The sequence below is a fragment of the Hirundo rustica genome, chromosome 4 (genome assembly GCF_015227805.2).
Source record: "Hirundo rustica isolate bHirRus1 chromosome 4, bHirRus1.pri.v3, whole genome shotgun sequence".
NCBI lineage: Eukaryota > Metazoa > Chordata > Aves > Passeriformes > Hirundinidae > Hirundo > Hirundo rustica.
This window is the reverse complement of record NC_053453.1, coordinates 71,699,348-71,828,814: the sequence shown is the minus strand read 5'-3', so window position 1 is coordinate 71,828,814 and position 129,467 is coordinate 71,699,348. Positions and strand designations below refer to the sequence as shown.

At 41.2% G+C, this 129,467-nt stretch overlaps 1 protein-coding gene and 1 long non-coding RNA gene across 5 annotated transcripts; both read left to right on the top strand.

Annotated features, from left to right (window-relative positions):
* The first annotated feature begins 15,904 nt into the window (after positions 1-15,904).
* On the top strand, positions 15,905-56,396 carry AEBP2 (AE binding protein 2). Of its 2 annotated transcripts, XM_058420368.1 has the most exons (9): positions 15,905-16,575; positions 33,691-33,898; positions 36,836-36,943; positions 44,459-44,645; positions 49,472-49,596; positions 52,303-52,370; positions 54,536-54,649; positions 54,907-54,973; positions 56,244-56,356. In XM_058420368.1, the coding sequence occupies exons 1-8, from the start codon at positions 15,905-15,907 to the stop codon at positions 54,959-54,961; spliced, it is 1,536 nt and encodes a 511-aa protein (XP_058276351.1). In that variant the 3' UTR covers positions 54,962-54,973; positions 56,244-56,356. The 2 variants fall into 2 exon arrangements, with proteins under 2 accessions (XP_058276351.1, XP_039918595.2); XM_040062661.2 differs by lacking the exon at positions 54,907-54,973 and having other exon boundaries at positions 16,073-16,575; positions 56,244-56,396.
* Positions 56,397-61,049: 4,653 nt separating this feature from the next.
* Positions 61,050-90,413, top strand: LOC120752034 (uncharacterized). Of its 3 annotated transcripts, none has more exons than XR_005700584.2 (5): positions 61,067-61,234; positions 82,856-83,073; positions 84,867-86,295; positions 87,387-88,420; positions 88,723-90,413. It is a non-coding gene; the product is annotated as an uncharacterized LOC120752034 (long non-coding RNA). The 3 variants fall into 3 exon arrangements; XR_005700583.2 differs by having other exon boundaries at positions 87,387-88,895; positions 89,077-90,413; XR_005700582.2 differs by having other exon boundaries at positions 61,050-61,234; positions 87,387-90,413.
* Positions 90,414-129,467: the final 39,054 nt, after the last annotated feature.

The following is a 129,467-nucleotide window of genomic DNA, read 5'->3' as shown; positions in this document are numbered from 1 at the left end:
AGTTTCAGCTCACTTCAGTTTGAATCCTAAGTTAAAATGTTATTTTCTGTCCTTTAGAAAGTTGACATTTGAATGGCTGATAAACAAAGTGCCTGTACCTGGCATTAATGATATAGCTGAAACAACTTAATCTAACTTTTTTAGGGATGCACGTGGAGATAACAAAGCAAAATCTGGCCTTCATTTCTTGTAAAGAACATTATATATGCTTGCAAACATATATCCTAGGATATATGTTTGATATATATGTTTGGCTTGTCCATATGGGAACGCTGAAAAAGCTGCTCCAAAATAAAATGGAATATGTTGGTGGCTGCAAACAAATTCCTGACCCAAAATGAAGGCTAAAAGCAGCTGCTCTCTGAACTTGACACGCACAACTTGTTACCCAGCTGTTCCAGATGTGTCAGCATTCAAATGGTACTTGTGGAATGAAGATTTGGGGTTGTTGTTTGGGTTTTTTTGGGTTTTTTGGTTTTTTTTTTTTGGTGGTGTTTCTTCATTCTGTGGTATGCCAAAGAAAATGTTTTTAAGGTCTGTCTAAATATGATCTGGCTGCTGTGGTGAGGCTGCAGGCAGCTCTTAATTGCAGCTCTGGGTAAGTGACATCAGCACAGAGGTTGCTAATTGCCTCACGGGGCCGTCTGGCCAGGGATGTGCTTAGGAACTCTTATTTAAGCTGGGTTAGGCTCTGCTTGGGATAAAAGCAAAACTCTAAGCAAACTGCTGTTTTTCAGTGGGCTGCTATGGAGTATATCTGGACAAAACCAGATGTGGGATCATTAACTTCTTTATTATTGAAACCAAAACGAAAAATAAGGATTTTTTTTTTTTCTTTTTGTCAAATTCTATCCAGATCCCTGTTCTATGGAACAGGAATACTTCAAAGTATTTCAGCCTAAAAATGGAAACACCCTCTTGCTCTTTTGAAGGTGAAATGAGTACTATTTAAAAAAAAAAAAAAAATTTAAAAGCAGACTGCATGTTTAACTTCATATGTAGAACAAGGAAGATTTACTTGCAGCCTCAAAGTTTGGTCAATGAAAACTTTCAGGAAAATGCCTCATCCTCATCTGTTTATATCTGATCTGTGTCACAGTGAAGTGAGTGGTACTGTCCTGGACTCTCTTCTGCATCTTTAAATCCATAACAGCCCAAGGTGTAAAATATTCTGCATCCTTATGTGGAGAAAAGCTGCCTTATCCACACCCCAGCTGTCTGTCCCCACATGAGCAGCTGAATCCAGGCAGTTTCTTGCTTGGAGTGGTGAAAATCTGCAGGTGCTTATCATCCTGAAAGGTTGAGTCAAAGTGTATCACGAGAGACACCCGACATTTCCAAGTAACTTGCATGTGAAATTCCTTTATTTTCAACAATGGATTCTATTTAGGGGGAAAAAAAAAATCTAATACTCACCTCACTGGAAATAAAATAATTAGTAGGTACAAACAAATGTGTAAGAATTTATTTGAGGAGATTGTCATTAAGTGGCAGTGCATTTCAAAGCAATTTGGGGGGGGGGGGAAGACTGCAAAATTCAGCAGCTCAGCTCATAAATCACCTCTTACAGTATGAATTTCTGGTGGGTCTTGACACTGATTACACATGTAGTTGAGTGCTTCACACTGTGCTACTTTCTTCTTGGTAAATTCCCAAGTCAACAAGAACATGGAGGCTGTTTCAGATGTTTTAGCTTCAAAGAGTAATGATTTTTTTTTTTTTTTTAAACTTTTTTTTCTTCTTTAGTAAGTTCATGCACCAGTCTAGGAAACAGCTGTTAATGGCTGTTGGGCTTCCTCTTTTTATACACTGAAATGGTCATATCTAGACAGATGGGGGAAAAAAAGACAGCTGAACTTTCTGATGAATGTTTCCTGATGCTATTTTGTGTTTGGTTTTTTGCTACCTGGAGAATGTCTCCGAGAGTTTGCACATGCAAGGGCTGGTACTGCAAGGACGCCAGCTTGTAGGAGTCAGGTCTAGCTGAAGGTGTCATTTTGTGAGCAGGGAAATTGCCTGGAAACCAAAATCACCTTTGAATAACATTCCTGGCTGTTTTCTTAGCCTGTGCCAACAGACTCATAATATTTTGGAACCACTGCTTCTAGTATACCGTGCCTACAAATAATAAATATTTTTAATAAAGACAAAGTGCCTGGATAATGTGTGAAATCCTGACCGCTATTTACAAGGTAGCAGCTACAAATTAACCAGCCAGCCTCAGCCCTTTAGGAGGGTGCCTTAGTGAAGAGGAATTGGTTAATATTCATGGATTTCAACGCTGGGAAAACCACACTTGCTTATATAAGCTGATTGGGGGCAGGGATAACTACTCTGACCTCACAGCTTTTTATTTTAAAACTTTTACTTCATGATCTTAAAGCTGTTCCATTCCGTGTGATCAGCTAAATACAACCTAGCTAAGCTCCGCTTCATTTCCATCATCCAGATTTTCGGACAAGGGAGAGCAGAGGTCGTGACATTTTGGTCATTTTTGCCTCATTAAAATCTCGTGGACCCCAAGGAGCACAGCTGGGTCATGTTTATGAAAGGTGGGACTCTAAAGCCTTGCTTTGAGCCGTGCCTGTTTCACAGAAGTGCTCCACACGGATTCCCATCCATCCTCCCCTGGCTGGCTGTTTCCAGCAGTTATTTCACCTGCAAACACAATCCCTAACTTTTACAACATCTCCAGGCAATTAATCATAGGCAGAACGTGAAGTCTAAGACCTCTCCAGCCGGTGGCTCCGAGGATGACAGAGTGGGAGTGAATCCCAGCTAAAGCTTTGGCACCACGGATTCTCCAGACAATCCCCAAACACTTGGGCGCTGTAAATGCATCCTTGAATGCAGCAAACTGGATTTCTGTTCACTTGGATGGGTGAGTGGGTGGATGGATGGATGGATGGATGGATGGATGGATGGATGGATGGATGGACGGATGGATGGATGGATGGATGGAAGGATGGATGGATGGATGGATGGGCGGATGGATGGATGGATGGATGGATGGATGGGCGGATGGATGGATGGATGGATGGATGGATGGATGGATGATGGATGGATGGATGGGTGGATGGATGGATGGATGGATGGGCAGATGGATGGATGGATGGAAGGATGGATGGATGGATGGATGGATGGATGGATGGATGGATGGATGGATGGATGGATGGATGGATGGATGGAAGGATGGGTGGATGGATGGGTGGGTGGATGGATGGGTGGATGGATGGATGGGTGGATGGATGGGTGGGTGGATGGATGGATGGATGGGTGGATGGATGGATGGATGGATGGATGGATGGATGGATGGATGGGTGGATGGATGGATGAGTGGATGGATGGATGGGTGGATGGATGGGTGGGTGGATGGATGGATGGATGGATGGATGGATGGATGGATGGATGGATGGATGGATGAGTGGATGGATGGGTGGATGGATGGGTGGGTGGATGGGTGGATGGATGGGTGGGTGGATGGATGAGTGGATGGATGGATGATGGATGGATGGGTGGGTGGATGGATGGATGGAAGGATGGATGGATGGGCGGATGGATGAGTGGATGGATGAGTGGATGGATGGCCTCCTTCAGCAACTGCTGGAGGAGCTGTAGGTGTGAAGGATGCCCAGCAAGCTGGATTGGTGTTCTGGAAAGTGCTGCTGGCGGTCAGTATCCCTGCCAGGGGAAGCTTTCCTCCCCCAGCCCTGCTGCCCTCCCTTCCTCCTGCAGCTGGCTGGGGCTGGAAAAATACCGCTGTTACCTGCTGGCCTTGATTCAGGAACAGCCAAGCTTCCTTCCAGCGCCTGCCCTGGGCAGATAAGTTGTGCCGGGAGGGGAAGCAGGAGATGAAGGGCACGGATGTTATCAGCGCAAGTTCAAGTGCTCACCCGGGAGAACAAAGTTAGCCCGGCTGCAGCTGCTGCTGCTTTCCCAGTGCAGTTTCCCTCCTTTTCCCCCTCTGCCCGGCCCTTTGTCCTCGCGGCGTGGTTGCCATTGTTTGGGAGTTTTAAGGGATGAAAGCGAGCGATCGCTGATGGGTGACATGATAGTGCTTTAAATGGGAATGCAGAGCGCTCCCAATACCACGCGATGGAGCAGCGCGGACAAAGCGAGTGGCGGCAGCACAATAGGCTTAGGGTGATGGCCACGGCCAGGAGTGACTGACAAAGGGAGCAAATACCGAGATGAGTTTTAAAAAAAAAAAAAATAAAATCAAACATTAAAAAAAAAAAAAAAAAAAGAAGAAAAAAAATCTGGGGCTGTCAGAGACCCCGTGGTCTGAGAAACTCTGTGACTGTGCGAGCTGTCCAGATGTGGCGGGCTGCAGCTGAGCTGTCATCCCAATGTTTGGTGTCCCTTTCTCTTCCTCCTGGGAATCGGGGTGCTGAGCACGCGCAGGAAATCGGGGATTACAAACTTGTCTGAACTTTTCACTGCCAGCCATTAACATGCGGATGCAGCAGCCTGTATGTAAATGATGTTATCGGAGCTGTTTTATGCATGTGTTTGCAGGATAAGGAGGGAGATTATTTCATTGTGTGAACTAATTACCTGTGAAGAAAAAAATTTAGAGCCTTTTTAATGTTAATGCCAGCCTGTATTTTTATTAACCTTCCTACTCAATGATGCAGTGTTGTGTGTTTATTGCGTATTTTCAAATGTTAAGGACTTCATCCTTTAACCTAAACGAAAGAAGTTCTTGATAGGACTTTGCATAAATAGGTTTCTTTGCAAGGTTGCAGCCGCATCTCAGAGCCTTCCTTTGCCCGTAAAATGGGGTTGCTTCACCAAACGGAAAGACAAAGTGACTTTTAAGTATCGGGATATTGCTGCTTAATGGTGCACAGCAACAATTAAAGATAAAAAGGGAGCAATCATATTACACTGGAACTGCAAGACAAATTGCTGCAAAACGGAGAAAATGTGTTCCTGGCCTAACCTGCAGTTTCCCAAAACCAGGGCAACAGAATTGGTGTGGATGCAGCAAATCTGAGCCCAGATGGGAAGAGCCCTTTTGGTTTCAGGTGGACAGGTTGCACGATTTAAAGTTAAACACACTCACACCGCAAATGTTACGATACAGGAGAGGATCTGTGTGAGAATCTGATCTCTTGTGGTTCCTACATCCCGGACGAAATTCTGCATGTTGCTTATTAATAGTATAATTAGATAAGGGAGGGGGGGAGTAACTTTCAAACGCTTCGTGTTTCGATATTTACATGGCTTTTAAACCAGCATTTATTTTGTCATAGTTTGTTAAGCGTGATGTGAACTGAGTTGTTGAGGTTTTACTGTAGGAACAAGGTAAGCTGATGGGAATATGCTGCGTGTAATGGAAATGAACACGCATGCAATGTGCCAAAAGGAGTTACCACAGTGCAGTGCAGGTGGTGGACTGAGATCACTCACTGCAATATGAGAAAATCCCCAAATCTGACTGCATTAATGTGCAAAAGACCTCCAAACTGTGCACTGTTATAAAAAACCTGAAATGCAAGTGGTTCATGGACACTGGCCCAGCACTTTATTTATGTTTTATTGAGGATGGTGAGGAGAATGTTTGGGTTTGGGTTTTTTTTTTTTGTGTAAAGTCCCATTTTAAATTGGCTGCTTTGCTTCCTCTCTACATGAAACTTGGGCTTGAGAAACTGGGATGTGAACGTGTCTGAGGCACTTTTGTGTAAGATCAGGTCCTCGAGATAGCAGGGAGAAAAAAAAAAAACATGGCCTGAAGTGGTGCCAAAGGATTTTCCTTGGAAGAAACAAGGCAGAAGTAGGTCATTGCTCTCTACAGAGCTGATATCTTCATGCTTTCAGTTAGACTTCTATAACATATCCCTCTTTGTTGTACCTCTTATGCACTAGCACAACCTAAATCAAATAGCTTCCTCAATTTAAGAGACCCCAGTTTTATGTGAAGACACGTGGGCATGGACTGTAAGATTCGCCACATTTAAAATCAGCTCTTTCTCACCTTGCTCTAAAGAGTTTCCTATATTTTCCAGGCTTTAAAGAGCCGAATCCACTTTTCATGAGAAGATTTGAGATTAAACAAATGCTTAGCATTGCCAAACCTGGACATCAATTCAACTGCAAAATTGATGGTTCTAATAAATTATCCAGTTAAATGCAATATAAAGCCAAAGTGCTGCTGAGAGCATGCCTCTATTACAACAGCTTGGCAAGAATATAGAGTGCCCCTTTCCCTACTGTAACTTCAGTATTATATGAGGTTGTTTTGGGGCACTGATCTGCCTGGAAAAAAATATTGGATAGTATTTGTTTCGTGAATACAGTTTGCGTGTGTCACTCGGCAAAAATCACCAAGCACATAATGTTTAACTTGACTGGAAAAAAAAAAAAAAAAGAACAGTTTTAAAGGGCTGACTAGACTCAGAAGCATTCTGTCATTAAAAGTCAGGCCCATCCCTGTTGAGAACACTCCATGTGTGGGTTTAACAGCAGCTTTCACTGGAAGGCTTCAAAGATAAACAACTGCACCTCAGAGTCCTGGGAAAGAGACTCTCGTAGGCATATCCTAACCATGCATAAATTTCTGCATAACAACATGCTAAAACGCTCTGCTCACCCCTATGCAGTCAGCTGTTTGGAGAATCCTGGAGCAACTAAGCTGGGAGTAGAATTCAGGAGAGGGGAATGGCTGCTTTGCCTCTTGGAGGACATGCAGTGCATCCACAGGGGCATTGAGCTAATTTAGGATCTCCATCTCCCAGTTCTGCCATGTATTCCAGGCTTCCTGAGAGAGTGGAGCTCTGAGCTATTGAAATTCTGAGTGAAGGAGGGTAAAATTCAGAGTACAGTAAAATTTAGGCTCTCCTGTGCAGTAGGGGCCGAGTCCCCACCTCCTAGCAGCCATCAGTAATATCAAGACATCAGGATTTGCTGTGAGTCCCTCAAAACTCCTTAGCTCCCCAGCTCTCAGGCTGAGTTTAATAGTCTGGCCTCACTGAGGTCAATGTGAATTTTGCAATCAATAGCAGAGATGCCAAAGTTTCAGACAAAGCCTGTAAAACTCCTCTGAGGGCACATCTCTGATCATTTAGTTTGCAATTATGCTGGCTATTGCAAGATTGGGTGTAAAGCACTCAATCTCAGTCTTCATTCCATCGGTGATAACCAGTGAGGGCATAACACAAATTGCCAAACGTTCCCATTTCCCACTGCTTCAAATAAACAGCAGCAGAACTCCATCAACACGTGCACAACCAAAAAGACCTTACTTCCTCTTTCCTTGCCTAAATTTTGAGGAACTCACCTATGCATCAACCATTTTTAGTCATTTCTGCGAAATAAAACTTCACTGGGAATGCAACAGTGTCGTAGTTCTCCCAGAACTGGTGCTTGTGGGGGTTCCAGTGAGCACAGGCAGCAGGCTGCCTAACTCAGTGTGAAAGACGATGCATTGATTTGGGTTGGAGTGGCCAGAGCTGACCCCAGGTTAACATTCCACCCTTGTCAAGGGTATGAGCCCAAGGAGCAGATCCTGCCACGGAACTCCTCAGCCTCTTGTCCCAGAGCTGCCAGGCAAACACCAGAGCAACACTGAGGATCAGGAGTGGCAGTCGTTACATCGATGGAGCTGGACTGCAGAAAGGGCTGGTATTAGATTAGGGTTTTTTTACAGGCTGCTGCTGCCTTCAGCACGGCATTTTTGTGGCAAAAGGAGTGCAAGAAGGCTGGCTGCTGCCCTTGTTAAACGAGAGAGAGAAGCAGAAAGTATGAGGAGTATTAAAGGGGAAGGAGCGGTGGAGGGGCAGGAGCGATCCATTTTTTGCCAGATTGCAACTATATCCCAGCTTCAGAGGCCAGGAGTGGGGAAGTTTGCAGGGTAAAACCACGGAGGTTTGACAAGCAGGCATTCCCCTGGCTCCCTTGTCAGCATGCAGACAGGCAGCACAGCTCCTTTGGCACAGAATTGCTGCAGTGAGCTGATGAAGATCTTTTCAGTCCCTGGGCTTCCCGGTGCTGTCATGACAACAGCTACTTTCTCGGTCCTGCTGAAACCCCTTTTCACATTCAGTGAATGCCACGCACAGAAAAGTAGGTTGTTCTCATCAGTCTCCCCCTCTCTCTCTCTCAGATTTGATTGATTGAGAATAGGGAGGGGTGCTGTACTTCTACAAGCTTGGCTTATTTTCCATGAACATGATGGATCCTTCATCTTACAGGAAAGGTTTGAGGAGTTATGAATAGCAAACGGTGTTTTAATAGCTCAGAAGACAAATGCACTATCTGTAATAAACATTTGTCATTAGAGGCAGACGACAATGAAGTCATCCTGCTGGTTTTGTAATTGTTAAATTAGTTTTGATTAATTTGAGTACTACTTCTCTGTTCAGTGAATGCCCTAATAATGGCAATTCATGTCTTTGGATGCAATTTGGAACTTTCCTGAAATTCGTGTATTTGCTTGTGCTCAAGCCTACCAAATAATAAATTCTATTTTAGTAAACTAATTCTGTACATCTTTAGCTGTCTGAAAAACTTCCCATGACCTGGATTTTTGTTGTAACATAAGCAGAGCAGTGGGGAGAGAAGATGAACTGTCCAGCTGCTAGGGTTTTGGGAAATCTGGACCTTGACACCTTCTCCATGACTGTATCCTGCCCAAGGCTGGCCAGAGTGTGTGATAAATGCCTCTCCTAAGGATAACCTCTCTCCTTTTAGTCTCCAGCCTGCCAAGATCTGGCAATCGTGGAAAACACATCATCTCACTTGCTTGTCGTTTCTAATCTCCCGGGATGTAGCAGGACCCTGAATTTGTCATCTGTGCTATGGTGGGAATTCTGAATGGAGCCATCAGTCTTTGAGGCTGCATCCAAACCTGCCTGCAGAGGTTGGTCCCAGCCGTGCAGCTCAACTCAGCTGTTGTGGCCCCCAACCAGGACTCCCTTCCCATTTTTACAGAGGGTGCTGCGAGGTAGGAGTGGTGTGAATATGATTTTCACCCCCACGTCAGGCTGGGGCAAAGCCAGGGTATTTGGCGATATTTGGGAACTCAGAAAAATTCTTACTGATTAGCTAAATCTGCAAAGCCTGTGTCTCTGTGTAACACAGGAATAAGATCTCAATTTTACAGGATCACAGAAAAGTTAAGCTTGGAAGGCACCTCAGGATATCATGGAGTCCAAGCCCCTTCTCCAAGCAGCAACAGCTGGAACAGGCTGCTCAGGACCAAGTCCAGATGTGGTTTGAATAAATTCCCAAACAGCGATGCCACAATATCTCTGGGTGATCTTTTGTTTTTCTTGATAGTGAATAAGTTTCCTCTTCTGTTTAAATAGGATTAATTTTCTGCACCTCAGTTGGTGACCATTGACTCTTGCCCTTACCAGATACCACTGGCTCCATCTTCTTTACTTCCCCTCCCAGATATTTATACGTTGGTAAGATCCCCCTGAGCCTTCACTTTTTGGGGCTGAACAGTCCCAGCTCTCCCAGCCTCTCCTCATCTGACATGCTCCACTCCCTTAATTATCTTCAGGGCCCCTTGCCAAGCCCACCACAGCCTGTTCTGGGAAGCTGAGAACTTTATTTGGAAGGACAGGTGTTCACAAGAGCTTGATCTTGGAAGGACAGGAGATTCTTTCAAGAAAAGGAAAGAAAAGAAAAAAAAAAAATGCACAAACTTTATAACTCGATTTCTGCAAGGGGATTTTCCTTTAAATTTTATGAAACATTAAAGAAATCTAAAACAGTTTCATGGCGAACCCAAATTCTATTTACCACCACAAATTGAAGAAGGGGAGCTACCACAAGCTGAAGAAGGGGAGTTTTAAAGTAATCCTAGAACACAGAAAAGCTGTTGTAAACTTGTACTCCTTCCAAGCTGTGATTTGTATTTAATTAGCATCCAATTAATTATGCATTTCTGTTTGGTTGTAATGGTTACACACCGGTTTTGCAACATGCGAGATCTTGATTACTTTTACGGGTTTTGAAAAGCATTTCCCTGTGCACAGAAAAGCCTCTGCTCCTGACTATATTTTTATATTTTTGTCTATATTTTTAGGGAAAAGCTGGGATTTACTGCCTCGTGTGCTTGGGCAGAATTGCCCCCTCAGTTGGGATGACCTCCCCTGCTTTTACTGTGGGGTTCTGCAGCAAGTGACCTGCAGAAAATCAAAGGACATACTGGTGACAGCCCTCTACCTGTGCTCAGGCACACACCTTCATTTAAAGCTGGAACCCGGCTCTGTTTTGCATAAGAATGTTGAGAAAACCAATTCCCCAAATTAACAACGTGTAAAGACTCTATGATCTATTTTAATTATCCCTGGCTAAAATGAATCTAAATTACAGCATTTAAGGATGTTGATTCTTCCAAGACTTAAGAATTTTGGCCACCTTTACTGAAAATGAGAAAACTGTGCCAAAAAGAAAATGTACACAAGGAGGTTTTGGATACCTTGGAAGGAAAAGAAAGTATTTCTGATAATTTAGGTGGGTTTTTTCTTCATAAATAAAAATATTGACAATACTGATGACAGAGAAAAGATGGTCTATTTGCTCCTACAGTCCTGCATATCTTATTGTTCTATCTGTTCATATGATATTTGGCAGAGTTATTTAAATTTCCCGATGTGGCATTTGAAAAACTTTCCCAACAGTTTCAAAGAAAAGCACAATGCATTTTTAGCATATATTCATGCAAGTCCCTGGAAGTCACAAAAATTGAGAGACATGGGGTGGCAGGATTAATATTCAGATATACCAGTGCAAATGTACTGCAAGGAGCTTTTGTTTCTGAAGCAAATTCTGAGTTCATTCTTAGTGGTATCTGTAATAACTAACAGGATATCACAGCTGAATAGTACCTACTTGAAATTCTGTGCTTATATTTCAGGTTTTGCAGCAATCTGTAGAGCACATCAATGAATCAGATTACAAGGCCTCCTAATGCCTTGAACTCACAGCTTTTTATCTTTCACTTACAAGAAATTGTCAGGCTTTATTATTTCGCATTTCCTGTTTTCCTTCAATATAATTTTACAACAAATTGGGCGTCAATTAGTGTGCATTTTAGAGGTTTCATCTACTTGCAAGGTGTTTGATTCCTCTCAATTACATCAGAATATCTACGGAACGTGGCCTCCCTCTCACTGTTTGTGTTTATAGATGCCTTAAAGCAGAGATGCCCTCATCTCCACAGGGCTGGCACAAGTTTACCACAAATGCAAATAGAATGAACGTTAGGATGTGCTTTTGGATGAGCTCCAGAATGACAGAACGGGGTTTTCCATTCCTGAAGTGACCCCCGGTCCTTTGTGTCACCTTTGCAAGTTCTAAACATTTTTTGTTCCCCTTTTCCCCCTCCCCAGAGTGTTACATTCGACTGAGCTTTCTGAAGCTTCATGACCTAACACGAACAGAATGCCAATTTTTTTTTCCCCCTCTTTAGTTACCACTAAAAAGCAGTTCCCTGGTCTAGATCATGGAGGAATTTCAGGGACAGCTGTGCTGGCACCAGAGAAGAGGCAGCGGATCAGCGTGACACAAAGCAGGGGCAGGGCAGAGTGGGAAGAAGGTCCCAAGCAGTATCAAGAATTCATTTTGCTGCAAAGTGATTTTCAATGCCGGTTACATTCCCAGAGAGGGCTCAACACTCCAGAGGAGATAGGAGGAAACCTTTCCCAACATGCATTCCCTGCAGCCTTCTTCTAGCTGGCCCGACCTAAGCACGGCTTGGTTTCTTACAGTCATGGCTTCTAAGCAGACAGTATGGACAGAGATTAAAGGCAGCTTTAAAAAGAAAAGAGCATGGAAGCTGAGTTTAAAGGGAGAATTAACTGGGCGCTGCAGGAGAGGGTGGGGTCAGAATTGCATCATGAGACAATTTCAGCCCAGTCTGAAGGGAAGGGTGAGAACCCGGCTGCTCACTCGAAGCAATGAGAGATGGCAGCCTCTTCCTCCAGACCTTGAATGGGGATGGGGAAGGGTGGGGCACAAAGAAGGGACGGGTGAAGTTCCCAGAGGCTGCTGAGTCGGCAGAATACTGAGCAAGGTGAGTCATGAGGTGCAGGCAGCAGGAATTTCCTGCACTGCTTAAGGCATGCATGGGGACGCAGGGGTTGGAGAAGGGAGCTCAGGGACCGAATGCTTGGCTTTACAGAACCTCTCCTGCTATCCGAGCAAGTGTAAGACTGGAGGTCACCTTTCCTGTACCTCAGGCCTATTTAATTTTTCATTATAGGCCCCTTTTTTTGCTGTTTTGAAGTGTTTTGCTTGTATACTGTATATCATAGTACCATAATGCTGATAAAATTTAGGGGAAGACCTCAAGAGACCAGTTACATATATCTTCCGGTGATCTCACCTAAGTGTCCTTCAGGAGAACCTGACAAAACAGCAAAACTGCTGTGAATCAAGAAAAGAAGGAACTATTTATTTGGAGTTGCTTGTTACTGGTTCTGCTGTCAGTGTGAATGCCCTGCACCCTGGTGTTCCTGAGGTAAGAGAATTAAATCTTCATTTCTTCTCTCTGCTCTGCTGTCTCTACAAGTTGTTTGTTCTTGAACTAACAGTCCTGCTTGGAATCTTTGCCTGTGAACAGGCTTCTCCTGGTTTATCTCCCGGCTTTTACAATTTTATTTTTTTTATTGTTGACTCCTCAACACAAATGTCTGAGCTTTAAAGCATGGTTGTAAGGTAATCATACCAAGCTCGGCTGAGCATATCAGAAACTCTTTGTGTGAACGACAGAGTAACATCCACCCGCAAAGCCCAAGTGAATGATGTGTTTTTTTCTCCAAAGGATTTCCTAACAGGAGCCTCCTCCTTTGAGCTTTTATCGCGGCATTCAAATGTAAATCATTTAGATGCTTTTGCAAGTTGTGGAATCACCTGTTCTCTGACAGATCTCCTTCAAGAGGTTTGAAAAGTCAAAAAACCTTGGAGGAAAAGGAAATCTAGTGGGTTTGTACAAAGCTCAGCGAGCAATAATCATTGCTGCTTGCGCTTGGTTAGGACTTTATTACAGCACTCAAGGGCCGAGCCTGGACTCAGAATTCTGTGCGTTTGAAAGCCTGAGAGCAGGACACCAAGAGATTATCACAGAGCTTTCCTTTGATGACTGCCTGCGGCAGTAGTGACCCCGCTGGTACCGAGCGCTTGCTTAAATGCCAAGTGATTTCCATCAGGCAGTAGAAATGTCCTGAGGTTTCCTTCCCTGACCGTCTTTGAATACACAAACTCCCTAATGAGCAGGCGTCTCTACCGCCCTGCTTAGGAGAGTGGAAAGTGGGAGGTCGAATCACCGCGCTCGCATTCAGTGCGAACACAAGGAGCCTTTGCGTGCACACAACACCACCCCAAGAAACCCAGAGAAACCTGGGGGAAACAAACAAACAAACAAACAAGCAAAATACATTGATCGCCTTGAGCACACAGCGGAGTCGATTAGGACAATTTACATTAGGGTACACAGAGTTCTTTGTGATAACTTTTCTCCCCTTTAGCTCACATTCATCCCCTGTGAAAGGTGTCTTTTACCGAAGTCCTTCACGTATTTTTGGTTTCTCACGATTCGATACCTCTCCGATTCTGTCCCTTGCTACAGCACAGAACTGCAGAAGGGCATCAGCGGGCACTAGAGACACAGGAATTATTTCAGCTACTGCCGTTTCTGGATTGAATCAAAGGGTGGGTTGTTTTTGAAACGTCACACTTGGGGTTTGATTCGAGCGGTGACTGCAGCACCCACCAGGGAGCCCCACGCCTTCCTCAGCGGAGAGCAAAGCACAGCACGCAGTTACCAGGAGGAAAGGCAGAACAGGGTACAGAAACTCAGGCTTTGGGGACTGTTTTGGTGGAGTTAGGAGACCCGCAATACACATCTTGCACAGATGAGAAACAGCATTGCAGCTGTTCTTGTCTTTTTTCCCCCTTCCGGATTTTTTTTTTTTTTTTTTTTAAGCATTCTTAGCATTTTCACATTCTAGCTGAGGCTGGCTTTTAGAAATCTGAGGAACTCTCATCACTGTTTCATTGTTGTTGGTGTCCAAAATTTTCTTATGCTCCTCTGCAGGCTAAATATGTTATTGGTTTGTTTTCAAAGATTAATCCAATGTTGAATCCCCGACCCCCCGTTGCTGTTTCGGTGCTGTGGCTCTCTTATTTTGATGCTGCTACACCACAGCTTGTTCCTGTTGCTGCTCACAACTACATCTGTTGATGGGCTGGGAGCCACCTCCAACTATGCAAACGCAGGTCTTCGGAGTTCCTTCTCCAGATTTTAATCCTACGCAGTTAACTTCTCCTGGAATCCAGGATCTCTGCGGACATGCCAGATAAGCCTGCTGTAACTTGAGTTGGTGATGTTCTTCCTCGTGTGCAGAAGGCACAGAGCTTTTCTGGACTGAGTTGTGGTTCTGTGTTTTGTAGTTCGTTTTTAAACTTAACTACCACGGCTTCGTGATTTTTGTTTTAAATGCGGCAAGCTCTGTACGCATTGGCTAAAGACTGACAGATGTAAGATACTTGAATTTCACATGCATTTTATTACCTTTGATTTATTTACCTTTGATTGAATAGCTTTCAATTACCCTTCTCACCTCTCCAATGATTCGTCAAACTACCTGATTTTATCTCTGTGTTCAGATTCTACCTTTCTGTTTTACTGTAAACCTATGTACTTTAGAGTAAACTTTATCCCATTTTACATGATTATTAAATGACCTTAATTTTCAAACTCTCTTCTGAAGGCTTCTATGCGATTGAAAATCTCATCCTGTTGAGATTTCACTTTTCCCCTTTTATACATCCGTAGGTTTAGACTGGGTATTAAGAAGAAATTCTTCCCAGTGAGGGTGGTGATGCCCTGGCACAGGTTGCCCAGAGCAGCGGGGGCTGCCCCTGGATCCCTGGAAGTGTCCAAGGCCAGGCTGGACGGGGCTGGGAGCAACCTGGGATAGTGGAAGGTGTCCCTGCCCAGGGCAGGGGTTTGGAATGAAATGATCTTTAAGGTTCCTGCCAATCCAAGCCACTCTTTGATATTCCCCTTTGGTCCCACAGCTTTCCCCCGGGAGCCAGGAAGCCTATTCCCTGCCCATGGAAGTTTAAGGCCAGCTCGTTCTGCTTTATTCTCCCTCCTCGCTGCACAGCGCGGCCGCTTTTCCCACTCCTTTTTGTCAGCGGCGCTGGAACCCTTTCCCTGTCACCTTCCCGCCCGGGCCGAGCCGTGCGGCGGCATTCCTGCCCTGCAGCTCTTCCCGAGGAGCCTCGGTTCTCCCTCTCCGTGCGCTCCGTGTCCCGCTCTCCCCCTCAGCGCCGGGGAGCGGGCCCGCAGCACCGGCTACCGGCGGCGCCCTGCCGCCGCGCCCTCCGCCTCAGCCGGCCCGCTCCCGCCAGCGCCGGCCGGGAATGTCCGTGGCCCGCTGTGGGACGCTGCTGCCGCCGGGATCTGTCCTGGAGCGAGGCGGGGGAACCGGGAGCGCTTCGTTCCCGGCTCCCGGCGCGTCCCGCTATCCATGGAGCCGGGGGCCGAGATCCCCGGGGGATTCGAACCGGGATTCCCCGGAGCTTCCAGCCGGGATCCCCGGCAGACTCAAGGCCGGCATCCCGCCGCTCGCTCGCTCGCCCGCCCGCTCGCCGCCGGGGGCGGTGGCCGCCGCCGCTCCGCCCCTCCCCCTGCGTCGTTTGTCCCCGGGCGCGCTCCGTAGCGCGTGCGGCGGCGGCGGCACGAGCCGGGCCCCGCCCCTCCCCGCCGGTGCGGGTGCGCGAAGGAAGGGGGGGGGGGGGGGGGGGGGCGGACGGCGGCGGGAGCGCGCACCGGCCGCGCGGGCGCGCACGGGGCCGCGCGCGCACGCCCCCGCCGTGCGCACGCCCGCCCGCCCGCCCGCGGCCGGCCCCGCGCGCGCGGCAGCGACTCGCAGGCGCCATGGCGGCCGCTCGCTGCAGCGACATGGCGGAGCCCCAGCGGCGCCTTCCCGGGCAGGCGGCGCCCGCCGAGGAGGAGGAGGAGGCGGAGGTGGCGGCGGCGGCGGAGGTGGCGGCCGCCGGAGGGGCCGGATCCTCCTCGTCGTCGTCGTCGCCGCCGCCGCCGCCTTCGTCCTCGGCCGCGACGGAGCCGGAGCCGCTGCTGCTGCTGAACGGCGAGGCGGAGAGCATGTCGGAGCCGAGCCCGGAGAGCGCCAGCCAGGCCGGGGACGGGGAGGACGAAGACGAGGACGAGGAGGAGGAAGAGGAGGAGGAGGAGGAGGGCGGCGAGGAGGAGGAGAGCAGCCTGGTGGGCAGCAGCAGCAGCAGCACGAGCAGCGGCTGCTGCAGCGACGAGACCCGCTCGCCGAGCCCCGGCGGCGGCAGCGAGGCCGACGCCAAGGAGGAGCCCAAGGGCCCCCGGGGCAGCCAGGAGGACGGGCCGGGCCGCGGCGGCGGCGGGGGCGGCAGCAGCTCCAGCAGCGTGTCCAGCGGCGGCGACGAGGGCTACGGCACCGGCCCCGGCACGGGCGGCGGCAGCAGCTGCGGCAGCGCCACGTCGGGGGGCCGGCGGGGCAGCCTGGAGATGTCCTCGGACGGGGAGCCCCTCAGCCGCATGGATTCGGAGGACAGGTCAGTGTCCGGCGTCCTTTCACGTCCCCGCCGAGGCAGCCCCCGCTCCCCGGGCGCCGCCCCGCTCCCGGCCTCGGGGGTGTCACGGCAGCCACAGGTTTCTCCGGCCAACTTGTGCCGGGCCCCCGCCCCTGCTCCTCGGGCCCCCCTGGAGCCCGGCCCTGGCTGCGGAGGAGGGGGAGCTCCCTGGCCATCGCCGATCCGTGAGAGCCCCGAGCGGCCCCGCCGGGCGCTGCCGCCTCCTCCTCCGGGGCCTCTTCCCTCGGAAGCTGCGGATTTTTCTCAGGTGGTGCTTTCGGGGTTCTTCAGGGCTGTGTCTTGCGCCAGCGCGCAGGTTGGAGCTTCGGGATGGGAGATGCATCTCTAGATGCGGTTATACCTGCGCCCGCAGCAGGGCCTCTGCTCTAGAGGGAGAGAACCGTGTGAAAACCTCTTAAAACACGAGAGGAAAAAAAAAAAAAAAAAAAAAAAAATTCGAGTTTGCTAAAATGAGAAGGAGACAAGCCTTTCCTGCATTACGTGAGCACAAGTAATAATCATGCCCAGGGTGAAGCGAAGCTCAATATTTGGAGGCTCAAGTCATCTTTGGATGAGTTCTGTAACTGTGAATTACGGTATCTGTAAAGATGTGTTATTGAGATGTTTGTATGTTAAAGCTACACATTTCTTTTTACCAAGATTCTAGCTCGATTCTGGGTGAAAAGGCACCGCCGAGTTCTCACACATGGTTGAATTTTACCATTCAGGTCTGTTTCCCCCCACTAAGTCAAGCATTTCAGAGAACGTGGCTCATGTGGTAGCTGTCTTGGATGTTGTATGCAAGAGTTTAGTGGAAAAACTGAAAATAGGATGGAAAAAAGATGTAAAAACAGTGTGAAAGTGCTGTGTGCCCCTTAGTGATTAATCTTTTCAGATAGTTTAAGAAACTTGTACAATTTTTCTGTATGTTTAGCAGAAAAAGTATCAGACTTTGCTGCTAGAGTTACAGTTAAGTAACAATTAGAATTTTATTTGTGTTTTCTTAAGTTCGTTTCACTGTTAAGTGTGGAGGGTTACGTGGTTTGGTCCAGAAATGTACTCTGAATATATGTTAGATCGAAATCTTTGTAACTGTACAAATACCCATATTTCAGAATAAAAATGGGGCGTGACTAGACCTAACCTTGAAGATTAAAACCAGCCCAGCAAACCCCTCCTGAATCAGTTCCCCAAAACCATGTAATTGGCCTAAAAGTCTTAAGAAGACGGAAAAAAATTCAGGTCTTGGGTTTCCACCAGGCTTTTGAGACTCAGAGAAGTCACGTTCTCTTTCTTCTAAACTTATGCAAGTAGAAGCGGGGGGTGTGGACGTTGGTGTTTGTTTGTAGGTTTTGTTTGTTTGTTGTTTCTTTCAAAAGCTGAGATTTTATGTGAAATTGACTAAGTATGTTAGTAGACTTCTTGAAAAACACCAGGTGCATAAAGGAGCTTTGAAGCTAACAGTTTCTTGTTTTTCATAGAATGAAAGTCTAAATCTCATCCTGATCTTATCCAAGTGCGTGTCTGGGTTGAGGAAATAACAGAAATAACTTGCAGGGGTTTTCTGGAAGTAGCGTCATTCTGCCTTGCCTGTGCACTCCGGAGCTGGTTGCTACTTTCTTTCTCTGTCATTGTTCTCGTGGTCCTCTTGCCGTTCGTGGTTAAATCCACGTGTGGGTCCTCGCTCCTTCCCTGTACCACCGGTACAGGCTCTATTGCAGGGGTGGGACACTCTGTGTTTAGTGGTTTATGTAAGGGCTGTGCCTTGTTTTTAACCTTTGCAAACTTTTATCTTGGCCCGGCAGCGTGGAAACTCCGGGTGTTGAGAGTGCATTTTGTGCTGTAATTCCAAAGCCTGCTTGTTGAGTTGGTGGGGGAAGAGCAATGCTACCGAGAGTGCCATTTGTTATTCCTGGTGTTGGAAAATTTCACTTGGTGTGTGCACTCTTTGCTGCAGCGTGTTAGAATGCTTTATTATTTTTGTCACATGTAGTCCAGCAAGTTGCCTGCTTGACATTGTGATCCAAATGATTGCTGCTGCTTGGAAGGCAGCCACAGAATAATCCTGTGCCTTTCCAATGATCACACAGACGAGCAGAGCGTGGCAAAAAGATAGGGGATGTGCTGGAGAGTTAGAATGTGTAAATTGGGATTGTGAAACACCAAGGAAGAGCTGGAAATGGTTTAGACTTAAGGGTGGAGTTACAGGTATATAATAATATATTGAGATCCTGAAAGAATGAATCATTCATTGGTTTGGTCACCTCTGAATTAAAATGCAGGTTCTGTGACTCTTAGAGAACGACATTTTGTCTATTAAGTGTTGTTTTATGTGGGATAGTTTATTGTCCAGTACTTCAGGACCTTTGCTGACTCCCTGTGTCTCCGAAGTCCTGAGGAAGTTGGTGTCTGACTCTCAGTGTGTTGTGAACCAAGATTTCCTGGGGAGGGAATAGAAAGAAAAGGGAAGAGATGGAGCTAACAGGCTTGACTTTACAGACCCTGGCTTTAGCCAGAGGAAGCTGGTAGGCGAGTGTACTTGGTAAAGACTCTCCTGCTGTCGGCAGGTTTGGTAACATTCAGATCATGCCCGTGGGCTTGGGATTTTTTTTCCTTGCTTCCTCTTTAGAAAATTTGAATGAATAAAAGGGTGTGGTAAGAAGGGCTGAATTCTATGAGTGATCAGATTCCCATTTCCTTGTGCATGTTCTTTTTCGTTCTCCACAATGTCTTATCTCTGATTTTTCCTTTAGTAATACCAAATACAAATGAAGCAGATGAAGAGGAGAATCTTGCATATGGTCAAAATAGATCAGCAAAGTTCAGCAAAGTTAAAAAAGAAATTAACGTTTGGTTGTATTTTGAGAGTATCTGCTGACAGAAAAAATAATTTGTAGGAAATTTGTCAATATTTATAAAAACACAAGAAATAAATACAGAGGTGACTATCAATGCCCTGAAATTTAACCCTCCATTTCTATGCACAGTGATAGACTTTGTTGCAGCATGCTTTTCTTCCCTCCCAAAAAGCCCAGAAAGAAGCAAGCAAACCCCAGACTGATGCCTAGGATAGACAACCCAGGTGGCATTTTCAGCTCAGCAGGAGGGCTCAGTGCAGTAACTCTAGGACTGACAGGGATCTCGTTGATCTGTAGTAGTTCCATTTTTTCCCTGGGAATTGTGCTAAGTTCCCACTGCTATGCAGGAGTTTTCTGTGACTTTGTGAGCAAGCTCAGATCAGCTGGCTGAGTAATAATCGTCTGCATTCAAGCCTGGTGATCCTCTGGATTTACAGTTGGAACAAAGACTATTATCAGCACGTGAATGCTGCTCATTTTCTCCTGCCTTTCCCTAACTTGAGACCTGTGCTGAAAGGATGGATGTGTTCCTCCAGAGTCCCCTGGAGCAACTAGTCTTGCTGCAATGCTGAGAAACATTTGACAGGACTTGAAAAGAAAAAAATAATGGTTCAGTTAACTATAAACACTGAAGCTGGACCTAAGGAAATGCATGGATTTGGGTATAAACCAGCTGAGCTGAATGTGGTGGAGATGCATCTGCAGCTCTCTGGTGTTGTTATTGCTGAATTATGATATTTTCTTACAAACACTTAGTGTACTGAAATAATTTAAATATTGTTTACTGGAACACTTATTATGGAAATATATTTAAATCTGCAGTAGTTTCATCATCAGATTTTGTTTGATTTAGAAAGCAGTGGTGGGTCTTGCAGTTTTAAGAAGTTGTTGAGCAGAAATTCGAGTAGTGAATCTGGATGAAGAGCTTTTTTGTTCACCCTTGTGAATTTGTCTCGCGTCTTCGTACTGTCACCTAGAAGTTACCCCTGGTTTACTGTTCTTCCATTATCTTTACCCCTCTTAGCAGTATATCCTTTGCTCCCTCCTCCTCCTGACTGGGCAAGGCGCATGGAAAAGGTGCATTTAAGCTGCTGGATCAGCTGTTCTGCTGAGTGATCTGTGAATGCTGATTGATGTGCTGGTAGGCCAAGTGTAACAGGTTGTCTTTGGACCTGTGTAATAATCTTTCCCTCAGGCACAGCACTAAATAATGTCCATCTTACTCACAGGCAATTCTCATGGAACTTGTAAGGTTGGTTTTTGTTGGTTTTTTTTTGGTGGGGTTTTGTTTGTTTGTTTTTGGCAGGGATAACCTTTTCATGTTTTTTTGTTATTCACCAAGAAGTCAGTTATTGAGAGGCCCTGACTCAAGGAATAGACAGTAATAGTCAATAACAAATTGTGTTCTTAACCACATAAGACTTGCAAAATGCTTCTAGAAATGTTACCAGTCTGTTCCAGTTTAATTAGATGAGCCGTTTTGAAAACACATTTCAAATAAGTTTTTCAGTAGTAAACTTCTTTGTCCTTCAGATTGTGGCGGTTTTTCATCTTACTGAGTGAAATGACAGTGTGGAACTAATGAGTTGAAAGAGAAGAGGTTTAGACTTGAAAATTCCAGGCCCTAGTCCGAGTGTTTTTTTAATCTCATGTAAAATGAAGGCTTTGTCAACCTTTAAGGTGTATGCTGATTTAAAAATATTAGTTTTGATTATAGTCTTTATTTTGTCTATCTTGTAAAATCTCAAAAGTAAAGAACTTTCAAGATTGATTTGGCCGTGGTTGTATGAGTGATATTTCTGAAGGCAGAGCAGTAAATTTGAAATATAATCTGGAGGACATGTGGTACTAATAGGTGTGTTTCATGGATCCATGTGACCAGATTAAAAAGTGCTTCAGGCCTCTCTTTGCTGCATAGTCTCACTTGTTCCTATGCAGGAAATGAAGAATCATTCATTAGCACTTATGGCAAGGTGCTTAAGTCGTTAATTTTTTTATTATTACTATTTTTTGAGTGTGTGTAATACTGCCATGTCACAGTGAGCTGTACAGAAGTTTACCCGAGTTTCAGAAATTCTGCTGAAAATTGTATTTGCAGGATTTCTAACTGCATTTATTGTTGCTGTAGTTATTTGCTTTCAAATTGCAAAATAAACCCCTTGTTTCTGTAATGGTTATGTTCAGGCCTTTCTGGCACGGGAGAAAATAGCTTTTGATGGGAAGACAAAACAGCCCAGATATTTTGTATGGTGAGTATCTTTATTACTAAAGCTGTTGGTTGGTATAATTGAGTGGTTAACATGAGGTCTTTTTGTGAACTAGATGAAAGAGCTTGGTATAATGAGCTGTTATAGTTATTGTAGTAAGATGTAAATATACTTCATAGAATTTGAGAAAAACATTTTCCTATTCAGTGTAAGACAGAAATAGTTTTGCTTTTACGTAGGATTTGGACATCCACACCGGTCTGTGTGCATTTTGTGTTAAGTTTGTGACATCATCAAGTCTGGTAACTTCTAAATACAAGGTTTAATAGGTGGTTTTTTTCAGGGAATTTCCTAGGCAGTAATGGAAAAAACCCTGTCTTGATTTTTCCTGTTTTTTCCTTTCCCTGTTTCACTTTCCAGTGAAGTTAAACAGGGTGTTACAAGCAGCCTGAACAGCCCTCACATTTCTGGAGCTGGTCACAGATAAAACCATCTCTCTTGGACGATGCAGTGGAAATGTTCTACCCTACCACTCTTGCTCAGATCTTTCTAGTACCTTTCATATATTTACTTTTTTTTTTTAAACCCCTGCCCAGAGCTGGTGTGGAAGTCAGCAGTGTGGAAATGCACCTAGAACCCCTTGCCTCAGGGTAGTTGTAGAGCAGTCTGTTGTTGGCTGGGAAAGTGGTACATGGAAAGGGGATGAAAAGCAGATGGAGCTTTCAAGACAGGAATAGAGGTTTCTGGCAGGGGGATGATGTGAGATACACACAGAAAACTTCTGGGATGATAGGGAATGAGATATGTCTAATAGCCTGAAGGGAGAAAAAGAGAACTTAACCCAAAGAAAGTGAAAAATTGGTCTCTGCTGTAAAGTGGCCAAGTAATCGCAGGGAGTTCTTGAAACGGGTGGGAATGTAATCTCCAGTTAAGTTGTGCAGGAGACAGGAACAGGAGAGGGTAAGGAACTTCTTTGTATGAACAGTGAGTTTTATTCACTCTCCCAATTGCTGTTAAAAAAATACGATGGCATGACTTGCAAAAATACAAAGTGCCAGTTTTATAAGATTCCCTGAGGTAGAGATTTCTTTGGTTATCAATCCATGTAACTGATTCTTTTATATAACTTTAGATGCTTGCTCTCTCGGGTTGTTCATTTAAATGTGAACATGTTCACAAATACTTACTTTAGAAAATGAAATATAAATATTCCATGTTGTACTTGCTGTTTATTACTGGGTTTCTGATATGCAAAGATAGTTGATTACAGTTGTGGCTTTGCAATATTCAAAGCCAACAAAGAACTGGGGAAAAATTTTAAGATGCTGCAGTACTTTTTTTCCCCCTTAACAATGGTAAAATGCAAAGCAAGAAAGACCTGGGATTTCTTTTCCCATATCCAATTTTCTTCTCTTTACTAGAATTTACATTCTTAAATAAATTTTGCTAAAGTTCTGTTGCTAATGTTGAAAGGATACTTTATTTCCTTGATAGAGGTTGCTTAAGGTATATGCCAAGATGTTTGATAGAGAAAAGCAGATTTGTTGTGATTTTGAAAGTCCTGTTGTCATCCTGGTGTACCACAGAGGAATGCTGTAGTTCAAACAGCTTGTGTAATGTCAGAGAGAGAAAACTGCACCTTGGTGGTTTGAGACTTGTAAAAAACTTACCGTTGGCTCATACAGTGGTATTATAATTTATTAACAGAACCTAGCATAAAGAATTTCCACTTACTATTAATGTCATTCCATGTAGGCTTTTGTGTAAATTACTAGCTCCCCTGTAAAATTGTAGTCAAGTCCTTATTTTGATTATTTTAGTTTAGTGTGCTGTAGTAATGACTCAGATTCCAAATGAAACAAAAATCTTAAAACTGCAAAGAAAATATTTTCAAAATATGCAAACAGAGAAATGTAAATATTTCTTTTTCCTTTGAAATAAAACTCCTTTTGGCATGTCTTTAAGTAGACTTCCTTAGCTTGACTTGAATGCTAAGTTATAGCTTAGACAATTGGTACAAGTAGAAGTTAATTCAGTGTCCCACGGAACAGGAGTCAAACCTTAATTTATGACCTTTTTATTATGAATTAAGCCAGTTGGTGGAATTGCATTTAGCTGATTTCCTTGCTTTTGATGCCTGGTTAATACTTGAAGGAGCAAGTATTCACTGAGGTAGGAATAGGCAATAGGCACTTTATACAGTGGTATCCTAGCTGTGAATTTTTTTCTGTATTAAGTTGAATTTAACATGATGATAACTGGAAAGATTTTTTTAGATCTACTCTGTGAGTTTGCGTCTTTCTTTGGTCATTTTATGTTCCACTTGTTTTCTGTGTTTTGTGTTCCGGGGTGAGGGGAGGTATCCTGAATGGGAGGGTAATACCTACAGCAGGTGAAATTTCTTTGACACCACGCCTGAAGGCTGTTTTCTTCCAGTGCTGATTAGACAGCTTCCTAGTGATTATGGTTCTCAAAGTGGGAAGCACTGTTAAAAAAATAAATTCTTTCTGGTGGTTCTTGAGTGAGTGTTTTTCTTCTCCGCTCCTCCTGAGCTGTGCTAGTAAACACACTCCTTTATCAGTGAAGACTGAAAATTGTGAACCACTTGTTGCTGTTCTCTAACTTTTCAGGGAGATTATCAAGTTGAAGATAACATGGTTCCCAGAAATGAAAGGCAGTTTTATTTGTGTCTTTAAGGCAGAATCGAGTACAGTTTCTTGATTTGTGTAATCCTTTTGCAGAATGTCATCTTTGTGCTGTCATATCACAAGGCACATATGTTTAACCTGCTCTATTTTTGCACTGCTTCTCGGATATTTTGGCATTCCGAGTTTCCTCATTGTGTTTCCAGTTGGTCTGTATGCTACAAATCCTGTAATAACCTGGGTTTGTGTTATGCAAATGTCATAAACCCAAATGTTCTAGGGCTAAGAATCTAAATAATCATATTAAATGATCCAGGAGAGAGTGGAAACAGCTCTAGAGGTAGTGAATCATAACACACTTTCTCAGTCTTGTTTTGTTTCCTGTGCATGTTTGTTATTTTAAGTTCCTTCGATTTCTCTATCTCAAAGAGCTTTCCTGTCTTCCCTGGTTTTATATTACCAGGCTGAAGTGTTTCCAGTGTTGTTCCCTTTTCTAGATGGTTATACCTTATCTGGACGTAGCTTTACTCTGAAATAAGCTGCTGTTTCAAAAAGAATTTAAAAACAAGTTTTTAATGTTACCACTTGCCATGCCGTATAAAATTGTCTCCCTTGACTATTTTATTTTCTGCTGTGCTGCTTGCTTAGTAGTCATGTAACAATACATATATTTAATAAAGAATTTTGAAGTTTTGTTTTTAAGAATGATTTATGAACACTTTTTGAGTCTGTTGATTTTGAGAAATTTTTGTTAGGACAACATAATCAGCATAAAGCATAGATTTGTTAGGTTTGATTTCCAGAAAAAAAAGCTTACATAATTCAGAAGCACAAATGCTTCCAAGTGAGTGGGTGCTTTCTTCAATCATGCACTCCTGGAAATTATGGTCTTTTTTTTCCTTAATGTTGCTTTTACTTATTTTTGCCTGTCCTGCTTTGCCTCCCTTGCCTGTGAAGAGCTGTGCAGTCAGTTCTGTCTGTCTGTCTGTCAGGCGGTCTTTGTGGATGTCATGTGCCAGAGCAGGCTGAGCAGAAGGTGCTGCCTTCCAAACACAGTGATGGACTTTCACTTCACGGAGTCCTGGCTTATTTTTTTTTTTGATCCAGGTATTCTGATTTCTTGCTGCCCCTTGAGTAATATTTCTCTTTGGCAGCCATTTAGTGCTCTGCATTCTCTCTTTGGTATTTTTTTTTTTTTTTTTTTTTAATAGTAGTTTATCCACATACATTATTTTTTTCTTACTGGTGGTAGGTTTTCCTGAGCTCAGAAAATGATCCATATCAGTCATGAAATTACTTCGGATACTTTCTATTTAAAAGTTAAAATTTAAATGGTTTTCTCAGCAAAATCAGCCAAATAGAAAAAAACCACCAACCTTAGATATGCAGGCAGCTGAAGTTGCTTTCTGTCTCCTTTTGAAGATTCTCTCTGGGCTGGTTGCTGGTTCGATGAAAAGGAACTGTAAGAGCTCTAAAGCAAAATGTTTTTTTCATGCCACAATCAAACTACATCCATTAAAGTAAGACAAACTGTTTTGCTTGTGAAACGTAAATGTTTGGTTTAAGGAATTAAATTGATAAATTACTGAAATGTAGTAGGAGGAGTTTATCTGTTACCAATCTGGATGTATCGTAAAATACCAAAATTACCAAAGATGGGCAGAGGAACAAAAAAAGATCAGGCAAATCTCAAACATTTCTGCTGTGTTGCTGGCTCATGGTGATTGCTCTTGTTTTCTGAGCTTTGTTTTTCTTAGGACCTGTTTTAATCTACCTTTTAAATGGACATGATTATTTGGAGAACATAAAGCAAAAAGGTGAACTGAAATCTCCTTGGCCACCTGTGTATAATTGTTTAGAGCCCTGCATTTTATTGTGTACTGGTACCCACATGCAGATGTTCTGATATTAACTTCAGAAAGACATTGGCATTAAAGTTTGCTTAATATTCATTGAATGTCAGCAAAATTTAAATCTTATTAATTAATTATATTAATTTTGTACTAATTAAATCCAGTACAAAACCACAGGAATTTATTCTTCCTCTGCTTTTGTTTAGGAGCCAGAAGAACAATTTCTGTTACTAATCTGTTGTATCCGTGGCTCAGATATTCGGAATCGATGGAGATATTTTAAAATAGGACAGGTGGAAGATCCTCCTCTCAGTGATAGGAGGTGAGGGTTAATAATTTGATCATTTTGAAGTTCTGTGAGGATTTATCTTCACTCGATCTTTGATTGCATTAGAAAGTAGCCAGTGCAAGTTACTTTGAATTTGGTGGCGTTGAAAAGCTGTTGTTTTTGTGGAATTTGTCCCTTGGCCAGAGCTGTACACCACAATTTTCCCCCCCTTACCTTGGAAAGTAATGGGAGTAGTGGGGAAAATGGTGAAGTTTTTGTTTTCGCTCTCGAGTTTTCTTAGTGAAATGAAAATAATGAGGTGCTGGGGGATGTCACTAAGCATGTCATTATTATTTTCTTTCGATGTTTCTGTTTTGACTTGGTGTTTGTAATTGAATGATTGCAGTTGGTGCTGTTTGTTTTCTTTTGGGATTAGTACCTAGTTGTGATTTAGTCTTCAGGGTGGTAAAAGCTTTTCTGTTGATTTCTAGGTTTTAACCCTTGAAGTTGCTGTGAGATGTAGCTGACTGTCATTCACACCGTTCCCATTATGCTGAAGCTGTTTTATGTGACTGTGACAATTCAGTTTTCTTTCTCAAGCTTCCGTCATGCATTAGACCAATGTAGCTGCAGCTGTAAGGGAAATGACAGTATTTCCCTGACTAATAAAAGAGAAAGGAACTAGCAGGGTATTTATTTTTGTTTGGTTTATTTGTTTGTTTTTAAATCCTTAACCTGTTTACTTACTTCCAGTCAGGTTTGTAACATTTGTTTTCGGAGACAGTCTGCTGATTTGATGTTTTATGGCTGGATTATCGCTGTGTATTTCAGAAGAAACTGTTCTCAAAACCTGCAGTCATGCAGTGTGCAGCTCGATGGCTGCTCAGTAGTCTTGGTTTCAGCGACCCTGCCGTGCGCGCTCGCTGAAATTGCTGTTGTTTTTCGTTCGATGCTTTCCAAAATGAAGCATTTTCCGTCTAGGATGTGTCAGGATCGATGTGTCAGGATCGTCTGGCCTCAGCCGAATTCAGCTGGGTCCTTTGGTTCCGTCCCGCACTGAACATCTGGGCGCTGTGGGTGCCCGAACCCGAGATGAGCTCCTGTTGATCGGGCTGAAGCGCTGCTCGCTGACCCTCCAGGGCACGCTCTAAGGCCCATCTGTTAGGGCTGGGTTTGCCTGAGGGAAGCTTACTCCGGTTAAGGTCTACGGGGAGTATGTTGAGCAGACATTAAAAGTATAATAGCAAATTGATTGGGCTTTTGTGCATGTGTTCAGTGCCTGGCTCTGCTCTCCCATCAAGTGGGCGATTGCTAATGGGACTTGGTGGAAACAAAAAACAAAATTATTTTGCTGTTCTTTCAGGTTTTTTGGTGATGTTCCTTCTCGACTCTTACTCCCTGTTGTTCTGAAAGAATCAATTTTGAGCATTTCATTCATTAAATTCAATAGAAGGTATTACTTGTGGTAGTGAGGAAAACAGTCTCCTTGGAGAGCCAGGCGTGTGTCAGCAGTGATGTGCAGTATACCATTTTATTTAATGCATGAAATCATACTCTCGTTATTGTTTTAATTGCATTTAAGTGTGTGCAAAACTTAGGGGCCAGGTGTATAATATGTAGTTTAAAATTTGTACTTTTTAAAATCGTGAGTAATTTGGATTTTGGTTTTTTTTTTTTCCCCTTATAAAAAATATCCATATTTACAGAACTCCAACAGTGGTTTAATTGTGCTGAGATCCTTAAAGGAACAGAGTAATCCAGCATTTAGAGTGCTTGAAAAATGCTTTTTGTTTTCTATGAACTAAAAATGACTGGCAGCTTCTTACAAGCTTTTAGGTATTATTTTTTATTTCAGAATTGTTTTTAAGTAGAGTTTGAACTAAATTAACCAGCTAGACGCATTTGATTGTGCAAGCACTAGCCTTTTTAACATGAAAGTGCTGCTAAAAATACCTTAGTGTTCTTGATAATGAAGATTGTATTATTTCTAGCCACCGGTAAAAATAAGACCTGAAACAATGCCTTTGAGGTAATTATTCCTCTATTTAAGCTTGCATGGTTTTGCTTAATGAACACATTTTAAATGTCAGTATAGTTTCAAAGCCGTTGATCTCTTGGTAGAGGAAGAATTTGTAGGAGGAGAGAAAAATGTCTGACCCCTCTGAGAAGATTCTGTGTTTTCAGTTTTGCCTTGCTGCATTTGACAGACCCTGCCAGTGTTTGCAGACTTGTTGAAATGAGGTCTGGGTTTAGTAAGGCATTTCAGAAAGACATTCAGTTCTTGCCTCTAGACCTGTGATTTTTGCTTCAGGTTGATTCAGGTTCTCAATTAGTTTGAAAATAGGGACAACAAGCTCGAAGATCATGTTGTGCTTGCTGTAACAGTTCTAAATTTTAGTAATTAGTCAGTCTTTTGAATGGTGCTTCTTAAAAACTGCTATTGTGCATGCAGGCTCTCTCCAGCAGTGACTGTTTTTGATGCTCTATTGTTTGGGATGACCCCTGAGCTGAACTCTCTGAAACTCAAATGTCTAATGTTCTTCATCAGGCCATGGTCTATAGATCCATTACAATGGAGCTGGAGCCTGCCTACAGCTTGGGAGCAAACCCAGACCTGTCTGTCACTGGCGAGAGGGGAGTGCCACAGGAGCTCCGGTTCTGCTCGTGTCATTCTGCTCTGATAGTGGCAGGCAGGCTTTAAACAGATCTGCCTGCCAGAAAGGGACTTAGCAAAAGGCAGAAAAGCTTGCTTTAACTTAGCTAGCTAAAAATCTCTTTCAGTGTCTCTGTTCTATTACCATGATGTCTGTGTTTTTCTTACCTTGTTTTCTCCTCTAGGCACATTATTATTTTCCAGCTTGTAGGCTTTATGGATTTGGGGTGAGAAAGCAGAAGGATGTAGTTTCCGTTACTACCTTCCCTTTGTTAAGGAACCTTTCCTTCTGTCAGATCATCCCAAGCAGATAGAAAGTTGTATTGGATTGAAAAGCCCTGTTCATGGACTGAAAGATACACACCCTTTTTCTGTAGTTCTCAGTGTTTGTGCACACATCTTACTTGCTTATGTGTCCTGTCCTCACGCCCTGTCTAAAATTCTGAGAAACAAAAAAGTCGGTGAACTGGCAGCTCTAACAGGCACAGTGTTGCAGTTAAGTCTTCACAAACTTAGTAGCAGCTTCAGCTCTGACTGTAAAACTTATCTTTCTGCTTCATCTCCGAATGGGCAGGTCAAAAGACCGCCCAAGTCAGTGTCTTTGATGTTACATTTTCAGACTATTCTCTGAAAAGCTTCCTGATGTTCTCTCAGTGTGTGAAAACTACTCACACTGGAGCTGTACTGGGCACTGGTCTTTCACAGATTCTCTTTGCAGCCTTTACCTCTTTAAGGAGGGACAGAACTTGCTAAGTGAGACAGAAGCTAATTCTAGATTTTTTAGTACTGAGAGGCACCTGATCACCTGAAATACGCTGGTTCTGGAGGCACAGAAGAGGAAACAAAAAATGTATGTTACATTTTTATTTAACAGCCTTGTAACTAGAGAAGGAGTGTGCCAGGGCAGTGAGTTTCTCGTGTTAGAGTCTACCAAGAAAATCCATCGAAAACCTAGAGATCTCTTGTTGTGTGACTCCTGGTCATATTGTTTTATAGACAATTGAGATAATTCTCTAGTAGTTTCTGTTACAGCAGTATTTGTGCTCTTCAATGTTGTGCTCAAACTTCTTCAAACTAGGAGAAGAGGACATTTTGTCTTAAATACTGAGCTGTTATTGCTCAACTGGATTTGAGTTACATTTTTTCCCATTTTTAGACAGGATTTTGAATAGCTTATAGAATCATAGTTCAGTCCAGAAACTTCATTCTCAGTTTCTAAATTCCACATGCTACTACTTGATTTAAGTGCTATGGGCAGACTTTTTTTATTCCAGTTCCTCTGATACAAAATTTTGATACCATGTTAATCTGTTAGCCCTTAGCAAACACAGAGGCTATTAAACCCGAACCCGGCAAACATTTAAACAGTAACAGCTAAATAAGCTTGTTACTGGTTTCTTGTGCCATTAATAATCGTACTTGTCACGATAGCTTTTGCTGGGATCAGTTGACTTTCACTTTTTTTTTCTCCAGAAGAAGGTAGCATAGCTTATAAAAAAACCACAAAGCCTAAGCATTTGCATTCCTTAGGCTGTAAAATTAGAGACCTGTGATTTTGTGTCAAGGTCTGTTGCACTGCGCTGGCAATGTGAACTAAACTCTCATGCTTTGGATTGATAACTTTCAGGGGTTTTTATCTTTTCTTAGAGGAATTAAGCAGATTTCATGCCTGTGGAAGAGAGAAACCACACATACACATACACACACCTGTGTGAGGGTGCACTTCATTTTGGGGTGCCCCAAAATGCTCTCACAGAACTTCTTCAGGGTTACGTTTTCTCACTGTTTTCCCGCTTCAGACCAGACTGTAAACCCAGGGAACTGTGTTGAATACCCCTCATACTCTACCCTGTGGTCACCAGCACCTCACATCCTCTCAGTCAGAAATCTGCTTGTACGGTTTGTGGGGCGTGTGAGAATGGACCTAACGCTGTCTGTGGGTGTAGAAACTCGTACTGACTGGAAACAGCTTTGAACTCCTCCTTGAAACTATTTGGGAAGCAGTTTCCTTTGGTACCTTTCAGCTGTGGGAAAGGCAGGGTTATTTATTGACCTGAGCTGGTGTGAGGCAGCTGTTGCACGAGTGCTGTATGTGCAGTGCTTTGCCATCCTTGGCTAAGCAGCTTCCTGTCGGGAGCACTGATCCGTGTAACAGCGCTGTCTGTGGCACAAGTGCCTGGGCTTTGTGCCATTCTGTGTGTCCAAACCTGCTTCCAAGTGTGGTTTTGAGAAGGCTGTATTTGGATAGCTTAAACCGAGAGGGAGATGGGGCGGTGGCACAATTAACTGTAATTAATTATTCAATTTTTCTATCATCATGGGTAAACTTTGCTTTCGCGGTGCAGTTTTACAGACTTTATTGTTGGGGATCATTTTTGGCCTAGGCATCAGCTGAGGAAGGAGAAGATGTCAGTCCCATATTTGCATCTATTGTGAGCCTGGCACAGTGGAAAAATTAGGATTACTTGCAACAGGTTTTGAGATAAAGCTTCTGACAGTTTCCGACAGGGATCCTAAAATGCTGTTACAGTATGTGTAGTTAGTGGCTGTTAATGCTGTTGGGGCTGGGAGGTTCAGCTCAGGGCCAGTGGAATGTTTTTTTACTTGCTAGTGACAGATTGGAAGGTTGTATGTCATAAAAGGAATCAAGATTACCGTGGAAGGAAGGGAGACCTGGCGTGGGATCATGGAAAGCTCTGTGTATTCTGGGTGTAGAAAAGGAAAGAAAATAAAAATAATGGACACATGGAAATCTGCTGTGTAGCAGCAAATAACCTGCATGATTTCTATGCATAGGGGTGATGCCTTCTAAATTGTTAGATCTTGTTTGAAATTGGGAGGGGCATGTGGTATTTGTGCAGCATTTAGGAACTGTGTATTTGATATACCTTCTTTAAAGCAAAAAGGTGTTGAAAAGGCACCTAAAACTTCCTTTTTAACTTGGAAGACAAAGACCTAAAAATAGTTGGTCAGTTTTAATAACAGATGGAGGCAAATGAGTTGGAAGATGATTTTTAAGGGTTCTGTGGTTGGCTTGTGTTATATTGCTGGTATCTCTTGAGATAAGAGTTTGTTCATGAAACCAAATTACTCAGAGTAGTTAAAACTAAAGCTTATAACTTGGAGTATTGCTAAAGGGAATCTGTTACTTAGACTAAGTCTAAGTCACTTTTTACTGATAAATGCAGTGGAATCTACATGGTGGGTGAGAATGGTAAATCTAAACAAAGCAAATACTTGTGATTATTTCAAAGTCTTTCACAGAAATAAACCTGCTAGCATAGTGGCGATTCAAAAAGATCCAGATAAGGTGTGAAATCACTGGTAGAGTCTCTTAGAGCAGAAGAGCAAACATGCTAATGGTATCTTCAGATTTTGACTAATGGAGTTTTTACTTTCATTCATCTCAGTGTGTAATAGAACAACGCTGGGCATGTAAACAGCGGTGAAAATAAAGAACAGCACCTGTACCTTAAGCAGAATGGTTTAACATTTATACAGGCACTGGAGAGGATCTGGTGGAGGCTCTCCAAGGTGGTTAGGCTGCTGAAGCAAATCCAATACACAGAGGGGCTGAGTGTGTGTGTTCCTTCCGTTTTGGGAGGAGGAGGCCAGAGGGTTTTTTGTGTTCAGTGATCTGATAGGGAGGTTTAACAATGGAGAAGGCAGAGTCATCTCAGCCCTGCAGCTGCCAAGGATGAGAGACAAGAGACAGAAGTTGCAGCACTGGAAATTCTGATGAGATGTTGGGAAACTTCCTCCCTCCCCCACAACAAGGTTAGTCAGCCATTGAGAAAATTGTTCAGAAAGGCAGCAGAAATCCCAGCCTTTGAACACACCCATTAACAGCTCCACTGGACAAGACCACAGGCAATCTGATCTCACTCGTTCCTGTTCAAGCAAATTTGTCCACCTGGTCTTTGAGGTCCTGTCAAAGATGAGCTGTTCTGTAAGGCTGTGGGTTCGTGGTCCTCATGGCAACTGAGCAGGTTAACAAGATAAAGAAAGGTGTATCAGTAGCTATTTAATGAGGGAGAACATCCATCTCTGTACTTTTTGCTTATGTATGGGAAGAGCATACTCGGCGAGTTTTTTCTGATCGTTTGATGCTTGTCCTCTATCTGCCGAGGCACAGAGCAGAAAGGCTGATGAAAGTGACCCCTGCTGGCCACAGATTTCCTCTGCCGATTCTGGCTTCTCTGGAAGCGTTTTCCAAACCAAAACAAGCAGCAGCAGTATAGACCGTGCGCACGATGGGCACTGTGCTGGGGTGACATGGGAGCACCTTAAACCCTATGTAGAACTGAAGTGCTGTAATCTTTTTCAGGCTCTAGTGTTGGCAGGGGATGCTGGGCTCAATATTTTGAGGATTTTCCATTCTTCCCTTTTGTTCCCAGTGTCCAGAAGAAGTTACACTGTTGAGTAATAGCTGTTTCCTAACTGTACATTTATGAATAAAGTGATGAACCACACTAAATAATAAATCTGTGCAAGCTTTTCTCTTCAACCCATCTAAAGATACCCGAAACAAAAGAGGTACAGTTTTGATTTGCTCCATTAACATGCAACAAATACAAACTTTGATTTAGTTTTCTTTTTTTTTCCTCTTGCAGCATAAGCAGCACTATCATGGACGTAGACAGCACAATTTCCAGTGGGCGTTCCACGCCGGTGATGATGAATGGACAGGGAGTTCCTGCCTCCTCTGCCAAAAGCATTGCCTATAACTGTTGTTGGGATCACTGCCACGCCTGCTTCAGCTCCAGCCCGGACCTGGCGGATCACATTCGCTCCATACACGTGGATGGTCAGCGAGGAGGGGTTGGTGTTACTTTTGGGTTTTCCTTCTTTCTTATTTGCCAGTATTTTGCTCTTGAATGACGGCAGCAAATTTTCTGTTTCAAAATTCCGGTTTTGTAACTAGAGGCAGCAAAGTTAGTGGCCTAACTGTAGGAATGTAGTCAGTTCTTTTCAATAAATTGAGACTGCTGGGGTTTTGATAGTGTGTTGACTTCTCAACATCCTGAAGCTGTTGGTGTGTCTTTAAATGTTTACACTTGGAATTCACGTTCTTAAAACTCTTAGTGTACGTGTTCCTGCATGTGAACTCAGATGAAGTCACATCTTAATTACTGTTACCAAGAGTCTCGCTACAGGTAAAATCTATCCATAATGTAAATAGGGTAGATGTAAGACTGACTCAAGAGTACAAAGTCTTAACAAAACAGCTCTGTGTGTAATACTGATGGCAAGTTTACCTTTTTTTAAATTTGAGTTGCATACATAAGCATGTAAATTCCAGTCTAATCCCTGGACAAATGATAATTGGTCTCAATTTTAGTGTTTAAAAACATCTTCTAGTAGAGTAATTTCAACTTTGTACTTAACTGCCTCCCATCTTCAAGCTCCCAAATTACCTCTGATGCCTGAATATATCACGTAAACTACCTTTGCATCCAGCACAAGCAATCTGCCTGCTTTAGGCACTGTGTGTGGCAGCTTTTCAGTTTCTGGAGAGGTAATACCACTTCTTGAAGTAGAATAGTTGTTATCTTTTGACTTTTTGTCCTGTTGAACTTTATCTTCAGTGAATAAGAAACTTAAATAAGATGCTAATTTGCATTACTTTAAATAATTTATTATGTAAATGTGTCACTGAGACAGCTGTGACTCTGGCTGTATTTAGCTAATATTTTTTGGCATGATTGAACTTTTCAGCTTCGTATTTGATGGCTTTTTTCAGTCTGGTATCTAAGCAGAATCATCCATCCAGTGTAGTGGCTTTTTAGCCACCCATGAGATGGTTTCTGAGTTCTGTCCACAGATGTATAAAAGTGTTACATGAAACCTGGATGAAACCATGAATAAGGTGTGTTTGGATCTTTGTTACCCCATCCATGACTCCTTTAAATTTCATAAAAAGGAGCTGGAAGATTCTGCAGATTTTGGGTTGGGGTTTTTTTTCCTGTATTTTATTTCCTGTCACTTACATTTCACGTGACGTGATTTGTGGATATTTCTATTTAGAAAATGTTGGACTGTGTGCATTTGAAAGAGGAGGTTGTTGGAAGCAGGAAGTGTCTGATAGCTCTTGCATTCAGTTCACACTTTTGAATTCCCCTACTGGAGTTGATTTTTTGAGGAGTTCCAGCGTGGTGCTGTGCAAGGGGGATGTGTCCTGGTGGGTTTGTTTCAGGGATTTGTCTGCCACCTGCCGGTGAGGTGTTCGAGTGTGTTGGAATTTGTGCTGTGCTTTTGATGGGATTTCAGATCTTACTTAACTGCCATGGCTCTAAATTTGAAGAAAAGCAGGGGTTAAAGCATTTGCTCATTGAGAATGGAAAGGAATAGGATAAGCATCTTTGCGTGGTAAAATGTATTTTTTTCGAGCTAATACCGAGGTCGTGGCTCCAGTCTGAACCAGATATATCCATGGAGGGCCTGGGAAACTTTCTAACAGTTTTGTTTCCAAAAGATGTTGCTTCAGAAATATTTTGGATTCCCAAGGAGCCTTCTCTAGACAGTGTGTGGTTGCAAACCCAAGTCCTTGTATTTTCCCCTTCTCTAAGTTCCCAGTTGCACACCTTTGCCAAGTGCCCCGCAGTTACTGATGGAAATGCTGGCACGCTTATGGAGCTGTTGCAGAGCCAGAAATCTCTGAAATTCCAATTCTGTGCCTTTGAGGGGGATCTCAAAACTGAGGCTGGCAGACCCCAAAGGTTTGGGGGCTTGGGCCTTGTAGGTCTGGATTAGGCACACAGACACTGAGGGGTTTGCAGCTTTGTCTGGGTAAAGCTGGGTTATGTATCTATTATACAGCAAGAACGCAGAACTCCCATGGCTGCTTTTTCATTTTGAAAATAAAATCTTTTGAAGGTTGAGGGGTTTTATTCTCCAAAAGAGAACAAGAAACCGAAATCCAATTAGTTTCCTGCATTTCTGAAAACCTGTGTTGAGAACAGCGCTGTTCCTGGGAACTTTCTTTTGCTGTGACAAATTAGGGCTTTACCTCCCTTCACCCACAGACCTGTTGAGGAAATTCTAATGAAAGGCAAGTTCATTGAGCTTTTTTATTCCCTCAGTTACAGATAAACACAATGAGAGGAGAGAGAAAAGCAGCATGAGTAAGTTCTGCTCCCCTTAATGCACTATTGTGCATGTGATTGTTCTGTACACTGGAATCACAAAACACCCATAGATTTTGAATCCTATGAGAAATGGTGGCTTCCTTCATCAGGAATTGAATATAAGGCCCTAACTGGAGGTATCTGGTATTCCAGAATACAAAACTCCAGTATGTAAACTGCATTACAACTAAGAGTTTTTACTTTTTCATGCTCAAGGAATAAAATTAATTGCTTATAAGGGTAAATTACTTTATTTCTATAACTACTACCCAGAAAATGCAATTTTTTTCATTTAAAGATATTCAGTCTCCATATCTGGTGGATACAGATACTGAGTGCAAACACAAATACAGCAGATCCTGTTGCTCTTGATTGTGTTTATCTGCAGGAGCATCTGTCTGTTGGTATTTTCTTCCAGTGACCTGGTTTTATTGAATACTTGGAGTTGTAATTATTTTTTTTCCTTGGTGAGATATGAGAAGTATGTTTCAAAATAAATGGTTATTGTTCAGAATTTTTGAAGTGTTGTAAAGCGTTGTAAAAATAGCCTTCTTTGCTAATGTGATTTTTTTTTTTATTATTTACTGTTCTCTCTGACTTGTGTAAACTTACCACGTTTTTACTCTATTAGGTGTTTGTTTGCTTGTGGAAAGGTTGCAAAGTATATAATACGCCTTCAACAAGTCAAAGTTGGTTGCAGAGGCATATGCTGACACACAGTGGGGACAAACCTTTCAAGGTAAGGCTCATTGTAACATACATTATGTCTTATTAAAAAAAAAAAAAAAAAACTCTTTATTTTTCCCAATACATCAATTGAAAAATGCCATCGCTGGAGGATTTCTTAAAAAGTGAGCTGAGCCGCCGCCTTTGCAGTAATAGTGCCCAAAGGTCCTGTTCTTTAACAAAAGCAGGTGAAGAAACTGTTATTGCTTCTTTATCCCTGTTCCTTTTAATCTATAGATGGCAGGGAGTGTAAAACTAAATAGTGCTAAACTTCAGGGGGTTTGTGCATTTTGCAGCTGAGCTGCTTACACTATGAGGTATTTTCTCTCCTACTTTACACTTCCACATTGAATTTTGGATTGTGGCTGATGGTGCACATTCCGTGCTGGAGTAAGAGCTGCTTTTGTTAAATTCAGTAGAAGAACTGGCAGTGGCTGTTCGTGGTTCATTTCTCTGAAAAGAGTGAGGAAGTCGGGAATGCAGGACCATTGAGCTGACTGTATTTCCTACACAGTATTTTCTAACTTTCTCTTTCTTTCTCCCCTTAATCTGTACCTGCAATTCTAGGTATAGTAGTGTTTATCATTCCCATATCCACCAATCCGTTATTAATGAGTTGCTTCATCCTCTTATGGATACAGTTGGGGCAGTTCATAGCTGTCAGTCCTGGATCACTTGATGGTAAGTCCCACCCACACTACCTCAGACTGAAGTTCTTCCATGTAGGATATGAAAATGAAACAGGATTTGGGGTGGGTTTTTTTGAGTTTAGGTAGCATTTTATGCCTCCTTCTCCCCCACCCCCACCAAGTTTTAGTCCCTGTCTTCCCTCTCTTCTCTTTCTCCCCTTCTTAGAAATTTTACTTTAAGGCAGTTTTATTACTAAAAATACTTTTCTGTTACAGGGGTGTCTTTCCGTAGCTATGTTTTCTACATAGGTTTTAATAATAGTTATGACAGAAAACAAAACTAAATTAAACTCAAAACCAAGAGAGTAAAAATAGTGCATTGCATATGAAAAAGATTTTTTTTAATAAACAGATTTTTTCCCATACTGAACTGTGTAGTTTAGACTGAAAGATTTCTGACTCAGAAAGTAACCACAGGAAAATGAGTTTTAAGCTTATCATACCCTGTGTTTGAAGGAATGAGTTTAGCCTGATCTTGGAAGGATAGCGTAAGGATCATAGATCCCTGCAGGTTTGCAGATATGGTTGTTCCAGGAACCGATCTAATCTTACATCCTAATCTCTGATTATTAATAATAATAGTAGTAGTAAAGAAAGCAACCGCCAGTTACCAGAGGAAACTGGTACCTTAGATTTTCTCTGTTTTGGAATTAAATATTTTGCCTACCTCAGAGTATAATGGCAAGCTTTATTCTTGGATTAAAGTCTTTGAATAGTTTAATTTGTGTTCTTATTTGGTCTAGATCAAAGAAACTCAGTTTTAGAGCCATTGGGTTGAAGAGGTGGGCATAGCTCAGAAACACCAGTAGAGCTTTGGAGTCTGTCAGGCTTACCTAGCAAAGGCAGTTCCAGCTGGTGCCCTGTTTTTTTTTTTGCCTAGGCTGGTTACAGCTAGAGCCCCAAAATTGTCAATAATTGTTTCTGCTAATAATCATCTTGTGTTCAATATCTGGTGTTTCACCAGCTGATTTTCTGTACTTTCTGGTCCTACTGAGGGAGAGAACAAAACATTGGAGGCTTGCAGTAGTTAATCATCCTGACTCAATGTGTGTCACTGCAGCATTTTTTAGTACTGTTGTCTTGAGTCCTTCTGTTTGTTTTTTATCCCTGTATTTCTCAATCTGTTCCTGGGAGCTTTGAATGGAGGATAATTGTGGTCTGAGTAAAATTTTGTAACATCTTTTGTTCCCCTGTCATTTATGCTGAAATAGACTTCAGGGCTCACATGAGGTAGCCAAGTATGTGAGCGTCTGTGGTGGCAATCTATTACTTAACTGGCTCCTTTCCTTCATTTGCTGCTTCTTTTTTTTTTATGCTAACTTTAAAAATCTACTCTCTGAGACAAAAATCAGTTGAAGTGTTGGATATTAATCTTGACCAGTCCAAGAGGAGCAGCCTTTTATTAATATTTTGTGGCAGTCAGTCAAAACTGGAGCCAGTGTGTCCATTTTGTGCATTTAGCTTCTCTCATAAGTCTTAATTGCTCACCTTTCAGGGAAAGCCAGATTTTTTTGAAGTCAGAGTTGGTTTAAAGACCTGTTCTTGATAATTACTGCAGACAAAATATCTCCCAAAACCTAAATTGCAAATGAAACTTCAGTTGCCTCATGAGAATATACTTGAATCCTAACATAAAAGGAAGGAATCTGTAATTTTAGAAAACTTGCAGTGTTTTAGTTAAAAAATAATGTTGGGATTTTTGAGTAAAGCTGTAAGAAGCAGTAATGGAAATACTACAGCTCTATGCTGTTGTCTGAAGAGCTGCTATTGAGGATGCTTTATAGAAAAACAGAGAATCTTAGCTAGGAAAATGACAACTAAAAGCGTGGAAGTCTTAGATTTGTAAAGGTAAAAGAGCACTACAATCATACAGTGACCAGAAGAGAGTAATAAGTATATCACAGATTGATATGTTCTTACATTTCTAGTGAAAAAAAAAGAGAAATGTATTTTCTTAAATTGAAAAGCACTGGGGACTGTCTCAAACATAACTCTTGCATTGAAGGATATATCCCTGTCCAGTTCCCCTTTTGCTTGCAAATGGACTCATTTTATGTAGTTGCACATTTTGGGTTTAATTATCTCTTTTTGTGATACACATGGAGTTGTCCTTAGACTAAAAGCTCCATTCAGCTCTAAATGAGCTGTTCTGCTTTCCTATTGAAAGGTCTTTGTGGTTTTTACCTGCTCTCTCCATTCATTCCTGTCAGCCATTGACTGTGCAGTTCATTTGTCACAGGAATGAACCCACTTCAAAATTGCCAAGGCAGAGTGGTTCATATTTTACTAAGTTTATCCTATTTTTATGTGGCTTAGGGCGTCCCTCTCATCATGAATATTGCAGTACCTGTGTCACAGAAAAGATAAATTTTCATTTGGGTACCTATTTTTGAGACTATTGTTATGCTAGCCCCATTTTTCTGTGGGGCAATATCTTGGTTGTGTAAATCCACCTCCTCTCTGAGTCACTTCCTTTACAGTCTGATTTTAGTCACTCCTTTTCATATTTTTTTTTTTTGTCATTGTAGACATTCATTGAATATAGGTATCCTGTCCAAAAACGTTTAGTATGTCCATCTTTGTGTGTGATTTCACAGACAGAGTTGAGAGAGAAAACCCTCAACATTATTCATTTTTAGATCTCTTGTTGCACAATTTTGCAGCTTTTTAGAAACCAGTGGAATATTGTGGAGTATCATCAGCATGCAGGGCTGGTTCTGTTGAGGGTTCAGCAACTTGGCGCTCAGACCTTATAGACAGGAATAATCTGCTGAGTTAGAAAACATCCTGGTTTCAACAAACAGTCCTTGATGAGTTGAAAAGAAAGTGGATGACGATATTCCATCTTTCTTGTCCTAAACTTGGCTGTTACAAGTAATATATGTTGGAATAGTTAAAGGAGTTGTGACAACCTGTGTTTTCCAGCATGGAAAAAAAGAAATTAATCAAATATTACTTGGCACTAAAAATTAATTGAAGACACATCAAATGAACTCTTAGGACAAATGAAAGATGAAAGGACAAATGGTAGATGAGCATGAAATAGTGGGAGATTTAATGCAAAATAATTGCATAAAATAATAATAAAAATATATAATAATTGCATCTAGCGTTAGAATTGAGGTTGATGATCTCGAAGGTCTCTTCCAACCTAAATGATTCCATAAGGATGCATGTGGGAATGGAATTTGGTGCTCCCTGTAACTTCCAGAATTCATGGAGGGGTGACTGCATTGGGTACAACTCTCAGGAGAGTGTTGCTTGGTGAAATGTAGAAAACACAGGCGAGCAGCTTCAGTCTTCATTGGGAATTCATGTCTGTTACTCTCTTGGCAGAATATTTTCTGTCCAATAGAGCATTGCAGATGTAAAGTGTAAAGGTGCTCTGCCCGAACACTCAGATGATGAGACGATAAGTTTATCCAGATATCTGAACTATTACTGTTAGATTTAGTAGAAAAAAAAATCACATGTTAAATAACCCAAATAGGAGATTTGGTTGAGTTTAGACCAAAAACCTGCATTGCTAGATATTTTATATCCTGGTTGTTAAAGTCCCTGGTCATTACTGCCCATTAATAATGGTGGGTATGGGTACACTGGAGAAATTAAACTTCTTACATGTTTACTTACTTTCTCTTGAAGTAACATATCCACCAATCCGGACCCAATCTGTTGTGTTTCAAATTCAATGCAAAATTTTGAGATTTAGGTTTTGGGGGAAAAATGAAAAGATTGGTTGAAAGCTGTGCATAATAGTTGAGTTTGATTTATTAGAAGCCCTCTAGAGCTATATAATTATCTGGTGGGAAGCTGATTTGGTGTGACTTACCGTCCAGAGATCCTGAAGTGACAGCCTGAACTGCTCCTTTATCTTTGGAGAGAAGAGACTTTACCCATTAGTAACGGATTGCTGGATATATTATTTTAGAGAAAAAAAAGAACAAACAGGTAAGATTTTTTCATTCTCCTCTTCTGCTATGTCCTGTCTACTGCAAAGGCATTCTCTGTCATCTTTGATCTAACAGCTGTTGATTATTTGAAGACGTGATCAGGTAGTTTCAAAGAACACAAAATCTGAATGTAATAATTTCTGCAAATATTTTGTACTGTGGCTGTACTATTAATACTCTTTCTGGAAAAAAGAATTCCAGTTTCAGGTTGCAGATATTGAGATCTAAGGCTATTGGTTTGGGGATTTTGAAAGTAGAACTTGGGTAGAGCAAGAAGAGTTAGCGATAGCTTCTGTAGATAATCTGCGTAGAATATTTGTGATTGTTTGCTCTCTATATGACAAGAAAAAAGTTAAGTTCTGACATTGTGAGTCAGCCTGCATTTTGTCATAAAACAATGTTTCCCATTTGACAAGAAATGCAGTTATGGTTTGAAAAGTTTTAGAGGAGTGCCTGACACATAGTTTGTGTTTTTTTCCCCAAGGTATTCCTTTTTGATACTATATGTAACTTGGAATATGGTAATGCATGCATTGTACCAAGGTTTTAGGTTATTTTTGACCTCTAGGAGGCATTAGTAAAACTAAAATATTAATTTCTCAGTGTGACTGAATTTCAGGCTATGGGTTTTTTTTGAGTTACTTTTTTTTTTCCTGACAGTGTTTGTGTGATCAGAAAGAGCTGGAATCTGAAGTCAGGAGCACATAAGTTAAAGTTAATCCTAAATTTAGATTTTGTGGCTTAGTTTCATGAAGCTGCTTTTATGGGCAAGACAGCTATTTCAAGAACAAAAAAAAGGAGCAAAAAATGCTTAAACTAATGTAGACATGCATTGTACGCGTATCTGTTGATTGTGAGTTAAATCATCTTTCATAAAAAATAATGGTTTGGGTTCAAGGTCAGGTTGATAGGGTTTAGCAATCTAATTTATTAGATGCTGGTCTTACCCACAGCAGGGAGCTTGGACTTCTAAAGTACCCTTCCAACCCAAACCACCCTGTGGTTCTGTAAGTGTAAATTTTAATGTTCAGTATGAACTTAAAATAACGAAAATTGTGTTGGAGTTATTGCAGTGTAAATGAGATCAGCATCCACAGTGTGTTGGGTTTCACAGGTGTGGAATCTCTTCCACTGTAAGTCACTACAATCTAACTAAACAATATTGCTGTTGTTTGAACATGGGAAATCTTAGGGCAAGGTAAAAAGGCAGAGAGGGGATTTGGGTAGAAATCTTCACAATTCCTGCGATGCTTATTAACGGAGGAGACAGGGAAGGTGAAGGTTCCTCGAGCTTTTTGTCAGGGAGTTTTAAGTTTGAGTTAGAGAAAGTTCTCTAAGTAGTGAACTAATTCCCTCTAAGAATTCTTCCCTTTAAGCACGACAAACACACAAAAAAGGTGAAAAATGTCCTTTAATTTTTTGCCTTTTACTGTCTTGAAATCTATATACGTATTTCAGTCCTACAGCAAGTATTAAGCTATTGGGGACAGCACATTTTTTTCTCTTTGTGGTCACTGTATTTTACTTCTGATCATGGAAAACCATTTGCCAAGTCTGAGGCAGAAATAGACTTTTCAGTTCTGCAATCACTGTTAGAAAACAGCACATTTGGGGTTTAGGGGCAAAAAGCGGGACATGTGGACTTCTAAAGCTATTTCCTTATCTTCCAATCAGATGTGCAGGAGTGGGGCAGGTTACTCTAAGCTTGGGAATTAATCCTTAGCCTTCAAAATGATGTAGCAATGTTGCCATAGCTGCAGCAGCATTGCTTATTCCCTAAGCTCCTGTTGGAGCTGCCTCAGTTTGCTGTGAAGGGAAGTGAAAGAGCCGAGAAATGGGAAGGGAAGCAAGGAACCAGGCAGATGTGGAAGGAGGAGAACTTTCCAATGGTTTAGACTGGTGAAAGGTTTTTTGCTACTGGCTGATCGACTCATTTGTCCTACTGCTACTGTGTGGATCCAAAGGAAAATCAATGTGGATACACAGCTAATTGCAGCCAGTGATGAAATACATATTCTAGAATCACTTTTCTATTACCCATGTAAGTTCAGAGCACAATAGAAAAGGATTGTTCTTTCCTCTCCAATGGTATAATTTAAATACTTAATTTGCAAATGAAATAATAGTAAACATGAACCAGGCACGTTCCAATAATGGTATCCAGTACAAGCTTAGTTGCTGCTCATTCAGTTTGTGGTTCTGCTTGATTATTGTTGGATCTTACTTTTCTGTTGAGAGAGGACATTTCCTTTAAATGAGAACTATCTTAAATGCTCCTGAAGTAATAGCAGCATCCCAAAATGAATGTATAAATAATTGTTCCTACAACTTAACTGAAGTTAGTTTTAGACAGAACTGTAAGGCAGCTGTTCATTGGCTTTTTATATTGTTTGCAAAGAGCATTAAGCTGTTTCAAATTTAATGTGGGTAAGGATGTGTTTGTTACTTCTGCCTTGCCACAAGAAATGAGGATGTTAGAGAATGTTACTGCTAGCAAATGCAGAGCATTGGAGAGGTGTTGAGAAACAGTAACAGTGCAGTATTTTGAAAGGCAAGGGAATGCTGGTCTATGAAGAGGGAAGTTCTTCAGAAGCCTGTTTTCTGGGGAAAGTTTGCCAGTGCATTGAGATTCATTTTATGCTATACAATATAAAATACAGCATGGCATAAAAAATATTGTATCATGAAGTAATTATTGAGAGTTAAAAACTTCAAACAAACATATTTTAGAATATGTTTTTGTTTTTCTTTTTAAGAATTGCGTGGTCATTGAGAATTTGGTTTTGCTATAGTGTGTTGGAAGCTGAGCCAGCAAAGTCAAACCAAGGTCTCTGAAGCTCCTGTGCCACACAGCCACTGATCAGGTGCTCTGTTTTCTCTCACCAGTGTGTAGTTGGTGGGTGCAACGCCAGCTTTGCATCTCAGGGAGGACTTGCCCGTCATGTGCCCACACACTTCAGCCAGCAGAACTCTTCAAAAGTTGCCAGCCAGCCCAAGGCCAAAGAGGAATCTCCATCTAAAGCTGGAATGAATAAAAGAAGAAAATTGAAGAACAAGAGACGACGATCACTACGTAAGTGTTTCGCAGAAGCAGAAGTTCTTGGAAGGTTTGTCTTAGAGTGAAAGTTCCTCCTCACTCTGGTGGTTTCTCTGCAGATTTGAATCTGGTAGGGTTGGCATTCCTTGTGATGGGAAGAAAACAATTCCAGATTCTGTTTGTGTTCCTTTTCAGGGTAAATCTCTGTGTGTCAAGGAAAAAAGATGAGTTTCCTGTGAGTAACCATTGGAGCTGCCAATTGGAAGAAGCTTTTCATTTCAGAGTCACATTTTGTTTATTTGACTGTATTACTGTTGGAAAGTGCTCTGTTTAGTGCTGATGAGATCTGAAGTTCAGACAGAGACTGCAGATTCATATAGAGATGAATGTGTGTTATATAAGCTTTTTTTGGAGCACAACATTTCATTATGTTAATGACAGTTTTATGAGCATAACCAAGATCTAATTTGGGGCAGAATTGACTTGCTGTGTTTCTCTAATCTGTCTCCACGTAGTTGATGTTCATTAATTTTATATGAACTGCTGTGCTGAGCGGTGTGATTTGTCATTTAAAGTGAGAACTGTTTCCTCTAGCAAGAAATAATCACTTACCCAGTACCTCTTCTAGTCCATTTGGATCTGCTGGTTTGATTCCTGAGTTGTCCTAGCATTAGACTCATAAAACGTCCAAATTTCTGTAGAGATTCTAATCTACAGGAATAGTTAGGAAAAATTAGGCAATTGTTAAAATATTTCACTTTGGGTTATAATTGCTTTGGATGCAGCTTTCCAGTACCAAACTGATCATTTGCTAAAGTGTTACTCTGACAGCTGCATATTAGAGGAGACATGAAAAAAAAATTTTCATTTTTTTCGGCTGGTATGTCAACAGCTGAAGAAAAAACGACAGGAATTTTTATTTGTGCTGCAAAATCCCTCTTACAGTGTTGCAAAGTAGCACAAGATACCTTTTTAATGAACCACTGGACATTTTAAATCTCATACTGTCCACAGTTTTATTTCTCCAAAACTCTTCTGTAGCAGAACACGTAACTGTATCAATCTTTATCTTCCTGTGAAGAAATACAGTTACCAGTTATTCAAATGGTACTGCAATGATGGGTTCACATACCAGTGTTCTTAGGTGGTTGCTCTTTATCGCACAATTGTGATTTATTCCTGTGTTTTAAGGAACTTGATGGAAATTTATAAAGCAGTGATCATGTTTCTGCCTTACATGCAGAAGTTCCTGGGAAGTTACATTATCAGCTGGAATCCTGAAAAGTTTTCTGAGCTGCTGGGTATGCCTGGGTTTTCTTAAAATATATATTAGCAAATTGTATTGTGAAATGCATCTTAAAAGTAGAGATTTCTAATTTCAATTAGATTTCCTCTAATTAAAGAAATTAGAAAACTATTTCTGTCCTTGTCAGTATTTGATTTTCAAAGAGCTTTCCCTTTCCCTGTGGGAATCTGTGTAAGTGAGAAGGTTGCAGGAGGGAAGGCTGATCAGTGAAGGGTTATGGGCTCACTTTGTAGGGTCTTCTTGCATCGTAGATGTTATGAGAGAGACATCTTGAGATAATTGCAGGTTCCTTGAGGATCATCGTGATTTGTTGACTGTGTTACTCAAAATATAAATGTATAAGACTGGTCACTTCAAAATTTTCATTTTTAGGGGTTCCTGACTTGCTTCTTGTTAGCTTGCTTCTCCATATTGATTTTGTTAGGTGGCTGATTTTAATGCATCTTAATTACATTTCACTTCCACTATATGCAGAAGTAGTTTTTCAGGTTGGCACTTTATTAGTAATTGATAAGCATCATATTATATTATATGATGTACAAATTTCAAATCAGAACTTCATAATTAAAACTTCAAATCACCTGCTAAGATGCTGTCGCTGTAGTAAGAATTTGCTGCAGAATTTATGAATGAATTTTTTTGTCAAGAAATGTAAATAATAAATATTGTGGGAATGTTAAAGACCAGGCTGTAGTATTTGAATGGTCTGCTGTCTTGATCAAGTGTTGCACAGGAGGAAAAGTGACAGCTGCTTGAGCAATTTCTTATCTTCTTGCCTCTTGAGACAAATGCAATGCTGGCTGTAGACTTTTGCCTCAAGGCAGAAATCATCTCTAACTGAATTGGGAACTGACTACTGTAATGTATTTCTCCAGAGGGTATGTGACCCAGAAATGTATCCAAAGTTGATGGCATTTTCTGAAAATGCCAAGTATTGGCAGCTTTCCTTTCAAACTTCCTGTGGATTATTGTTGGTGAAGTGAACGTGACAAAGGGCTGATACAATTTTGCTCGTCTCTCTGTTTCTTAGCTTAGTTTTAGTTAAAAAATGAAGTGTGCAAGTTTGTATGGTTTGTCTTTACAAGAAGAATGGGGGAAGACAAAACCCTTATCTAAGAAGTCCAAATAACACAATTAACATCATTAAGTATTTTCAGTCTAGAGTATGTAAAGCAAAGAACCTGGCTTTTAAATTAGATATTTTTAAATTCCCAAAAGGAGAGGTGTTTAACATGAGTCAGATTCTCTGCAAGTAGGGTTACAAGGGCTTAATGACATGGATGTAAAACAGAATGCTATTTGATAGTTAAATGACTTGCAGATAATAATTTGACAAAAGCTGGCAGTTTTTCAGCACAAAACAGTTTGTTTCTGAAAGAAGATGTTGTCAGCATGTTCTTTCTACCTCATGATTTTATTAGACCTTAGCTTTTTTAAAGGTGCAAGTGCAATACTAAATATTGACAATTAATGGCCAGTATATGGCTGTTACTGAAGTACCCTCATGTATAAATTCTTAATAGTTAAAGTAGAGCAAATTTATACATTTGCTTCCTGGTTTATATCTGAAGGTAACACCCTTCTGTGAGAGAATGTATAATGAAAAAGGAGACTTTCCTGTGGGTATATGTGATGAGAATACAGTCTCTGACTTAAAGAGAATTTTTGCTGTTACTTAATTGCTTTTTAACATCTTGCCATTTTAAAACGTTTTACTTTTCTTTTATCCTATCTGTATACAAGGCATGTTCTTCTAAGTTTGTAAATCAGCCTATTATCATAACATTTTGTTTTACTGGTGGCACCCTTTTAGCTGGTTACATTCACAGTGCTACAGAGATCTTAAAAATTTTGATCTAGAAAAATTCAGGATTAAGAGTCTGTGGCTTGCTTCAATTCTGGATGGCCTTTTACATGTTCCCTCATTCTTGCAGAGTGGCATTTAAAACCAAATATATTGAAAGTGTGTACCTTTAAAATAGGTCACAGTATTGCTGTGCTGAACCTGCCTTGAATACAACATTGTCACTTGTTTTTTCATTCAAAGGTGACACTGTAGTTATTAATAAGCATGATAATCGAGTTCACAGGAGGAATATAAAAGAGATAAGGAAGCTTACTGTTCATAAAATTTAGAGAAAGACTCTGTTACTTAGGTAGGGCATGGATTTTCATTTGGTGGGTTATTGATGTGATGATGTAATTTATTTGAGGAATTGATGTGTACTTCAAACTTGTATTATTAAGCAGGAAGGAAGATACTTAAATTCCTCAAAATCATTTTCAGGGGAAAGATGCATACAAAATACAACACTAACACTTAGGAATAAGTTAAATAATTCATACAATTTTGAAAAATTGTGCCCTTGCTTCTCAACCTGCTGAATGTAAATCCTGGAGAAATCTGCTGCATGAAACTGAAAGCAAAAATTTAGGATTGTTTTCCTTTCCTCTCCTTTCCAGCCTCATATTTATTTATCAAATATTTATATGACCACCTGCAGCACGAGCTGTGGTCCTACATTGCCACTCAGAGCGAGAAAACGTTGCAGTGAGATGATTTCCTAATTGGCAGTGTCCAACTGAGATGGAGCAGGGACAGAACAGAATGTACAGATGAATGCTTACCAACAATCAGCCCCAGGAGTGCAGCAAATGCTAGCTCCAAGTGGAATTTGTAGTTCATTCTGAAATAATGGATACAGGAATATAGAAGCTGGTTTAGATGAAGACAGCAGAAGTTTGAATCACTGTTTGCACAGATTTCAGGGTTGATAGTTGATAATGTAATGCCAGTTCCTAATTTCAGTGTGTTATTTAATAAATTGCAACTCTCAAGTAAGGCTTCAATATGTTCATTCAGACTTTTTTGCTAATGTAATGTTATTACAGTTTTATATGATAAATTTAAAGACTTTTCTGAGAAGTTTTTCTAATATATGCAAATATGTTCTTAATAGCAATTATTTTTTAGCTTAGGTGCTTTTAGTGTAGATAGACTTTCTCTTACACCCTAAATCAAAATTCAATAATCTTTCTGCTGTTCAAGAAACACTTAACAATAAAAATCCTTTTCTAAAAGGAAAAGGTCTTTATAATGCCTGCTGGTTTTATACCAGCTGTAAAATCTCAGATGGGTGTTAGTTGTGCCTTACTCACTATAAATTGAAGGATAATATGCGATGCGTGCCGTTGGTACTTCTTTGATAGAAAATGTTTACTGATAGTCCAGGAACATGGAATGACAACTTGTACATAGAAAGAAATGTATAATAGCATAGAGTTTTTCACCTGACTGTTCAGCATTATTGAAACTGAAATGAATGTGTGTGGCTACATTTTTGGAAATAGCTGTTTCATCCACAGGGAGTGTATTTTGACCAAACTTGAATTGTGCCTCTCTAGGAATAATTTCTCCCTCTCAGTGAAATTAATGTTTGCAGCTATTGACATAATAAATGGTTTACGAATGACACTTCAGATCTATTTACATGCTTGAATGTGTTTAAATGCTTGCGTGTGTTGAACACTAAGGAGCCCTTTTTCTTTTTTCCAGCAAGACCTCATGACTTCTTTGATGCACAAACACTGGATGCTATAAGACATCGAGCCATCTGCTTTAATCTCTCAGCACATATAGAAAGTTTAGGAAAAGGCCACAGTGTTGTATTTCATAGTACTGTAAGTATATATGTGATGTTTCTTTACCTGTATGTCTAAAAAAAAATCTGATCTCTCAGATTTCTGTTTTCCTCTTACTGCTGTAGACGTTTAATCAGAAATAAGCAACAGTGCCTCTTTTATGTTGTTGAGTTGTCCACTGCTGTTAGTAAATGAACTTTGAAGGAGTATTGGTGATAGTTGTCCTAGCTCACAGATTGAATGGATTGCAGCATTTCCTGTTGGGGAATATCTAACAGCAACTTTGTGTTCCACAATAAAATTGGTTCTATCTTCTTAGTAAGAATGCAGTTCAGATGGCATTTCCGTGGTCATGAGTGACAGTGCTAGTGTATCACAAGAAATATTTTTGGTGTATAAAATGGTATATTGAATGTGTAAAGATGCTATCCAAAATATGTGTTTATTCCCTTTTATTTTCTCCAGCTTAAAAGATATATTCTTCAATGATTTTATTCCTTTCCCCATTTTTTTCTTTTAATAAACTTAGCACCAAAATATTGGTGGATTGCTGGAAGGAGGCAAGAACCAAGTAGGGAACCTGTGTTTGGATAGGAAAAACATCAGTATTAATTTAGAAGAGTTCAAAGCAGGGATAAAGTACTGAATTGGGGTAGAAGGATCAGAAGTTTAGGAAGTTGAATAACCTCAGGTTTTCTTGGGGTGAGGACATGTTAAAGGTGGATGCTTGGCTGAAGAAGTGAAGAGATGGGACAAAATGGGGAGGGATGGTTTTAAATTGGTTGAATAGTCCATACAAGAGTGCTGGCTGACGTCTTCAGCTACAGCTTAATCTTAGTATGGGATTCAAAGTCTTGAACTATCAGTCTCTTTCCATGCATAAAAGATGATTTTTGTATGCATGAAGCTTACTTCACCTTGTTCTGCAAGACCAGTTGTTCTAAATACCTGTGGCCTGTATTGGAAACCTTTTCCAAATTATTTCTGCTGAACTTACGTACATTGTCCACCAGCTGCAAATGGAGATTGCAGGTGGTTTAGCTGTTATTGTATTTAAATCTCATTCTAGTCTCCCTGGCCGGCGTGGATTTTACAATGCTGTGAGAAAGCAGATTCTCTTCCAATTCCCAGCTTGCTTTAATCTGAAAGGTTATCCAGGCAGTCTACTCCATTGAGGAAGAACAGCTCTGGCTATTGGAATAATTCATAAGGAGGTGGAATTAGAGGGAGAAATCTGCTCTAAAACTGCTTCACATTAACTTGAAGGAAGTGGTGAAAATCCTTTTAGCTCATCCGTGCATGCGTCACTCGAGATGGCCGGAGGTTGATTAGATCTGAAATGGCTTTAGACCTCAGTTGTGGGAGAGCTGCCCTAGGATTCCAGCCCCATGCTGCACTTGGCTGCTGTATTTTGGTGTGCTGGCTTGTGCTGGACATCAGCTTTGTTGATGAGACTCAGCCTAAAATCAGCTTTCAAAAGGAAAGGTCGGCTGGGAGCTGTGTTTGTGCACTGTTCCCCTGAGCTAACGATACCTCAGATGCAAAACCTTTCTCATTTTGCATCACTTGAAGGCATTAGGATGTGGGATTTGAATGGTGACTGGCTAAATGTCATAATAAGTTTGTGTGGTCCACCTTGAGATGAAGAAAGAATGTGTAATTATCAGAGACATTCATTTGAAAGATGGAAAACAGGAAGATGAAATTGCCATGCTGCCTGAAAACAGACATAAGTGATGTGGCTTTATTGTTTTATGCAGCTTAAGAAGAATATCAGCACAATGCAGTGTATTTCAGGGCAGATATTCTAATATAAAGAATTTTTAGGCAGTCACTGTAGATACCTTTCATGTTCTCTGAAAAGGCACATTCTTTAGATAGTACTTTTTTTAACACAACCTTTTCATTGTAGATAGGGAGACATTTAGAGTGCAGTCATTAATAAAGCCTTTTTGAAGAAAAGTGGTTGCCATCCAGAATACACCTTTGACTTGATGATGATTTTTTTTCTGCTTGCTTTTTTTTTGTTGAGTCAAATTCTTTGTATTTTAATTCTGTGAATTGTTAGATGGAAAAAGTCAAGCATGTCTAGTTAAACTAAGGAACAGGTATTACACTGGTTAAAAAATGTAATCTATATAAAAACTGTTACCCTGTCATGCCATCCCCAACCTTTGAAGTGGCTTGAATTAATTCATTAAAGCTTTTGAACACTAAACTGTTCTCTGGTTTTAGCCTTTTTAGGTATTTCAGTTCAGTGGCCACATGTATTTTAAATGGTTACATTATTGCAATATATTGAAACCTCGCAAGACAGTAAATGAATACAGTGAGATGCCTACAGTGAGATGAATTTACAGTGTGAAATTGTTTTCTTTTTCCAGAAGAGGTCAGCAAAACTCCATGTGAGATTTGAGACAACCTTGATGCACGTTTCCTTTGAATTTCCATTTTGTTTTTGGGACAGTGCAGGAAATGTAGAGAGTATAGTAAGAATATTTCCAAATAAAGCTGTATTAACTGTACATATTCTGGCTGAATTGTGCTTTTCACTTGAAAACTTAAATGGACTTAAGTTCTTTGCAAAACAGTTCTAAGTCTTCAGAGCTTATTTATTGCAGACACACCACTTTCAAGGAGTGTAACAGTTTGCTTTCTGTGAACGTCTAGTAGAACATGAAGAACAACAACTTTTGAGTAAAAAACCCTGATTTGGCTTTAATTATGGTTTTGTAATTATTATAGGTAATAGCTAAAAGAAAAGAAGATTCTGGCAAAATAAAACTCTTGCTTCATTGGACACCAGAGGACATGTGAGTATATTGCTTGTGATGCATTTTAAGTGGGGAAGGATTTGCAGGGGAATCAATGAACCGTTGTTAAATTATTTTGTGCCTTTGAATATTTGAGTTAAAGTTAATATTTTAAAAATGCTTTTCAAAAAGTAATTTAGAAAATAATAAATTAATAAACAGTGAGTTTATGGATTTCTACTTTCACTTTCAAGCCTTTGGGCTTCAGTTAAATTTGCATGTGTATTTTTAATAAGTTTCAATTCATCTTGAGAGACGAAAGCTAAAATATTCGTATAAAATAGGCTCCTTTTTGATTCCTTTTAGGACAGATGGAAGTACTATATCTAACGGCATTCTGGAAATAATATTTTTAAAATGTTACAGATAAAGACAGTTAATTTTATTTTAAGATAAGCATTAAGGAATATGCAACACTGGGAACATGAAAAATAAAAAGAGTATTTTTTTTTATACAAAGTCAAATGAGTTTTTTACTCATGTGGATGAATTCAGTATTAGAATCTCTGCTTTGGAGAAGAAGCTTGGTCAGTAATGTTAAGACATTGCCAATGGAATTTATATTTGGTTGGTCAGGTCAGAGGAATAATGTGTTTTATATTGCTGTTTGTCACACCTTGGCTGGGTTAGATAGGGTAGACAGAGTGTGTATTTCAGGCACTGAATGATGGAGTTTTGAATTACTGAGTGTTCAGTTCATTTTGATTATTCCATGCAAGCGGAGGAGATGCTGAGCTATCCTGGCACACACTGTCAGAAAGTGAAATGCACTCCTGGTGATTGCTTTCCACTCCACTGGGCTCTTCAGCCTTCCCCATGGAGTTGGGAGTAATCATTTAGCTTCTACACTGAGTCCTCTTGAGAGACTCTACAAGTTCTCCAGGATATCCATATGTTCAGGGTTTTGGTCAGGAAAAATAAACTCAAGTCTTTAAGTCTTTTCCTCTGCAAGAGGGAAATAACTTCTATTGGGCTGGGAGGATGGGAGTTGTTTTGTTGGTTTGGGGTTTTTTTAACAGCAGGAATTTATTTTTGGTGCCAGTAAATCAGCTTACTGAGTTGTTGCCTTTTTGTGTATTTCAAATCTCTGCATTTGAAAAGTTTTCTTTTTGGTGTTTGTATCTTGAACATACTGTTGTTACTGAAAGTGTCTTCCCAATGTTGGTTGTCTAAAAACTGATTTTTGGCTTTATTTAAAAAACTTCTATGATGTTTTTCCACCTTTCATGATCCATGAGACTTAGTGAATAAATGGATTGCCTGCTGGGTTGTTCTCCCTCCCCCTCTACCCAGTTGTTTTTTTCTTTTTTTTTCTTCCTCCTTCATCTGAAAGGTTTAATTGGAGAAACCTGAAAGGTTTAATTGGAGAAACTCCTTTTCCTGCTGGGTTAGAGGTTCTGAGTTTCATTTCATGTTTTGAATAGCTTACCCAAAAAATTGAAATTGAAATTGAGTTGCGAAATCTGCAAATTAGATTTGGTAAAATAATTTACAAAATTCTGTGAAATTCAGCTTTGCAGAGAAAGGGCCGTTACATTTAGTGGTAAGTGTTGGGCTTCTCATTTTGAAACCTGTTTCAAAGACTTAGACACCTTAATTACATCCTCCTCCCCCAACCTGAAGTTAATCTTTGGCTTCTAGGACACGTAGAAAATTTTTAAAACCCCACCAGAAACCCAAAGAAGAGGATAATCAAACAATTAACTTCAGCAAATTTGGAGCATTTTGTCTTTGAAACCTTTGAGCCTGGAGTAAGCAAATGAGTGTAACTCCAAGTTCAGTGCCTGCAGTGTTTTCTCTCCTTTAGTTGAACAGAATCAAAGAATTTCCACCTAGTAAAATTAATTCTTTTCAAAGATCCGGTTGATTTTTCTGTTACCCATTTTCACATTAAATCGTTACAGTGGAGAGTGTAGTGCCATAATCATTGGAATGTACTTCTGGAATAATCTAAATTCTGTTCGGTGTCTTTTCAAATTGAGAACCTGAAAAGCTTCAAAGTATGACATGTAATGATTGGCTTCTTTTCTTCACACCGGTGAAGATGCTTTTTAACCAGGGAAATGTGAAAATTGCTTCACATGTACTAGTTTACTATGTAATTTTATGGTAAGACAAACTATTGATCATTTTTGAATGTTTTTGTTTTATTTATTTATTCCTAGTCTGCCTGATGTGTGGGTAAATGAAAGTGAGCGACATCAGTTAAAAACTAAAGTAGTTCATTTATCAAAACTACCAAAAGATACTGCCTTGCTTCTGGACCCAAACATTTACAGGTAACACCTTAATTTTGAATCTTTCTTTACTTGAATGTAATCTTAAGCCTCACTTAACTTTTTGACGTTGGAAAATCAGGATTGCTAATGTATTATACACCAGATCAGGGAGCCTTGGTACTGTAAACGTCCAGGAGTTAAGTTCTGAGGTCTTAAGTTATTTCACAATTACTTCTTGAACTAAACTCTAGTGACTGAGAAACGGGGAATGTGTGTATTTACCAAGTGTATTTTACTTTTTTGTGCTTGGTGTACAGAAATTCTAGTAAAGGAAGTACATACAGTGGAATCCTGAAAGATCACTTCTGTTAAGATCACATACTGGTTTGTATACCAATTTTTTTAAAGTCCAAATTTATCTTTCCATATTATATTCAGCTGTAATACATATAGTATTACCTTGAAACTTGTACTTGTATTCAAGTACTGTTATTTTTTTATGACAAGATTCTTTATAGGGGGACAAAAGGGAACAATCCATGTTACTTGTCTTTAAGCTACTTTCACATTTCTGTTTTTAGGCCCTCAGATTGGCTTCTAATCCATCTGGTTTCTAATAATTTCCTGATTCTCCCCCCACCCCTTTATTACTGCTCTCCCATGATTGTCAGTACCCACAGTTCTGTGTGTACAGTCTTTAAAGGTAATCTGAAATGCTTAATTCATTCTGAAATTCTGAGCGTCCATTTATGTGATTATATTAAAAAATCCATGAAAATGGGTTTTGGAAAGAAAGTTTATCATAACAGAAGTTCAGTGTTCCGATGTTTCTTCCTTAACATCCAGTGACCAAGAGTCTCAAGGAGTAAATAAAACACTAATCTGCAGACTTTCAATGCAATAAGCCTTTCAGTTCACCTTTAATATTCAGTGTATTTCACTAATCAAATTAATGAAAACTTGCTTTACAATATGAAAACCAATCCTACTGTATTTGCTATATTTGTAAATGTGTTTTAAATACTTACCTTAGTCAATGAATCATTGCTATTAATGGTAAAATCATAAGAATGTTGTGGCGAGATTGGATTGTGTATTTTAAAACTGCTTGACACAGTGACTTCTATAATCTAATTGAGGTGGTAATAATTTTATATTTATTACCTTTGCTGAGCTTGATAGATTAGTTTGCTTTGAAAAAAAAAAAAAAAAATTACCTTTTAAAATAAAAATTTAATGATCTCTGGATTAGGTCCTTGGAGAAAAATTAGCAAAGCTCTCTGTCTCTCCCAGATAAAATGAAGATCCCCACATGTAACGTTGTACTCTATTTTTAGCAGTGTGGATCAGTCTGTGATTGAAATGAGCTTTTGGGACCAGTTGAGGGAGCTTAATGATATAAATTTAAAAATCAAAACTTTGCAAGAGGAAAAGGTAGTTAAAGAAATTCAGTGGCAGCTATTAATGTCATGCTTTAATAGAAAGTTTGAGATAATTATCTGAAGTGTATACTTCTATGAGATCATCTGAAATGGCTCTTAGTTTTAATGGAATGAAAGTAGATTTTGTATAGTCATGATTTCATAGTGCATTCAGCTGACTGATGTATACATCACAGGGTCTTAATGGAAAGGTGTACCATCTTCTTTTACAGAACAATGCCCCAGAAGAGGTTGAAGAGGTAAAAACCAAGCAAGTGGGGACACCTGCAGTCTTAGTCACTGACAATGGATTTAGAAATAAAGTTGCACATTAGTCAAATCCCATCTTTTTTTGATTTTTTTTTTTTTTTTTTTTGTTTTTTTGTTTTTTTTTTTTTTTTTTCTTTTTTTTTTGGTTAGAGAAATATTTATGCTTAGTGTAAACATTCTGTGAATGAAGTTGATGCTTCCGTGGAATATATTAATATATTACTGTATATCCACATTTTCATGGAATGGTACAGTGGGAGACTGAGCAAACACTCTTCTGGCAACTTAGTGGAACAACTGAAAGGCTTTGCATGCTTGCTTCTTTAAGCTGCTTTTTTCTTTAGTGAATACAGTAGTCTATATTTGATGAAAAGAAAAAGTAACCATCACCATTTCCTCCCGATTCCCAGGAGAACTGTTAACAAGCTATTGGGCTTCCTGTCAATGTTAACTAAATCTAACACACGCCAGACAATAGAACAGCTACCAAGGGATTATCCTGTTGCCCTTTGAGTATGGTGGATAGTAATCATTCGTCATTTGTAACCTCGTGTCCTTTTGCAGATCCCTAAAATATGTTGGATTATGATGTTGAAACAAATGTTGATGGAATGCTTGTCTTTTCCAGTCAGCTCTGAATACATATAGTACGGTTGCGAGATGTTCAGAGTGTTGCAGTCTGTCTGACCCCTTTGCAGGAGTAGTGTAGTGTGTTAAATCAGATCTGCTTTGATGTGATCCGTATCAATGGGCGGGTTTGGAAAACCTCGTTGTAAGCAGTCAGTGTTACTGGTGATTTATTTTGCTTTTTTGACCCTCTAGGATCCCCATTCACTTGTAAAGTATACTTTATTTGGCCTAACGTTTTCTAGATGTAAAAAAAAATGGTATTTTTTAAAAAAAAATTAATCTAGAAATTCAATCCTTTATGCACCAAAGTTGGCTTTGAAAAGGAAAGTAAAATCATTTTCTTGCTTAATAAGCAAGGAGCCGTGGATTTTTTTTAACTGACAAATAGAGACGCGTCTAACCTGTTAGTCTTTGTATGGAGACAAAAATGTTGCATATAGATATTAGGACATTGCTTGTAAATATTTCAGCAGATTTGTAATATATTTTTATATTATGAAATGTACTGTAGATGTTTTTCTAGAGGCATGAAAGTTAAAATGTATATATTACGGTAGAAATAATATTGAAGGATATTGTAATTCACTAGTGCTGCCAGAAGAATTGTTTAAAAAAAGCACCTTCCTTAACAGTAAAAAAACCTTCTTTTACATACCTAAGGGACTATATACTACTGTTAGTATCTGTTGTAAGAACAAAAATACATTGAACATCCTTCCCAGAAATCTTAGAGGGATGAATAGTACCCATAATGAATTCATGGCACTCCTTACTAATAGTGAACGCAGAATTAGTTTTTTCCTTACTGTCGGAAGGAACTAATGTGTAAAATTTGTATGGATATATGCAGTCAAACTGCAGAGTTAGTCCTCCTTATTGGGGAGGAATTTACTACAGTGAAACTAATAACCAGCAGTTTTTACACTAAATTTTTATTAAATAGATTAAGACTTAAAGTAACCCTTTGGTTGCAGAAGTGAGCATATCCTGATGTAGTACAAATGCATTCTGCATTGGTGCTGACACGAGCCTTGCTTAGCTCCACTGGGTTAAAAATGTTACTTATATACACAAAAAAAAATCTTATCAACGATATGAAGTGCAGATTAAAAGCACCACTAATATAAGATGTTCTGGAATGGTTGTTTAATAAGGGTATTATTCATAAAATCTGTAGTGACGTGACTTTATTTTTGGAAAAAATGCAGTGTTTTGGGTTTATTTTTTTTTTTTTTTTGCTTGAGCACTTCACCTACTGCTTTTTCTGTACCTATAAAGTAATCCGTAATCTTTGTTTCTTTTTTTTTGAATTTGTTATAAAATTGCCAAATAGAAGTGTTTCAGATATAGTTTGTATTTGTATTTTTTTAATTTTATTGCTTCATGAGTTTCTTGTAAGTCATTTATAATTGACAGATGATTGTAGACCTTGCCTGAGTATTTTTTCTAATAAAACAAAGCAAACAAACCTCATAAGCTTCAAAATTGTAAGATTTCAATGGAGTTTTCAAAAACAAACATAAAACCGACACTGTTGCCTCTGTAAGTTGTAACGCACACCTTTACAGAAGGGGGAATTCATGGATTCAAGTAATGCGGTGTTCATGTACAATGTGACTTTTCCTGGTTTGAGAAAACTACTATCTGGTGTTCTGATGGCAGAGTTTCTGCTTTGGAAGGAAAAATCAGTTTAAGTAACAAACATCTGTGAAGAAATGGTTACATTGGAGTTAATTGAACTTTCCATAAAAGTCAGAAGGTAAGTGGGTATTTGGCTGGTTTTTACCTTGTAGTTATCAAAGTCAATTGCTAAAACTATTTATGCTTGAAAGTTATTTGCGTTCTACAAATTTTGGAATTAATTAGGTGGTGTTTTGTTTCAAATGCCAGTCCTGTTTTCTAAAGCTCTGCTGCAGTTTTTGTGTGTGCCCCTGGGTATATTTCACTTTTGTGGGAATACCAGGTACGTGGAACTGCCACAGGGTGCTGATCACTTTGTTCTGAAAATAATCTTATTCTTACTCTTGGAAAAGTGTTTCTGAAATAATTGGCCTCTCCCCTTTTAAGTAATTCCATGTGCTTTGTTTTGGGATGTTTGGGATGTAACATTTAAAGGTTTCTCCCTGTCTTTCTCAAGAACATTTTTGTAATGTTAGGTTTTCCAGACATCTACAGATTCTGTTCCCTCCCAGCTTGAGTGTTTATTTTCTTTGTAGAGAAATGTCTGCTCCTTGAAGTCGCACTTTTCAGGAGTTGCAGGGCACACAAATATCTGGGTTCAAAATCCCATTCTTTTGGAATGTGTTGGCTTGAATTATACAGTTTTCTAAAACGGAGTAACAGAGGGTTTGTTGCTTAAATGGATGGAAATTCTTGTCTGGGAAAACTTGCTGGCATTTGGTCATGGCACACAGCTGAATGTTTGATACTAGATCTTACTCTGTTTGCTAAGGCACCTTAGTAATCTGTTTATTAAAGACAGAGCAGAAACAAATTGGGATTTTTCTTATACTTACTTTGAATATAATTTTCTCAAATTACTGCGGATCTTTCAGATTTTGGCCAAAATGTGCGATAGGTTGCACTATATTTTTCCTTTACAGTCAGTGAAGTAATTATATTAGTCATTTCAAATTGAATTGCACATTAATTCTGGACTGGCTTCATTTGGAACAAACAGGTGAATTGTGTTCAAACATGCACTGTTTTTAATAATCGAAATTCAAGTGGTTGATTTCTGTTCCTTTCAGCTTTTCAGTACTGTGTATGAATTAATTAGTGCAGAAGACTGGTCTTGTTTAATACTGCAGTCTGAAATTGATGGTTTATTCTCATTTAATGCTTTCTTGCCTTGACATTTTAAATTTGTGAGTGAACCTATCCTAAGTATTCCTCTTGTCACATCAATATGTGACAAGTACAACAGAAGGAAAGTTGGCTTTTAAAAAAGCAGCTGAATCTACAGCTTCTTTCAGCCATTGGTGTTTGTTTATTCCAAGCAAAGAATATTCTGGTAAACTTTGTTGAATTAACTTTTATTAAAAATTCTGTGTTATGTTTTGGGAGTGGGGGAGATAAGCACCCACCTGCTCTGAACCACTACTGTTCTAAGCAACACGAAACTTGTATTGCAGCCTCAAAGTAGTTTAATTTATAATTTCTGAAAGTACTTAAAAATAGATAGCAGTTCTGATATGTAGCAGCTTACTGGCCTTTCAGGGGGGGTCATAGCAGAATTGGGAGTTATTTGTTGTTATTCACAAGGCTCCTGGTGCTGAGCTGTCCTCATAGAGCTCGTGGAGTGACCCAGCCCAGGAGATGATGTTGAACCTTGGGTGCAGACTCGGATAAAGAAGGAAAGGAGATGCTGCTTGTGAGTTTGGTGGCTGCTGAAGGTTGAGAGTTCATAATACCATGCCCAGCTCTATGGAAGGAGCTGGGATCTAGAGATCTGAGGCTCATTTCCCCTTCTCCCCCACATACATCCATGCACTTATCTCTAACTCTTACCTAGAGAAGAGTTAAAATCAGGATGTGCCTGATGTCATGATGTAACTTACAGTGGAGTAAGGAAATGTAGTTCTAAGAATAAAGAGAATAAAATTGTGTTGATTATGTACAAAAAGTGGGCTGTTGGTTGTCAGCCAGTTGTGGATAAATTCAAGTCCTGCAGTTGTTTGTGAAGATTAGTGTGCTGTGATTGATGCTACATTACTTGTTTTTCCTAATTCTAAAACTGGCCCTTTGAACTTTTGTAAATCCTCCTCAGTAGTAAAGCAACAAATACTAAGTAATATGATAAATCTGTTTATTTCTTCCCAAATGAGAGATAATTGCTGATAACATCCCCTTGGCTTGGCTTGTGTGCAGGAGATTTGAATTCTGTCCATTGGATGCTGTTCAGAAGAATTGTCAGATTTTAATATCCTTTCATTTTGGTGTTTGCCTGTGTTTGTAGGCTCAGTGGAAGACGAGAGATCCCAAATAGATTGCTGTGAAGAACTGTGGGGGAGGACAGATATGGTGCTGGGGGCAATCTTGCCCCCAATACATTGCAGCTGTGTTAATTACCAAAGAGTGGGAACAGCTTTGCCTCAGAGCTGTGGGCGTGATAAAAGAGTTGAGTTAGCTGGGAGAGTGGTCACTTGGAGTTTGCTGGGTGCTGTGAGGAGGAAGGGACAGGAGGTTGTGTGAGGGACAGACAGGGTTAGGTGGCAGTGCCAGGGACAGGAAGGAGTGAGCTGGAACTGCAGAAGGAAGAGAGAAGAAGGAGAGAAAGAGCCAGAGCTGTGTGGAGCTGCCTGTGGGAGGCTGCACAGAAAAGGTATGAGAGACTTTCAGTTAACAAGGTGATGATGTTTGAAGCCTTCAGTGCCAGTTGTACCTTCTCTGTCAGAACTGCCTCATTTGAGACAGTCAGTTGCCCTTCTGACTAATCAAGGGCTGCTGGCTGTCTCAAAGAGTGAGACTTGGAGGAAAAAGATCAACTTGGAGACCTTGTGAAATGATGAAAGAATATCCCTTAGGTCAGTTGGGTCAGCTGCCCTGGTTCTGTCCTGGGCACCCCCATCTGCTCCCTGGCAGGTGAGCATGAGAAGCTGACGAGTCCTTGACTGAGTGTAAGCTCCGCTCAGCAAAAAGTCGAAGATCAGTGTGATACCAGCACGTTTGTCATCCAAAAGCACTGTACCAACTGCTAGGAATAAAATGAACTCTGTCCCAGCTGAAATTAGGACATAGTACTAGAAATTGAAAGCCCCATCCAGACTCTGAGATCTGCTTTTTCCTCAATGTCGCTGCTCAGTCATGTTTTTTGGTTTGTTTCATCCATGAAATGTCGTGTCTAAGCTCATGTGGCTCAGTGGGATTTACACAGACATGTGGAGTCTGACCAATGCCTCGTTGACTTTAGGAGGACATCATTATGAGTATTTGACTTGTCTACCTCTGTTCAAATCTGTTGTCTGAAACCCAGATTGTGAAATCAAGGGGAATGGAACATGATGTTGCTTGTGATTCACTTAAGCCAAAATGCTCAAGATGAGCCACCTAAACATGTCTAAGCACTGAAATGTATATTCAGGCTTACATCATTTCAAGGCCAAAAAATTAGTAAATTTTGGGGAGCAAAGCTTTGGAATGTGAGATTCAAGACTGCCCCATAGCAAAAAAAGCATTTTAAACAGTTCTAATTTTAAACACTTCGGAGCTTTTACTTTCTAGTGAATATGAGGCACGGACTTTGACCCTGCTTACTTCTTCTTTCTTCATGTCATAAATATTCTCTCCTAAAGCATGGAAAATAAGTCAATTACACTTAAAACTGTTTATGGCAGAGCAGATGTGTGCATACAGTAACTAGCTGAAAGCCCAAGTATTTAATTAGCAGTTGCCTGCAGCTGGATTCTTTCTTTTTAAACAAGTGAGGAGGTAGGAAAGCAGAAAAGGATGTCAGGAGACATTCTGCTGACAATGAGCAAGTTCATGTGTAATTACTTATTAAATTTTTTTCCTCTGCCTCCATCCTTGGAGCCATCCTGTGGTGTTGCTGCCTTTTCATTGTGCTGTGCAGCCATCCATGAATTCCCTGTCCTTGCTGCCCAGACACCTGTGCTGCCTCAGTCAGGTAACATTTGATGGGGTTGTATGGCCTTAAGAAAAGAGGATCATAGATCTGAAGCGTTTTTAATAATCCTGTGCTCATCCATTAGTTTTGTTGTAGCTGTTCCCTCTACAGTTGTTGAGAGTTTGCCATTGATTTGGAGACTGGAGATTTATGTTACAGTCTGAGCTCAGAGTGTGGACAGACTTGCCTCATGGGCAGAGCTGTATGGATTTGCTGCTGGAGATGTAACATAGGCTCTGTAGGTCAAATCCATCGTGGTGGTAGTTCTTTGTGTGTTTTCTATCTCATTGACTAGTTACAAATAGCTTTTAAAATGGGCCGATGCAGATAAATATGTTGTAAAAATTTCAGAGAGCTGGTTGGTGGGTAAAAGGTGGCCTCTGTCAAACTAAACTGCCTTTCTTTTTGTTCAGAAGTGAGTTGCCGTGGAGGAAAGGTGCAAACAAAAGCTTACCTTGGCTGATGCCTCAGCTGGGTAATTACTACAAGCTGTACAAACTGCTCATAGTAGTTACTGATGTATTTATCTCCTTGGACCCTTTTTCTTTTTTTCTTGGCTAAAATATTTGTTAATTTTAACCTTAGAAAGTATTTCATGATTTAGTAACTATTACATGCAATCCAGTGGGAGCTGATTTCAGCACTAGAGGATTCAAAGATATTTTAAGCTGGAAAACAGTAAATAAATACCAAGTAAATACCAAGACATGCAGCCACACACTGTGCGGTTTACAGAAAGTACAGATGATGTTCCTGTCCCACCCCACTGTTCTCCCAGGTGCTCAGATCCCACACGTCACAGTACATTTCCACTGTGCCTGTGTTTTAGGATCTAACCTAATTTCACAACAGTCTGTAACCAAAAGGTGGCAGCAGCCTACCACACTAAGCTGTGCAGGAATTAATTTATCACTTGGTGCTGGGACTGCTGAAGGTGTTCAGTTGCTTTTCTAAACCAGCCTCCTTGTGTGCAGTTTGGTTTGTTGATGCAAGATCAGTTGTGTATTAATTAACTACAGCTCTCCTCATTGCTTTTCTGGTTGGTCTGTGTCTCTCAGATGTTGCAGAGGAGAAGCTGCTTTCTCTTTTAATAAAACTGACTCCTAAGACTGAAAATTCTTGAAAGAAGTTACCTTATTACCCATGTACTGAAAAGACTGAACGTTATCATGTTTTGTAAAATGTGCCTGGGTAATTATGGTGCTTGGGCACTTTCTTCTCTGATTACCTTTTCTTTGCTAGTGATGCCCAAGATTGCATCACTGACCACATGATCATTTTCCTTAAGGGGCATGGCAGGAATCCTGTGTTTTCTTGTTCAAGTAGGTTACATATCAAATATAATTGTTTAGGTAATCAGATTATTGGTGTTTGGGCTTTTTCCCCTTCACAAAAATTGGGCAATTTCAGCATGAGCTTAAAAACAAAACAGACCCACACCAAACAACTTTTATGTTCCTGTAAATTGCAAAGCTTTTCAGATTACTATCCACGAAAAAATGCTGCTGGAATCAGAACCTTGGTTTCTTCTGTAGCTGAGTAACCCTTTCACAGGAAAATGAATTTTTTTGTCTGTAAGATGGGTAACCATGTGCAAGGCAGGATTAAAGCAAACTCACAGCTGCAGTTGCCCTTAGAATTGTCTGGTAGTATTTGTAGAACTCTGGAAAAAAACCTTTTTTCCAAAATGTGGTGTTACTTGGTTTACTTTTTTTCTGTATTTCTTGGTTGGTCTGAGGTCTCTAATGGCTTTTGGTGCCCCAACACTTCGCTGTTTTGTAGCAGTGACCTACATAACCTTTACCCTTCAGTAAATGAGAGATGGTGGGACGTGGTTCTGTTCCTACTAAGGAAGGGAATTGGCTTTCATCGCTGCATGAGTGGCGCAGGATAATGCAGTAACCACGGAGCTGTGACATTCCCAGGGAAGTGGGTGAGTCACCAACCCTGGAAGTGTTCCAAAATCATGGATGTATTACGTGGGGACACAGTTGAGTGATGAACAAGGCATTGCTGGGTTAACAGTTGGATCTTAGAGATCTTTCCCCATCCTGAGTGTTCCATGATTCTGTGACGTGCAGTGTCTCTCTTTTGCCTATGCTTAAAGCCTGAAATTCAAGCTGACACCCCAAAAACAGTCTTGTATGGCTACATGAGGAAGGATGCAGCAGTGCCCCACACCTCAGCCAGGAATTTTAGACCCTGAGCCTTCTGTCATCCCAAGCCCTTTGTTTGGTGCCCTCATTGCATCATTCAGCAGTTGCCTGGAAAGTGGCATTTCTCACCACCCTCTGTGCCTTTCTAGGGATTCCAGGTACGTCATTGCCAAGTTTCTGGTGCACTCGTGGTTAGTCTTGGGCTCTTTGCACTTTCAGGTAGAGCTCAGTACACTGAGGTCATACTTTCCAGTTTTTAGACAGCAATGAAGGCTAAAAATACATGAGGTTAATGGCAGATAAGTGTGATACAAAGGCAACCCCTCAATCTAGACTTAAATCTTACCATGGCTATGGCAAGGGGAGGGTGGTAAGAGGGAGGTTTTTTACACAGCCTCTCTTCTCTGCCTACAAGTCCAGTTCTTGATTTGATGGGGAATGAACATGTGTTTGTTGGAAGGGTGAGGGGGAGGCTTGGCAAACAGCTATGTAAGAATTTGTTGGGCCAAATTCAGTGTTGTTCAACTCAGTAGTCATCCAAAATGGGTGCAAACACTGCCAAAGCAGAAGTATAGAATTAATTTACTTGTTCTGCCATCATGTGAAAGGCAAGGGATGATTATGAATCTAGAAATAATGGGATTGGGGTAAATGAGTCACAGCTGAGAACTGGACTGAGATGTTCTGGGGGAGTTTTTGCAGTGATAAAATTATTTTTTCCACGTTTGTGTGAAGTAAGTTTTTTCAAATGATCCATGTGGTTTTGAGGGTTTTTTGTTATTGGCAAAGTGCTAATCAGAAGTTGAAGAATAAATCAATTGTCTTGTTTGTACTCTATGGTGCAAGTTGTTTTTCCTTTATTAAAAAGCTTTCTGATCAGCATCTTTGTCTAAGTGGAGAGTGCACTTCTCTCCATGTGGTTTTCCTCCTTGCCCCCAACAGCAGTGGCATCTGCTAATAACCTTTAAGTTTTGAGTTCTGTAAGTTGGGTAGCTATTTTGGGTTCATCCCTGAAATGCCTCCTGAATGTGAGTACACAAATGCTGAGTAACAAAGTCACAGATTGCCTGTGTAGCACGAAGCCGAAGGTCAGCTCACGTTAGGGGTGATTTGAGTCACAATAATGCGTATTCCGTGGGCCCTTTGTGTGTTTCATAGGATGTAGTGTCAACTTTATCATGAGATCTATTGTTTTGTGGTTTGCACAGCCAAAAGGAGCGTGTTTTTCCTATTACTTTTTCTTTTAACAAACAAATCACTGGTTGATGTGTGCTGTACACATGACAGCAATCTGGCAAGTGATGGTGAGTATGTCACTAGATTCTGGCTGCATACTTAGGAAAGGTTCAGGCTTCCATGGAGCGTAGGAAACTCTTGAAATTACAAGCCAGTTATTGGTGTATCTTTTTTGTGCATGGTCACCATTTGTTTTTAATTATGGATAACTTTTTCCAAAGCTGATTTCATTCCAAGCAGTGCCTAAGCATGAGGTCAGCGAGGAGAAATGATTTCTTGGGCAGGTTTTATCTTTCCAGTGGTTAATTTATCACTTCTGTAAATAAAAGATAGTCTGAACTCTGCATTCTTTTATATTTCATTGTTAAACTCGAGCCATGCCAAAAAGTAGCGACAGGCAAGATATTTTGCAGTCCTATAAAGAAAAAAAATTGCCAAGTGATAATCCCATTTTTTATTCCAGATGGATGAGGTGATCCATTTCATATCCACCATAATTACAGTTTATGAAGCAGCCAACTCAATACACAAGCTGCCATCTGCACTTCATCAGTTTCTTTTATAACAGGGGACAAAGTTTTAGCTGTCAGTGGGACAGATGATGTGTGTTTTGAGTGATTGTATATTTTAAGAGTATAAATCCAAAAGTCAACATATCCTTCTGTTCTTGTGTGCACTTTCTTCCTCTTTCCTCCTTTGAAGATCAGTTGGCTTCAGTTTGAGGCCTTTTTTGTGGTCATACCCCAGAAGAAGCCGTGCTGATTTGGTTTTGGTTTGGGGCTTTTTTGCTAGTTTGTTTGGGGTTTTTTTAACAGAAAAGGGGAAAGAAAGGAACAGATGATTCACAGGGGAAAAAGCGTGAAAGGTGCTCTGACATTGCCACTTTGCTTCTATTCTGACCTTCGTTAGATTTCCAGTGCTTAAACATCATCCCTATCTGGAGGCTTTTCAGCACAACTCTGGGGTGGTGGTAGAAGAGAAAAATCATTTCATGTGTATCCTCTGTTGGTGTCCAGAGGGTTTCTTCTTTGTGGGTTATCATGATTCAACATCTACTCCAAATTTTTCCATTTTTGCCCTGCAGCTGCAGTCCTCCGTGTTTCCTCTGACTCCCTTTCCCTGAGGCCAGCTGTGCTGTACGTTCCCAAAGCAGCAGTGAGCACACGGGGTTTGGAGGCAGAAGACCTGTGTCTGTTACTGCATGGTTTAATAAACTTACTGGCAGTGGGTTTTTACCTTTTCCTGGTGCTGGCAATCACACTCACCAAAGCATGACATGTTTGCCAAAGCTGATGCAATTTGATCCCTGAGATGAACAGCACCAAGTAAGAATGAGGAGAAGGGAGGAGTGAAGGAATGTGCTTCTTACAACCTTCTTCATATCCATAACTGCTTGAAGCTTTAATTCTGCTGATTACCTCTGAATATAAGAATGTGATTTCAAGCTGACCTTCCATTCCAGCACCGTGTTAGACTATAACAATCAGAAAGGGTCCCAGCCACTTTTAAAAATGGTTACAAAAAATTAGCCACACTCGCTTAACAGGTGTTAAAATGTCACAGAAACATGTTGTAGGGGTTTGTGTGACTCAATGCACAATTGACTTCAAAAAATCCATATAGAAAAGGAACTGAGACCCAATACTTTGATGTTGTTCTGATGGTCTACATCTGATAAGTTTTATTTCTACTGATCAACATACACGGCTTTTCCCGCTCTATTTTCTAAAATGTTTTGAGGAACAAAAATCCATTTTGTCTTAAGTCTTCCACAAAGGAAAGGGTACTTTTTGTTTACTGTTCAAACAAGCTTTATCAAGAAGTGACTGGAGAAATTTGGGTCTTTGTTCAGAGACAGGGATGTAAAGTGTATCTGCTATGTACATGAGACCAACTATCTTAACCATTCAGGTTAACCTAATCCTGCATGAGAGAATTAATGTGTAGTCATCTGAGTGCTCTGTGGTGAATTTGTTGGAAAGGTACTCTCTGGAGATAAACTTCTTTTGTCAGTTCATCTGGGTCTGGAAGAGTGAAACTTTCTCAAGGTCTTACACTGATGCAAGATGTGAATTCCTCATAGTTGATTTTCTGCTGTGGCACCAGGGCTTTTCTCCAGCCAGGTGCATCAGAGAAAGGACATGATACCAGACTGCAGAGTGCCTGGGATAAAGATCCCTTTGTGCTTGTCATGCAGACAGGCTCTGTTTTTCAGTGTAAAGTCAGCTTGTAGGTCTAATGGATTACACTGTGCCATATTGGATGTCTCGTTTGGATGCGTGCGTTCTTTTAAAGGGAAAGAACACTTTTACAGTTAAAGGGGGAAACAGTAAAGGTCTACAGCCTAAAGAAATCTCTGATTACTTCATCGCTGGAGAAAATCCCCCTCCCCATCACTTAAGGGAGAAATGTGCCCACAAACCATGTTAAAAAGGCAACTTGTCCTGCTGTTAATGTCTTGTTCTGCCTCTCGTTTGTCCTACTAGTCAGGGGACTCTTAGTTACCTCTGCATGAACTTCTGGGTTCTGGCATGATCGCTGGTTTTGCTGCATTCCTGATCTGTTTAATACTGTTAGATAAACGACCCCAAATGACTCCAGTCTTCTGGACCTGTTCACTATTATTAGCAAGGTTCCATGAGAAATCCAGGGGCTGATGCATTAAGCAAGTCCTTCAGTAAACACAAGTTATCGGAAAGTCCTGTTTTAGCAGCAGAGAGTACAGCATGTCTAGGGCTGATGCTTGAGTTAGCTGTGCTAGAATTTCTAAATTAACAAAGTATTCACTGTGCTAAGCCTGTTTTATCAGGCAGCTGCCTTTGAGATGATTACGTGAAAGGAAAAATTTTGTAAGATTTTTTTTTTTTTTTCCCAACTCTGGCTTTGTTTTCCAGCCCTGAGATAGTGATAGATTAACTAGGCTTAGCCTGGAGTGTGTGTAAATGGGAGACAGCAGGCTCTCATGCATGAGTAAGAGTACATGTAGTAATGACCAGCAGGCTGCTCCTGGTGGTAACACAGCAATAAAATATGGGGCTCTGGAAATTGCATCTGCCTGTAGTGTAACAACAAAGCACAAGGTCAAATAAGGTTTGGAAGCAGGCTGCAAGAGAGAAAAGCTGCACTTCAGCATGCTGCTCTGTGAGAAATGTCTGTCCCTCCCTCAGAGTGATACTTGCCGTGCACGCTGAGCTTTTCTTTGTGTCTGTGTTCTTAGAAGGAGGCACAGGGTAAGTGTGCGTGGAGGATGCAGATCCTACTACGGAGAATTCACGCATCTAGCTCAAATTCTGTGCACCTCACCTTACGGCAAGCATCAAGCTCTCACTGCTCCTTTTACTGTGGACAAAATATGAGGACAGAACAGTACCTGAAAAGGGAAAAGGACACAGTGTGAGACTGGAGGTCATTAAATGTCACATCAATGTCTTTGAATCAAGGGCTAAACTGAGGAGAGTGTTTTCAGGTCGATGGGTTTCATCATCCCTCCCCCCCCCCCCCCGTGAAGAGGCATTGTGTGTTATTTAATTGGATATCTGTTGTGCTGTTTCATAAACTTACTGGCAGTGGGTTTTTACCTTTCCCTGGTGCTGCCTGCTGATATTTCCAAAACAGCCACAAATCCTTAAAACTGCTAACAATTAAAGGTATGGGTCTGTTTAGTTTCACTGTGTAATAGAATATGGTTGATAGACTAGAGAACAGGATATTCTGTGTAATGTGTATTTATTTACATATAATACTAAACATATATCCATTATCTATTCAGAACACATATGCTGTGCTCATCAGTGTCTTTTCAGCACTTTGATGGCTGCATCCTATGTATGTCATAATATGAACAAATTCAGAAAATCAATGAGAAATTTTAAAAAAAAGGTTGAAAACTTCACACTGAAGGAGAGTCAGCTGTGCTACAAAGGAAACTCCAATTTTGTATGCTAACTTTTCATAATTCTTATTTATTAAAGGGCTGTGGTTTTGTTGTTTTTCGGTTGTCTTTTTAATTTTTCTTTTGTTATTTTATTTAATGGGGGGGTTGTTTGTTTTTAAGACTGTAGTTTAGTGTAGATCTCTTCTGTACCACTGGGTGCTGTTGGAACAGGTCTGCTCCTAAATATGATAAAATTAAAGGTAACAGTGTAACACAGCATTTTCAGGATTGGTAGTCCTCTGCTGCCTAATTTGTTGTGAAGCCTCTTGCCGTTAAAACCTCATATACTGGAGTTTTCTCCATCTGTCTTCTGAGTTGCTTTCGGAGTGCCACAAGCTGCAGTTGTGCGTCAGACTGCTCAACTAGATGTAATTCCTACTGGTTAGATTCCATGTTTTCCCTGATTTCTCTTATTTTCTAAAGTGCAAAGCTATTGCTGTGTAAAAAGGAGAAAGGAGCAAGATTAATGCTTTTAAATTAAGGAGATGGCAGGATGTGATGTCTTGGATAGAAAGTACTAATTTTTCTGGTGGAGTACCAGAAGTTTGATTTTCCTGATTTTTTTTTTCTTTTTTTTTTTTTTTTCTGTGCAGCTTCATTAGTGACGTTTTCAGTAAGCTTTTGAATGATGTAATTTTATTAATTGCAGCTGATGTGATTGCAACCAGGTGGTTTTTTTTGGAGTTTATGTGGAGGAGAGGCTTTTTTCATAGGCACCCGTGGCCTTTGGATAGGCCAGCACCTGTGGAACAGCAGGATCTTCACAGGATTGTGTGGGTGTGGAAGGGGAGGTGGAAGTGAGGTCCACCAGCATTCTCTCTCTGATAGATGATAAGTTTAAGCAGCTGAAAGCAATTGCAATGACAAGCAGACAAGGTTTATTCCAGACCAGGGATACAGCAGGGAAGGTGGAATTGGCAGGCTCATGGCATTTAGTCTCACATGAGTTCATGGGAGAGATAAGCTCTACGGAACCCTAAGGGCTGCTCTTAGAAATCCAACTTAATTTGCCAGTCAAGGTCTGAACATTAAATTTGCTCCTGTTTTATCTGGGTAACTTAATCCATCTTCTGCAACGCTCTGGGATTGGGTTTTGTTCTGTGATGTTGCAGTTTTTAGCTGTGCACCGTGGTAGTGGGAGGTGAGCCTCTAGCCCTGCAGTGATAAATGTGCTCCAGGGAGCTCTGTAAGCAGGCTTAAAAGGAGGATGTTTCCAATTTTTTGATCCTAAAGCAGTGTATGATTTATTAATTTTTAAATGTTTCACCTGTTATATCTGAGAGATCAGCAGAAAACTGAGCATTTGGGGCCTGCCTGTGCTCTAGGCTTTGTCAAGAGTGTGGTACAGACTCCAAAAAGAATTTCATGAAACCATAGGCAAAGTTCTCTGGCTGTGAATGTTGGTTCTTACGTGTCTTGGGGATGCTCTGATTTTGGGCTGTCCTGTGGCAGGTTTAGGTTATTCCAGGGAGTACTACAGGTCCTTGTTCAAACAATGGTGATAATGAAATGTGGGAGCCCTGCTGCAGCCTGAGCATGAGGAGGAGCCTGAGGAGCAGGATCACTGCAGCCTTTGGCAGCCCACCTCAGCAACAGCCATTTTTCTGGAACGTGTGTCAGGAAAGGAAAAATGGAAAGGAAATGTCTTTCTTTGCCAGACTATGCCAGGTGTTTGACGCTTGCAAATCTGGAGTATTTGAGATTCTTTAGTGGGGACCAGGAGAATGTCTTGGCCAATATTACTGTAGGCTTGGTTGTTTCAAAAAATAAAAGGGGAAAGTGCCAAGGAGAATCAAAATGCAGTGGGGTATGCCCCTTTGCCCAAAGCAAGTTTAAATTTAAATGTCTTCTTTCATTCAACTCCTTCCTTCTTGGGTACTGCACTTGCTTTTGCTCATTTTTTGTTTCTTTTTCCTATCTTTTGGGGGGCTATATCCAGCTTTCACGAGCATGATTTAGTGTTTTCTGCTGTCATAAAAATAAGGCTGGTTTACAAATTGGGCCACCCAAGTGTGGACTGTTAGGTCAAATAAGATGGTGCGGGAGGTCTGGGCTTGCTGCTTTTATTTATTTATTTATAGCTTTGGAGGCCAGTATGGTTCCCAGGAGATTGACAGAGCTCTGTGGAATGGGAAATTTATTTCAATTTACCTCCAACTGTAGTGGATGCAACCCAAGAGCTTTGGTTGCTCTTGATCCAACTGTGACTCTGGTTGTTTTTCTTTCAGTCTAGGATTTTTTTTTTTTTTTTTTTTTTTTTTTTTTAAGCAGCTCCATGACAATGCTACCTCTGTTTCATTCTAACAGGACATGCCAATAATTCCATTCTTCAGATGCACAAAAGAGGCTTTTCAAGAAAAACAGTTGCTCAAGTAGAAATCATTGTAGGTGTGCAGAAGCCCCAAGTGCAGTAGCGTTGTATTGTAGTCTTCTGAATACTGACCTCCTTTGGAGTGCATTTGTCTCCCTGTGCTTCTGTTCAGGATTTGCCACCTTTAGTTTTGACCCCAGCAGTCATGACAATGAGCTGGAGAGTTTCTCCTCTGCTGCTCTTTGTTTCTTCCTCAAACTTCTTATGAATTTTTATTTGGTTGGTGGTTTTGTTTTGGTGGTTTTATATATATACATATGTATACACACACACACATATACATATATATATATATATATTAATTCCAAGTGCTCCAGAGAAACAAGAGAGTGGGATACCAAACAAACCACTACATTCATTATGCACCTCCCAGGGTAGCAAGAAGTCTGTGCATTCATTCCCTGCTCTAAGAACAGGGTCACATGCTCCTGTTTGTGCTGCTACAGTGTCTAGAGAAAAGGTAATTACTTGTAAAAAAAGCTAAAATTAATAATTACTCCAAATGTGGCTACAGAAGTCATGTGGGGAGCAACCACCTACCTAAATATTGCCATTTTCTAATCTTTAGGGTATTTGCAGGGAGACTTTGCTGCTTCTGTGACGTTGGCTGAAACCCACGTGGGTCGTGCTACAATGTCTAGAATTTCATGGCACCTGAATTTTGTCACCAAAAATAGTCCCCTGATAACATCTAGATTTACAGGGGAAGGGTTCTAAAGGAAGAAGGACAGTTGAGGATGGAGGAACACTCTTCTAGGAACAGAAGGAACCTTACTGGTGTGATGGATGAGATGCTTCTCTTGTTGAGTAACTTGAGGGCAGCGCTCACAGCGTTGCCTCTGTGCTGCCAGGTGTTGGCCCTCAGGGGGATACATAAATCAAGTATTTTACCTCTCACTTCCCAATGGGGAGGAATGGCTGCTCATCCTTTCTTTCTCTTCTCTCTGCTCCTAATGCCTTTTCCAAGGGCAGTGTGTTCAATGTGCGATGTGTGAGAAGCCCATGACAGAACTGGTTTGGAAATATGACCTGTTCTCTTTCACATGGGAAGAAGATGTAGTATTTGTACCTGACTACTCTGCTTCCTTTCTCTCTACTTTTTAATGTTGTTTTCCTCAAAATTGGCTGTTTTGCTTCATTTTAGAGGGAGATTCTGCAGGATGGGATTTTATACATGTGTGGACGTATATTTTTAAATTTACACGTGTGTATCTTCAGTCAGATACAGGTACAGGAGAGATTTCATGTCACATATCCCCAGGAATGTTTTTTAACTCTGAGCTTCCAGGAAATGCATGTGTTTTACAATGACACAGCTAAGAATTACCAGAGAGCAAAATTATGATGAGGAACTGTCTATCTGCATCTATGAGAGCAGGTGGCTGGCAGCATATTGCAGTGTCAAACTAAATAAGATGAATTTGTGTTCTCACCTGCTCATTTGTGTCTCAGGTGCTGTATAAGTTGAGAAGATGATTCTCTTGCCTGTTCTCTGTTCATTCACCAGATTTCTTCCTGAAATAAAACCAGTGTGTGGGGAGGAAGTAATGCACACTCAGACCTTGACTCTCCAAGAGTCAGTAGGAATTTGTCCAGACCTGAGCAAAATGAACCACACTGCTTAGCCCAAGGTTTAGAAATGTCCTCAGGAATCTGCAGAAAGCTAATGTTTGTTCTGTGGTGTGAGGGAATTGCACAGTGGGAACCAGAAGAAAATCAGCTAATGATGGCTTATTCCCATTGCAGCCATTATCTGAAGTAGTGCTATCAGCTGTGGCTGTAACAATCTGGTCTTTTCTTACTAATCCATATGCTTTTCAAACTTCAGGATCTGTAAACAGTAGCAGAGCTTGGACTTAGTCTGGTTATTCTCTTCCAAACTGTCTCACTAATATGATGGTGTAAGCACGGCCTGGTGTTCCTTGAGGCACTAAATCATGGCACTGAATGTGACACCTCAGCACTGCTGATGTCCAAAGTGGAGGTGGCTTTTGTGACCATAATGTGCCAGAACATTACGGGGCACCAGCTGGAAAACTTGTGCACTGTTTGAAGCTCTCGAGCGCTTCTGTGGTCTTTGTGTGACACAGCTGAGGAACGGTTCCTCAGCAAGTTCTGGAGTGCAGCCTCTGAAACCATGGACACTGTCCAATTATTTTGGGAACTTAATTTTCTTGGTGGTTTGTGAAACTCTCTCCATCAGACATTGGGTGTTCTTGGTGTGCTTCTGTGAAGGGCTTGATACCAGATGTGTAGAACAATACATTGAGTATCTCCGTGGGATTAAGCAATCCGTGCTGCTGGATCAGATAATCCATCCACGTTACTGCATCTTCCATCTGCATTTACCTGTGCAAGGTTCCCCTGACTCTGAGGGATCTGTGGGGTCTGTGCCCCTTCTGTTCCACTGAAGGAAGAGCAGGTTATCTTGTAGTGAATGGTGATGGTTTGAGAAGTTTCTGCCAAAACCCAGAACGTGCCTCTGCTCTGGCACTTCCAAGCACAGTGAAGTTTAATAAAAGAAGGGTCAGGTTGCACCCTTGGTGCTGCTTTCATGGGAGGAGGAGACAGAGTAGGATGTGTTTAGCACATGATGGATGAGAGTTTTTCACAGATTCTGGGCTTCCCCTGTGTGAGATCTGTGCTGGCTGGCCCCTCAGTATTCTTGCTGGTGAGCTAAGTGACCTTTCTTTACTCTGCAAACACCTGGGGCATTGTGCACTTTGATTTCAGACTACTGGACTCCAGTTCTGTTTTCTGGATTTTCCTGACCATCTGCATGCTCAGGGATGAGCAGCTTCTTATGATACCTGTGGGGAAAGAACACATTGAGAATCTGGAAGAAGAGAGCAAAGAATGCCAACCGGTGAAGGCAGTAGAGAGTTAACCAAGTTTCTAAAATGCAATGGGTAACTGAAGTAAGGGCATTTGGAGAAGAAATTGTGCTACAAGCACTTGTCTTGGGAAAATATTAATGATAGTGCTACTAGGGGATAGATCATGGACATTGCTGCTGGGTGTCTGGAGTTCAGAGACAATAGCATCTTTTATGGGATCCGCAGGATTTACTTACATTGTTGCAACTGGCCTGCAAAGCTGCTGTTCTCCCGTTTCTCAGGTATTTCTGGGATCACTGTCTTAGCTTTAAGCACAGTCACCAGCTGAGCTGGAAATTGGTAGCACCTGAGTACACAGAAGACAGGGAAAAGCTGAAATGGAAGAAAATGTCACGGGCCTGATCCCTCTTAGTCTGGGATGTCAGCCAGTTCCAGGGTTCGTGTTTGGAGGGTGAGGTGCCTGCAGGATCAAGTCCTGAGCTGTCCAAGAGCACGTGCAGAGCTTTGAAGGGGCTCTGGTTTGGGCTGTTCTGCTCCAGAGTGGCACTGTGGGGTGGGGTTGTGCTCCAGGCACCGCTGTGAGCGTGGATCACGGGGGAAAAGCTGCCTGCAGAACTGTGGGCAGTACCTGTGCCTCCAGGGTGTGAGGCAGAGCAAACATCCCCTGTGTCCAAGCAAAATATGTCAATCAGTTTGGGGTTTCTTTTAATAAATTATCCCTTTTCTTCACACAATCCTGTGCAGAGGGAGCTCAGGGCAGCAACATTGGCTACACAGTGGACAAGCCATAACATAAAAGCAGCGTGTTCACTGAAATTTGGGCAGCAGTGGAGGTGGTAAGTAGAAAGCTTTGTTAAGAATATAAATCTAAACCCTGTGGATGGGTTCCAGCCCTGGAATCTCTGGCAGGTGCTCTGGGCTGGGCGGTGCCAGCAGCACCCTTTGCAGTCCCCAAGGAGCTGCAGGAGGAGATGGGTGCTGGCCACAGCCCTGGAAGCACATTGCTGCTTTCAGCCTTCTGAGCTTGGCCCAGCTCTGTGTTGCTTGTTTCAGATCTCTCTGCAGGGCCCCAAGGACATGAGCTCTTGAAAGGTTCATTTGTTAAGGCCCTGAGACCCTTAGTCTAATTCTGCTTTCTGATCTTTGTGGCAGTTGTAGAATAACTGGAAGTTTTGAGGTAGAGCTGCTCTTCCCATGGCAAATAAGCATGCAGGTAGTTGAGTTTGGTCAGTGTCATTTCCTCTGTCTCCCTGCATCCAAAAGGACAGCAGGCAGATCCCTTTTTCATGCTGGGGATTAAACCTCCTTGTGCCAAGCTCAGGGCTTGACATGTCTCTTGTCTGTGTCTCGTGGGATCTTGCCCCTGTCTTAGCAGGATGAAGCCCTTGCTTTTTGGCTTACACTGAGGGGAAAACAGGACCCCACTTTACACCAGTGGGGGTGATAGTTGTTCATTATCATGTGCTTTATTTGAGTGGTCTCTCCTCTGGCTCAGACCCTCTTTTGGAGCCTGGATGAGGAGCACCTGCTGTGCTTGTAGGTGCCAGAAGGACTCCTTGGACTCAAGTGAATTCCACCTTGGGCGAAGCTACATGGTCTGTGTATTCTCTGGCAATCAATCCCCCAGTTAATCCTTCTTTTCCTCACCCTGGGGTTGCAGTGGGTGGATGTTTGGCTGCAGGCTGTGCTTTACACACCCCTGAATTTTAGCCCTGACCCCGAAAGTTAATGGGAGCTGCAGCTCTTTGGGATTGAGTTGTTATTGTCTAACTGGCCTCGTTGATTGGTTTTTCTTGGACTCTTTATCAGCTGCAGTGTTTGATGTGGAGATGACTTCAGTTTGCTTTGAAAAAATAGATGTTTTGAATTACCTATTATCTTGCACAAAGTGAAACTATTTGCCCAACCCCATGGTTGCCTTAGAGACTTGCTGCAAACAACAGATAGAAGCATGAGTTTCATATGAGGAATGTCCAAAGGACAAGTATGTGAGTGTTGAAAAGAGAAAAATGAAACAACACGATTGCAACATCTGTCAAAAGGGTAGGAGACTTTGAAATATTTCAATTTTATTGTATACTTGTTAGAGGCTTTTGGAACCTTAGGTCAGCACCTGGCATTTGTGCTTCTTCCTGAAGGCCTTTAAGTGTTTCAGTCAACATTTAATCCATCTCTTCCCCTCTTGAGCCCTCAGACTGCTTTGTTTGAAGGCAGGAAAAATCTGCTTGTTTCAGACAACACAGGGGAAAAAAATTCGCTCTTAGCATTTGGGAAATAGAAACCCAAACCCTGGAGTTCAGTCTTGGGTTTCATTTGAAATCGTGGTTTCTAAAACTATCATCGTTTTAGTAAGTTTTTTTATTAGTATGCAAAATTTAAAGATCAGAGTTGCTGTTAAGCTTTCATTTTAAAAACAGTTAAAAGAGTGATTATCTAGCATATCCTGCAAGTTTATGGAAACAGAGTTTGTTATATAGGCTTGTAAGCCAATTATTAAAACATCTGTGAATCATTTGATGCTACATGTTGCGAACAGAATATTAATGGGTACAGCAGTAGTGTGTGGGCAACTTAGGATCCCACGCCTTTAATAAACTTTGCCCAGATGGAAGTTTTATGTTCATGCATTTCCCTACATCTCAATTGCTTCTAGAGAACTCCCAAAATAATCTAGGATCTGCTGGCAAAAATCTGTTGAAGTGGAACCTTAGGTGTTGGGGTTTTTAAAAAATTTTTTTAAAGATGCCAGAGGGGAGGTGAAGATCTTTTTCATGGCCATAAAACTTCTTGGTCCGTGTGTACAAAAGTTATACCTTCTGCTGGGTTCCATGTTTAAAAGAGTTGTGGTAGCTGTTACTCTCCACCTAATGAGAATCTTGAGGTTTTCAATTCAAGGTAGTTCTGCAGGCCCTTCCTCTTCTGTCCCCACTGATCTCGATGCCCCAGTTTCATGCTGCATGCTTTGTTTTCCTGGCTCTCATTCCATTTTAAGTGTAGATTACGTTTCATCAATGTCAGGACAAAAAGTTTCTGGGCTTCACTGGGGGAGGAAATTACTAGTTCAACTTGTATCTCTGAACAGCTAATTGATACCTGTGGAATAACTTCAGACATACTGATGAATATTCTGGTTTTTGGGCTTTAAGGCTTTCCAGAGTAATTCACATGGTGAATAATTGGTGCCAAACAACGAAAATGAGTTTTTTGTTTTTTTTTTTTCTTCTAAGCAATGTTGTTTTTCTGTTTTTTAGGGGGAGTGATCTGGTTATTGTTATATGACATGCTAAACCTTCAAAATGAAATAAAGGTTTGTTGTGTTGTCAAGGCATCCAGGCAGTAGCTAGGAAAAGAGAGCAAACAAAATCAAGTTCTAGAGGCAGGAAGTTTTTGCTACTGCAGGGATCTATCTATACTTGAGGGTCTGTCCTGTGCAGAGCCAAATTGCTTTTTATTCCATCAGTGTTGCTGCAAAATTCTGAAGCCCTATTGGCACCTAAATTATTCATGTTTTAAAACTGAATTTCGTCTGCCCTCTGTAAAGAATGGCTGTGCCCTTGAAGGTGAGAACAGAGAGATCTGACTCTGACTAGCTCTGATCCACTTGGTTTCAGACGGGATTTCACAGAATTTGTGTTGTGGTACCATCACCGTCAGGGCTTGGAGCTGCTGCAGTGCAGAGGCAACGCTTCCAAATGTACTTGGGTCATACAGGGTCTAAAATGAGTAGAAGTCTGTGGAGTTCCTTCACTGCAAGTGGAATTTCTTCCTGTTTTGCTGTGCATGGAACACTCCCCAGTCTGCCAGCATTCGGATTGTGTGGCTCTGTGCCTCTTGTGCGGGGTTTTATACAGAGCTCTGTTCAGAATGCTCACTGGAATCACTCAGCACTGTTTTCACCTGTCTCCCAGTAATGCTCTTGATCAGTGCTTTCTCACTGGATTATCTCTGGGGGAAATTGCCCAGAGACATCCTGTTGGAACATCCTGTAGCCCTACAGTGTCATGTTTCATGTGCGGGACCTAGGATCATGGAATGGTTTGGGTTGGAAGGAGCCTTAGAGATCATCCAGTTCCAGCCCCATCCAACAGTGGATCACTGCTTTTATGGAAACCATTCCATTCAGCCCTTCCCTGATAACAAGCTGGAATTCAGTAAATTGCTGTACAGATGCAGAGCTCTTGCTTTGAGAGAGTAATTTAGCCAAATGTACAACTGCTGCACTGGAAAGAAAAGAAAAAGAGCAAACCAAACAGATGTCTGGTCTGTTCTGATTCCTGATGCTTCCCTGATGCAATGTTTTCCTATAGGATACTCATCTTGGAAATCTTTGACATGTGCACACCTTTTTTTTTTTTTTTTTTTTTTTTTTTTTTTTTTTTTTTTTTTTTTTTTTTTAATAAGGACTGAGCATGTGAGCTAATTTCTTGCATAAAAAAACCAAAACATCCAACTTCACTATAATTTATGTGAGACATTTTTGTATGTACATGCGCCTTGTTTCTTGAGAGAGAGAAGAGAGAAAATAGGACCACCTGGTAAGCAAACATTTAAAAACCTTTGAATTCAAGCATCTCTGTATGTGTGTGGTCAGAGATAATATCCTTTAAGGGCTCCAGAGGCCTCTGTATGTATATATTTAAATAAGCAACAAAATGTCATTCAAGTCAGGAAAGCTTCATAAATCCAAGTGTGGTGTTAAGCTGCCGCTCTCTGTGTTTTGTGACTGTGCACTTAAAACCATAAGCAAGAGTCTGCTATGACGTGAAAAGCAATTGAAAGGTAGAGCCTTAAATTTGTCCAGTCAACAATGGAGATTTTTTTTCTTTTTATTTTAGTCTTAAACCCATTGAATGACAGAATGTTTGTAGGGAAGGAAAAAAAAAAGCCCAGCACAAGTCATCATAAATCTCCAGCCCCTCTAGTCCTGGAAGGAGGGCTGGGAACCTGTCTAGCAGCGAGGATCCCAAGGTGAGAGGTGGATCCGTGCAGCGTGGCCAGCACGTGAGACAGAAGGCACCACTCAGGGAGCATCACTGTCCTGCCCCAAACCTGTGAGATTGCACAGCTGCTCCGACTGGAACTGTGGATTCTGCCTGGAATGCTTTCCTGGACGAATTACAGGATGGCAGCCCCCACCCAGGGAGATTTTCTGAGAGGCTGTCTCTGCATTCCTTCAGAGACCCAAGGCCATCCCTTGTCTCTGGCACTCCCTTGGAGCTGTGTCTCCAGAAATGTGCCTGTCTCCTCTGCATCCTCACGAATGCAGAATGTATGAATGAACTGCCGCCGCCATTCATACACGGCACGAATTCACAGCTGAAAAGAAAGAGAGGGGAGAAATATGAATGGCTCAAAGAGCTAAATGCTGCATTAGGGAAAAAAAAAAAAAAAAAAAGGCAAGTTGATTCAACCTCAGGGAAGAGGAGAGCAATGAACTATGGATTCTGCACGCTTCCTTGGTTTGCTGTTCACAGAGGGTTGCGTGGTTACCCGAGCAAATGCCGCATCAGATGAATTATCTGTGCTCTACATGGCATCTCCCTCAGCGCAGCACACGTGCGTGGCCCGGTCACGCGGGCTTGGCTCCCTCAGATGTGTTTGCTGCTGGCCCAGCTAGGAGAACCGCAGCATTGCCGCCTATTTTTGTGTGATTTAAAGCTGTGCAGCACCCCCTTCCCTTGCCCCCAGGCTTTGATGTGAAAGGAGAACTACTCAATCACTATATTTTCTTTTTCCTGCAGCTCTCTTTCTCTTTGTTTTCTCCCGTATCCATTCTTCCAGCATCTCTGTTTGGTTAACAAATTATGAAAGCCTCGGAGTGCTCAGATGTTTCTATTCATACCTAGTGACCTTTTCATTCATCTCTTTCACTCCCCTGATCAAACAAGTCACTGTAGCCTCATAGTGCCTTGCTCCATAATGAGTTTTATTGCCCATTGGGCATAGGGGTGCTATTATTTCCACTTTCACAAGGATAATAGTCCCCATCCCAAAATTTAAATGCCTTTCTGCTTTCAGATTTTATAGGATATATCTTGCCTGTAAATGTGTCATTACAGTTTGGGGTGGGTTTTTTTTTTAATTTTTATTTAGACCTTTCAAAATCATCTAGTTAATTTAGAGTGGCTTGTGGCCCTCCAGGGTTGTGCTGGATCTTTTGGAATCTCCTCTTTTTCCTGAGTGAGCTCTCACAATGTGCTTTCTGCTGCTGGATTCTTCCCACCCCTGTTTAGAGGCGTGGCAGTAGCAGAAGGTTTCTGCCCCAGCCTTGAGCCTCTGCAGAAATGAAAATAAATATTTCCACAGTTGCCCATTCCTTTGCCATATCTGTAACCCCACTTCTCCAGGGACACAGCTCCTTGGAAAAAAGTGATGTGCACTGGGGAGGTGTGCAGAAGAAAAAACGGGGTTACAGTGCTTGACTTTTTCCTGATGTATTTTATTAGTTGTAACCCTGACTGACTGAATGATTGAGGAATCACCAGAGTGAACGTGGAATTTTGTCCTGTGCCCTTTGTGTCACCACCCAGCATCTTCCAGGGGCTGCTTTTGTTTTTCTTCGTGGCAAAGGACCTCGTTGAGTGGGCACCATCTGAAAATGAGGAGCAAAAGTTGCTCCTGACCCTCTTGCATTTTAAAGCACACTGCAGGGGCTGTCCTGGAAACAACTACCAGTTCACCTAGTTGTGTTTAAAACAGTGGAGTGGAGACAATGTATATTATGTATATACATAATTCAGCATATCGACAGGGAAAAGTGAGTACAAAGTGTTACAGAGTGAAAATATTTACTTTCCAACCTTTGCATGGCATTTAATTCATAAATGGTAATAAAACTGTGGATATGGGGTAGGGTTGTTTTTTTTTCCCCTCAGACAGAGATCTGACAGCAAATTTTTGCTATATCTATTTTCCCATAAAAACTACGTTTGAGATTAATTCCTCAGACGTGAACTGCCACTCTGATGCGTGTGAAAGGGAGCTACCTATTCACTTCAAACCTGGATGGCCCTGAATCAATAGAGACATCTTGCATCAGCAGCAGTTGCTAAACGCTGCTAAGGGGCTACTTAAACTGCCAGCTCATAAATCAAGTTATTTTTGGTACATCTCCCCAAATGGTGCCGCTCTTAATTAAATGAATTCAAGGAAATCTTTTTGTGTCTTTCAGCTGAGAGAGTGGTGATGATGCACAGATTAGGCTTAGGTTAGCATTGGGCAGATGGTGAGATGGGAGTGCAGAACAAGGAATAGAAGGCAGTGCCACAGCCAGAGAGGAGGGTGGGTAAAACAAAATAAAAATATATACTTCTGCTTTTTCTGAATGAGTGTAAATATCCACCCTAAGATTCTAAAGCAAAGCGTGAGGCAGTGATAGTACAAAACTGCCAGGTGTCAGGGGTGTAAAGCAGAATTACTTTGAGGCACCTGGTGCCCCCTGGATTTCTGGTGTTAGGCTGTACCAGGGATGCCAAGTGCAATGAGAATTTACAGCCCTGTGCAGCAGGGCCTGGGAAATCCTCACTCACCAGTGAGCTCAGGAATAGCATGGTCATGTAATAAGCAAGAGAAACAAACAAACAACAAACAAAAACAACAACAAAAAAAAGGAAATTCCGGGCAGGCCAAGTTCAAAGAAAAATAGGAACGAGGAACAGAATGTGTGTCAAACTAGACAGGCCAGGCCAAGTCACAAAGATAAGCCCAGGCTTTGATAAAGCACAGGCTTGGGGTTCTGTCTCCTGGGCCATATAAGAGCAAAGAGGAATTCTGGCTCTCTCGTAGGTGGACTCTGGGAGCTGTTTTAACCCGGCCATGTTCACAGAATCTGTTTGAACACCACACAAATCTGCTGAAGATGAACCCGTGCAGTACTTCCCTGTGTCCTTATCTTCCTCCAGAAGATGCTTCACTGGCAGAAGGACTCCTGGGTGCGGACCCAGTGTCTGGTCCTTTTCTCAGGCTGCAGCCTCCAGAGAGTGGAAAACTACAGGTTCTGTACAGTAAGTGTGATGCTCTTCCTATCCTTTCACTGCAAAAAAATACCTTGACTGTGGGAGTCGAGCAGAAAAATCCTTAGGAATGATGGGACTGGAGAGCAGGACAGTAGGATTAGCAAAATGAATTTTTTGACTGTAGCCTGGAAAGTTTTAGAGATCCCAACAGCCCTTTGGAAAACAAGAAATGGACCTGCATGCTCTGCCCCTGCCTGACCTCATCCCAGAGGCTGGGTTCAGCATCCTTGTGCCTGGCAGCTGTCCTTGTCATGTGGGCTCTGCTGGTGGTCTGGTGCTCTCAAAAGCAGTCATTTCTTGAAAATTAGCTTTGTCTCACCTCTGCCAATGTCTTGCCACTCCCTGACCCGGCCTTACCCAATTTCTCAGCAGAAAGTTATTCAAATCAACAACAGGACTTTAATTGCTTGTAGAGCCAGTGAAGGAGACTTAAATGTTGGCTTGAGTGATTCTCATCTGGTTGTCTTCTTCCAGGCACGTGAAATGCACAGCCAGGGCGTCAGAACTGACAGATGCTGTCAAACCAAAATCAGTTTCCAGCAGAAACTGCGTCTCTCAATTCACTGTGGAGGTTAAAATGCAGAGTGGATGTCGTAATTACAATGACATTCATGAAGCAACGAGCAATTACAATTTGACACAGATAAAAACTCTTGTCTGGTACGAGGCATTGAGCACAGGAGCATTGCAAATGTGCCTAAGCTATTTAGGTGAATAAGAACTGCTGTGTTCCAGCAGCCTCTGAATGCTCCAGACGTCCCTGAAATCGGGGCTTAGCTTTCCATGTCACTTCTGTGCTCTGCAAATGTTTTAAAAGAGCTTTTGGAGGAGGCACTAAGTCATAGCTGAACATTGTACAAGCTACTTTAAGATGCAAAATCTTGGGAAGTTCAGATATTCCCTCTAAGGCAACAAGGAAAATATCAGATGTGTTAATTTTTCATGAGACTTACAAGGGGTAAAATGAATAGGCTGTAAAGATAAAAATATTGGTAACTTGCTTATTTTGATAATAAAGCAATGCAAGTGTGTAGATATCTTGTAGATATCTTAGAGCTTTGCAGGTAGGCAATATTCACGTTCAATGCATATATTTTATCAATACGCTCTTCAGCTTTCCGAATGACTTGTGGGAGTCTGGGTAATTTTACCCAGTCAACTTCAGTGAAAGTAGTATTAGAAAAATCTCTTTTCTTAACAGGAAGGAAAACCCTTGATAGAGCATGGATCTTAAAGAGAGGAGATGGGGGGGAAAAAATCTTTCCTCTCAGAGAGTAGGTAGGAACTACAAAAGGAATGGCAATATCTGAGTTTTCTTTGAGACAGGTGGATTCCAAGGCCAGGACTTGCAGCACAGGTTCCTTGTGAGCTGTCTGAGCCTTGTAGGTGTCTGCCCTGCCTGGGGGCATGAAAGCAGAACTGTCAGACTGCCTCTGAGCTGTTCTTACAAGCTGCTGCCGTGAAGCAAAGTCCCTGGCAGGGTCTCTGGTGGCTTGTGCTGCTCCAGTGACGGGGCTGTGAGTTTGTTGCAATGACACACTGTGGATGATGAGCTGGGAGGAAGCACGTGGACAAACCAGCTCTGAAGGTGGAACTGCTGCTGGAGACAGTGATATTTCTGCCATTCCTCTGGAAAAATCCCCTCTGTGTAGGCTGTGTGAGTTGGAGTGTTGGCCAAGGGTGAGCAAGGAAAGGTTTGGATGCAGAGGAGGAGTGTAAAGCAGTGGGGGAAGCAAAGCCTTCTGGTGCTACCTGTGGGTTTGTTTTTTTTTTTTCTCCAGTACACTGACAAAGGAAGTGGGAAGAGTCCAACACCACAACAAGAGAAAGAGAAGTTATGCATCCGAGAAAGCTGTAGCTGAAGACCAGGCAACTGTAAAGGACAAAAGCCTCTGAAGACAAAATGTGTGATGAAATCACTGACTTGAGAGAAGCCAGGGACCAGGAGGAGTCTGTGGTTAAACAGATGTTATAACTTACACACCAAAGTGAACTACAGCAAATACTCGTGTGACATTGCACAAGCTTCCAAAGAACTGACCTAAGTTTCAGCCCAGAAGAACATAGATTGAATAAATTTCTCCTGTAAGAACCTCTGCACAGGCATCAAGGCAGCCATCAAACAGAAGGGAGAGGAAACCAGCTGTACGCTCACAGGTCCTCTTCAGAAAGTTCTGCCGCAGTCCCCTGAGGAACGTCGTGCAGGATGCTGTGCCAAGAAAAATAGCACAGAGGTCTGATGCTAGTGTAATTATCTGCTCGAACAACTGATCCACTGTAGATGTCAGCATCCAGCTCAAATGCATTCTCTCACCTGCAGTAAATAGCCTTGTTAATGACCTCATGATGAGGAGACTCGCAGACATACACCGAGTCATTAAGTGATTTGATAATGAGACACTGGAATAATTGCATGTAGTTTGTGAAGGTCTTTGATGTGACACTTCAGTCAGGAACAAGTAAACACAAGGGAACCATCTAAAAAAAGAGAGAGTTGGTCATCTTTTTTTTTTTTTTTTTTCCTCCTCAGAGAAGAGATCAACAAATAAATTCAGTGAGAAATCAGAATCTGAACTCTCAAAGACAGAATAAAATGACTCAATTTACATATCTTGGCAGTCATATCCTTCTGAAAACATCACAGGCTGGCTAAGGCAGGGCAGGATTTGGCAGCTTAAGATTTGGTTTTGGGAAATCTGCACTTTAAAGTGAATCACTGAGTCGTTGGTATTCCATTTTAATAAATGTATTTGAAGGTTTTAGGTCTTTAAAAGTGCAGGAGGAGATCTAAAAACTGAATTGCTACAATAAATTTCTAAGAAATGCAGCGATTCAGCTGTCAACAGCCCCTTAGGTTGGAAGAAAAGTTTAAGAGAAGAGGTTGGAAAACTGTTGAGAAAGAGTGTCTACTTTTAAAGTCTTCAGTAACTGAGTAATTGCCAAATTATGCAAAAGAGACCAAGGAACTGAGAATGCATCTCCAGAGGTCCTAATCAGAAAGTGGAAGAAATACTCTTGGGACACTAGGAGCAAGGTTCAATATGGACAAACTTGGTGAATACTTCTTTATGGACAGTAATATCTAATGCACTGAATTCTAAAGTTGGCAAACACAGAGTTATCTGCTTTTACAGAAATACACCAAACCTCAGTGAGAACTAAATTCTATTCCAGGCATCTCTGATATCCTGGGAACTGAAGATTAAATGTGTAAGTAGAAGCTTTTTCCTCTGAGGTTTAACTTAACCACCTGTTTCACGTGTAGAACAATGCTGCTCCTCTGTGAGCATTCTCAGTGCCCTGCTGAGAGACAGGGATGAAATTTTGCTAGAAAATTTGGTGGATTCCAAAGAGAACTTCTAAAATTGCTTCAGTTTGCTGGGTAAGGATCCTCACTTCAGCCAGCGAGGCCTCAGTTCTCTTTAGCTGAGTGATAAGCACAGGGAGTGGATTCTCGTCTTGGAGCATTAAAAATTGTGTAATAAAGATATGGGTGGCTTCTGCCAGGAATGGGAAGAGACAAAAGGATCATTGCAAGAGCAGGCTCTTTTCCTGCTGCAAGGAATAAGCTCTTGTCTGGCTTGCCTGTGTTGATACACAGACAGTGCCTCCCTTCCTGTGGCATTTTCCTCTATTGCACATCAATCTCAATGCTGGTCCAGAGCTCTGGGGTTTTAGTTTTTATTCAAATTGTTTGCCTCTACAGCTATTTTTGTATGTATTTTTAAATGGAATATGATGTACAAAGAACTCCCAAATGAGTGTTAGGTGTCCAGGAAATAGAGCCAGCTGTGAAGGCTGGACTGGATGCTACTCCTGAAATCTGCCACCAAACCTACCTAGACCACTATGGATAAGGAATGTTGAATTTAACACCTTGCACTTCATGTTCGTGTCTGGAGATGACTAGAAATAAACCAGTGAGGCAGTGCAGGATTGGGACAGAATGGCTTTTGACCTGTGGAGAGTTGATCTCAGGGTGGTGGTCCCAGCACATCACAGAAAGAATTATTGCTCTCCTGCTTGTGAATGCTCCTTTTGGCTTTTCTCTTGCCAGAATTTTCTCTCCCTGCCACTCAAGTTCCAGAAAAGAGCCCAGAGATTGCAGCAAGAACTGCACAGGATCTCTTCCTCATGCAGTTTCTCGTCTTGGACGAGCTGCCATTTCCTCTCACCCCTCAGCTACACTGCTCCCTGTCAGCCCCTCAAGCCAGCTCTGCCCACTGCCTCCAAAGAACAGCTCTTCACCTTCAAAGGGTGCATTAAATCTTCTCACACAGCTCTGTTTCTCCAACCCACAGCTATCTGACAGCATGGAGAAAAACCTCAAACTCCAGCAGAACAACATCCAGTCCCAGCTGCAATATCCTCATCTTCTCCTGGCTTCTACGGGGAAGTTTAAAATTTTCCAGAATCTAATGAAGTACATGGCAGAAATCTTAGGCATTCTCTAGAAGGTTGTCCAAGAAAAACAAGAAAACTCTTGGAAATATTGTGCTTGTCAACACAAGCAGTGTAGCCATGCCCATCTGGCATACACCTGTATAGACCTTGACCATGTCCAAGAAAAGCAGACGGAAGACATCAAGCTCCTGCAAAAGCTTTTTTTAACATGTTTTTTTGCTCCTGACTGCAGTGCTTGAGGGAACCAAGTAGATCCACCCTTAATGCCCTCTGTGGGGAGAGGACATCCTTGAGGGATTTGGTATGAGAGGGTTCATCCTGCATCTTTAAATATGTTAGAGGTTGATTAGGTGCTAATGTTTTAATGAGGAAATCTACCGGTGTGACTCCTGGAAGATGGCTGAGCTCCCTGCAGCTCCAACCAAGTCATCTTGTTTTGTCTCCAGGTTACACTAACCACAGCTGGCACTCCAACATATGCAATGGCTTTTCATGGATGCCATCCTGAGTTTAGCGTTCAGAAATCCTCTGAGTGATCAATGTAACAGCCGAGGACATCTGTCTGAGACTGTCTTTATCAGTGGTGTGTGTGACGCCTTCTACATCATAACATGCTCTCAGGCAAGTTTCTGCAGGGCTTCTGTGTCAGGATTTCTCAAAAAACCAAACCAAAACAACAGAAAACTTGTGACAAGGAGCATATTTTAGAGCGATGCTAAACACATCACCAGCCACTAGGACTCACAGATTTAACGTGGCAGAACCACAAAAGGCACCCTGTGCTGTGGGTGAGGCTTCCCATAGGTAGTAGGTTTTGCTGACAGCACTAGGATAATTTATTTTCCATTCTACTGTTCTCGAGATCTGAGGGAGATTTCATCTTCATTTCTGTGAAGATCTGTCAGACCTGCTGATCTTTGCTCCCGTAAAGGTGAGGTCAATCTACACAGCTTAGTACTGCAAGCCCTTTGGCTGTTTTCTCTCTCTCTTTTTCTGGTTTCTTTTAAGGATTCTCTTCACAGGAGGAAGTTAGTCATCCTCTGTGTTTGGACCTTTGATGGAGGCTCTTTTAAAGTACAGAGGTTTCATTCCTGATACTTCCAAAGAAGCCAAGGGCCTGCAGACACGTCCGTGATTGCCGCTGTTTTACGCTATTTGCGCTTTCAGATTTTGGGCTCTGACGTCAGTCACGTTCTGTACATTTCATCCTTGTTCTGGTTTGTGCACCTGCAGGATGTGAAGTGTCTGCCTTGCTGTTCCAATCCCATCAGTTCACCTTCTCCAGTGACTCAGTGCTCGAGAGGGAAAACTCATCTGAACAGGACGAGTTCTAATTCAGGATCTCTGAACCACTTGGAGAGCTTGCTCATACATAAGTGTCTCTTAAAAACCTCAACCCTCGGCTGGTATGGAGTTTTTCTTCTCCTTTCCTCATGGATTAATTAGTCATGAAGGTGGAAAATAGCATATAAATGCAAGTAACTAATAAACAAGGGCTGAGAAGACAGCCCTTCACTTCGACAGGGTCCCTTCTGCATTCCACCCCGAGATAGCTCAGTACCTATGCATGTTTCTTTTATTTGGCAGGAATTTTTCAGACACTCCTAAAGACTGAGTCATCAAGGATCTTTGAGAATTCCCTGGAACAGAACCACTTGAAATAGAAGAGGTGTGACCCCATGTGCTGTGTGAGAGATGGCTTCCTTTTCTTTTGTACATCACAATTGTTGTACATACCGAATTCTGAGAATCCTAAGGAAGTAAGGCTGGAATTTCTCTATTATGAGACAAGATACTTCTGGTATTTTGCTCTGCTGGCAACTAAAAGCTAATTGGTGGCTTTGCATGCCTTACCAAAAAATGTCTTCCAGAAAAACGGGAAAATCTTGTACCTGGTCTCTTGTCTCTCGTTCTATAGCAAATTAGTTGTTGCTAGACTGAAGGTCTAATGAGAGTTCTGTACTGTTCCAGAAGTTCACAGAATTACAGAATTAATCACGGAATCACAGAACGGTTTGGGTTGAAAAGGAGCTTGAAGATCATTCTGTTCCATCCCCCTACCCTGGGCAGGGACACCTTCCACTTGATCAGGTTGCTCAGGGCCCCATCCAACCTGGCCTTGGACACTTCCAGGGAGCCACAGCTTCTCTGGGCACCCTGTGCCAGGGCCTCACCACACCCACAGGGAAGAATTTCTTCCTAATATCCCACCTAAGCCTACTCTCTGTCAGTTTAAACCATTCCCCCTTGTCCCACCACTGCATCTCCTGGCAAAAACTCCCTCTCCATATTGCTCATTCCTTCTTGAGAGCACCATGCAAGAGTGCAAATGCAATCATGGTTGACATTCTCTGACCAATACAAAGGTAATGATCATATCTGGCTTCAAACATTGAAACCATTAATGGATTTAAAAGGGATGAGATTAAAGCATTCCATCCTTCACGAAGAACATTCTGTGATTGCTGTTACCAGTTACTGGGCTATGGTAAATTGTTTAGAGACCTTAATTTCATATATTTCTCACAGTTTTCAAGAAAGGGGAAAAAGGGACGTTGTATGCTCATTTCACAAAAGGTACATTTCTAGAGAAAAAGGAAAGTATAAGTGGAAGACACAAAAATTTGAGTATCTGAAAAGAATAAAATGAATGGGTTTCATCGAAGGCAAAAATTAAACCCAAAGGGAAGACTGGGTAAATTACTTTGACCTGGGAAATCTTTAGTACAGGGGCTGTTTTTATTGTTCTTTCCTGTGTCTGGCATAATGTGAACCCATTACAGCAGCTCCCCAGTTCTCCCATACTTCAAATAAAATAAAAGTAATTACAGTCAAAAAGAGTTCTGTCAGGCTGTCACTGTAGATAAGAGCATGTAGGGATAAGGTAATCACAGTGGTCAAACAGGTAAATATTAAAACTGATGGGCTGTAAGCAATGCAAGTTTGAGTTATGGAACAAATTATTTGCTTCTTGAAGGCACAGAGTGAAGTCCTCTGTGTTGGTGGGATGTGGGTGGGGTGGTTGATTCAGAGGATTGTTTTTGCTCTCCTAGCATTCAGAGGTAAATGGAAAGGGTTTGATGAGTTAGTAAAATCATTTTCTGGAAGAATCCCATAACTGCAGTAGCTGCAAGATGTCACGGAGGAAAATGTACCTCCCATCCTGCAGAGAAGCACCTGCCTGAGGTGGTTTTTTAGCTGTTCTCATCATTTCTGCCATTTCACACGTGAGCTGTTCCCTCAGTGTGTGTGCTGGTGCTGAAAGTCAGGGCTGTCTATACTGTACACCCCTCTAAGAGCAAGGTGAGTTTGCACTTTGAAAAATTAGCCTGCTTTGCACCTAAATCTGCTAATCTGTTAATGGCATTAGCAATCAGAAACAAGGAAAAGGCAACAACAGTTAATGTTCTGATCAAATCAAGAAACTGTCTGAGTTTTGGTAGAGCCACATAGTCTGGAGCAGGGTCGATTTTTAAAGCTCAGCTATGAAAAATGGAAAATTGAAGCACTTGCTGGGCACCCAGATGTTCTCTTGATGGGTTCCCCTGCATGGTGCTCTACTCCTCAGTTCATTAGGGCCTTTGACATTGTTTTCCTTATCAGCCTTAGAAATAATCCTGTTACTCACTGCTTCCCACAGCAGCCCTGGCCAGGAAGGGCTGGGGCTCTGACAGGCAGCAGCGCCGGTGCTCGAATGCTGATTAGCAGAAAACCTGAAAAAAGTAAAAGAGATTCTTGTTAGAGATGATTCTTCCTTTCCTTCTGCTGGCGTGCACGGTTTGAAACAGGAGTTGTTCGAGTCCCAGCACAGCTGACCACGCAGACTCCTTGGGAATGCTCCAGACAGGAGTGCCGCTGTCTGCAGTGTCAGGGGTTTGCCCACGGGTTGGAGACAGGGAAAGAAGCAGGAGTTGGGATCAGGGCTTTCTTTTCTTTGGCTCCTGCTGGGCCCAGTTAAGTTATTAGTACTTTCCTCAGAGGAATGAGACTCCTGCAAGGTTCCCTCGATGCCCTGCTTTCGGTGCACAGCGCTGGCCTGGGATTAGTGGTTTGCTTTCACACCGCTTGCACACTGGAGTTGTTACAGCTGTGAGCAATTGCTGTTGGCCCTGGCAGCCAAGGCAGAGCTATTCTTCACAGCTGAAATGAACACAGAGATCCTTTAAAAAACTTGGGAGAGATCTCTGAGGTCAGCTCTGAGTGGTTGTTTGTCCTGACTGTGAAAATAACTCGATTGTAAAAAAACATTTATGACACTTTCAACTCTATCAGGCAGTATGTGTTGTCAAGATTATTTTGAAAGATAGAGGATAGACCGGGGATGGAAGTATGCTTATTTTTCAAACAAGCTGAGATTAGAGCAAGCATTTACAGTTTTGCAAATCAAAGAAGCCGGGGACTTGCGTCTTTGGAGAGCCTGGAGGGCAGCTCTGTCAGCCAGAAAGGAGGCTTTGCTAGATAAGACAGCATAGCCACGCTCTGAATCCTCATCCTGTGGTGACAGGATCCTGCTGTGCTGAGCTGCCTTAGATGTGTGCCAGGGTTTGCTCCCCCCTGGGAGAAGCACGACCTTCCCTGCCCTGTCCCTGTGGAGTGTTTCTGGACACGAGCATTGCTGGTGCTCCTGGACTCGGAGCTCTTTGCACAGTCACTGTTTGCAGCAGCATCCGGCGCCCCTGGCTGTGCTGCAGCCTTCTCTTCTTGGCTTTATTTTGAAATGGCAGCTCTAATTCCCCCCCTTCTCCTCATCCTTGTCTTTGGAGAGTGGATTCAGAGGCTGATTCAGTCTGTATTGCAGACTTTGACCAGTGCAGCCTCTACCAGCTCCCTTTCCTCCAGAGGAGGAAAAAACCAGCCAAACAACCAACAATAACCGCTGCTGATTCTGGCTCTGATAGTGTAAATACCACTGTGCTGCAGAATGAAGAACTGAACATGCAGCCTAGATAGCTGACTTTGAAATGTGGGGTGGTGGTAATTCAGTTTATGTTGGTGGTTTTTTTGTTTTTTTTCTACTTCCTTTTTTTCTTTCCTTCGAATGTGATTCGATTTAGGAATCTTTTTGACCAAATTTGGAGAGAATTGGGTTAAGGCTTTTGAAGAATGCCTTTCTGCTCCAGCTCTCAGTGAAATTTGTCCAAATATACGAAATGGAAAGGTTGTTGATATAGTTTCTTTGGAAGCCGTGTTGTATTTTCTCCCTAGTTCAGGCTGCTTCCTTGAAACTTGATTTCTGCTTGTTGCTCTTCTCACTGAACCTGAATCCAAAATAACAAATATTAGGACCAAAAAGAAAAAAAAAAGAAAAAAAAAAAAAAAAAAAAATCTGAGTCTGTTTTCAGTTCCCTTCTGTGGCTCCCAAAAAAAGGACTTGGCCGATATTTCCAGCGAGCACTGAGTGCCTGGACGGCTGTAGAGCAAGCTGAGGCAGGGGAGTACTGTTACAGAGTTGTTCAGGAGCCTTCTGTGGGCTCAGGAACTGTGGAAATCAATCCCAGTTTGGCTGTGCCAAGCTCCATGTCCCTCAACAAGCTGCAGAACTTCCTTCCAATCTCAATATCAGTTTTAAACAACTGTTCCTCAGGCTCTACCTTAACTTTTTGTCACTTCGGCTTAGAAGTTTGTCGCTCCTTTTCACGTCCTTGGTGGTGGCACCATCCTATTCTTTTCTACCTCTTTCTGCCTTTTATGGAAAAATCCTTCAGCTGCAATAAACTGGGCCTTTTCCCTTTCCCCTTGCTATTCTTGTAAGCCTCTTCTGAGGCGTTTCAAGCATCACTGCTAAAAAGTTCAATAAAGTAGAACAATAGTGGCCTTCCTTCTGTGCTTGCCTCTTGCCAGTGGTGTTCAGGGTTGCCAAGACGAGCCTTTAAATCCAGTCCTGAATCTTACCAATCTCTCCATCTGACATTTTGTTCCAGACAGCGTGTTTGTGGTTTGGGACTATATATTGTGTGTGTCTCCTTGACTTCATGACTAATTGCGTGTCATAAACATTATTAGCAGAACAGTTTTGACAGTATTCCATGAGAACGCTCTGCTAGCTCTCCATTATTGCTTTTCATAGCACAAGAAATGGTTTTCTAGAGATAACTGATCTGGATTTTTTTTTAAGAGTGGCCTAATTTTCGTTCTGTGCTTCAGCTAATTTTTTTAATTATTTCCATTGTTTTAGAGATTGGCAATGTCTAAACTCAGTAAATTTTCTTAATAGTAAAGGATTCCCTATGTCTTTATGGTTCTGCTTTTGTCTTTAGTGTGGTATCTTCTGCCTAATCTGCATTTTATTTCAAGGGTTCTTTGTTTGGATTTTTTTTTCCTAGTTCATACTTACTTTAAATTTGACTTTTTAAACTTAGATGAGCGTGTCTGGGTTTTGGAGGGTTGGAATTTTTTTCATTTGTTCTGTTGGAGATGTGTGATCCCCACGCAGACCAGTAGAGGGGTTTTTCACATTTTTTTTCCATTAACAGGTCTGTTCCTGGGGAACAACCACCTCTTTGTGATGACAAATCACCATCTAACAAAAACACTGTTTTGTTAGAGGACCTCTTTTAGGCATCCTTGGCTACTGTGGGAGTCTCCAGGTTGGGATTTGCAGATGAAAGGTGGATTAGGTTACTTCCAAGGTAGTCTAGAATGGATTAGAGCAATAAAACATAGATTTGTTTCCTGCCAACTCTTCAAATTCTAAATCAATGTATTTTCCATCCCCTCATGCTGAATAGAAGTTGTGAACAGCAGAGCAAAGGAGTTCTGAGAGCTGTTAGTGAAAGGCTAAAGAGCCTTTGTCTGGACACAAAAACCCCCAAACTAATAAACTCGCTGTAGGGAGCAGAAATGACTTTGTGTTTATGTCACAAGCACAAAATGTTGCCAGCATCCCTCTTGCAACCCCAGACAAAATCTGGTACAATGAGAATGTAACTGAATTTCTTTCAGGGGCACCTAGATTCATTTTTAGGTGAATAAATGGTGGTGGGTTTTCCAAAGTTTTGTATTAATAATTGTGCCTGATCATCCAGGTTTAAAGCTGTTAATTGTAGTTGCTGATCCATATATGTTTTTTTTTTTTTTCTTCCTGTAAAATCACAGTTATGTGTTCTATCTCCAAAAATTTCTCTTATGTAACTTCAGAATGTAACCTGGGTGGGATAAAATCTGTGTCCTGGTCTATATGGTGCCTAACAGGATGGAGCCCTAACCTTTGCTGGCACCTCTAAACAGCTGAGACTTTATGTACGATAGAAAATATGTGTTTGGGGTGTTCTTAAACCTTGGCACTGTCAGAATGCAACACCAAAAAAAGGAGTTATTGCTGCAGTTTCTTTTCAGTGATTGTTGTGACATCATAAAATAATGTAGCTCCTACAGCCACTATCACAAGGGGGTAAGATTATATATTATATAGTATATAGTATATATTATATATTATAATTTCCTTGGGCTGGGTAACACAGAATTTATCTTAAATCATGCTCAGCCTTTAGTTGTGCCAAAAACCCTTTAAAACTTAATATTCTTCCATGCATAAGAAGCAAAAAAGCTCTCCTTGTGTTCCATTTATTGCTGCCTGCTGCAATGGGATGAGGTAGGTAACTTAAAAGAAAGGTGGTGTTATAGATTTACTGCTCATTTATACCAGCGTAACACTTTTGAGAATGAGAGGGAAAGGCTTTAGAGATGGGTTAACATTTCCTCCATGTGCTGTTAAATGGGGTGTGGGTTTTGTCTATCAAGGCTGTGTTCTCCAAATCCCTTATTTGTGGGAAGAGAAATGTATTCAGAGAAAAAAAAAAAAAAAACTCTGCTGAAAAAACACGGGACTGCTTTGAATGAAGGAGAGTTGTGAAGCTGTCAGCAGGCTTGTTACTGCCCCTGGCATGACTGTTTGCTGTGATTCTTCACTGAAAAGCACATTTTCTGGAATTTTAGGTGGCATGTGCAGAAAATGCCCCAAGGCATAATGGACGAGATGCCCAGAACTAATTATCTGCTACACAGAGGGAAGTTTATAGCAGTTCCATTTTGAGTGAGTAATTCCAATTACTTGAGGACATTTTTAAAGCACTGGCATATTTGATAGAGGGAGGGGGGAAACCCAAACACAGCTTGTCCGTGGAATCTGTTGATGCTGGCATTCAGTGGTGTGAATATTAACAGTGGGATAATGCTTATAATTCATTTAGCCTGAAAAACAAAAGCAGCCAGAGTAAGGCCAAGGTTTACAAAAAATGAGTCTCCAAAGATAAGTTCCTCACTCGATATTTATTTGCTTAATAAGAACAATTTCTTTTTAAAAGCGTCAAGTGCGCACCGACTGCTATTAATTCCAGCAGAACTGGTAGCAAAGGAAATAACTAAGAATGGTGCCATAATCATTGAGCTGGTTTTGTTCAAGGTAATCTGTGCCTGTGGTCAGAAGCAAGCCAAGTATTCAGTCTGTGGATCCTGGCCAAAATAAGCCTGCTCTCTGACCTAAAACAATACAAAAAAATACAAAACCCCCAGAATTGTGCGCTGCAGACGGGAAGGTAATGGGCAGGAGGAGAGAGAGCCCGCTGCCAGCTCGAGGAGGTGCATGTTTCTCTGGTGGGTGTGATGCCGTACCTCAACTGTTCCCATTCCAGGAGAGCAAACACAGCTGGAGAAGTCACCTGGCCCCTGGGGGAGCTGGGCTGTGTGCCCAGTGCAGGAGGGGTGCCGCAGGAGGTGACACCGAGGCTCCCGTGGGCCTTTGGAGGAGGAGGCAGGAGGTGGGCACAGATTGGACACACACGGCCAGTATGGTGTGAGCTCAAAGTGCAGCCTTGCTGTGAGGGGCCTGAATTAGTTTCAGATGACATCATACGCAATGGCTGATTATATTTAGAGTATGTGGTAATATGTTCTGAGATCCCTTCCATATGTTAATTATGCATGCTTCAATATATGGCTGCAGGAAGCTTCTGAAATCAAAGCAAAATTGCAGGTAGGGAAAATATTTTCTCTAGATGAACTTTAAACACAGTTCTGCAAAAAAAAGGTGTTTCGTTGGTTTTTTTTTTGTTTGTTTGTTTCTTTTTTTTTTTAATTCCACCACCAAATTTATTTTTAAGTTGGTCGTCTTTAAAAGATGAAAGACTTGTATAATTAAATATTCAGGCTTAGTTGATATTTTGGGACAAGAAGGTATTTGGTCCGTATTTATCAAATGTAGTGGTTTAGTTGAAAAGTAGAGAGCAAATGTTTATAATGTATTAAATTATAAAATGAATTTAAAGGCTCAAAGACCTCTGCTGAATTTGTTAGCCAATGTTGAAAATATTGCCTCTGAAATATCACAACAGCTTAGTAGAGGTGGATGAGCGGTTAAAAAATCACAAACAGCCCTCCCCCTCCCAGACAACAAAAAATCCTCTTGTAAATTTATATATTCAGTGTAAGTAGCTTCCTGTCCTTCTGCCCATCCTTACCAGGATCTCATCTGCATAACACCAAATACTTGAAATTATTCATCGTAATAAACATCTTTGTGTAAATTATTAGCCTGGACCCTTGAACTTAGGCAAAGGGATGATTAAATTCATTAAAGCACATTCTTAACTTATTCTGGGCTGAACTTTGCTTTAAAAATCTTTGAGTTTTACTCCCAGTAATGCATGGATTACAGCTGAGCATCTGTGGGACAAACTAATCTGCAAATCTTTCTTTCTTTTTTTTTGGCTTTAATAGAAAGCTATTGGCTTTTACAGAAAATATGGTGAAAAACTTCTTTTATAACAAAACTGAACAGGTTTGCCTGTGTAATAAATAATTTGGTTTGAAAACACTATGAAAAGAAACTTTGAAAACACTATGAAAAGAAACTGTTGGAAGTTGTAGATCGGTTTTGTTGTGTTTCCAGTTTGTCTGGGCAGATTTCATAATAAAAATTGCAACATTTTTGCATAGTTAGATATAATCTGTTTGAGGAGCCCAGTTCAGACAGTGTGAACAACAGTAAGTTCCTGAACTACAACATGTTATCAAAAGAGATTTCCAATTTCAGATGCAATATGTATTTTTCTGTAGCAAGCCTACACTTCTTTCTCTGCTACTCCTCCCTAGCATTCATTAGAAAGCCAGAACTTCAGTTCAAAGAGTCTTTTAACAAAAAATGTTTGACTGAGCAACTTAAAACTTTTTGTTTGAGAAAAATGGTTTGTACAAATCTGTGTAAAAGCTGTGGTTTAGCTCTGATCACCTGGAAATGTGCTGGAGCTGAAAGATATTTTGGGGAAGAATTTCTCTTCTTTGGCTCTTGATTAAGCATCTCCTCTCCCTCAGATAATTTCTGTGTATATGTGGGACTGAACTACTCCTCTGGCTGCAGCCAAGAGTACAAATTCTTCTCAGAATATTTGATTGAAGTTTGTTTTTTAGGCAAATCCATTGTGGCAGCATCCCACTGTTCGTGTTTGCAATGTGAACCTGCACCTAAGAGAAGGGAATCACCATCTGTGTATTATCTGCAATTAGAATTGGATATTGTCAGGAGGAGAAAGGATGGCTGAGGGAGTTCAGTTCAGTTTTCTTCCCCCTTGTAGTGCTGGGATTGTTTACTGAGCTCTTTTTGCTTTTGTCTTAAAAAGCCAAATGGTCTGATTCACTGGTGAGACACTGAAAAATTTGTAACTTGGTCTCTGCTTAGCCCCCCAAATGTAAATAACAGCACCAAGGTGTTCTGAGGAGTTAGGAAGAAACTTGGCTTGGATACAAGGACAATAGAGATGACGGAAGAAGCAGAACAACATGGGTTGCCTATCTGATGGAGGTGGAAAAACATCTGTGGCAGAGGTAGCAGGAAGGTCCCTCAGAGCTGCTGCAGTTGTGTTCTGCCTTTGGACTAAAGGGAACACTGCTGCATTCACTGGACAGCATCCTTGCACTCAGAGTTAAGGACTTTTCCTGGAAACAGCAGAAGTGCAACTCCAGCCAGGTAATAAAAATCTCTCCCTAGACCCCGACCCTAGGAAGTGACCTAGCTCTGATGCATTAAGGCAGTGGATTAGTTGGATAATTCTGTCTTCCTGTTCATTTCCCAGTGTGCAGGAATTACTGAATAATGTTAAAACACACTTTTAATGCCCTTAAGACCTGTTTGCATGGTTCTGGCTGGAGGAGCTGTTGTCATTCTTGAGTGATCAGAGCCCTTTTTCTGTGTACCTCAAATTGTGAGTCTCGTGTCCATGGAGCATTTAGGATTGTCCCGTGGCAATGCTTGGTGTTATTTTGGGTTTGAAACTCCTGTTATTTTGGGTTTTAGAAAACTTGAAACTCTCCACTTTGGTCTGGATTTGTACTGACTTTGTACTTGATCTTCATGTTCAGTTTCAAAAAGAGGTTTGGCTAAAGGAGACGGCGCATAGCTGTGTGCATAGTCACAGATGTGCACAGTTGGGCACAATCTGAGGCTTTCCCAAATGTGCTCTCATTCCTTTCTCCAGTTCATGTGTCCAAATGCTTCTTGAGAGGAGTCTAGCACCAAACATAAGAGGAAATATTTTCCCCTTTCAAGTTTGGATCTCTAAATGTTACTCTTCCCCCTGAGGTCAGCACAAGGTTTTTATTTCCCTGTTCTAAGCAGGATAGAAAATTGCCAGTATCCCTTTTTTCCCCCCTTCCATCTTCACAGGATTTATCCATGTGCAATCACTGCTGATTGGATTCTCCCTTTTCAGGCACCCAGCTGTGCTGCCTGAATGCTCACCCCTGCCTGCTTGCCAATTTTAAATGCTTTACAGGGTCATGTTTTTATTCAAGCCAATCTGAATTGCACAGCACTTCAAATGTTCCATTTCAAAAATACAACAATGAAAGAGAAATCCACACACACACACAAAAAAAAAAACAACCCAAAAAACCAACAAACCACTCCAAAAAATCCCCCCAAATTTAAATCCACCCTATTCCCCAATCCCCAGCCTCAGGTGCTTTAAATCTCTGGGATATCCCACTGTAGAATGACATGCCTGTCATGATAAGGGATGCAGGGAAAAGGGATGAAGTTTGGCCTCTCCTGAGAATTTCAGGTGTTGGGTTGCACTCCTTTCTTGGAATATCTCCCCTTTTTTGACAGGGCAGAACTCTTTTTGCAGTCTTCACCTTTGGAAGCTCAAGATGCCTCATGGTAACAAATTTCTTCCAACCACCTTCTGCAGAAAATAATGAGGAAAAAAAAAAAGTTTTGTCATATAATGAGTGAAGTTGCAGAACTCTTTGCCCATGTTGAGTGCTCCATTGTGCTGTACAGAAGCTTTTTCTGTATATGTATATTTTTTCTCCATTGAATTTGATATTTTCATGAGCCAACCCTCTACGAACTTGGGTGAATCAAAGTGGATTTTGTGGCTCAAGAGGAGCCCCGGTGAGACACCCAAGGTATCCCTGGGCTTTTGACCACAAACCAGCGAAACTGCAGCAGTTTTACTTTTGATTGCTGTGGCTCAAGTTGCCATTAGAGACGTCTCTCTCTTAGAAGATTTTCCTCAAGGTTTTTCTCCCCTTACTGTGTTTGAGTGATAGCGTGATGTGTTCTGATTAGGCTACTGAGGCTGCAAGATAACAGATGTATGTTTGCATAAGTTGTCATTGTTGGCTTGGTTTGTTCTTTTTGCCTCTGTTAAAAACCTTTAGGGTTCATCAAATACTGAAGCTGAACTTTGAATAATAACCTACGTAAACTTCAATTCAAACACCTACTGGAAGCAGTGGAAAGCTGATAGAAAGTTGTCATGGAAACCACTAACACCTAGATATTGGTGAAAAAAGAAGCTTTCATTCAGAGACCACAATTATTTGCAAAAGAATCTGTAAGTTTCTGAAACATTTTTTCTGCCCAGCTCTGTTAGTAAGGCTGCTTTTAATTTTCATGAACGTATGTGTGGATTCGCAAACATACACAGATGAGGAACTTTGTGCTTTGTGCTGGATGAATAAAAAAAAGAGTTCTGGAACATGAAATTGCTGAGAATCAAAGAGAGATTAAGGGGAGGGTTTTGTTGGCTTCTTGTGTTTGATTATAGCTCTTCCATTTTTGATAAAATGTGTTTAATTCTTGTCGACTGAGCACAAGGGAGGAAAATGTGCATATGAAATAAATTTATGGGCAAGATGTGGAACAGAGAGAAAGCCTGACAAGCCTGGCTAATCAGGAAATAAAATGGCAGCTGAAATTGAGAAGAAAGGAAGGCTGTGTTTTAGATACTCTTCTCGTGAATCTTGATTAACTCAGCAGTTAATCAACATTCCTAGAAAACGTGTAGTATGTATCTAACTAGGGCTTTATACAACAATTTCTTTTTTAAATTTGGATTTTTTGGTTATCTAGGCTGTGCTGGACACTGATAGGTCTGTGTTATTTTGGCAGAATTTTAAAAACGTCACCTTCTCTACCTTTACAGAGCTCTTTCAAGGCAGATACTTAAACGTTGCCATATTTTTTGGAACACACCAAACTGATATTTCTGCACAGAAGAGTCGCACTACGTTCTCAAAGGTCTATTGCTGCCACTGTCCCCTGTCCGGTGCAGAGTTTTTCAATGATGCTGTGCTGCTTTTCTCACTGATACTGAGCATTTCCAACAGGGGATTGTTTACTGTTCCGTGCTTGCTCTTGGCTGGGGATCGTGATGCAACAACTTTATCTCTTAATTAACCAGAATTCACAATGCAGACTTTAGGCTGACACTCTGCTTTCATGTCAGTGCTGTGTGACTCAGTAAAAATCCCAATACAGCGGTGAAAAATCTTAATTGGCAAGATGATCACTCTTGGCTTAGCATGACAGGCCCTGGAGACAGGGCTGATGAATAACGATGCAGACCCCTAGGTACTGTGGTGAGAGCTGCTGTTGACTCATCGTAGTGATTATATGGAAAAGCAGGGTTTCTTCTACATTCTGAGCTTCATTTTGAGTGAGAATGACAGAACTGGGCCAGCCCCATCCAGTCCTGTGTGTGTTTTCTCATGTAGGGACGGCAGAGGCAAGAAAAGACAGGGCAAAGTTCCAGCTCCGGAGTCAAAGGCTGTGCCTTGGAGCAGCTCCCACATGTCTTGGGCAGCAGCTCTCTGTTCACCTGCCCCACCTGGCACCAGGGGGTTTGTCACACTCTGCAAAGCGCTGCACTGACGGCCCTGTGTGCACTGCCACCTCTCAGGCTGCACTGCTGGTGCCTTCACCTGGGCACCGGGTCAAACCCTCACCCAAAGAAGTCAAATACAATTGCTTTTTGTTTCTGAAGCTGGAATTGTGGCTTTCTCTTGAAAAATGCTAAGGACCCGCATTAAGCCTGCGGTAGAAATCAGTTTTACAAAAGATGAGTTGATTACTCTGCCTCGTTCTGTTAATACTGGATAAAACCATTAAGAGTTTAGTGAGGATTTCAAGCAGATAGTCCACACCATTCTTTTCACATGAATGATTATATACTCATGTCTATTTAGCTATTCATTGCCTTGCCCTTTGGTACAATTGCTAACTGAAAACTAATTCATTCCTATTTTTATTAAAGCAAGTGGTGCTGTAATGATGAGCAACAGACTAAATCCATGGTGGAAGAGAATTACAGCTGGAGCCAGAGGGGTTTAGGAGATCAACATAACATTTTTGGTGGAAGAGAATGGTAGTTTAATAAAATATGCAGCAGCATTAATGCTGTAGATGACCTTAAAATACTGACTAGCAAAGAGTAGGGTGGCAATTGCACATACATGTGTAGCTGTAACTGGCTGATGGTGAGTGCTTGTGTTTAAAGGAGACCATCAAAATGTTATAAACACCTTAAATATGGACTGCTTGTGTTCATATAGTTTAAGGTGAATGTCAGCTTACCACAGAAGCAAACAAAACTAAGCTGTTTCTCCCATTCTGTGAAAATTAAACAAGTTGCTTTTGAAAACTGAAATTTAGGACAGCAGATTTCTCAGTGTGCATCTGTGGTGCTGTGGCTGCTGGGGCAGACTCAGCAGTCTCTCGGGTTGGTTTTCCATTCCCTTGCAAAGTGTGTTTCTCTGTTCCAAGGCCCTCACCATGCCCCAGGGGTGTCCATGTGGCAGGAAGTGTTTTCCTGCTGGGAGCAGCCCTTAACCTGTTCAGCACTCATAGTGCTGCACTAAGCCCCCACAAACAGCAGGTCATTCCATTGCTGTTGTGCTCTTGGAGACTGTCAGCCATGCTGGGGAATGCAGTCTGCCTCCAGCAGATTTTTCTAGACCTGTGGGGGGCTATAAATGCCTTTTTTTTTTTTTTTTAAATAAACTCCAGTAATCATTTCTCATGTGTCTTGGTCCAACTGAGATGTGTAATAGGTCCTTGCCATAGCCTTTTGTGCTAGCCTTTCCAATTAATTCACAGCAACACTGAACAAAATTAATAAGGTAATGCTGAGATGTGCTTACAACACCCAGTGTTGGCAGTATGGCTTTGTAAGGATGGTTTGAGACTCAATTCCCACTCACCTTTTCTTATTGTTAAGCTCTAGGCTATGTACACTGAAATGTCACTTCCATGAGTTTTGATAGATTAAAAAAACCCAAACATATTGAATGCATTTTTTATAATACTGTGGCATATTTTATGATGGTGTGGGTTTAGTTTTGTTAGAAATCGATCCATTTTTATTGCATGTTTTAATGCCAGGAATACCAAGACTCGCACTATCAGAAATTTCATAATAGCTGAAAATGTCGATATTTGTTTTAGGTGTATCCAGTAATCATATGCCCACAGGCATTAAGGCTTTGTTGTGCTTTAATCCCAAACTGTTTTCTCCAAGTGCAGGCATTTTTGGTGCTGAATTTGCAGTGCAAGGACAGAAGCCTTTGGCACTCCTTTGAACACAGGTTGGGATGTGGTAAGAGTTGCTGTATCTTCTGTGAGAGACTTTTTGACATTCCTTCCAGAAAACTCTGCATCCTGCACAGCTGAACTCAGCCTCTACATAAAGAAAATGGATACTTGATGAAGACCTGCTGTAGCAGAACACTGAAGGACTTTTAAAGCTTCAGCTGACAGGCAGCCCTTTGGAAATCTGAATAAACCAGTGGAGTGAGTAGCAGACTCCCATTGACTTCAGTGAGCCAGGATTCAATCTAATTTCCTAATTAAATGGTCCTGTGCTTCAACAAAAGCATTAGCAAGATAAACGTTCAGTAATTGCTTTGAGTGTTTTCAGTGAGATCTACTTGCTCAAGGTAGCACATTTCACGAGAGCACAATAACTACTTCTGTGGTTTCAAACTGTGCGAGAGATGAAGGTGATGTAGTACGTTTGTGGACCTTTCTCTCAAGGTAATGATTTTGGACTCCCCTGTTGGGGTGAATAATTTCCTTCATTTGCTCACTTTCCTGTTGAAACCAAAGATGGCAAAAGGTGTTTAGAATACTTCTTATCAAAATCATCTCTTAAACTAACATTTTAGTCTTTTATATTTAGACCTGAATATAATTATCTAGAAGATAAAAGCCTGGGGAAGAAAGGTCTGTCTTGTGTGAATGATTTCCCCATTATTCCTTTTGATCTAGTTGGCCCATAGCAAAACTCCTCTAAATTTTCCATTAAGAGGAAGAAAAAGCACTTTATTTTGCTGCTTCAGGGAGAAAAAATATGATTTGGCAACCTCTATTCAAATAAATATTTGTATTTACTACTTTTGCACTGGAGAATTATTTTATGTTTGCAAAATTAATCCTAAAGATTTGAGCAGGATTTCTGAATGGGTTGAATTGTGTGTTTTAAACAGAAAAACAGGATTTAAAAAAAAAAAAAAATCAAAACCAAAAGTTGCCTGAACGAGTCTCACTGCCACAAAAGAAAGATCACATTGTTACTGAGGTGTGGGTCACAGCAGGATATGCTTCATATGTTTAATTGAATCTTTTTATGAATGGCACACTTTCATGCATTTCTTATTAAGGGAAACGCTGTGTTTTCGTTTATTAGGAAGTAGGAGCAAGGTTGTATTAAAGAGATTAAAGGGCATGATTTATTCACCACCAGCTGCCAGCGCTTCCGACCTGTGAGATGATACCTGATGAGAGGGATTTCCAAGGGCAGGAGAGCCGGGCTTCATCTCATGTCCTGAAGGAATATCTTCTTGGAGGACACGCTCTCCTGCTCCACAGACATCTCCACCCAAGGGCCAGCTTGAAGAAGGGTGGTTCCTCCTTTTCCATGTCCATACAAAGCAAGGAGGTACAGCGCAGAGGAGTTACCCCCACCAGCTCAGGTGAGCGCTCCGTACAGAATCCCATCTCCATGCAGAGATGCTGGCTGTGAGTGAGCCCAACTCCACTGGTTTGATCTTCCCGTGTCAGCTCACACAGGGAGCCACGCTGGGGGCGTCTCATTGTGGTGTCTTTCTGTTGATTTTTATCTTATTTTTGCCAGAGTCGGGATTAAATGCTCGAGATGGTATTTTATGTTCGGACTCGGATGTTTATTAGTTCTTATCTACGTTACAGTCTCACAAACCTTGAGTTCTACAGCACTTCTAGCTAACAAACTAAAAAAATGGCCCCTATCTCTCTCTCTACAAGGCCTTTTAAGGATAAATTTTCCAATTAGGGGATGGCACCTAAATTATTTTTACTTTTAACCCAATAACCAACCACCCGTGGCCTGCAATGTGGACTTTTCTATCCAAATACAAAATAACACCCAGACCCATGAAGAAGAAGGTGATAAAGAAGGACTCAGCCTCTGCCCTAAATCCTCCATCTTGTTTTATATATATTACTATATTCTAAAACCTTAAACTCTAAGGTTTCCACCCTGTGATATCACACACTTCCATTCAAACCACACACCCGCAATCCCAGCGCTGTCACTCAATTTTGGAAGCCTTTTCCAAGGCTTCAGGTCAGATGCAGTGTTTTCTTGTGGGTCAGTGCTTGTCAGCACAGAAAGCCTGAAATTCTCAGTGCTCGGGATTCCAGCAGGGTAGGACCATGCTGGTGGCTCCTGTCTGTACTGATGTGCAGTTGTGCAGGCGTGTTTTCAGTTGGTTTAGATGTATTCCCTCTGGTGGCAGGACAACTTCCTAAAAGGAAATAGCATCTGATTTGGACAGATGTCTGTCGTTGTAATTAGAAGTTTTCAAGTGGTTAATGACGGCAAAAATGGTCAGAATCAAAATATTTAGGCTGCCTCCCATGTGTGTTCTAAATCAGGCTGAGCCCTTGCACAGAAATGTGAAATAAATAAGCACATCCTCCCTGGGGCCTCATGCGCACACAGATAGGAAACAATTTTTATTAGGGGAAAGTAAACTGTCTTTGGTAAATCCAGAAACTGAATCCATACAGAATTAAAGGCTAAAATGCATGTATCCCCCTCTGTAACTTTAGTGTGAGTCCACGATTTCTTTTCCAGTAACATCTAGAACTGGGCCTCAGTTTCTGTCCCGTGCTCCTGATTTGAAACAAGAACAATAACCACAGAAGGGTTTTACAGAGTTAAGGTGTTTGATTTTAAGATCTCAGCTCTGCTGCTTTCTTGTTTTATCTCTCTCCACACAGTCCTCAACTGGTGCTGTTTCTTATCATGGAATAAAATCTCTTCTGCGTCTTGCAGGGGAAGCATAATCTTTGTCCTCTCTGTTAGCCAAGTCTCCAGCAGGAAGAGGAAAGAATATTTCCAGAGGCTCTAGAGAAGATTCATTACTTCTGGAGTATTTTCTTCTCCCCAAACATCATTCAAGGCAAGCACTTTTTCCTCTCCAAGCCCCTCTCATTCCCCAGGACGCCCTTTCAATACTAGATTCATATTAGTCAGTGTTGGTGCAGCTTTCCAAGTGTTAGAGGAGAAGGAAGAATTCTTTGCCAGCTATAAATCTAGGATGTGGACACACGTGATGGTAATAGCCCATCTCGTGGGCTAATTAGTAGGTGATTACTTTAACGTGGAAGGAAAATATACTACAAAAACATTTTTGAATTCCACTTGTTCTCAACATGCATTTAAATCTAACCTAAGTTACTTCTATATATTTTTTTCATTTTTGGTTTGAGATTTTAGGGAGGTTTTATCCTAGGGCTGCTAAGTCTGCTTTACTGTTTTCCATTATCTTATTTCAAAACGTGACCTGACACAGGACTCAGTTCATCAGTTAACAATTTAAAAAGAGGCTTTACTCCAATCATAAATACATAAATTCTCTAAATGAGGTTTATTCTGATCTCTCTTGCATGAGAATTGTTTATGCAAACTCCCCCAGCCTTGATATGGAATTCAAATTGCCTGCAATTACCTGTGAAGTTTGAATTAACACAATAGAAGCCTTTTTCACTTGACAAATATTCTTTTGAGTTCAAGGTTACTCAGCCTCACCTACAGAAGGCAGAGTGATTTTGGTGTTCTGTGTCCTGCTGTCTCATCACATCTTCAAAACTCAAGCAGCACTGGCTCTCCTCCTGCCAGAGAGGATTTGGGTAGGCTGATCATCAGGTCACTGATCAAAATCCAGAACTGCCGAGCCATGAGCAGGCAAATTGCTTTTGTCCTACATCCCATGCTCTGACTTTGCACCTCTCTTCTTGCCATGGCTGAAACATGGTTTGCAACAGGTAACAAATCTCCCCTGTTATGGAGTTTCTACAGGAAAAGTTATTTCCTGTGTACTCTTCCATAGAATATTTGATATCTCCGTGTTTGTGACAGAGCAAGGGGCTTGGGTTTCTTTTTTTTTTTTTTTTTTTCGCTTGGAGCCGAGCAATGGAATTTTCTGTTTTGATAAAAATTCAGAGGATTTGAAACTGCACCTGCATGCAGCTAAGATTACTGTCTGTTTTTGAAGAGTTCATCCTGCAGCCAACCCCCAGCCAGCTCTGGGTCCTGTTTCTTTCAGAACCTGAACACTCCAGTCCTAATTCTTCAGTTCCTTAAATTTCATCCAGGCATTTACACCTGTCGGAAGTGGGTTTAACAGGGTTTGCAGCTCTGTTTTTATGCCTTTCTTTGTACTTTTCCCAATATCAATAATACTAGAACAGTGAAAGCAACAGAATAAATGCCTAAGAGAGATGGGGTGCAATAGGAAACCAAGGTGTAATTCATATCTCAGAATCAAGGTCAATTCAATCCATTGTCAATCTGGTCTCTAGGTTCTGTTCACTTGATAAGGGAATAAAGTACATTGCAAGATCTTTGAAAATCCGTTCCAGAGAGGAAAATGAAGGGCTGTAGCTGCTGACACATGGTTTGGTTTGCAGATACCTGTGGTGTGTACTGTGTGCCAGGAGTTGCGAGGAGTTTGGTCAGAAGATTGGATGTCAGCAGTGAGTCCTGCAGTCAGCTGAGGAGGGAGAGCACTCCCCCTTCTTTCTGTCCTCAGGTGATCTGAAACTTGAGCAAGGTTTTCTGTCATCTTAGGGAGCTCGTGCTCTCCAGAGCACAAAAATTAAGCAGAACATGTAAAATTAGAATAATTAGAGATTTCTTGAGTGAGTTGTGGCTCTTGACATGACTGTTAGTGGAGAATATGTGTCCAGGCTGCTCCCATGGCTGGTTGCTGATGCATTTCCAGAGCTGTTCCTGGGAGCTTAGGCTGTTATCATATTCTTAAAATGAGCTTATTTGTGATAGGGAATTGACTGGGCACTCATTTCTCCCTCAGGTTCTTACACTCTCAGTGCAGCTGAAGTGATATAATTAGCATTTTAAATAAGGCAGTGCTTCAACAAAATTATTTTGGTTAAGATGACCCTGTGGAAGGGGATCAGCTTGTGTTTTATGCACTCGTGGCAGCTTTCCTCACCTGAAGGGCTGAGGTCTGCAGTTGTTAAGGCTTCTGGGGAAGTTTAGGGACCTCTTCAAGCAGAAGTGGGTTACGGCAATTTCAGCTTGAAATTAATAAAATTTGAATAAGTGGTGTCAAGGACTGCCCTGCTCAGGGGAAAGGTGAACTCTCCAGGTCATCCTAACATGGCAGAAATAATTCAGTACCAGGGCTGGCACCCAGAAGTGCAGCAGCAGTGATAAAGTACATCAAAATCTCTGATCCTGTAAGCTGATGGGAGTGCCTAGAACTCTGCCCCATATAAAACACAGAGTTCTGCATAAACAACTTGCTTATTTCCTCAGTGGTAGCTGACAAAACTTTTGTCTGCCTCTGTCCAGGCCTGCTGGAATATACAGCAATGCCCCATCCTCATCTGTGCGCTCTGGGGATCGGGTCCCTATGTTTGTATCATCCAAACAAGTAAGATAATGCTGAGATAAAACTTTACAAGGTTATCCAGCTTCAGGCTGAACTGGGAGAAGCTGATGTACACCTGCATTGCTTTAGTGGAGAAAAGGAAAAGGGTAGGTCTGAGCTACAGGCGTGTATTTGGGGTCTTGGCATGTATCCTAAAGGTCAGACGCTTTTAGGAGCAACATTATGACACCAACACCACCTTCTCCTTGACTCCAAAGCGAGTTAAGCAGCCAGCTGAAAGTTTTAAGGTGTTTGAATGCTCCAGTTGGTCAGTAGATGAATGGCTGCTGAGGGGAAGAGGAGTCCTGTTCGTGCCTGATTAGAGCGCTGCCAGCTGTGCCTGCGTGGCTGAGGTCTTGTGAGACCCGAGAACATCTGCTCCTCATCAAGCCTCTGAGCTTCTGGTTGATGAGGAGCATGCATGGCCCGTGTGACTGCGAGGCAGATGGCAAGGAGTGTGATGGTAGAGAAGTTCCTCTGGGAGTCCCTGGATGAGGGAAGTGTGTCAGAGCTGGTTTCTGAGCACTGCAGGCCGTGTTAGCTGCGGGAACTTTCTGCCCAGTAAATTGTTTCCTGAGGCAAACTGCATCTGAACAAAACAGACTTTTGAGGTAGCTCGTTTTCGTCCTGCCTTGATGAGATGGCTGGCATGGATATCCACAGAAACACTTCATGTTTCTGATGTTATTTTCTGCAAGGGGTAACTGGGACTGAAACACTGGCCCTGGAACAGGGAACCTTAGCCTTTTCTCCAGCTTGTTCAAGGAGGTGGCTGTGATTAAAATAATGAATGAAGGAAAAAGAACTTGGACTTCTATTGTTGTTATGTTCTGCATTTCACCAGACTCATTAATGCATTGAGCTTCAAATTCTGTTCCTGCTGGATTGCAAATAGCAGACCTTTCTCTAGCTGTAGGCAGTCCTGGGTCTCTGGAGCTTTGATAAGCAGAGAGGAAAGACCAAAAATTCAGCGTCTGGGGAAAGAAGCCCAGGTTCCTTTTCTGGTGAAAAATAGCAATGAAGTAGCATTGTTCCTGTGTTTGCACCAGATCGTGGAAGTCACACAATATTCCCCTTGCACAGCATCATTTTGCCTGTCCATCCTCTCAACCTGACTCTTGCAGCTGCCTGGCCCAAATCCCAGCTCTTCAGCAGGAGCAGAATGCTGCAGCCTGCCCTCGTACGTGTGCGTCAGGAAACATGAACATCAACCTCCTTCTCTAACAATTGTGTTGGCTCCCATCTGCTCTAGGATCCAGCTCCCCTGCTCTTTTTAAACCTCTATTTGACAATCTGGATGTCAGCACAGAGATGCTGCTCAGCTTGCCCTCGAAAACAAAATACAAAGAGAGGAAAGAATTTTGTTGAAATATATTAGTGACTATTACAAGCTGGAACTTGTTTCAGCCACTGTGTTTTCCATGCATCTGACAAAAACAGCGCCTGGCTTATCTATTACAGAAAAGCCCCGTGATCAAACTGTATTTCAGCTGCTGGAAGCCATTGTAATTTTCCTATTGCTCACTATTTACACCGGGAGAATGAATCCTAGTTATTTTTTGTGATTGCTCAGCTTTCTCAAGGGAAGACTGAGGTCAAGAATCAGAATTTGTGGAAGGATTTTTTTTTTTTTTTTTTTTTGAGATGCTTTCCAAAGATTTTCATTGCACCTGGAGTTTGTCAGGCATATCCTCTTGGGCTGTGCGGAGAGAGCATTATTCATGAACTTTTGGAGCTAGCGAAAGAGGATGCTCCAGGATTAGAGTCTTAAGCTGTCCCACAAGGTTTCTTCCTGTTCCATTTTCCCTTCAGACCCCTCCCAGGTGTGACCTGCATTTCTGTGGCAGAGATGTTGGTTTGGAGATAGGCAGTTACAAGTTTGTGTAGTTAAGATGTGAGTATCTTCTGAGACAAAATTCACAGCTTTGTCCTGATCAGGTGAGATCAAAACACTACAGCTCAACTAAATTTAAATGCATTTATAGCTTTCTCCTTTTGGCCCAGGGGACTATCTTATCTAAAACAGATGAGAGCTTATCCTTGTCTTTAGATTTAGTTATTCCTAAATTTTATGCTTATCAACAAGGTATAAGAATGTAGTGAAATGAGCTCCCTTTTTTAGTAATGGAATCTCTCCTGCAGACTAATAGGAAATAAAAGTCTCCATTAGTCTTATTCAATGAATAGATAAGCAGCAGCCCTTCTAACACACTGAAGAGAGTTTAAAGAAGGGGAGGTTTTGGTTATGATCTTTGGTTTTCCTTTATTTTCTTTTCCTTTCAACGACATTGGAGTATTTAAATCTTGGACTGCTTGGAAAACAGAAGTTTTACTTCTTACTTGGCATAGGATTCAAACAGGGGGTAACGCTGTCAGAGTCTGGAGGTGGATAAAACATTTCCCAGATTTTACAGAGAGCTTGAACTTGGGATTCCGATTTCACTCATTCCAAGGAAAGAAGCCAGACAAGGAGTTATATGTATAGAAATATTTTAGATTTATTAAAATATTTGTATGGCTCTCATCACTCGCTTCTGAGTGAATAGGTTTGTATCTGAATTTCAGCTGCAGTCAAGAGTCTGGATCAAGGCTTTAATTAAGGGCCATCCTTCATTAGAAATGGCTTCTGTAGGTTTATGACCCTGCTTGGTTGTTGGTTTTTTTTTTTTTTGTTTTGTTTTGTTTTGTTTGTTTGTTTTTTGTTTTGTTTGGTTTTTTAAAAAATTTTATTTTATTTTATTTTTTTCCATTGGAAATTTGATACACCTCAGACACTTTAGGCAGCACAATGATTTAAATTGGCAGAGTTTAGCAGAGTTGTTTGCAGATAATGAACTTGTGCCTATCATGGGAATCTGACACCTGTGATTGTCAATCTTGACCTCCAACCATTTTTGTTTCAAGTAAGATCTTTGCGAAGATCTTTGCCTAGTCAAAGATCTCCAAGGAAAGGCCAAAACATAAGTATATTATTAGTAAATGCCCCATAAAAGCTTAAAAATAACAATTGATTTCTAATTATAAGAAAAAGGAAAAAAAATAATATTTATGGCATCTTAAGCTTCAGGATGAATTGCTTGGGGTTATGGGAAAATCTGAAAAGGCAAAAAGATCTGTGCTGTTTCCTGACATTTGAGAAAACAGGTTTTTGCAGCTGTGTGTAATTACAAGAAGTTAGAGGACTGTTTATTTAACAATGATATATTTATACATTTACTAGGAAATACAGCATTAGTCAGAGAGGCATTAAAATATCTGTTAAGCTATCCGTTATAATATCTGAAAGCCCTTAAGAAATAGTATTCTTCCGCAGTATTCTTCCATACAATCATTTTTCAGCTTCCTGTATACACAGCTAGAAAGGCATAATCCAAGGGGGAAGTTCATGGAGGTTCACACAGAAACAGGGATGTGCACCTCTAGAGTTTGTTTCCCTCTCTGATATAAATTTAACACCTGTTTGCATGTCAGGACTTCAGGATTTTGGAGTGGTTTTGGGGTGGTTTTCCTTTTGTCGCTTTTTTTATGTTGGGAAATCATAGCGTCTCCATTCCTCACGGCGAAAAAATGAGCTATGGCCTGATAAATTCAAAAGGCAGAGGGGAGATTTAGATGCCCAAGCTCAAGACTGACCCCTTACCTGCACTCCTAGTCCTACACACACCTTTGTGAGTGAAGATTCTTTGTTCACACGGAGTAATTCATGTCCTGAGTGACTTTGGCTGTGTTATGGGAGGCCAGTCTGCTGTTGTACATTCCCTCTGTGGCCAGGTTCCTATCAGGATTCACTCAGGGTTTGTCTGTTGGAATCAGCTCCGTGTGGAGTGCAGTGACAGCCTCAGCATTCATGAGAAAAATGCGTGGAGGAGGAGTGGATGGTGACACAGCTCCAGTTTGCACAGCAGCCTCGTGGTAAAGAGCCGTTGATGGTGATGTGACGCAGTCTCTTCCCTATGGGACTATGATCCATGTGCTGTAGATTCGCTTTTCTTGTGAAAATATGCCCCTGCTCGTAGCTGATGTATTGAAAATTTCTATTCCTCCTTTAAAAGTTATGTTCTGTTAAGTTAAAGAGCCCAGGGAACTGCAGCCAGGGTTTCAAAGTCACAGGCTAGCATCTTATGCATTCATATTGAAACCAGAAGATGGACTTTAGTTCTAATATTTTCCTTGGGTATTCATCTTCTTGAATTAATTTAGTGGTGCTGAAAAGTTCTGAAATTATTTCCTGGACTAATTATTTAAGACAATGGGAGTTGTTTAGTTGACTTCACTCTGAATTAGAACAAGTCATTTATTTAAAGGCAAGATACAGCACGAACAAGAAATGAAGTCAACTCTCCGTTCTCTTGTCCCTCCTAGGAGGCACACAGGCACTCTCACTTGTAAGTTCAGCTCTGACCTCTAATCACGATAATAAAATGTACTCCAGACCTTTTCATTTTATGGTCATCTGAGGTTACTGGTGATGATATACACACCTTCCTACTGAAAACAGGATTAATATCATGAATTCTTCCCTACAAGTTTTATCCAATGAAAACCAGAGCATATCATGGAATATTTAGAATAGATTTTTTTTTTTTTTTCCCCTCTTTCAGAGCAGTTGTATGGTGTGATGTTCATAATCACAGGAAACTGGAATCATTTAGGTTGGAAAAGACCCCAAAGATGTTTCAGTCCCCCCCAGCACTGCCAAGTCCGCTGCCCTAATAATGTTTAAATGACTTCCTTTTGGGCATGCCTGCTTGCCAGGTAGATTTTAGAGGCGGGAAGCAAAGCAGAGGCCGTGATTGAAATGGAGAAGCAGTGGGGATGAATTTGTTACACTACAGCATTTTATTCTCAGTGCTGCAGTGCACCTTGCCCCTCCATCAGTAACAGCATTTTGTCTGGGTGGAGAAGGCAGAACTCTACCTGGCATACTCCCTTGGGCCACAGCTAATAAAACCTTATTTCTTTTGATGCCACCAGTTGTGGTTAGAAAACAGCGCTGAGCAATGCTCTTACACTAGAGGGGAGAAAACACAAACCCCTGTCTATTTCTTTTGCTCTTGTACTTTAACATTTTGCTAAGGAGGGATGAAACAAATTGGAGTCAGTTTTATGGAGTATCTTTAGGAATATGCCCTAAGGCTTTTGCCTCTTTCTGCTGTGGCAAATGCTGTTGGGAGGGGACACATATTGCTCTACTAGAAGAGTCCTAACTTGACTTCAAGTTTCTTCTTATTCACTTTGGTGGCATTGTCTTGCGCGAGCATGGTTGAATTCAGACAAGGTGGTTATTTAAATGGCATGTTCTGCCTTAAAACTGTTGTCTGCTTATTCTCCTTAATTACAAACATTAGGATGCATCCTTCTGTGACTGCCCTTACCCTACAAATCAACCTGAATCCGATTTTGAACTCTCCAGTAATTTTAATAACGTGTTAATTTTCATAGTGTTAAGGATCTTTTGATCTCACTCTGCCTTAGGATATAATTTTCATCACTGGTCTAGCTTTTTTCCCCACTGAAGTTTAAAAAAAAAAAAAAAAAGGCTTCCATTAAATTCAAGAGGAGACAGAATTTAATCCTTTTCAAAGCAGTACCTGCTTCACAGACAGGTGTGCTGCCTGGGCCCTCAGATGGGAAATTACAATTGAGATTTTAGTTTGATAATAAACCTCTGTGTCTACAGTAACCCAGATGACAGTCTGGATCTCAGCCTTAATGGTAAGGGGGGTTCAGGTCCCAACTTGTCTGATGTCTAAATCTTCTGTGAAATGAACTTATTTGTCACTTTAAAAAGAAGAATTCTGTTTTGTAACTCTTTCTTCTTTTTATTGCTCCCATCTTTGCATTCGGTGCAGACAAAACTCCCGTATAATTTTTCCAATCTTGTCATAGTCATCCTAAATTGACTCTTTATTATTTCTCTGGGTTTATGCAGGGATGGGAATGTAGAACCTGTCGTGGACTGTTGTAGGTTACCCTGCTGGTAGCAGTATTTCTCTAAGGATTTTTACAATATTTTTACAATATATTATCTGAATCCACACCCCAAATTCACAAGGAGGACATGTTAAACTGACTCTTCCTGTAGATTCCAACAATCCTTAAAATCATGGGCAATCTTAGCTTTTCAATCCCCTTTGGCGTCCAGTGGTCCCGTATCTTTTGCAAACGCTTAACATTATTATTGCTTGGTCTTGCTGCTTCTTTCTGGCTGTTTTAATTCTGAGATTAGTCATGTGTGCTCCACAACTTCCCTGTAAAGACAGGGGATGAGTTTTGCAATTGGCATGTTGTGATGAGACCATTTGGGACCCTAATGAATATATTAAACAGGCTGGGGGAGATGATGAGAACTGTTTTGGATTTGTCTTTGGAGCCATTCAGCGAAAGAAAACAAAATAAGGGGAAAAAAAAGAGTTTGTTTTCAGCGCTTCAGTTGCAACATTGCTTCAAAATGAAATGCTTCAGTTTTAGGTGACTTAAACTTCAGGCCCAGTTCCAAAGAAAAACATCTTGATTTAAGAAAGAATATTTTAGCAAAACCTTTTAATTGCTTTGATCCACTGTTCCTTCTTTGTGCCTTTCTCTTTCGTGTGCCTGCAGCTGCCAAAGTTGTGGCACTAGAGCTACAGGCAGACCTTTCCTCTTTGCCACTGCATTTTTTACATAGTTCCAGTTGCACTGTCCAAAACTGGAAGGCAACACTTTGGAAAATGAGCATGGACAGTCAGTTTCCCTCAGTGCCTTTACAGAGGTCCCATTTGAAGCCACCTCCAAATGAAATAAAGATAAAGACTAACAGAAATTGCATTCAAGAAAATTGTCCTGGAAGAGATTTAGAAATTCTTGGCTTAAAAATGTAGCCCTACTGTAACATTTGGAGATTGAAGGGGTTAAAAAACTCTTCTGTGGTTATTTTTTGGTTTCTGATTCTGCCTCTGGAGCAACTGTGCTGGTCACTGAAGGCAGTAGGAACACTTCACTGGATAGAACTCTGGTTCCAGCTGGTACAGCCCCTTCTAAAATCACCCCTCTGTAGCAAGATGTTTATAATTAACGGTCCTTTCTGGTGTTTGTGAAGATACTCAGATAAAACCCCCACCACTACACAAGAACAAAGGGCTATCAGTGGGTAATGCTGATGAATGCAGTTGCTGGTTCAACGGAGCACTTGTGGGAATTTGCCCAGGATTAATTTTGATTTCCCAGCACATTTGCAGGTGAAACATATTCTGAAGTGAAATAAGAGGTTAATCATGAGAAGGCAGCTGACTGCTCTAAGCAACAGCCCTTTTCATCAATGCCTCTGATGCAGATAAAAACCCCAAACAGCCCTAAAACTAAATATAGCATAAAAGTCCTCAAAAGCCAGTCAATAAATAGTAATTATCTCTCACAGCTGGAAGCATGTTTTGCTTTGAGTGCAACCAACAAACTGTGCTTGACTGTGTGATGATTATTTCAATCAGGTTATGAAGGAGAATGCTATTTTGGAGCCGCTCACTTGGAAGGTGTTCCTGTAAACGTGTTCAGTTTCCAAACCCTTCTCTTCCTTCCCAAACTGCCACAAACCTGGATAAATGGCTAAGCCCGGCTGGTGTTGATCCCAAAGCTGGTTTGTGATTCAGAGATTGCTGATGGGCAGATCACCATCAGGCCTCTGCCCTGTGCAAATGCTGGTCTCAACAGAGCAAAGCAGACATTCAGCGTGGGATCAGTCCTGGGGGATCCAAGGAGGATGACACTTGGGAGGTGGGGAATCTCAGGATTTTGGGAGGGAGAGAAAAGAAGGAAAGAGATGACAAGGCAACTCTTGGAAGAGGAGTTAAAAACCAGGCCTGTCATGTTTTATGGCACAATGATTTTTTTTGTTTTCAGACACCGGAGAGTGGCTTGAACTATGATATCTTGACAAATTGATCCTCAGGACTGGCTCTCTAAATCTGTCAAACTGAAGGGCAAGTTTGAATTAACTCTCAAAATTAACATGTCAGCAATCAGGTCTGGAAACTGAAATTTATAATGTTCCTGTGATGCATTGTCCTCCTTCCAGGAAGTGAAATTGTGTTGCACTACCAAACATCCCATGGAAAGCCTGGGCTGGTATGGATAATTCCCATTTCAGTAAGAGTCACATTCTTCAGTATCCTCTCGCAGTTCATGGGACCTGTTTTAGAAACTACATTATCTTGGAGCCTTTCTATTTGCCCGCTAGAATGATGTTTGTCTTCTGGAAAATAACATCTATTCTGATGTTCAGTCTCCATTTCTGATAGTATCTACATATCCAATAGTTTTCTCAGTGCATAAATAAGATACTGCCGGGCTCTTGTAGATGGATGTGCACTGCTTGTCCACAATTCAAATTTTTACAGACCTCCTTCTGTGCAGTGTGCTGAGTTTTGAAAAAATTGCAACCTGAGGTGCTGCTGCAGCTTTTAGATGAGTATTTCACATATTCTCATTTTTCTTCTCCCTAACTGGGCTGGTTGAAATTTTCACATTGGTTTTTGTATTGCTGGTAAATTTGAGAAAGCAAAGAGGCTGCCAACTGTTTTGGTTATTAGTTAAGAACTGTTTTGGTTATTAGTTAAACTCTGTTTTACTAGAATAACAGGCACAAGGAAGAAATTCTGAACTCCCAGGAGGGATATTTTATGTTGTTTGGGTTTGGTTTTTTTTTCAAACAATGGACTCTTTTTTTGGAAGCCATTTACGTTTTCATAACTAACATTTTAGGATGCCCAATGTATCTTTTCAAGTAAAAGGCTGTCATTAAAAGGACTATGAGGCTGTGCCACTTACAGTGTGCACCTGATTTATCCTTGAGAATCATAAAAATTGCTCTATTTAAGTGGTATTTTTTTCTTTCCTGTTCTGTTTTTTGCTCCCTTTTCCTTTGTTTTGTTTTGCAGGATTCCTATAAGGAATAGAATTTTGCTTTGTCGAAACCACTGCGGAATAGGGTAGGTGGAGTTGGATGGTCACAGGTTTCTGCAGCCCTAAACATTGCAGAACTGTGATGGAGTGTAAAAATACGATCCAGTACAGAAATTCATTACAATCAAACGAGGTTTTCCCGGGATCAGTGTGGAACAACATATCTTGGTGTCATTCAGATGTTCTCTCGAGGTTGCATTCTTGGCAGCTGCGCACTTTGGCTGGTTTTTTTGTTTTTCCAACTGTATATGGACTTCTTTTGTTTCAAATTAATCTCTTGATTGGCTGCAGATGTACACCAAAATGTCCTTTGTTTTAGTGTACATTTTCAAGTGACTAATGATTAGCGCTGGTTGGAAACTTTTCCGTTGCAATGATTTGACAGACATTTATGGTTACAGCAAAATTGATATTTTTCTGTGGAAATGCATCACTTTTGCCAAGGGGGAAAAAAAAAAAAAGCAAAACTTTTTTTTTCTTTTTTTTTTTTTTTCTTTTTTTGTCAAGTCATCCTGAAATCCATGGTTTATTTTAGGTCAGCTGATTAAATAGCTCAAAGCTGTTGCGTTGTTTCAGGGCACTACTTAAGACTCATTTTTTACGACCTCTCGTATTTGTTGCTTGCTCCAGGCTCCATTAATCAGTCCGCTTCATCCATCAGTATCTCTTGTTGGAGATGGCAGGTTAGCAGTCTGGGAGCTGTAGGAACTGTGGTGCCTTCAGACAGAGAAAATATCCCACAGAAAATTGTGGATAAGAGCACAACTCCTGTGGGGGAAGTGCAAGAGCACCAAGTTTGCAGTTACAGCATGGGAGGGGTGTAGGGGTGCTTCATGTGCAAAATGTAGCTGAGAGAAACGTAGTTTCCTTTGGAAAGCTTTTCTATCCAGCCCATAATTGATACCTATTAATAATTTGATGTTTTGTAGAGTTAATGTCTTATTCATGAGCCTCCTGTTATCATCTGTAGTTTCAGCCCTTTATTTCTTTTTGCAGGGGTGTTCTTGTGCTCAGTTTTAAGGCTTAAAAACCCAAAACCATAATAATAACAATAATAATAATAATAGCTTTTGCTTCTTTTAATTTGATTTTTGAGGGTATTTTTATACAGCCTTTAAAATCCCCTCAAGTCCTATTTTTTAATCCCCGGTCTACTGGTACAAAGGCTTGAAACCTGACCTTGCACTGAGCAAATACAACATCATTAAGTAATTACTTGTTTTCAGGAACTGTGATTCTAAGGAAAAATAAATAACATTACAAGACTTTCATTGGTATATTGAGAACTGAGTAAATAAGGGGTACCAATAGTGGAACTCTGGTTGTTGCAGTGGCTGCCCTTTCTATGACCATAAGTCATTAAATGCTCACTTGATGTCATATTTCCCCACGATCTGGGATTTTATCTAAAAAAAAAAAAAAAAAAGCCATAATAAGCATTCTCCTAGTTTCTTAAACATCTGTCCCAGCATTGTGCAATTGGAGCATGGAGGAAAGAGAAGGGACGCACAAACCAAAGGTAATTCTTGTAATACAGGGACACAAGGAGATTGGATTGGGAAATGAGCACATCAAGGATTTAATGTTATCTCAATCCATAGTCCACGCTTATGCAGGCACTAACAACCTCACTTAATATCTACAATATCACTCATTTTGTGGAGGGGTTAGAAAAGCCTCTCCTTTGTACCCGATAGTGTGCACACATAGGGGCTCTAAGTTATTAAGGCTAATTTTACAATTAGACAACACACTGAATCTGTGAATTAGCACCATAATGACAGGAACAGGTGTCACTTGCTCTTGAATGAGCAACACAAAAAATCAGGAGCGTAGTGTGCAGTGCTGTCTCATGCTTCCTGACAGCCAACTCGACCTCCCTGAAGTCAGGCTGCTCCTTAAAAACCTGATCCTAGTGTTTGTCTAGCCAGAGGCAGATTGCAGCAGTGACAGAAGGCACCCCCAGTGCAAGTCCTAACCCCTTCCATCCCCTTCCCTCACTGCCAGAAACCCTGCTCACTGTAGTCATTCCCCTCCAGGGATGTGTCAAAGAGAGATTCAAAGTTAATTCTCCTGTGGCCACTCTTGGACCAAGCCACATGCAGACCTAATCCTAATTACGTAATTTTCTCTTGTCAAACATCATTTCACTGGGGCAAGATGTTATTTATATCTCACAGGAATGTAACTTTTAATAAGCACTAGGTGAATTTAAGGCAGAGCTGTGGATGGACTCTTGTTCCCACTACTGTGACTCCAGGAAAATCATATGAAGGTTTGCACAGGAAGGGTGAAAGTTTTTAAGAGATATATTTTCGTGATTCCAAATATATATATTTGGAATATATCTATATCTATCTCTCTCTCTCTCTATATATATATAAAATATATATATATATTTGGAATATATAATAGAGATATATGTTTACAGTGATTCCAAAGAGAAGAGTGAAAACATGATGGCTAGGGCATAAAAGGGGAACAGTCTACCAGTTCCAGGGTAGACACTGCTGCTGCTTTGGTGCTGGGAACCGTCCTGTGGATTTTGTGTATTTGATTAATGAGCAAGGTACGGTTGGAAGAGTTGAAGTGTTTTATATCATAGAAGCATGCACTTGTTGGCTGCATGTCACTGAAGATGCACAAAGGGTAAATTGATAGCTGTGAGAGTATCTGGGATAACCTGCTGAAAAATCAGCCCTGCAGTGGTTCTTCAGCATCCTCAACACCCCTAGCATGCTGCTGCAGGAGGATATTTCTAATTTTTTCCCCTTTTTTGTGGCTTCACAGCAGAAAGTGTACGGGAAAATTACCATCAAATATCACGTGACAGTTTGGTACCGTGCAGCTTTTAATTGAGAGGTGTTACAGTGCAAGAAATTCCAAGAGCTGGAACCTGATCTCTTCACACAATTCCACGGATATGGGTGGTCATAGAATCCAGATCTGCCTTTTGTGAGCAAGCCAGGATCAAATTGCTTCCTTGGCGCCCTGAAAAAGAGAGTAATTTTTTTTTCACGGTGCCCTTTGCAGCACTATGACATGTGGTGAGAGGGGCTTGGGGTTTGCTGGCCGTACAAACCCTGTTCCCCTTCTTGCTCAGCGCAAGTGATTTTGTGAGGAAGTAATTAAATCAGGTGAAAGCATCACGCTCTCTGAATGAATTGTAGAAAACCAGTATCTGCAAACCATACACTCTTGTTGAACCTCCAGCTTGCTCAGGAGGGCTTTTCTGCTCTAATTCATCTGATTTGCTTTGGTGAGTCAAGCAATTCTATGACTTAAGTGTTCCTGTGGACACAAACACGACGGCCTCGGATCACACCTGAGTTAAGACACCCAGTTTTTGAGAAACAATAGATTGGTTATGATAGAAGCATTCTGACCCTGTCCATTGAAACCCTGAGCTTCAAGCTCCATGGTTGGCAGTCATGGCCAATAGTCACCATGTCCTCATTTCTTATTTTGGAAAGCTCGGTTTCCCCTCCAGATCTTCAGCACTGAGTAGCTGGAACGTCTTTTTTGACTCCAGGAGAAATTTGCAGGTGTGGTCTCTGGGATTTAGCCTGTCCAGGGTTAGTTTTTAGGGTGGTGGTTTTTGTGGTGTGGGGTTGTTTTTTTTTTTTTTTTTTTGGTGTTTTGTTTTGTGTGGTTGTTTTTTGTTGTTGTGTTGTTTTGTTGGGGTTTTTTTGTTTGTCTGTTTGTTTTGGGCTTTTTTTTGTGTGTGTGTGTTGTTGTTGTTGTTTTGTTTTGTTTTCGCTGAGTGTCACTGCATCCTTCTTGCCCTTCTCCCTGCTGCTGGGGGAATTAACTCAATTGTTTCTGGTGGAGCGTGCTTGGTGAGTGCACACATTAGATCCTGGCTCTTTTCAGGCTGATATATTTTATAATGCATTGCACACACAGTTTGCATCGTAGTGTTGGGAAGACATAACAAGGCTTCAACCTGCTGAGACTGCGATCAAACCAAGTTTTGCATTTCATTTTGGTGGAAGCCCCTCCGGTCCATTAACATCGCTCGCTGTGAGCTCCGGCGGGCGGGACAAACAAAGCGCTTTCTGAGAGCTGTTTTTGCGCACCTTTGGGACAAACACTTGGCATTTTTTCCGGCGTTTTGCTCGCAGTTTAAGCGGATTTTCACCCTCATCCCGCGCCGGGCGGGTCCGGGCGCCCTGTTCCAGGCGGCCCCACGAGAGGGCAGCCGGGACACGCCGCTGCCGAGCCCGGGCATCTCCCGCTGAGCGTCCCGGGTCACTTCGGTTCCGAGGGACCGAGCAGCTCCCCCTGCTCCATCCCATCCTCCCCCGGGTGAGGATGAGCCTTTTGCGTGCTCACCTTGCAGCTCTGCCCGCTGAAATCCGCCATTCTTTCGCAGGTGAACAAAACTGAACACAATTCAGTCCTGCTCTTGTGCGTGCCTGAGAGCAGCCGTTCTGCGGCAAAGCCAGGAAGCTCGGAGGAATGATCCAGCTTGCTAAGGCAAAAAAAAACCCAAAAAACCCCACCAAAACACAACAACAAAAAAGAAACAAGACTGAGTCACTCTGGATTTCTAAGTTTAAATGACGTTTATTCTCATTTTATCAGGTAAAGTTGAAAGGTTTGCCCAGTGGATCTGGTTGGTTATGGCAATCGCCCCGTAACTTCACGTTTGGGTAATGCATTTTCAAAAAATAAATGCAAATTATGGATCCAGAAATCTCTCATGAGAAGCCGCATATCAAACTATTCCAGCCCTCTGCTTTTGGTTTGTTGGTTTGTTGGTTTGTTTTCTTTCTTCCTCTATCAGTGGTTGAAAAGCGCAGCTGCGGGAACCAGAAAGAAGTAATAGAGATTCACCGCAGATTAGAATACGCGTCTGCAAACTCCCCCTGACTTCTTGGGAAGGGATTGATGAAACCTCAGATTAGCTGCCCAAAGGCTGCAATCTTAATTATTCATCAATCTGCTGTCAAACTGTCACAGAGAGAAACGCCTGGCTGAAAAATCACAGAATGGTTTGGGTTGAAAGGTCTTGAAGATCATCCAGTGCCATCCATGCCTGCTGCCGTGGGCAGAGACACCTTCCACTAAACCAGGCTGCTCCGAGCCCCATCCAGCCTGGCCTTGGACACTGCCAGAGATGGAGCATCCACAGCTCCTCTGGGCAGCCTGTGCCAGGGCCTCACCACCCTCACAGAACAGAATTTCTTCCTAATACCTGATCTAAACTTACGCCTTTTCGGTTTAAAGCCATTCCTCCATATCCTGTTGCTACATTCCCTTTGGAAAAGTCCATCTCCAGCTCTCCTGCAGGCCTCCTTTAGGTGCTGTAAAGGTCTCCCCAGAGCTTTCTCTCCTCCAGGCTGAACTCTCAAAATCTTCACAGGACTGGTGGCTCAGCACCCCGATCCTTTCTTTCTGTCTCAAAATGGTATTTCACCACAGGAAGAACTCCTTCTTCAAAATTGTTACTGGTTTTTTGAGAATTTTTTGTGGTTTTTTTTTGTTGTTCTCGCTGTGCTTTTTTGATTGGTTGTTTTTGATGTTGGGTTTTTTTCTTTTCTCCCCGCAGGGAATGTTTTTTAGATGGCTTACCTGGCTGAGCTGAATGTCAAACCTGAGGACTGTAATGCACTTGCGGTAGGTAGAGGAGGACAATCGAAGGTACCTTTTGTCTCAACAAAAGGATAAGTTGTACATCACGAATAAGACACCTGCTGTTGCTTTCTCTGATCTTTTTTTTTTTTTCTTTTGCTAGAAGTCCTTGAAGAAAAAAAAACTGACAATGATTTTAAAGCTGTGGGAGACTTTGTACGTTCAGAAACAGGAAGGTAAACTTTGATGCTGTGATAAGGCTGCAGAAACACAACAGAGAGTTTAAGACAGTGAATATATTCCATGGCCTGAAGGCAGGATTGACACTAAATCCTCTGCACTTTGCCTGCGAGTTCCCTGGGCAAAGCCTGTGTTTCTTTGTGCTCTGTAGTGATTTGGGCAACAAAACCCAGCAGGGCTGGGGCTGTTTGTGATCTTGTGATAAGCACAATCAACAGCAAACCACAGATATTGGGAATGCGCTCCAATACAACAGCATCGTGGATATCTTGTCCTGGGTGAGACACGGAATGATTTTGGTTAATATATGGAGCTTTACATGATAAAAAAAGGTCATCAGTATGCATAGAAGGTGCAGACATAAAGAAGCCCTTTTTAAAAAAAAAATTATTCTGGAAGTTTAATATTTTCAGAAAAAAGTTATCTAGACTTGTTTAAATATTTTCATAGAGCTTTTAAAGGTGAGACTCCAGAGATTTGTAATCACATTTTAATTAATCAAATATTTTCTGTAGCTTTTAAGAAGCTTTTTTTTTTTTTTTTCCCCAACTTCTTCTTTTGGTTTCTCCATTTGAAAAATGCAGATAACCCAGTTAGGAGAGGCTATGTGAGGGTAAAATTCATTAATCCATTAATGATTTTGGGGTCTTTACGTGATGGTTGTGAGGACCACGTAAGTACTGAACTGTCAAGAAATATAAAACTTTTTGCTGCAAACATCTCTGCTTCATTCTGTGTGTGTTTCATTAGTGAACACTCAACAATGACATGAGTGTTGCTGGTGGGACCTTATCAGATGCTGTTTAAAACAACTGTTGGATGACTCAAATGCTTTAAGAATATGGAAAATTTCCCCTGGCCAGGTTCTTTTCTTCTGTTTGTTTCTCCAGTGAAATTTATAAGCCCATGTTTTTGCCAGGGAAATTATTATGATTTCATATATCTGAAAGTTATGGCTTCGGGTTAAGAGGAGATAGACTGCCAAGCAAACAGAACCTTTTGTGTTGGAAACAGATGAGTGAAACGTGAACTGAGGATGCAGAATCTAATTTGTGGTGGGAATTTTCCCGGAGCTGGAAAGGCAGGAACTCAGGATATGGTCTCCAGGTCTGTTTCTGCCCCAGTCCTGAGGATGATGGATATGACAGGCCATGCCACAGTCATCCATTGTCTGCAAGTTTATTTAGAGGGAGAAAAGGAAGTGAAACAGATATAAGTGATAGCTGATATTTTCCTTTGAAAATGAAAAATATTTGAGATTTCTGAGATTTGGTTTCTTACATGAATTGCCATTTTGCTTTCTGTAGTCTCCTTTTCTCCTTCCTCCTTCCTAGCTGAAAGTATCTAGTAGTTTCAGATAATTTTAGTAATTCTAGTAATCTAATAAAATATCAGAAGAAAACCTTTGACAAAAGTGACAGAAGTGCTCTCATCTGCATCCAAATGAAGGTAGTGGGAGTCAGTTGGTCTGGAAAGGAACAAAACATCTCATCTGGAATAAATGCAAATATCTGTTTTAAATGCCAACATTAACCATTTTACCGCTGATCAAAAAAATGAAAGAAAACTGTGATGACCAATGGAGCAAGGAGGAAAATTTACATTAGCTCTTATCTTTGTGAAGCCTGTGAAAAATACCTGTATATCTGAGTGGATAGATTTCCTGAGCATTTGTTTATGTTTCTTTGTGGAAGGGAGGAGCAGAAAGGATAAAATCCTGGAGGAGAATGGTCTATCCTTTGGACTGACCAATTAGCAGTTGACACTAAGAATTTGAACACAGCATCCAAATTCAACAGAGAAGCCAAAACCCTGACATTCCTAAATTCTGCCAAGAGTTAAGGATACAGAAAATACACCTTTCTCTCAGCTGAGTTTGAATACCAGAACACAGAAACAAAAATCACATATTTAGCTCTAGCAGCACTTTAAGTGGGTGGATTGAAGGAAAAGATGGATTTGAATGATAAAACCTCTTTCCCAAATCTGGGAAGATAAAGTATATCTTCTAAGATATTCCCATCACATGCAAGTTACCACTGCCTGGACAAGACACTGGGGCAAAAAGTTTGGAGATGAGAAGATCTCAGCAGTGATTCATGCTTTGTAGTACAGTGAAAGAATTAAGACAATCGTGGTTTGTGAAAAAGAAGTGAGCTCAAATAATGATTTGAATGCCCTTATTAAGCTTTGTTGTTATGATATACCTCTTTACAATGGTTTTGGTTGCCTCCTGGGTCACTGTTTTGTTAATTAATCATAGCTGGATTGGTTTTTACTGTTGTTATTATTATTATCGTGTTTGGAAAACGTTGAAATATAATGAAGACTAATGAGCTGTTGTGAATAAGGTGTGAGGGTTACTTGGTTTAAGTAATATTTGGAAGAATGAATTTGGCTCGTGAGCTGCTATGACCTGGATTTTCACTAGATAACATTCATTTTAAGGTAGCATGAGAACTAAACTTTTTCTTTAATGCTGGCAAGATACTTGTTTTAATTTACAAGAACCACCTCACTGCACTTTTAGAGAAAATTTTCTTCATGATGATCAATATGGTTTTATTTTTAAACTTTATATATATATATAATAACCATGTGTGTTCATGTGCATTCAGAAGTCAAAACGTTATTCCTATTGTAAAATTTTGATTTGTGGTGTGGGGAAAAAAAATGAAAAGAAAAATAAATTCCAGTTGGCCATGGAAAAAAAAAAAAAAATACCCAGCAAAGAGCATCAAACACACGTCAGGGATGTGTTCTTGGATGAAATTTTTCTGTGCTGCTTGTTGATCTTATGTTGTGAAATGTTCTGGCAATTTGTGAAGCAGAGGACAGATGAGTTTCCTGTAGTCCTAGGAAGTATCATGGCTATTGGACCACAGCATTTCTTCTGATGACAGCTGAACACATTGGTGCCTTGTGACTTAAAAAGGAGAAAATAAGGATGCCAAGTCTATGTGCATACTCATTTGACTGTTGTATGAAGAGAGAATTATTTATGAGAACAAGCTGTGTCACTGAAGTTATCAGAGGTCTTTGTTAAGAGTTGGATTTGGTTTGTTTTTCCTTTTTTTTTTTTTTTTTTTTTTTTTTATTTTTTCTTTTTTTTTTTTTTTTTTTCTTTTTTTTTTTTTCTTTTTTTTCTTTTTTTTCTAAAATACTGCCAGGAAAAGAGATGTTCTGGTGCATGGATAATGAGGCATTGCATCAAAATTATTTCTTAAGTGTAAGTAGTTACAATGAATATTGCCAAGAGTGGTGAGTTATCTGGAACACTTCATTTCTAAAACAACACCTTTTCCCACACACCCACTGAGCTGTACTCAAGAAAAATGCTGTGGTTCCACTTGTCTGTTTTACAAAAAACCCCAGAATGCTGCCCTGGATTTCTCTTTATTCTTGCACAGGCTGCACTGCAAAGCATCTCCTTGATCATAACCTTGCCATGCCAACCCTAAAAACTGCAGTGGAAAAACCATGGTTCCTATAGAGTAATTTGTGTTGAAAAGATATTTCTGTGGGCTGAAATCTGCAGACTGATGCACGCCAGGAAGCACAGGCAGGGTTTTGCCTGTTTGCCAGCACCTGGCAGCGAGATTTGGGTGAAGCAGGGACCCTTTTAACCCTGCATAAGTTTCAAATGCAGATAGGCTGCTCTTTGTAGCTCCCCTTGGATTCAGTGGGGAGTACAGGTAATCCTTTGAAACCAGCAGGGGAGCTGGGGGAGGGACGTGCAGCTCATCAGGATCTGGGGAGAGAGGGGCAACAGAATCAATCAGGTCAATCACTGGCATTTTTTAGCAGTGGAGCCTAAAGGGCTTTTGAGGCACAATTCCTTTTTTGGGTCTGCAGCTGGCTTGGCTTGGTCTCAGCTGGAAAATATAGGGATGGATCCTTTTATTGTCCTTGGAGGAAATGATTTAAAAAATGAGTCAAGGTATGATCACGGTTCAGAATCATCATTTTGTAATAAATTTCACGTAGATGCTCGGCTTAAATTTTATCCCATGCTAGTTTTGGATATAGATTAAATTAAATCATGTGGAGACAGGTTTGCTGTGCAATAAGAATGTCCATATGGTGAGCCACAGCCAAGCTATTAGCTACAGCCATTTCCTAATATCAGACAAACTCTTCCAGGTGTTTACACAACCCCTCTCCTGAGAAGGATGAAGCACACGGATCACCAGAGCTGTCAGTCAGGCTCTTTCATTCTATTAATTTCTGGTGTTGCTAAAAATGTTTTATTTTTTGACCATGAACTGAATGTGACGAGCTAAAAGCCATGATGAAACACGTGGTCTGAATCTTCAAGCTGCTCAAACACCCACTGAGGAAGAAGAGTTCCTTCCTCTCACTGCAACCTACGTGTGTAACGCTCATCCTGAAAATGGCACAGCAGAAGTTTAGGTAGGTAAAGAATTTGTTTATACCGTAGGTCTAAAATATATTAGAAATTTAAGTTTATAATGCACTCACAAGTAGCTGATGGGAAAACCATTTTCTGTTAAATGGCAGCCCAGAATATCCGTCACAGAAAAAGATTGCGGTCTTTTTCCCATCAGAAATATTGAAACACGTCAAACCAAACTTTTTATGTCACTTCTAAACACCTTTCAAAAACGGTTTTGAAGAGTGAGATGGGAGAGAGGAAATCTCTTTTTCTGTTTCTTTTTTTCAAGGAAAAAATGCCTAAAGAAAAAGGGATTTTTCTTTTTCTCCTTCACTACAGATTTCTATTTCAGACTTTTGCTTTCTTCCGCCTTTCCTTTAAAAAAAGGATAAATGAGTGGAAAGGAATAAAATATCATAAATACCATGTAAAAAATTGTAAGGTTTGCATTTCTGCAAAATGTGTCTGAAGAACATTTTCAGAGGAAAGGCAGTGGTACCATTTTCTTTTGACCTATGGTCTCAACTGATGTTGAAATGTTGAATTCTTCGCTCAAAAACTGGAAGAATTAATCAAAGGAGCTTTGCCTCATGCAATGTGTGGAAGTCGCACATTTCATCCTGTCAATTTTTCAGTTCCAGTAGCTTACTATGTGAGGCTTTGTGTATATGTGAAATTTCCTAACTGGTACATGTTGGTCAAGTATATGTAGTGGCTTTTTCTATGCCTTTGTACAATTATAAAAGTGTCAAATTTGGATATCAAAACGAGTTTTTCCTTGCTTGTAGCACTGAAAACATACTGAGCTGCTCCAATGTACAGGAACTATTTACCTGTGAGTCCTGGAAGATGGAAATGGAGTGATTATCTATTATTTCCTGTGACACTCACCTTTTTTCTTTAAGGGTAACAACATTACTGGCAAACATCTCATGAGCAGAGGCTCCACAGAAGTGAACAGCTCCCAGTTTCAGAAAGGTCTTTGATTATTATTTGCTGAACCTAGCAGTCTGAGGTTACATCAAGCCAAATTTAATACCAAAATGAATTTTGTTGTGGTAGACGCAGCTACTTTTGGCTGCGAGGACAAAAATCTTTAGATACTCAAATAGGATTTAGTTGTCCAAAAACCTTTGTGTAACTTAGTATTTAGAGACTGGAATTCCTACAAAGTCTACACATCAGTCTCTGGTTCATTCTAAAATGCCTCGAGATCCTCTTGATTCTTAATAAGTTGACATGCACAGAGCAGAAATATTGAGGATGGAAATAAAATCATGACAAGTATAACAAGCACCCTTGATACTACAGCATGAGAGAGAAGAGGTGAGGTGAAGGTTCTGGCTGTATGAAAAGATGGGTTTTGATAAGGGAGCTCAAGAATGTCCTAGGGAGGGTATCTGACATGCTGAGAATAGCAACTGAAGGCCTATATTTAGGAGCCTGCCAGATTCCTGAGATGTAGCTCAGTAATTATTTTGCACGTTATTGCACGGTCAGATTCTGAAAAATGCATCTGATATTGGATACTAGAAATGCCAGCTGTCATGCTGCAATAATAACTGTAATTAATTGTCAGTAATAGTTAGCTGTGTATACTCTCTATCTA

Excerpts from the sequence above, each read along its gene's own strand:
- AEBP2 (XM_058420368.1), top strand. The coding sequence starts at position 15,905 with ATGGCGGCCGCTCGCTGCAGCGACATGGCGGAGCCCCAGCGGCGCCTT. Across the intron at positions 49,597-52,302 it reads GTGTTGTATTTCATAGTACT|GTAATAGCTAAAAGAAAAGA; the intron begins GTAAGTATATAT and ends TAATTATTATAG. Across the intron at positions 52,371-54,535 it reads CATTGGACACCAGAGGACAT|TCTGCCTGATGTGTGGGTAA; the intron begins GTGAGTATATTG and ends ATTTATTCCTAG.